General features: G+C 39.5%; 4 protein-coding genes across 10 annotated transcripts; 1 reads left to right on the forward strand and 3 right to left on the reverse strand.

The window, feature by feature from the left end:
* Nucleotides 1-759: 759 nt before the first annotated feature.
* Nucleotides 760-46,101, forward strand: LOC134210822 (protein zer-1 homolog). 5 transcript variants are annotated; one of them, XR_009978868.1, is made up of 13 exons: nucleotides 760-917; nucleotides 3,250-3,736; nucleotides 36,570-36,947; nucleotides 37,016-37,238; nucleotides 37,307-37,525; nucleotides 37,585-37,787; nucleotides 37,853-38,024; nucleotides 38,282-38,443; nucleotides 38,506-38,667; nucleotides 38,730-38,879; nucleotides 42,229-42,474; nucleotides 42,540-44,233; nucleotides 44,270-46,101. XR_009978868.1 is itself a non-coding variant. In XM_062687127.1 (12 exons), exons 2-12 carry the CDS (start codon nucleotides 3,558-3,560, stop codon nucleotides 42,720-42,722), a joined length of 2,277 nt encoding a protein of 758 aa, XP_062543111.1. In that variant the 5' UTR covers nucleotides 760-917; nucleotides 3,250-3,557; the 3' UTR covers nucleotides 42,723-46,101. The 5 variants fall into 5 exon arrangements, 4 of the variants coding, with proteins under 4 accessions (XP_062543111.1, XP_062543112.1, XP_062543113.1 ...); XM_062687127.1 differs by having other exon boundaries at nucleotides 42,540-46,101; XM_062687128.1 differs by having other exon boundaries at nucleotides 761-917; nucleotides 3,285-3,736; nucleotides 42,540-46,101.
* Nucleotides 34,138-35,657, reverse strand: LOC134215083 (uncharacterized). Its single transcript, XM_062694333.1, has 2 exons — nucleotides 34,455-35,657; nucleotides 34,138-34,380 (listed from the first exon to the last, which is right to left on the reverse strand). The coding sequence occupies exons 1-2, from the start codon at nucleotides 35,172-35,174 to the stop codon at nucleotides 34,363-34,365; spliced, it is 738 nt and encodes a 245-aa protein (XP_062550317.1). The 5' UTR covers nucleotides 35,175-35,657; the 3' UTR covers nucleotides 34,138-34,362.
* Nucleotides 46,102-56,212: 10,111 nt separating the features above from the next.
* On the reverse strand, nucleotides 56,213-61,101 carry LOC134210829 (uncharacterized). Its single transcript, XM_062687141.1, has 3 exons — nucleotides 60,949-61,101; nucleotides 59,554-60,855; nucleotides 56,213-57,061 (listed from the first exon to the last, which is right to left on the reverse strand). Exons 2-3 carry the CDS (start codon nucleotides 60,851-60,853, stop codon nucleotides 56,982-56,984), a joined length of 1,380 nt encoding a protein of 459 aa, XP_062543125.1. The 5' UTR covers nucleotides 60,854-60,855; nucleotides 60,949-61,101; the 3' UTR covers nucleotides 56,213-56,981.
* Nucleotides 61,102-61,720: 619 nt separating this feature from the next.
* Nucleotides 61,721-119,614, reverse strand: LOC134210828 (leucine-rich repeat protein SHOC-2). Of its 3 annotated transcripts, none has more exons than XM_062687137.1 (5): nucleotides 119,230-119,614; nucleotides 118,542-119,131; nucleotides 69,251-70,268; nucleotides 63,553-63,751; nucleotides 61,721-63,497 (listed from the first exon to the last, which is right to left on the reverse strand). In XM_062687137.1, the coding sequence occupies exons 2-5, from the start codon at nucleotides 118,844-118,846 to the stop codon at nucleotides 62,836-62,838; spliced, it is 2,184 nt and encodes a 727-aa protein (XP_062543121.1). In that variant the 5' UTR covers nucleotides 118,847-119,131; nucleotides 119,230-119,614; the 3' UTR covers nucleotides 61,721-62,835. The 3 variants fall into 3 exon arrangements, with proteins under 3 accessions (XP_062543121.1, XP_062543123.1, XP_062543124.1); XM_062687139.1 differs by having other exon boundaries at nucleotides 119,493-119,586; XM_062687140.1 differs by having other exon boundaries at nucleotides 119,500-119,579.
* Nucleotides 119,615-121,782: the final 2,168 nt, after the last annotated feature.

Here is a 121,782-nt window from a genome sequence, read left to right on the forward strand (position 1 = left end):
CACTGAGAATGATTCAATTCTAACATGAGAATTATCCAGTTTTCCGCGAGCGGTAATGGCCCCCAGCTTGCTGCGGGTGGGTCTCTGATTTGACATTTCTGGAGGTCAACTGCACCCACCGTTCGAACATTTTGATCAATGTGTTATATAAAAAGGCTCGAATTCACTTAATCATAATTAAATTTTCACTATGCAACGAAATAGTGAAGGAAAGTCGCCGGCTGATCCATTTTGAATCCGCCAGACTATAGTAAAGTTTCTATTATGAGCCCCCCGACGCCAAGCCGATGACTGTCAAAACTAGAGGCCTGAATAAGAGAAACGCGGATAGGTATGTGCCGCCAATCGAACCGTCAAAAAACAGCAGCCAATCGAGCAGGAGACCTGTCAAGCAGCCAAAATGTTGGCTCAAATACTGAAAACGGCCAAATGCGATTTTATGCCATTTTTAAATAAATAAAATTTAATGTATTTTACATTAGTTTGCAATAATATATGCAAGTCATTTATAGATTATGAAATGAAATGCCATTGTTTATTGGATTCTATTGTTATGTGATGTGGACACATAAAATAACGGATTGTGAGATTTTATCATCATAAACCATTTCTTCCTTTTCATGAGTTGTTCTTTGATGGAGAAGATTGAATGCAGTGTTGGCAAAGTCATATTTTCTATCCGCGTTTCTCTTATTCAGGCCTCTAGTCAAAACGTCCACAGCTCCGCTCGGGGCTGTGTCATGATGTGTGCAGCTAAACATCGTCATCGTCCTCGTCCAATCGTTCATTACTGTGCTTGTGCTTATGGTTCTTGGTTGAGTGTAGGACAGAACTTCCAATCGCGTAGAATTTCAGCCCGTTCGTAGAAAAATCAAATTGTTTCAGGAAAAAAGTGCTACCAAATTGTGGCCCTGCAGGTGAAAACTGTGGTTTTTATCTATTTCCAAAGTTTTTGTACGAAAGAGTGTCACATTCTCTTGATTTTCATTGGGGGTGAAACTTTGAAAGTGATTTTTGCGTTGTGAGTGATCTGAAAGTGCAAACTGCGATAATGACGATGATAGTTAGGGTGATCCAAAGTTGCTAGTTGAAAAAGAGTCTCCTAAAAACACTTATAATTTTTAGGCATTCGAATAGCTAGTAATGTTTTAATTCTAAGTTTATACCAGACAAATTGATTGCAAGCCGCTTGAATTAAACCTCAAAACACCTTTGTTCATTTCACTTGAGAGTCATGAACCAGATGTAATTATGCTTCGCATTGCTTAAAACATTTGTTTTTCGATTTGGATATTCTAGCGTTTAGCTCACGAATGGTTATCAATCTCTCAAAAAAAAAATCAATGTTTGAATTCATGAAAAATTATTAAAAGTGTTAGGTAACTGTGGAGGAAGTCAGAACAATCACATTGAAGATGATTCTACATAAGTGGGGTAATACTACAATCAACTTAACATTCGCCTGTTGAAAATTGTAATATATTACGTGGAGTAATATATTACGTATATACGTGGAGACCTGTTAGTCGCCCTTACATAAGGTCAAGGAAGAACAATTTAATAATGCAAAACAAAAGAAATGAAAACGGAGCAAAGACAGACTCTTCAATGAACTTCTTAATTATATTAAATATATTTTATTATTACTGGTTTACTAGTTATATAAACTGCTGTATTCGTGTTTATATAGGTTGAATTTCAATAATGCAGTTATTTTTGGTAATATAGAGCTAGTTATTATAAAAATATGAATCACCCTAGTGATTATAGATGAGGGAAGTTAAAACTGTAGTTAGCGGATTTCACTGTTTATATTATTACAATGAAAAAGTTGGTGCAAAAGTTAAAAATTCAATCATTTGTTGTGTGGAATCCAGTCAACATTCAGCAGAATTCTGGAGGCCATCCACTTTGAGACCGAATGTGATGGTAGCTATTAAATGTATGACGACTAACATGTAAACATCATATGTAGGTAAAAAATCAACATACATATAAGCATTAGTAGGGCTTAGGAAGTGGAATATGTATAGGTAGCATGAAACGGCCGACATTTTTATTTGCTAGGTAAGAGTGTTATCAGCTGGTGTGAATGCAGGAAACAACAATCAATAAAATTGAAATCAGCTGGTTATCAAAAAACTATTCTATTCCATTCAATTCTACCATGTAATCTTTACAGATACGTATTTAGACCTCAACTTTGTCTTCACTGTAGCGTACCTGTCTCGACTTTGACTGCTTAGGCTAATTATCGACTAATTTATTTGCCGTGAAGGTAATTTCTTTAGATGGCTGCACTATTTTCAACTTACCATGATTGAATTTAATGTTCAAATACTTCAAAATAAATAACGTTAACTATTTCATAACTATCACTATTACCTATCATTATGTTAGCCTCATGATATATGAATGGAAAAAATAATACTTGGCCTAGAAACTGGAGCTACGAGTAGAACAACAGAATATATGAATTCAAAATTTCAATCACCACAGTTTTGACATTGACATGCTAATTAACATTCGTATGACATCATGTTTCCATGATAGAATCGAGACCCTATCTTATGCATTATAATAGCTGACCCATCAAAAACCTTCTGATGCGTTGGATTTTTCCCAATGCTGGGCCAGTAGAACCGGTAAAAGGAAACAGTTTACGGCAACTCCTTTATTTTTAGACCATCCTAAGGTGATTCGGTATGTGTGCAGCGAAAAGGTAAACTAGTAGACGCGGTGATCAACACATTACCAAGCAAATGTCAGCTGACTTAGGTGGGTGAATTCTTTATCCAAGGGAAACCTGGTATCATCGATACGTGGAAGTGGAGAAATCAATCATAGATAATACTGTTATTCTCGAGACTTCTCTGGGAATGGTGTGTGCTGGGAATGGTAATGGTCTGAAAGCTATCATCATCATTTTATTTTCTCACTTTCAATCGTCTTTGAACCGTCTCCATCGAGGGGTAAATAATATACCGTGAAAGATACGTCATCGATTTGGTAGCAGAGACAAAAACAGTAGGTACAAGTTTACAGAGTGCGAGTAAACACGAAAAGAGGTCAAATGAAGCTCACATATATTGTCATTACCCGGTGTCGCGTTCGTGTTTGCCATTCGATTCAAAATAGAACAGATTAGAGGATTACAGTGCATATGAGAAGAATGGAGGGCTTGATTTGGGGATTTGAAGCTAAGTGCGGTCCATGTTTTGTTTCTATAACTGAATCATAATCATTTAGATGTGTGATATCTTCCTTCTCAAAATAACAAACAGTGATTTATAATGCACATTCCAAAGTGAGTGTAAAGAAGAAGAAAAAGTAGCAACTACCACAGCTTGAGGAATTGGTTTACGTAGATTACAAATGTTTCCTCGATTAGTGGAATAAGTGTCGGTGAAAAGAAAACAAGCTGTGATATCTATGGAAAGAGGATCATATTGAACATTCAAAGTGTATTAGCATCAGTCAAAACAGAGAAGAAAACCAAGAACACACTATCAACCAGAAAAGTATCGGAACGCTGTTGTTGCTGGCATTGAGTCACGATGTTAGGACGTGTTCGGCTTAAAGAGGACGGCATCATGGATGAGGAGCTGCCCACGCTGCTCGAGACAACGTTTCGCTATTTGGCCAAAAATCTGTACGTCGTTTCCGACGTCAATCCGCTGACACATCAGCTCGAGCTAAAGGATGGTATCGTGATCCCGAATGAGATTTGCGACAGGTAAGTGTTATTCCTCCATAGCTTCTTTGAATGAATTTATAATACATAAATTTTATCTGATATTGTCTGTGAAGTTGCTATCTTTCAAAGGCATATCTAGCCAAAATCTTCGTTATAAAAATTGGCACAACTAATCTCAAAGTTAGAAATAATGATGCTCAGCTCTAAATCCAGATGATCCTTTATTCATATAATCAAAAATGGAGCACGTCAAAAGAATTACTTGAATATCTTAATGATGAATATTAAATTGGGATCAAAAGTGAATGCTAAGGCTGTAGAATTTCTCTTAAATCGAACTTTTGACAGGCCGAAGGACTTATTGTTGAGCCGTCTAGTGTCCATCCAGTAGGGAAAACCGAGAAAAGTGAACACGACCTGGTAAAACCGACAATAATGCGGGAGCCGGGAAATTCATTTTGTGAGAAATTCTTGTTACAACAGTTATGATCTGATTCTTCTTTGTGTTTCTCGTCAAGTAAAGGCTAATCGCTCCAAAAAAACAAACGTTTCATAGAAGGCCATGAGACCCATAGTGTTATATATCAATTGACTCAGCTCGACAAATTGATGTGATGTCTGTGCGTCTCGCAAATTTTCCAGGCACCTAACTTAATTGAGGACAATAGGATCAGAAGTTATGCTCGAAATAATAATTACAAAACTTGAGTATCTAGTACCAATACATCACTGTTCTGACATTTATACTTAACTAATTTGTCCGAAACAAGTTACGTTCGACGGGGGATCTTGAAATGAGTATAATTGAATGTGAATAATGTGCCTATCCACCTAATAATAGTGCTACTTTGAAGTTTTCTTAAATGTAATTTACCTTTTATATCGCACGAGAAAGGCACTAACACTGCTTGGTGGATATATTAGGTTTTTTTTATAATTCACGATTAACTATCACAGTGTGGTCAGTGTGTCGGGAAAATGAGAAATGCGGGAAATGCGCAATTGAAACTCTATACGGGAAATGCGGGAAAACTTCGGCATTTCTAGATATTGTATAAAACATCGGAAAAATTACTACTGATAAACCAAATTCCCAGCACCAGGCTCACAGCCGAACTGGTTCTCTCGCCTCTCGGTCCCTTCGATCTCCATACATTTGGGCTTTCTACATTCCGATAACCTCCCTATCTCGATATCTCTTTATCTCGATGTGTTCTGGTCATTCAAGCTCTATCTGGTAAAAGGGCGAATGTCGCAAGAGAGAATTCTCTTCGTCGACTTCCCCTCTTTTAAATAAAAGTGACAAGCAGAAGATTTCTTTGCAGTTTATCACCTCAGAATGCAAGTTCGCATTGTTTTCTATCGTGCTGAGGTGATGAACCACAAATAAATCTGCTGCTTGTCACTTTTATTAAAAAGAGGGGAACTCGACGAAGAGAATCCTCTCTTGCGACATTCGCCCTTATTCCAGATGGAGCTTGCAATATCAAATTATAACCTTTAAAGGCGCAAGGTGATTTTTCTAGAAATCGTCAAAAATATTTTTCACGTATACAACCATTAAAATCATTAACATTAAACGTATTTTTGGTTTGTTGTTTTAAAACAACATTGCACATTTAAGGAATGATTATCAAAAGCGATTCTGCTCCGAGATGCTAATTCAAGGCGGATCTTTCACCAGGGAATGCTTTGAGAGAGCAGAAATGCTCGCGCTTTACTCGTCTCTTTCGCTTTTGTTCCGATAGCGCGCTGTACTGAACATTTTTTGGAATGACTGTACTGCCGCGATTTGCATAAGAGTCCCATGTCGATTTTTGACGATTTTGATTTTCTTTCAGAAATAAGCTTAAAATGAACTCATCTTTAAGAAAAACTGATAAAATTATAGTCTTAGTTCTAGAAATTTGAAAATTAAAACCCACTTGTGTTGTTCCATCTTGCTATTTCAGATTTTAATACCCTCTCGCACAAAACATCAATGGTCCATTTAATCGCCTCATAGCAATGTATACAGATAAAGAATATTATGCCAAATTTTCAGAAAGGTTGCTGGTTTTATCGATTTATTAGATTTTTTTCTATTTCTCCATGTAAAACAAGTTTGAAAAATTCAACGGCATATTTCTTAAGTTGAAGAAAACCGACATGGGACGCTTATGCGACTAGGGGCAGTGTAGTCTTACGTCTTTATTACGCACCAAGACTTTGGATACAAGATACAACTAACTAGCAATGCAGATGTGCCCCTATGGGTTACCTACACACTGATGAATTGATTCTCCCCCGTTATCTGATACGGTTGTCACGAGAGCATGAGTGGACAGTCTTATCATATACATCCCCTACATTTCGTTCACAGTATATATTCTGGGTCATCCGAGAAATCTCAGAAGTAAAGCCTTAAGGTCTACAGGCGTAACCAACGGTCTATTGACTAGTTAGAATAGAATAGAATGTGATCCTAACACATGCGTTACTCAAGAGATATTTGGAGTAGGCCTCTACCTAGCAGCACACATGTTTCACAAAAGTTACTGCAACTCATATGTAACCAGCTCATATGTCACAATCAAGTTGGTGCAACCAGTTTTGTCCAAATTGTGCTGCCCGGGCAGTAATACAAGAAAACCCTGGAGCCTTAGGATCTACATGCGTAACGAAAGATGTATCGTTTAGTTTCAAAAGTGATATATGCTCTTTGTGGTCTTCTCCTTCTTAGTCAATGGCTCTACATTCAACTTTCTTTTTAACTTAGTTTTTTTATTAGCATTTCCTTATTAATTGGAAGCTTTTCTATGCCCGTCATTGCATGAGTATGTATCTTGTGTGGCATGGAAAACGCTGGGTAACACGTACCTGAAGGAATAAAATAGACCCCATTTCGCGGTCCTTATCCTCTTACCCAGCAAACCCTATCCCTATCTCCCGTGGTGCTGGCCGGGGTACGAGCAACGTTAGGGAAGATCCTACCTAAACGTTTGAAAAAGTCTATGTTTCACTACAAAGAAAGGGGGACGGGGTGGTATGCCAAGAGCAAGTGTTTGCAGAAATCTCTCTCAATAGATAACGAACAACGATAAAAGAGCTGTTCCGAATCATAACAAGCCATGATAACAAATTTGTCAAACTTGTACACAAGTGCAAAAAAACCAGATATGCAGCCCTCACGGAGAAGAGATGATTCTCGCTTTGTTCTCGCTCATTTTGAGATGGGAATCGCACCTGTGTAGAACACGTTGAAATACATCATATAACCAGTGCTCTGGTTTTGGTCTGCTTTTCTGATTTTTTTGGCAAGACGTTAACGAAAGAATATTTTGAATTTCTCCAGAAAAATCTATTGGATTTTACTGGAGTAAAGTCTGAATTTCGGCGTAAACCTGTCCTGAATTTCCCCAGGAAATTCTGATGTGTTGAGCAAAAAAATTCGTTTGGAAAACTTTATTGTATTTCAACTTGAAATTCTTTGGATTTTCTTCAGGAACTTTTTGAAAAATTGAACAAAAAATTTCTTTAGAAGTTTTACGAGAAATTATTTTAAATTCTAACAGAATTACAAAATAAATCTTTGGAATTCCCAAAGGAAATTCTTTGGAATATCTAACAGAAACTCATTGTAAGCTCCAAAAGTGAATTCTCTGAAGTTATCAAGAGACATTCTTGGAATTTTGCGTAAAAAAACCCTACCGAAAATCTGCGGGAATATTTTTGAAATTTTCTTGGAATTTTATCAAAGAAATTCTCAGAAATTTGTACGGGATATATCGAGTTTTCATTTAAAAAAATCTTCGTAATTTTCACGTGAAAGCCTTTGTAATTTTCATGGAAAATTATCAAGAATTTTCACTAGAAAATCATTGCAATTTCTTCTGGAATTTCCTCAGGGAATGCGGAAAATTTGCAAGGTAAATTTAAAAAAATGCATAAGAAGTTATTCAGAAATTCCACTGGAAATATTTCGGAATGACTTCTGAAATTTTAAAATTACCTTAGAAAAATATTCCAAATTTTTCACAAAATATGTTCCTCGGAATTAATCGGGGAAACTTTTGGAATTATCAATTTATTTAACATTCTTTATATTTCAACGAATAATTCTTCAAAATTTCCACGTGCTATTCTTTTTATTTTTCGGAAAGTTCTTCGAAATTTCAACGGGATATTTCAAGGAACTTCAAGGAAAGCATTCAAGTTTTCACGGAGAGTTCTTTGAAGTACTGACGGTGTTATCAATCGAAATATTCTACGAAATTTCTATGGAAAATTCTCTAGAATTTCGACTTTTTTTTTATTCCTTTCTTTATTTGGTGGGCACTTTGTATTACTTAACCGCTACTGTGCCGAGATCTACTGTAGTAGAGTAAAATGCCCAATAGTGGACCCCCTAGTAGCGGAATTATGCTCTTTCTGTCATAAGGCTTAGAAATTTTCAACATATAAACTCTGCTTGATATCTAACAACAAGCTCTGCATCCCCTCTTCACGATACATACATAAAACACCCAAATACACGACGTTATTCGTTGAAATTAACATTTTAATGTCTAACTGAATTCGCCTTATAGTAGACCCCTTGGGGGTCCATAATAGGAAATTGCTTCCCTATAGTCGACACTTCATTTGATTTTCATGTCCCGTTTCGGGACGTTCTTCTTCCCTATTATGGACCCCCCAATATATTCCTATAATGGACACTCTCGTGTTTATTTTTTATAGAATTGTAAAAAATAATCTAATTTTACTTTCCAAAGCATTTCCAATGCATGTAATCAAATCATAGGACTGTAAGGTAGGTTCTCCCGATAGAATTTCATAGCAAAATGTTGATATTGTGCAGTAATAATGCAAAAATGGCTGGAGGGTCCACTATTGGTTGGGGGTCCACTATTGGGCACTTTACCCTATTCTTCCGCCAGAATCCACACAGAATCTATTTTAAGATTTTCCATTATTCATTTTTGTTGTCGTTCCTGGTCCATCTCACCGTGAGTCTATTTGTCCGCGTCGTGAATCCAATGATCGTTGCCTTGTACGGTTGCCAATTATCCGGGTACGTTGGAGGAATGCCTCCGAGAAGAACAATTTGCCAGTCGTCATCAGGCAGTCGTAACGGTAAGTGAGTTCCACAATACGCTACCATATAGGCTGCGCATCCGGAGACTGACAAGGGTTTGGTGGAGGGGCTGGGAATCGAACCCATGACCATTCACTTGTAAGGCGAACGTGTATCGAATTTCGACTTGATATTCTTCAAAATCTTCACTCATCGAGCTTCTACAAATTTGAATAGGTCAGTGACATCCAGCAACACACCAATGCAATATCGGGCTCGGCGACTCACACTTCTTGGAGGACTCGAATCCACTGGATATTCCATTAGCTGATTTTGAGAATAGCGATTCAGCAGCTGTGGACAGAGGATTCAATTTGATTTTTGTTCTTTTGAATTTTGTTTAGTTTGAATTCGTTCTGTAACGAATAACTAAATTACTCGTGATTGATCTCCACATTATTTCGTATTGCACAGCACATATATTTTGGGTATGGGAGCATCCATATATTACGTAAGGCCCAAAGGGGGGAATGGGTTGACCGAAGTGTGACAATCAATACAAATATTTTCAATAATTCAAAAGTAAAGTGTGACATAGGGGGAAGCGGGTTGAAAATGGCATTTTTTCCGTTACGTGATTAATGGGTCTTTCCTAATTTGGAAAAGTCTATGTAGACTTAAAAATGCGAAAATTGAGTCTACGTGGTTTATGAACAGTCCCTTGAGAATTCTACATTGATATATTAATCATTCGAGCTTAGCCTGCAAGAAGACATTTCAATATCATCTGATAATTCATTTTCATTCGTCGTACATTATGAAACGTAATAATCGCTATGTTGGTTTACAGATTTCAAAACATTCTAATCATCAAATCAGTAAATGTTTACACGGCACATTTCCTACCGGGGGAGCTTTCTTCGGATCAATTGGCTACATAAATAAAGCTTAGAGAAGGATCAATTGGTATCGCCGAAGCACAACGGGATGAACATAGGAGCTGTGAGATGAAGTACAGGCGCAGTATCTTTACTTGTCAATCATTCATGGCGAAAACTTGGGCAGTAGCTGTTAAACACAAATTGCAAGAGCCAAGCTTTATCCCGGTAGGGTTGTGATGCCGTGTAGTACGTTGAAGAAAGGTCACTGCACTTGTGTCATCTCTCTGAACCGTGTGAAATAAGACATCTTCATTCACAAACTAAACGGGTGAGACGTACGATTCACGTCATTCTATCGTCATCAAACATACGACAATAGCATCTCGCGGTCTAATGTTTATTTAGTTGCTATTTACGCTCAGCGAATCGGCAGATTGCGGTAGAATAATCAGTTGTGTGCAGATAGTGGGCAATGTATGAAAAACTCGAAAGGACGTAGTGTTGAGCAGAAAAAACTAGTCAGTTTGGTGTTCAATTACGTGCCTTTTGATTTTGATGTATTAAGGTCACTCCCTACGGAATCCAAGTTTCAAAGTGCTCTCGTTTTCGTAGGCACACCACTCGATACGGATGCAACGCACAACTGTCACTTTTATTATTTCACGCATGCTGCGACGCAGCAAAGCTAAATCAACAAAAATGACAGTTGTGCGCCTCCTCCGTATCGAGTGGTGTGCCACTAAAATACGAGCACATAGAAAATTGGATTCCGTGAGGAGTGTCCTTAAGTTCATCTATTGATGTAACACCTCATGCATTGCAGCCATGTTTTAGCGGCGATAGTTCCCACAAAGTATCACTGATCACCGATGCAACAAAGGAAGTAAAATGCATCTGCTATCAATAAATAGCAAACACAGGCGCATAATTATTTAATAAATATTGTTCAATGGTACTTTAAAGTCAGTGTTTTCTCGTCTTTATCTGCTCTGCGTTAACTGCAAAATTAGCTATTTTTGAACAAAAAGTAAACTAAATTTATTTTATCCGGTGTAGGGAAAAAGAATTAATTGTTTTCGTAGTATTGCTTGCGAGTGGCCCAAACTCAGAACATGCTCTTAAGTACTACGAAGTTGGACATGTGAACTAAAATTTGCGTGTAGCTGATATTGTGACAACAGTAGATCTTACTTCGTAACATACCATTCTTATGGATACGGCCAATGTATTCGAACGTTATACTAATTACACCCGTTTCTTTTTTTACACGGGGGATGCGTTCCGCGTAAAAAAAAATTTCAGTTCAAAATTTGAAAACCGTGTAAAAAAAGTTTCACGATTTCTCGACAAATCATGCAAAACGGAGCAACTTTGCAAAATTTTTGTATAAAAAAATCCGTGTAAAAACAGAATCGGGTGTATTAGTATTTTTTAAAATAAAAACAGCAGTGATTTAAAGATCATTAAATGTACAAAAAAATTAGTGTACGAGAAAGGCAAAAACTTAAACGTACTCAAAATAGCTCAACGTGATTTTTTTGTATTTGTTGAAAAATCTACATCTACATTTCTGTTACACTTTAACAGAATCAATCCGGAGAAGGAGAATTTCAGAACCATAAAGAGAATATCATGGCGGGATCTAGGTTTTTATATGAATTTATTATGTATGTTGACGGAATTTCCAGGTTGATTTGATAGTTGCTGCTATAATTGTGAAATGATGAAACCGGTTGGTCAACGTAATTATTTAGTTACTAATATTTTACCAACATTAGCATAAGAGCACAATCTTCTTCTTCTTCTTATTGGCATTACATCCCCACCCCACACTGGGACAGAGCCGCCTCACAGCTTAGTGTTCATTATGCACTTCCACAGTTATTAACTGCTACACGGGTAAAAATCCGTTCCCAGAAATGAGAAAATAATTCATGATTTCATGAATCCGTCGTGTTTTCATGCTATGAAAATACACCATGAATATAAATCATGATTTCATGATTTATTTTCGCGTAACGCAACCAATGCGTTACAATTTGGTTGTTAAGATCGACAAAATAAAAAAAAAGTTCAACAGGAGATTTGAACTCGAGTACACTGAGCGAGAGTCCAGCGTGCTACCTCTCAGCCGTTCTAACTTCTTGGGAATGGAGTGTTCGAAGTATAACCGGTTATGCATACTGTCGGCTGATGAGGATTGCCTAGTACCATGAATAATGTTCCTGAAATCATGAATTATAATCATGGTTTCATGAACTGACCTGATTCATGATTTCATGATTTTTTATTCATGCCTGTGAGTATGCATTTGTTTCCGTGTAGGTTTCTAACTTCTAAGCCAGGTTACCGTTTTTGCATTCGTATATCATGAGGCTAGCACGATGATACTTTTATGCCCAGGGAAGTCGCGACAATTTCCAATCCAAAAATTGCCTAGACCGGCACCGGGAATCGAACCCAGCCACCCTCAGCATGGTCTTGCTTTGTAGCTGCGCGTCTTACTGCACGGCTAAGGAGGGCACAATATACATACAGGTTAAAGATCACACACTGTTAGAAAGAAGGAAGATTTTACTTTTAAATACAGTAATTAAGCAAAACAAATTAGGGCAAAAGATAACTTAAAAAACATTCAATGATTAAAAGACGGTAGATTTCACTTTTGAATACATTAAGCCAAATACATTCTAGTTATATTTTAGAAAATTATATTTTCGGATAAATTTGAGGGGGTTAAAAGCAGAAGGGTGTAAGTTACATTTTGATCAAATTTAAGTTGATTATCAGAAATGATTCTTTGGTGTCAGGCATTATATCTAGTTTTTACGTTGTTTATAATAAATGTGAAAATACACGCAAAATTAGTATTTTTTGAACATCCTTACAATTTGTATGAAATGAAAAAAATATTTGAAAACTTAGCACCCATTTTTCCCAAAACTATATTTTTGTCACTTACATCCCTTTGCGTTTGACCCCCACATTTGTTTTCAAGGAAATGTTATTTTTCAAAGAAAATATCATTTTGGAGGAAATCTCATATTTGGGAAAATATCATTTCTGTGCAAATGTCATTTTCGGTGAAATGACATTTTTATATGTTTTGTTAGAGAAATGTCTTTTTCGAAGAAATTATATTTTCGAATAAATGTAACTTTCGAGGAAATGTTATTTTCAAGAATATGCTGTTTTCGGGAAATTTTCCCATCCAGAAAAGGGGTTTTCGGAACAATCTCAAAGAACCTCGTATGAACTAAAAAATGGAAATTTAAATTATGTTTAACGTACGGGGCCCTCTTTACGCACGGTAAGATGCGCGGTTATCAAGCAAGACCATGCTGAGGATAGCTGGGTTCGATTCCCGGTGCCGGTCTAAGCAATTTTCGGCTTGGAAATTGTCTTGATTTCCCTGGGCATAAAAGTATCATCGTGTTAGCTTCATGATATACAAATGCAGAAATGGTAATTTGACTTAGAAACCTCGCAGTTAATAACTGTGGAAGTGCTTAATGAACACTAAGGGTCTGTCTCATTTGGAGAATAAAACTGAAATTAAACTTAAAAGTGACATTTCAATAATTATCAAATAACTCTGCTCGCAGATCAAGATTACTTTTGCTAGATATCGAATCATTTTGCATCGATGTCTTATTGGAATTGCTGGGCAGCACCAGCCATTCTTATTACCGGGTTATTTGCTAATTTTCGAACTGTCACTTTTAAGTTTAATTCTCCAAATGAGACAGACCCTAAGCTGCGAGGCGACAATGCCCCAGTGTGGAATGTAATGCCAATGAAGAAGAGGAAGACATTATGCCTATACATTATGCCATGCATAAGACATACTTATGCATAATCTCTCATAATGTCGAAAGACTCTGTATTAATCCTCCAGGGATTTCGTAAATAATCCTCTAGCGATTCCGAAGGGAATCCTCAAGGAATGTTGAAGCAAATCGTTGAGGGAAGCCGAAGTAAGTCGTCAAGGGAATCCAAACTAAATCTTTGAGGAATTCCCAAAACCATCGATGTACTCCGAAACAAATCGTCGAATGATTCAAAAGCAATTTATCGAGGGATTCCGCAGCAAATCGTCGAATCCTGAATCAAATTCTCAAGGAATTTCGAAGCAGATCTACGAACGATTCCGAAACAAATCTTCAAACGACTCCGGAGGAACTCCGAAACAAATCAACGAGAGATTCTGAAGCAAATCCTCCATGGATCTTGAAGGGTATCCCTCAACGATATCGAAAGGAATCCAGTGTGAATTCTTTTGGATTCCGGTTGGATGATTTTGAAAGGATTTTTTTACAGACTCCAATGAGAATTCTTCTCGGATGCTGATGGGAATTCCTCTCGGATTCTGATGAGAATCCTTTTCGAATGTTGAATTCGAATTGTGGAGATTATCATGCTGCTAGGCAAACGGAAGTTTGCTGGAAAACTGTTACTCCAGTCCGTGGTGGTTGACTATATGACTTTGACTGCTTGCGAAGTACCACGATTGCTTTGATTAATATTTTATTGCCTCTCCGTTGTTGTTCACATTATGCATACTTTGATGCTTTCAAATAAATAAAATATTTCCCTTTCATAATTAACACCAAATGCAATTTCACTGCCACACAGAAATCTTTCTCAGAAATGAGAAACAAGCTCATTTGTATTTCACTCATTTAATTATGATAGGGTGAGCATGGGAGATAGCACTTTTGTCTTCAAACTTTTTCAGTAATTATTTATGCTATATGCTGAAAATTGATATCACTGCTAACTAACTTTACATATCATATGAGAGGGGGGCTAAGCCCCCCTAGCCCACACTTATACACGCCAATGGTGTCGGGCCATTTGACTGAATCCCGTTTAGCCAAAAGCCATTTGGCCGAATAGTTAAAACAAATTTTATCTCAGATTACCAGTGATGAAGAGTGAGAAATAAGTAGGAAGTGAGAAGTGGAAAGAGAAACTTCGTTCTTCTTCCTTTTTTATTTTATTTCCTCCTTCTTCAGTCTTTTTTCCCCTTTCTTCTCCACTCTTCCTTCTTCCTTCTCTCTTTTTTCTTCTTCCTTTTCCCTTCTTCTTTCTGCCTTCTTTCTTCTTCTTTTTTCTTCCTTCCTTCTTCTTCCCTTATTCTTTCTTACTTCTCCCCTTTTCCTTCCTCCTTCCTTCCTCATTTCTTCATCCTTTTTTCTTCTTTTTGCCTTTCTCGTATACAAAGTATACGTAAAGGCTATATGTTCTTTTCTTTTGCTTTCTTATTTTTTGCCTTTCTCGTATACAAAGTATACGTAAAGGCTATATGTTCGCTCCAAAAACGAACTTTTTATAGGTGTCCCGGAAACCCATAGTGTTATATACCGATCGACTCAGCTCGACGAATTGAAGTGATGTATGTATGTGCGTGTGTGTGTGTATGTGTGTGTATGTGTGTGCGCAAAATAATCTCATTCATTTTTCAGGCACTTATCCTCAACCGATTTGCTCGCCACAAGGTTTATTCCACGCAAAATTTTGTCCCAATGTTTCGTATTGAAAATTGAACAGATCGGACGGGTTTCGAAGTTAAGGCCAAAATTCATTTTTATTACATAAGAAACACATACAAAATTCTCACTCAATTTTTAGGCATTTTGTTTTCCAATTGTTTTGTATTGGAAATTGGCGGGATCGGACTATGGGATTCGGAGTTATGGCCAAAATACATTTCTAACAAAAAAAAAATCTCACTTATCACAGCTAATTTGCTCGCAACAAGTTGCATTCGACGAATCCTTTCTCATTGTTTTCTATTGAAAATTGGCTTGATCGGACTATGGGCTCAGAAGTTATGGCCAAAATACTTTTTTTTTTCATACCAATAGTGTGTATAAATTACTCACTCGATAAAAACGAAAAAGGCACCATCATCGCTAGGTGGATTAATCTGGGTTTTTTTCTATTTCCTTCTACCTTTTTCTTTATTCCTTTTTCTTTTCCTTAACACCTTCTTCCTCATGCCTTCTTTCTTCCTTAAATCTTCTTCCTTCTTGCTTTTTCTTAATCCTTTTTTCCGTATTTCTTCGTCCTTCTTCTCTTTTCCCTTCTTCCTTTTTCCTTCTTACTCTTTTTCTTTTTTCCTCTTACTTCCGTTTTCCTTCTTCTTTCTTTATTTTCCTTCTTACTTTTTCTTATTTCTTTTCCCTCCTTCTTTCTTCTTTGTTTATTCTTCATTCAGAAATGATCTTGCTTCGTATTACTTGCTACTCGCTATCTCACTTATAACTTCTCACTTCTAACCACTAACTTCAAACTACTCATTTCTCACTTCTTGCTTCTCACTACAAAAATTTCTTATTCTACACTACTCACTTCACACACTTAATAAAGAAAAGTATTTAAACTATTCGGCCAAACGACTTTCGGCTTGATGGCTTTTGGCAAAATGACCCTCTCGGCCAAATGGCTAAACGTTATTCGGCTAACGGCATTCGACCAAATGGCCCTAAACCCTCGCACTCTACCCGACCAGCACACGAAACAAAATTATACTAAACTTATTCATTCATTTATTTAGTTAACATCTAAACAGATAACACTGAATCAACAATTTGACGCCACAATGCACGGTTCGAGGCCGCATCTCTCCATCCTCGGATACGCCCCACGCTCGCCAAGTCGTTCTGCACCTGGTCTGCCCATCTCGCTCGCTGCGCTCCACGCCGTCTCGTACCTGCCGGATCGGAAGCGAACACCATCTTTGCAGGGTTGCTGTCCGGCATTCTTGCAACATGTCCTGCTCATCGTACCCTTCCGGCTTTAGCTACCTTCTGGATACTGGGTTTGCCGTAGAGTTGGGCGAGCTCATGGTTCATTCTTCGCCGCCACACACCGTCTTCTTGCACACCGCCAAAGATGGTCCTAAGCACCCGTCTCTCGAATACTCCGAGTGCTTGCAAGTCCTCCTCGAGCATTGTCCATGTTTCATGTCCGTAGAGGACAACCGGTCTTATAAGCGTCTTGTACATGACACATTTAGTGCGGTGGCGAATCTTTTTCGACCGCAGTTTCTTCTGGAGCCCGTAGTAGGCCCGACTTCCACAGATGATGCGCCTTCGTATTTCACGACTAACGTTGTTGTCAGCCGTTAGCAAGGATCCGAGGTAGACGAATTCCTCGACCATCTCGAAGGTATCCCCGTCTATCGTAACACTGCTTCCTAGGCGGGCCCTGTCGCGCTCGGTTCCGCCCACAAGCATGTACTTTGTCTTTGACGCATTCACCACCAGTCCAACTTTTGTTGCTTCACGTTTCAGGCGGGTGTACAGTTCTGCCACCTTTGCAAATGTTCGACCGACAATGTCCATGTCATCCGCGAAGCAAATAAATTGACTGGATCTGTTGAAAATCGTACCCCGGCTGTTACACCCGGTTCTCCGCATGACACCTTCTAGCGCAATGTTGAACAACAGGCACGAAAGTCCATCACCTTGTCTTAGTCCCTGGCGCGATTCGAACGAACTGGAGTGTTCGCCCGAAATCTTCACACAGTTTTGCACACCATCCACCGTTGCTTTGATCAGTCTGGTAAGCTTCCCAGGGAAGCTGTTCTCGTCCATAATTTTCCATAGCTCTACGCGGTATATACTGTCGTATGCCGCCTTGTATACTAAACTTATATCAACTTCTAATATGAATAACTGTTGATGTAATTTAGTAACTGCCATTCATTTCGGGTGAATATTTTATTAAATTTATACCCAACTGGATATGTTCCATTATCCGCTCTGTGTTCGATTACTAGGACAGCACATTGCTGTAATATGTCTTTATTGTAATTTTCAAATATTATTATCCTCCTCAGCATATGTTTCTTTGTTTGCAGCTTGTAGATCAATAGATACTAAATATCATCAATTCTAAATTCTTGAATTATTGTGTAAAATATAAAATAGTATTTAAAATACAGCCATCGGGGGTGAAAATGGGTCTGGGGGTTAGAATGGGTCATCGCTCTCACCGGCAGTCTGGAGGTCGTAGAGCAAAATCGTTCAAAAAGGTCTCTTATATTTTAGTCTTTTTGCCCTCAGATGCATTTAATCTATTCTACAAGCACTCTAAGTAGTTGAAACAGTGACCCATTCTCACCCTCATTTGACAAATTGTCACCCCCGATGACGGTAAAACGAAATTCTCTCACCGTGAAATATTTTCCCATGTTATTGTTAGAATAACAAAACGATGGTTACCCCAAGACACGACGGTGTGTTGTGTAACGCTAATAGGAGAGTATGTACGAAGAAATCTTAATAATAACTGTTTTTGCGTTGGACGTTGTCATATGCAACTTTTTCTTCTTCTTATTGGCATTACATCCCCACACTGGGACAGAGCCGCCCCGCAGCTTAGTGTTCATTGAGCACTTCCACAGTTATTAACTGCGAGGTTTCTAAGCCAAGTTACCATTTTTGCATTCGTATATCATGAGGCTAACACACGATGATTCTTTTATGCCCAGGGAAGTCGAGACAATTTCCAATCCGAAAATTGCCTAGACCGGCACCGGGAATCGAACCCAGCCACCCTCAGCATGGTCTTGCTTTGTTGCCGCGCGTCTCACCGCACCGTCATATGCAACTAAGAGGTTACTATGACGCGAATGGAACGACGCATAACTACAATCACCACACCTTTTTTACAGCATATTGATTCCAATGACCCTCTCATCCCCACTATAATTGTCTTCTTAGCAAGAGCATATACATATGTACAAAATTTGGTTGAAATTGGTCAAGGGATTCATAAGTTACACTGAGATGGTTCATAGCTAAATAATACACCTCTCCCTGATCTACTCACTCTTCCACCCACTTATAATCGTCTTCATAGGCTAGAGAATGTGTATTCCAAATTTGATGTAATTCGGTTTAAGGGGTTCGAAAGTAAGACTGAACGATCGTTAACTAAACAATACCCCACCCGCATATTCTACCTCTCTTTTTAGGTATTAGCACGCGTGTACAAAATTTTGTTGAAATCGGCCAAGGGGAAGTTATACGGAATTCTCGGTATCCTTATAAGGATAGATAATACGTGTTCCAACAGTGGTTGAAATCAACTCAGGTGTTTGAAATTTTTACAGAATTGTTCGTTTCATGAGTATGCCCCTCCTTTTACTCTATGATCCTCCTAACCAATCTAATATCGTCTTCCTTTGACAGAGAATATATTTAAAACAAAATCGTTCAAAGAGTACAGACGTTGATTTCCCCTTTACCATTGGCCAACCCACCCCACTAGTCTCGTCTCACGGAGAATATGAGTTCCAAATTCGGTGAAATCGGTCAAACGGTTCAGAAGTTACACAGAGTTGGTCGATAACGAAATAATACTCCTTCCACTATTCCAATGACAGAGAATATTAATACCAAATTTGCTTGAAATCGGTCAAGGTGTCCAGAAGTTGATCTGAAATAATCGTTTTCTATAGAATATCACTCCCCTATTCCAAAGACCATGCAACCCCCTTATCGTCGTATCCTTAAGATAAAGAATGTATACTAGATTTGCACGAACCGTCGAAAAACTTATAAGGAATAATACACAGTAACTCAATGGTTGTTTATACAAAATTTTCTGTTTTTATGTGTATAAAGTCTGTGGCTATAAACCACATTTGCACCTCATACTAAGCATGAACGATTAATACTTTTATTATATATCACGTTTGAACCACAGTTAAACTGTATTGTATACGCTTAATAGTCTCCAACCTTTTATGAGCCCGTTTGTATACAACCATACAAACGGGCCCCAATGACAGCGAAACGAACGGCTGAAGCTGTCCCTGATCGTGAACTTGTGCCAAGTTTTCAACATCGTGCAACGGTGCTACTCCGCTGCCTTGTGATAGGTCAACAGCATTTGATGCTGCTTCGTAGAGTTTTGTTGTGTGGCGAATGGATATGGATACCTAGTGCCGAAACTAGTTTATTATTTTGAGGCTTGTTTTCTCCGATTTGTTTTAGTCATTAGTGATGAACTCTTAAATTCTTAAGAGTTCGATCCTGCCATGAAATAGGTATATGATAAACCAACAAGTGCAGTCTATCTACAAGGAAAATAAAAATGTCTGCCTAGAAAAGTGTATGCGAAAATGTTGTTCAAAATGACTACATAGAAGCTCAGGCCTGAAAAGTTTTCAAAACTGTCAGGTGCAGTTTTGATAGGAGTAACATTCCTTAGACTCAATTCGTTAAATCGCTATTACAATACAATCCATTGTTCTACATATGCAGTTTCGTTTAGCACATATACCCACCACGATTTGCTTCAGTTGCTTTGGGATAAATGAAGTAAAACATACAAAGTAACTTTGTCGTCTTAACTAACTTAGTAAGTACGTGTTGTATCGCTTCGAAAGCACTCAGCTGGCAACTCCAAGCTTTTCAACGAAAATACTGAATGTCTTCTATTGCCATGGACTATTGTATGTTTGGAATTTGATTCGATTTGCATCACGTTGGTCATACCAGACTGAAAATAACTGATAACTGTAACCCATTCAAGTCCGTATCCGTAAGCAGTTGAGTAAGTGTAAATCATTCACCACATGTTTATCCTCGCTCATACAAACCATAACATGTGGAAACGATATTTTACCAGTGCTCATGCAATGTAGGCAGTGACATTGGTTTGGTAGTGACATCAATGTGAACAAGTTTTTTTTGTGCAATTGCACTTTGTTTTGTTTTTCCTAGATGACGACGGTTGTGTCTACCTTGTTTGATAGATAAACATTCTCAACGAAACCATACTACCTACTATATTTCTTTATGTGTCTAGACGTGTCGCTAGCTCATTTTATCTTTTCTTGTTTAATTGAGTAGCACTGATGGGTAGCTAACATAACTTTTCCATCTATGATAGCGTTTCTCAACCTTTTTGTTGAATAGTACCCCTTAAGGATTAAACTGTTCATTCCGGCAAGAATATTTTTTTGTGTATTTGGAGTGTGCACTTGGATTTTGGTTTTGGAATAATATCTTACTATATTTTGACAAAACTAACAGATTTTCAATGACCGAAATAAAAAATTGTTGGTTTTTTTAAAGTTCTTGACCACCGATGTTTTTCTGAGATTCTATCTTTCGGAATCGAGAGACTTTCAAGATTATTAAAAATGGTATCATCTCCAGGAAATACATTTGACAAGTTCAGATATTCGACAAAAAGCTTTAAAACTAGTTTTCTATTCTGATTGAAATCGGAAAAGAAATAAACTTTAACTAAATTCCCATTTCTGTTGAACTTGGGTTCTTCACTCACTTCAGATTTTGAAGATTTTTTTGGGAGTCCAGAAAAGGGGGATTTTAATAAGGAATCGTAATAATGTGCATCCTAGAACTTCATTGGCTCAGCGGTAAGATGCATCGCTACAAAGGATACTTTCCTAGTCGTGTCCTAATTTTATTTCCGAATACAGGAAAGAAACTTTAGATTACTTCTTATAAATTTGAAAAACACTAGGAGAATTTGTTCTGAAGAATATTTTAAAAGAATGCATATATCGATCAATATTTGGAGAAACTTTAAAATAAATTCTACGAGGGCGGTATTAGGACCACTAACTATTTCAATATTATGTTCCTGTGTGGCTAATCTTAATTGGGGGCAGAGATTGAACTTATCATTCAATAATTATTTAGTGTTTTGTCAATAACTCATTACATAGACTGAAGTTTCAAAATATGTTGTATTTCCAACTTGCTCGCTCGAAAGCACGAAATAACGGAGCTTCTTTGAACCTTCAATTCCGTCATATTTTCAGCACTACATCCAATGTTTATCCTTCGACCATTTCATCTGATGCTTACAATTGTTCCACGGCGGATACATAAAATCTTCAACCTATTCTTCGCACCGTAGAGAGCTTTTTGGAAGGCCTTGATCTCCTGTAATACTGCATATACTGCCAACTATCATCATCTCGTCGTCTGAGTGTCGTTAAAAAGACCTGCTCATCTACTACCAATACGTCGGTGGAAGCAACTCTAACTCCCGCTTGGCCTTTTCAGCGCGATGTTATAACGCGATCGTGTTAATCGGGACTTGGCTTGACTCTCGCACAATTTCCAATCAAGTATCGTTGCGATCATACTGTTCTGAATAGCAGAAAGTCCGCACGAGATGGAGTTTTTGTCGCGGTTCGAAACGGTTCGAGCAAATTTGGGGATACTATTGATTTGAAGGATATTCTGTTACTTCTATGCGCTGTGTGTATTCTGCCGGATGGGATTCGTGACATTGAGGACATTGAAGGTCACTTTCATCTAGATGACATTTCGTGGAAAACTGTCTGACAGTGGATTCCTATATCCTGATGTCGAATGATCTGTGTTTAATTCAACAAATGTTCTCTTTTTGAAATTCTATGAAGTTCATTGGTACTATACCACGGAGGCTTCAGAATCTTCAGAATCATTTTCAAAAATTTTATACTGAATTCTCTGGAGTGCCTTCTTTCTGGTATTGCTTTGCAGCAACTAGTCCATATTGGCACAGCATACAACATGGCTGGTCTAAAAATTTGTTTGTAAATCAAAAGTTTGTTCTTAAGACAAAGTTTTGATTTTCTGTTTATAAGTGGATATTAGCATTAGCATTTAGCAGTTCGCACAAATTCGTAGGTGGTACAAGCCAAGACTATTGTATGAGAGTAGCATTACTTTCATCCGTTACCACAGATATTGATTTGGGACTAATCACTAACTCTTAGATGGAAGCAATGTACTCTCCAATAGTCGAGATCTGTCCTGGCCATGTCCTTGCGAATGCTGAGGAAGGGGAAGGATGGTTTGTTGGACACCTACTTAAGAAAGATGCAGAGAACTCTACGACCTCTCATAGGTGCCACGGTAGGTTTTGGGATTGTGTGGAAGGTTATAACAGTAGGAATCGTTTTGGTATAACGTGAAACACAGAAAGAACTAAGATAGAAATACAAAGTAGGAAACGGACGAGCCTGGAATTGAACCCACGACCTCCTGCTTATAAGGCAGAAGCGGTAGCCACAAGACCACCGAGCTCGTAATTTTCTGTTTAAAGTGGATATAGACACTTAATATATTTGTTACATTTGGCTTGAATAACTTCAATGTGGCTTTTAAAGTTAATTTTTGATCTAGCAGCAGTCCTAAATATTTAGCACCAAATAGTCCTTTATACCTTCATAGTACTATATTAGGATAGCACCAAATGTTTCATTTTCAAAACGCTCATAAGACCGGTAGTCCTCTTCGGCCATGAAACTTGGACCATGCTCGAGGAGGACTTGCAAGCACTCGGAGTATTCGAGAGACGGGTGCTTAGGACCATCTTTGGCGGTGTGCAAGAAGACGGTGTGTGACGGCGAAGGATGAACCACGAAATAGCCCAGCTCTACGGCGAACCTAGTATCCAGAAGGTAGCCAAAGCCGGAAGGGTATGATGGGCAGGGCATGTTGGAAGAATGCCGCACAGCAACCCTGCAAAGATGTTATTCTCCTCCGATCTTGCAGGTACAAACAGTGTGGAGCGCAGCGAGCGAGGTGGGCTAACCTGGTACAGAATGACTTGAAGGGCGTGCGCGTGCGGCGTCGAGGGTGGAGAAATGCTGCTTTAAACCATGTATTGTGGCGTCAAATTGTTGATTCATTGTTATCTGTTTAGATGTAAACTAAATAAATGAAAAAGTGTCCATTCTCAAGTTCGGCAACGCAGACATGGTTTCCTGGTTGATTAACCAGCACGTCAAGTCCAATGAGGATTACATTATTGCACGCCTAAACCTGGAAAAGGATCTCAAGTCAGTTGTATCTAGCTCTTCCCAAAATTTTCCCGGTATAAGGTAAAAGAGTAGATGACCCCTTCTTTAAAAGTACGCATTTGCCCGGAATAAGGCAGAAGAGTAGATGATACCTTCTCCAAAAGTAAATATGCATTTGCTCGGAATAAAGCCAAGGAATTGATGAGACGTTTTTTAATCAAAATTATGCATTCTGACGAAATATGTCGAGGCGTATATAATTACTTTTCTACAAGTACGTGCGGTTTGAATAAGACCATCTTTAGAAACACACATTTTTACCTTAGAACGTGAAAGATTGAAAGTCTCATTCTTCAATCACACACATTCGCTTGGAATAATTCTAATGAGTAGACCATTCCTCCATTTGTAGCACGCATTTGCTCTTCATAAAAAATACACTTTAATATAAAGATAAAAAAACGCATTTGCTCTTAACATGGTAACACAGTAAACGACTCTGAAAAATTCCAATTATTCATTTGCTTCTCATATCGAAAGTACATACCCGCCCCGCAACATTCTCATTAAGAATTTGTATGACCTGATTACACGGTGTCAGGCCATTTGGCCGAACGCCATTTGGCCGAATGCCGTTTGGCCGAATGCCGTTTGGCCGAATAGTAAAAAAAAATTGACCTCAGTTTAAGAGTGGTCCTTCATCCTACTTCCTTCTTCATTCTTCCTTCTTGCTTCCTCCCTATTCCTGTTTTCTTCTTTCTTCCTTTCTCCTCCTTCCTTCTTCCTTTTTTTCCTTCTTCCTTATTCCTTCTTACTCTTTTTTTCCTTCTTCCTTCTTCCTTGTTCCTTCTTCCTTCTTCTTTCTTCCTTCTACCTTCTTCCTTCTTCCTTCTACCTGCTTCCTTCTTCTTTCTTCCTTCTTCCTTATTCCTTCTTCCTTGTTCCTTCTTCCTTCTTCCTTTTTCTTTCTTCCTTCTTATTTCTTCCTTCTTCCTTCTACCTGCTTCCTTCTTCCTTCTTCCTTCTTCCTTGTTCCTTCTTCCTTATCCCTTATTCTTCCTTCCTTTTTCCTTCTTCCTTATCCCTTCTTCCTTCTTCCATCTTCCTTCTTCCTTCTTCCCTCTTCCCTCTTCCTTCTCCCTTCTTTCTTCTCCCTTCTTCCTTCTCCCTTCTTCCTTCTTTCTTCTTCCTTCTTCCTTCTTTATTCTTCTTTCTTCCTTCTTCCTTCTTTTTTCTCCCTTTTTCCTTCTTCCTTCTTCTTCCTTACTTCTACCTGTTTCATTCTTCCTTACTTCTACCTGTTTCCTTCTTCCTTACTTCTACCTGTTTCCTTCTTCCTTACTTCTACCTGTTTCCGTCTTCCTTCTTCCTACTTTCTTCTTCCTTCCTACTTCTTCCTTCTTCCTACTTCCTTCTTCTTCTTCATTCTTCCTTCTTCCTTCTTCCTTATCCCTTCTTCTTCCTTCTTTTTTCCTTCTTCCTTATCCCTTCTTCTTTCTTTCTTCTTCCTTCGTTTTTGTTCCTTCTTCTCTCTTTCTTTTTCCTTTTCCCTTCTTCCTTCTTCTCTCTTCCCTCTTCCTTAACTCTTGTTCCTTCTCCCTTCACCCTCGTTCTTTCCTCCTACTTCCTTCATTCTTCTTCCTTCTTCTTTCTTCCTTCTTATTTCTCACTACTCACTTCTTATTTCGTAAGGAAACGTATTTCAACTATTCGGCCAAACGGCATTCGGCCAAATGGCGTTCGGCCAAATGACCCTTTCGACCAAATGGCATTCGGCCAAACGACATTCGGCCAAACCTCGGGCCAAACGGCATTCGGCCAAATGACCCTAAACCGATTACACAAAACCAAACAATTTTTCAATCAAACCAAATAGTTTCTCTGTAATCTATCGAATGTCAGCAATATTTCAACTAGATGCCATGTTGTTTCAGTTTATTAATTTTTTTGAAGTTTTATATGGAAGATGCTATTCGAAACTTCAATGGCTATCATCTTAGTATACGTTCATGCATAATAACTGTGTGTAGATTTATTTTTGTTAGGTACATTTATAATGCACCATTCTTTCATAGGTACCTCCAGAGACTAGCATTGTATGGATTTTGAATTTTCACTGTTTCCAACAACTAGTTTGCGCGAAATGAAGATAAAAAAAAGATGGGCGAAAATTGGGGAAAGGGTGATTTATGGAAGTCTTTTCAGGTATCAGGTGAACGTCGGCTCCAGGGGCACACCTGACGGAAAAGGAAGTGAACAAAAAGGAATGGAATGTGGATGGGAGAACAAAGGGAATGTTTGTAAAAGAGCCCTTGAAGAGGGTATACAACGCATAAGCGTACAAGAGCTTATAGCTCCTTACCACAACGGGTTATGAACAACAAAATACTCTGAAGGTTCAGGTTTCTGAAGTCAATTTCACTAAGTAAGTGTTTACCAAATATTTGGAAGCGCAATTGTGCAGACTGGGCGGTTACATATTAGATGATAATAAGTTCCATAATCAGATTCACAACTATCACAAACAGATGATTCAACGCGTTGAATATTTGCCATGTGATAGTTCAGTCGGCAGTGACCTGTCAAGGCCTTTACTAAGACACTGCAATTCTGTTTAGACAGATTAGCTAAATAGCTTGCTACTACCGGAGATGGCTCCTGGATGTACAATTTTGTTTGATGACATGAATCCAGGCTACTCCAATGCCATTTGTGCTGAGTGACAGCCCAAGAGTTGATCAAAAGCTTCACCCAACACTTGGATATTGGAATAGCTGGCTCAGGACCAATAAAGTTTTGTGATGCTCCATTACGAGCTAACTCATCAGCCAATTCGTTTCCAGCTATGGAAAAATGGCCAGATACCCATATAAGGTGTAAAGTATTAACTGAATTCAGTTCCTCAATTTGAGTTCGACATGCTCTACCTTCGAGGAGGAAGCCGTCAGTGTAACCAACAATGCTGTCCGACATACTTCTCTCCAAATAGCCAGATGTCCACTCATCCCGCGAGGGAAATTGTGTTGAAAATGTCCTGTAAGAAAAACTACTAACGTGTGTGAGATCACTTGGAGCAAGGAAAATTTTGTCCCAATTAACCACACTGAGGATACTGGCCGTAAGATTTTCATACGACCAAACTTATGGGACTGTTTCATACGAATTAAACTATGAAAATCGTGGGATCCTTTTTCGATCAATTCTAACTTTTTATTGGGTATCCAACAAAACAGTTTCTCGAAGCGTCGATGGGCGTGTGGTGTGAACGCACGCCTCCTAATCACGATGTCCATGGTTCGAACCCGGGTTACACTTTTTTTTAACAAACTGAAAATATTTCATAAGATTGTCGTATGAAATGCATTCCATAAGAGAATCGTATGAAAATCAATACATTTTCTTGTGGTGAAATTTCAAAAGAGAAACGTATGATGTTCTTACGACCAGTATCCTCAGTGATAAGCGGTAACAACGAAGTGTGTGTAAAACTGCGGTTTACAGGATTCTCTTCCATAAAACCGAGTACCCATAGTTGGTAAGTACAAGAAAATGCTTCTTGTTTGAGATGTATGTGTAGTGGGGCCACGTCGAAGAAAACTTCGAGAGCAGCCGTGGGAGTTGAAGAGAACGCACCAGTCATTGCCATTAGGTACATCCTTTGAAGATGGCCTAATTTAGACTGAATTGTCCTCACTTCCTCCTTTTGCCACCACACAAGACATCCATAAGCCAAAATTGGTTATGTAAATCCATTTGACATATTTGGGTTTAAGACCCCAAGTTTTACCAAAGGTTCGTCGGCATTAGCCGAAAGCCATACACGCCTTAACTCAGTCCAGGAAAGCTTTGAGTCCAAAATTAGACCCACATACTTTACTTGATCGGCAAAGACCTAGGCGACGAATACAGGATCACGATTGGAAGCTTGGAACATGGAATTGCAAGTCGCTAGGTTTCGCAGGTTGCGACAGGATGATCTACGATGAATTACATCCCCGCAACTTCGACGTCGTGGCGCTGCAGGAGATTTGCTGGACAGGACAGAAAGTGTGGAAAAGCGGGCATCGAGCGGCTACCTTCTACCAAAGCTGTGGCACCACCAACGAGCTGGGAACCGGCTTCATAGTGCTGGGTAAGATGCGCCAACGCGTGATTGGGTGGCAGCCAATCAACGCAAGGATGTGCAAGCTGAGGATTAAAGGCCGTTTCTTCAACTATAGCATCATCAACGTGCACTGCCCACACGAAGGGAGACCCGACGACGAGAAAGAAGCGTTCTACGCACAGCTGGAGCAGATATACGATGGATGCCCACTGCGGGACGTCAAAATCGTCATCGGTGACATGAACGCACAGGTAGGAAGGGAGGAAATGTATAGACCGGTCATCGGACCGGATAGTCTGCACACCGTATCGAATGACAACGGCCAACGGTGCATAAACTTCGCAGCCTCCCGCGGAATGGTAGTCCGAAGCACCTTCTTTCCCCGCAAAAATATCCACAAGGCCACATGGAGATCACCTAACCAAGACACGGAAAACCAAATCGACCACGTTCTAATCGACGGTAAATTCTTCTCCGACATCACGAACGTCCGCACTTACCGCAGTGCGAATATTGAATCCGACCACTACCTCGTTGCAGTATGCCTGCGCTCAAAACTCTCGACGGTGTACAACACGCGTCGAAGTCGGACGCCGCGGCTTAACATTGGGCGGCTACAAGACGGTAGACTAGCCCAAGAATACGCGCAGCAGCTTGAAGATGGCTGGAGAGATATTCGATCCGCCATTGGTAGCACCGCAACCGCTGCACTTGGCACGGTGCCCCCGGATCAGAGAAACGACTGGTATGACGGCGAATGTGAGCAGTTAGTGGAAGAGAAGAATGCAGCATGGGCGAGATTGCTGCAACACCACACGAGAGCGAACGAGGCACGATATAAACAGGCGCGGAACAGACGAAACTCGATTTTCCGGAGGAAAAAGCGCCAGCAGGAAGATCGAGACCGTGAAGAAACGGAGCAACTGTACCGCGCTAATAACACACGAAAGTTCTATGAGAAGTTAAACCGTTCACGTAAGGGCCACGTGCCACAGCCCGATATGTGTAAGGACATAAACGGAAACCTTCTTACGAACGAGCGTGAGGTGATCCAAAGGTGGCGGCAGCACTACGAAGAACACCTGAATGGCGATGTGGCAGACGAAGATGGCGGTATGGTGATGGACCTGGGAGAACGCGCGCAGGACTTAATTCTACCGGCTCCGGATCTCCAGGAAATCCAGGAGGAGATTGGCCGGCTCAAGAACAACAAAGCCCCTGGGGTTGACCAACTACCAGGAGAGCTATTTAAACACGGTGGTGAGGCACTGGCTAGAGCGCTGCACTGGGTCATTACCAAGATTTGGGAGGAGGAAGTTTTGCCGCAGGAGTGGATGGAAGGTGTCGTGTGTCCCATCTACAAAAAGGGCGATAAGCTGGATTGTAGCAACTACCGCGCAATCACATTGCTGAACGCCGCCTACAAGGTACTCTCCCAAATTTTATGCCGTCGACTAGCACCAACTGCAAGGGAGTTCGTGGGGCAGTACCAGGCGGGTTTTATGGGCGAACGCTCCACCACGGACCAGGTGTTCGCCATTCGCCAAGTACTTCAGAAATGCCGCGAATACAACGTGCCCACACATCATCTATTCATCGACTTCAAAGCCGCATATGATACAATCGATCGGGACCAGCTATGGCAGCTAATGCACGAACACGGTTTTCCGGATAAACTGACACGGTTGATCAAAGCGACGATGGATCGGGTGATGTGCGTAGTTCGAGTTTCAGGGGCATTCTCGAGTCCCTTCGAAACCCGCAGAGGGTTACGGCAAGGTGATGGTCTTTCGTGTTTGCTATTCAACATCGCTTTGGAAGGTGTAATACGAAGAGCAGGGATTAACACGAGTGGTACAATTTTCAATAAGTCCGTCCAGCTATTTGGCTTCGCCGACGACATAGATATTATGGCACGTAACTTTGAGAAGATGGAGAAGCCTACATCAGACTGAAGAGGGAAGCTAAGCGGATCGGACTAGTCATCAACACGTCGAAGACGAAGTACATGATAGGAAGAGGTTCAAGAGAAGACAATGTGAGCCACCCACCGCGAGTTTGCATCGGTGGTGACGAAATCGAGGTGGTAGAAGAATTTGTGTACTTGGGCTCACTGGTGACTGCCGAAAATGACACCAGCAGAGAAATTCGGAGACGCATAGTGGCTGGAAATCGTACGTACTTTGGACTCCGCAAGACGCTCCGATCGAATAGAGTTCGCCGCCGTACCAAACTGACAATCTACAAAACGCTAATTAGACCGGTAGTCCTCTACGGACACGAGACCTGGACGATGCTCGTGGATTACCAACGCGCACTTGGAGTTTTCGAAAGGAAAGTGCTGCGTACCATCTATGGTGGGGTGCAGATGGCAGACGGTACGTGGAGGAGGCGAATGAACCACGAATTGCATCAGCTGTTGGGAGAACCATCCATCGTTCACACCGCGAAAATCGGACGACTGCGATGGGCCGGGCACGTAGCCAGAATGTCGGACAGTAACCCGGTGAAAATGGTTCTCGACAACGATCCGACGGGCACAAGAAGGCGAGGTGCGCAGCGGGCAAGGTGGATCGATCAGGTGGAAGATGACTTGCGGACCCTCCGTAGACTGCGTGGTTGGCGACGTGTAGCCATGGACCGAGCCGAATGGAGAAGACTCTTATATACCGCACAGGCCACTTCGGCCTTAGTCTGAATAAATAAATAAATAAATACTTTACTTGATCAGTTACATTAATTTCAGGGGTCTACTACGAAAGGCCGAATCACGAATGGCCGAATTACAAAAGGCCGAAAGCAAAAAAGGCCGAAACCACAAAAGACCGAAAGCACAAAAGGTCGAATTAACACAATGCTGCTTTTATTGGGGAATCGGTAAGCTTTTATTGGGGAATCGGTAAAAATCAGTGTCGATTGGAATTTACTAAGTTTTCAGCTCGGCCAAAAAGACCACACAAAAGTCGGCCAACCTACCCCACGGCCACGAGATGTTTTCGAGAACGATCACAATTTACAAACACAAAAGTGAGGCTTCCCTATAAACCTTAATACCGTTTTTTAGGATTTTTAATACCCTTTCTAGTGCACCACGTTTTTAGAAATCTGATGAATATTGATTCGAGTTACAAATATGACATTACCTTAACATAAATTTACTCACTTGCGCCAAAATAGCAAAAAACGTGGTCCTAAGCAAATAGAAACTCTAAAATAAGGTACAGTGGGGCAAGTGGGTAAAGGAAATCGTATAATTCATGTTCATCAAGTCATAAAAGTTGAAGATAATATTGAAATTGATCATATTTATGACATAACGAATCATCTATCCAATCTTTATATGCCTGCGAACAAGATCTTTGAAAAATACTTTTAGGATATGTGATAACTAAAACACGCGGTCTTACTTTTCGTGGTTTTACACTTATTTTATTTTTACGTCTGCGCGTGTCGGTTGCCGGATTAGAAGTGATACAGGAGGTACTTTCCAGATAATACAAAAAGGTGGGACTTTTGACATACATAATACACTGAACAAAATAATCGGATTGGGAAACACACTTTTTGGAAACAACACATAATTGAAAGAAATACAGATTATAATAAAACACGGAAACGGAATACTACAACTCGGCCACTCCTGACTACTGATCGACTCGATCAATTGGGCCTTTCGCTCTCGATTGATAACATAGCAACAAACATGAACTACATTATATTTAACAAGTGTCGCTTTACTTATCAGTGCATCCCCTTTTCAGAAGGTGTCCTCCAATCTGCCCATCTCTTGATTCGGGCTGCCTCGATTATACGTTGGGATATTTGACAATTCTCGATGTCTCGAATAACATAACGGTCGTTAGGAAGTACTTTATGTATACGATATGGTCCCTTATACTTAGGGATAAACTTCTTGTTAGTTCCAATGGTAGTATCGACGTTCCGTATTACAACATATTCACCTTCTTGAAAGACATTTGGCGCTGTGTCAGTTCTTTCATATAAAGCGGAACTCTTACTCTGAGAGTCTTCAATGTGACGACAAGCAGCGTCACGTAATGCATGTAAATCCCGAGCTGCATTTGAATCTGACCTATCTTCCAAATACTCAGACAGATTATCTACTTCCCTTCCTCGTTGACCAACTCCAAGCAAGAGGACCGAAGGGGTTTGGTGAGTGCTAGAATGAACAGAATTATTCAACGCGTATTCCACCTTGGTTAACATTTTACTCCAATTAGCGTGCTGAACTGGTTCAGAAACTTTCCCTAGCATAGTCTTAAGTACACGATTAACACGTTCCACCTGACCGTTTGCCTGAGCTGAAGCTGTAGCCACCTTTACGTGTTCCACATTGTTTTCCAACACGAATGCTCCGAATTCCAATGATGTAAAACACGATCCACGGTCACTGATAATCCTACGAGGTCGACTGTAACATTCAAAGTACTTATCCAAACAAGCACACACTTCTTTCGTACTGGTAGAATTGACAGGGTACAGCTTAACGTATTTCGTGAAAGCATCAACAACAACTAGTATGTGCTTCCTTTTAGACGCAATAGACGGAAGGGGTCCGAAATGGTCAATGTGAATCGTGTCAAACGGAACAGGTTTCTTCGGAATGCTGTGCAGCATGCGACCACCATCGGATTTTGAATCGGAATACGTAATACAGCGGACACAATTTTTAACGTAATTTTCGACCTTATTCTTAAGTTTCGGAAACCAATAATGCATTTTCAGTTGATCTGCAGTTTTTGTTATACCCATATGACATAACTTCTCATGGACGTTCCGAATAATGTGAGTTTCCATTTCAGCTGGGACATAAAATGAGAGTTTTCCATCCACGAGTGAACGATAAACCAACCCGTCATCCAGAGTAAAACTTTTAACAGGTCCCTTTTCGAGTTCTTCTCTTAACTTGAGGATTGTTGAGTCACGTCCTTGAGCCAATTGCAATTGAAAATCAATATCATCTGGGCTGATAGCGGAAACGATCTGATCGGGATTGTTGGGAATACGACTTAAAGCATCAACATGGTTCATTAGTTTACCGTTACGGTGCTGAATGACATAGTGGTAATTTTCCAACTCTAAAGCCCATCTCGCGATTGTGGCATTGATAGATTTCCTGTTTAGAGTCATAGCCAGAGAATTACAGTCTGTAATAATTCGGAAAGGAATGCCTTCTAAGTAAATTCGGAACTTTCGCAAAGAATAGATAATAGCCAGTGTTTCTAGTTTAAAACTATGGTAGCGTGACTCCGCGGAGGTAGTCCGTTTCGAAAAATATGCAACTGGATGCATCTTACCATCGTCTTGCTTCTGCATCAAGATGCCACCAAATCCTTCTGAACTAGCATCACAGTGTAGTTCAGTGTCTCGCGATGGGTTGTAAAGTGCCAGAATAGGAGCCGAAACCAACTTTTCACGTAATGTAATGAAAGCATGTTTGCACTTATCATCAAACTCAAAATCTACACCTGGTTTTATTAAATTACGTAATGGTAATGAGATGGCAGAAAAAGACGAAACGAATCGACGGAAGTATGAAAACAGCCCAAGACATTTGCTCAATTCTTTAACGTTAGTCGGAAATGGCAAGCTTCTGATAGCTTCCAAGTGCGTATTATTAGGACGTATACCCTTATGGCTCACTGTGAAGCCCAATAGTTCGATTTCCGTAAAACAAAACTGACATTTTTTTAGTTTGATCTCTAAACGGAACTCGGCCAACCTACGGAGAACTCTTCCTAATAGTTCATAATGTTCAGCAATCGTATCAGTGGCCAACGTCACGTCGTCCATATAAACCACAACAGAACCATCCTTAATGAATGGTTCTAGAACCATATTTATGAAGCGCTGAAACACTGCTGGGGCATTCCGCAATCCAAAAGGCATTTTGACATATTCGTATTGTCCTCCCGGAGTCACGAAAGCTGTAAATGGAACAGAATCAGGTGACATATTTACTTGATGGAATCCACTTTTTAAATCCAGGACGGAGAAATACTTTTTTCCTTCCAGTCATTAATGAGTGGAATAGGGTAGCTGTCCCGGACAGTTATTTTGTTCAATGACCGATAATCAACACACATGCGCCGCTCACCAGATTTCTTCGTTCGTAACACAATCGGAAAGGAATACGGGGAGTTACTGGGTCGGATTACACCAGCCGATAGTAAATCTTCAACAATATGAACCACTTCAACTCTGTCAGCATACGAGAGACGCCGCGGACCATAACTAATCGGAATGTCGGAAGTCAATTTTAGTTTCATTTCATACGAGTGTTGGGTTTCCGGAATAGTACTCACATTTAGATAATTTTGTTTAATAATCTCTAGAAGCTCGTATTGAACTTGCTCCTCCAATTTTGGATTGATATTAATTTCATCATCGAGTTCAATAGCGTAAATGTCTGGAACAGCAAGGTTGTCAGAATTGTCTTTACAAAGATGAGTCACACAGGTGGGACAACTTCTCATGAAGTTCAAAGATCTTCGGGACATATCGTATACACAATGTAATTTGTTATCCAAAATTTGTATTTCGTTTTTATTTTTTATTTCAATTTTGTATTTATTTGAACGTGTATTAAACAAGATAATGCCAAAGGCTTTTAAAAATGCCCGTCCCAGTAAAATGGGATGGATCATAAAATGATCAGGAACAACATAGAACTTTAACTGCTCAGAATGAGACCCATACGTAACATAAGCCGGAATGACAGCATACGTACATAACGGAAAATTCCCAATACTACGGAATCCTGAGAACTTTTCATCGACTGGAATTAGCTCAATGGGCACTGCGGAACGTTTAACCAGATTGATCGGACTACCCGTGTCAAAAAGAGAAATAAAAGTTCTTAGGGGATGCACTTTTTTGTCAGATAAGAAAGCAACACTTACCAAGTTCAATTCGGAGAGAGCAGCACTCAGTTGCTCCTTGTTATGGTCTGCTGATTTGCCCCGGCGGAAATCATCTACCAATGCCACCTCGTCCTTGTTGCGTGGCGCTGGTTTAGGGCAGTTCCTGATGACATGTTCGCCGGAACCACAACGGAAACATGAGCCTGGCTCCCGGCGAGGCTCCGTACAACGAGCGGAAATGTGTCCTTTGCCGGAACAGTTGTAGCAACGTAATTCGGAATCGGAAACTTTCTTAATCTGCGGTTTGATACTTCCGGAATTTGAAGAGGATGACGTTGCACGAGTCGCACTGGTACGTATTTCGCGAAGCTGCGTATACCGTCGTGCTAGTTGTTTTAGTTCCATCAAATCCTTGGCTGGGTAAAGTACGGAAATATCAGCAGATCGATCACGGAATCCATCGACGATCATTTGCACTGTTTGAGCTTCGTCAATTGCAGCACGCGAAGCAATCTCCTGCATCTTTAGGATGTAGCCCATCACCGATGTCTTGCAACTGGAGAAAGTGGTTTTCCTGAGCCGGTCGATGATTTCTGTCACCGTGAATGTGTGGCCGAAGTTTAGAAGAAAACTGTTACGAAATTGAGCGTACGTGATAGAACGGTCCACACGCAGAAACCATTCGGCTTCTGTACCCGGTCCCATTAGCTGCGAATACACTTCAGCCGGAAAGTAGCATCTCCTCCCACTGAATCGCATGCTCTTTCAAAGTCGTCCAACCATCTCTCGGGAACATACGAATCACTACCGGTAAACAATGGCACAAGGCACATTACATCCTGGAACTCCGGTGGTCGAACAAACGGCTCGTTGCGAGCTAGTTCTCGACGCAAATCTGCAATTTGCTTCTTCTTCTTTAGAATCCGAATCTCCTCATCTAATGCCTCCTCCTCGTCACCATCCGATCCAGATGGACCTTCTTCTTGTTCCTCGTCCTTTTCCTCCGGATCATTTGCGACCTGATTAGCCGGATGGCTGTCGTACAAAACACGTAGGTGCCGAATGGTCGCCGTTGCTGGAATATCGACTTCATGCTCCTGCAGCCACTCAAGGAGCTCCTCCTTGTTCATCCGCATGGCCATCGTGAGCGTCAAAAAATCTTCGATCCCACTTCTGAGGATGTGATAACTAAAACACGCGGTCTTACTTTTCGTGGTTTTACACTTATTTTATTTTTACGTCTGCGCGTGTCGTGACATGTGGGGTAAGTGAAAAAATGATTTTAAAAGAGGATTTTTCAATATAAGAACACATTTTCTGTTCATATATTTCATGCAAATGATAATTATACTGAATAGAGCATAACTGTGATCTGTTGTGGTGCTTTTTGACACTTCATGAAAGTCAAAGGGCACTAGAGTGCCTCCATTAAATGATTTTTATATTTTTTGTTTTCTTTACTTGAATTTTTTGAGATCTAATATCTCATCTCCATTTGTGTCTAACACTACTTTCTATTTCAGGTTTATAGTAAGATAATGAACCTTGGCGATAATGCAGAGAAATTATCTTTGAAATATTCATCAAACCTAGAATCATATTGTGTTTCATTAACAATCCACTTATGATTTCAGTAGAAGAGTCTACATTACCAAATAAATAAATTTTATAAATTTCAACTAAATAAATCATAATTGTTGATATATTTGCAATAGTAGTGATTCTTTCATTTAAGCTATATAAATAATATTTTTTCACAAATTATTTATCAAACTTGGATTATTTAAAACAATGACACGCTTGGCACTTTGGGTTCCTGATTTAGTAAGACCACGTATCACTGTAATAACCAAAAGCCTTCAAATGAGTTCGAATTGGTATCATTTGTTTATATACGCTTAATAGAAATTATTTGTGTTTGGAAAAATAGAGAAATGCATTCAGTGTCGGAAAATTTTCACTTGCCCCACCCATGGTAAAAAACAGGCAAAGCAATAAAATATTTTTCTCAAAATTTATGATGTTCATATCAATATATTTCGACGAAAGATTCTTCTACGGAAGAGTTGAATTGTTTCGGTTAAATTCAAGAGTTTATTGTAATTTTGTTTTCAATTTTCAATTTTAAATTAATCATATTTATTTTGTTTACAGATTTCTGCGCTACCACCAGGACTGTGGTCAGGACATAAACGATCGATTCATTCAAATATTCCGAGACCCGGTAAAGACTCCGCTTCGAAACGTCCGCCTCCGAAATAGCACAATCACCAATGAGGGCATGCGCATACTGCTGCGGCACAAGCTTAACTCACTCTCGATGTGGTACTGCAACAAAATCACGACGGCCTCATGGAACATTCTGATCGAAAACTGCAGGCAGTTGCGTTCGCTTGAGCTGGGCCGATTCGTGGACATGCTGAAGCACAGCGAACCGAACGAGAAGACGCCGATAGACTTCCAGCTGGTTCTGCCAAAGTTGCGCCAGCTGATTCTCAATGGGGTTGTCCTGCAGCCGTCGATCCACTTTGGGTAAATACCATTTAATTGTTTGAGCCTAAATTGGTTAGTGGTATTCACGCTCCCACTTTTTTACTAAGGCACCTTTCGGAATTAACGTACCTTGATCTGACGGCATGCATATTTGCCGAGTTCAGCCTGAAAGCGTTGATCGATTTACCGAGGCTTAAGGCCCTGATCCTGTTCAACGTTTGGCCTCTAGATCATGAGTTTCCAACTTTGTGTAAGCTCAAGAACTTGGAAACTTTAGATCTGTCTGTTTCGAGGGCGAACGTGGATGGAAATTATCTCACCCCCAATAAGGTAAGTAGTCAAATTCTGTCAGCTTTCGCCTCTTATTTAAAATACCCTGATCTATTTGTTATTTTAAGCTACTGGCAAATTTAGTCGAGAACCTTCCCCGGTTACGACATCTGGATATATCCGGTACCAATTTGGCGGGCGATGGAGTAGCGATGAAGACGAACACCGCCGCTAGTAGCTCGGATATTCCAGGTCTGGCTAGTCGAGCCGATCATCCGCTGGAATTTCTTGGTCTGTACTATACGGCACATTCGGCCTGCAAGTGGCATGATATTCCGGCTCTTAAGGTAAGTCGTGATCAATATTTCACAAGTGAACTTGGTTAACATCCATTCATTTACGACAGATCGCGGGTGAGGCAACCGAAGACCAAATTCTGGTAGCGGCATCCGTTTATCAGGATCGACATGAACTACTGACTAAAGTACTAAATGATCTCTACCATCTGTTGCGGTTTGAAACCTGCAAGCAAATACACAAAGCGCTGGACGTAGTGCTGACCGCCATGGATAAGCACACTCGAGTCAAGAATATTCAAATTAGTGGCAGGTAAGGGTCTATCGGATGATGTAATTGAAAAATGATGATAACCGCAAGATATTTCCATATTTTAGTGCCACGCTTTTTTATATAGTCAAAGGGAGAGATAAAATTCAATTTGGTGTTCCTCTGAAGAACCACATCATTCACACCCTACTGAATGGAATGTCAACTCATCTCACAGACGATACGATGATGCGCAACGGATGTCTCACACTGTGTCAGTTCAATATCCCAATGGATGTGGTAAGTTCTTTTTCATTATAATTTTTTGTGGGGAGCATTATCATTATTGTAAATTCAGCATCAGCTGCTCTTATATTAAGGAAATTTATATTAAGAGTTAGGTATGGGTAAATAATATACCCTGGTTTTACCTATCCTGGTCAAATGTGAGCATAAAAGGTGATAAAAAAACCTAAACTAAAACCAATCAAAGCCGTTGATTCTCATAATACGGAAAATAACCACGTTATTCATGTCTACCCTATGTTTCTTCATAGTTATTCGAATACGAACGCTTGGTGCGTATTCTTCTGCACGGCGTATCCTATCGAGAACAGGAAGGATTTGTTCAGCGGATTGCGATCTATCTTCTGAATTCGCTTGCTTGCCAGGTCGACGGAAGTCAGAAAATGTTCCTCGGCGACTTGGGTGCAATCTCGGTAACCTTACCTATGGAATAGGAAATTCTTATTTCGAAGTAATAATTTTACTCTTTTTACAGACTATGTTGAACCTGATCAGTGATCGGCTATCTCGTAAGATCTTCGACGATGTAATGGAGGTGGCGTGGTCAACCATGTGGAACGTTACGGATGAGACGGCCAAAAATTGTGAAAGGTTCCTAGATGGTCGAGGAATGGAGTATTTCCTCGGCTGTTTGAAGGTAAGCTGGAGAGAAAAATTAAATTATGTTATTGAACGGTACTCAGTATGTTTGTATTTCAGTTTTTCCCAGAAAAGGATGAACTGTTGCGGAACATGATGGGGCTGTTAGGAAATGTGGCAGAAGTGAAAGAACTACGCCCTCGGCTAATGACTCCGGAATTCATCACCGAGTTTGCCGATTTGTTGGATTCTTCCAGTGATGGAATTGAGGTAGGTGATAATCATTACTACATGTCCAAGAAGACAGTGAATTTTCCACTTGGAAAATTTGTAGATTTTAGAATTGAAGAAATCTATCAATTGACTCACGTCCGTGTCGATGTGACCGAACATGTAGGGGAAAGTGGGGCAAGATGGCCATCCTAAGCGGTAACCCTTGTAAAATAGTGACACTCCTTTAAATTCTGCTGATTTGTCCATGAAACACCTTTATGATGACCCGTCTTTGACATAAGTATCAATAAACACTGATTAATGACGTTTCAGTATTTTATAATCTGGTTTTAAAAAAGGTGTTTTTATGATGTCTATATTTACCATATGGGGCAATATGACCACTCCCTCGGGGCAAGACGAGCATGGACCAAAAACTATATCAAAAGTGTGTTAAATTTATTAAGAATAGGGGACACATTTCTTGCACTTCTATGGATTATGTTCAAATGATGCTTCGCTTAAAAATGTCGTATTTCATGTTGATTTCTTGACAACTGGCACTACGACAATATCAGAATTTGCCTAACACTATTTTTACTGTTAAAACCATATCCTTTGTTTTAAATCATCTCTGATTCACGCAGAAACTATTTTGAACATTATTTAAATGCATTCAAGGGTTAGGCGACTCATAATCCTGGAGATAACCATATTCCTATACAGTTGGCAATACCGCCCCAAGCCGACGTATATCCAAAGATTTATATCCTATCGAACCTAATTACTGTGAATCTCCTCAAATTATTATTGTATATAGACTATACTACCGTTCTACGCATAATTGTCCCATGTACATAGGAAATCCCAGCAAACATGGGACAAATATGCGTATGACGGCAGTATAGTTATTAAAAGCTTCGGTAAATATCAATTTGTCCTGAAAATTAGTAATTTAGGCTTCAATTGTTAAATTATGTAACTAGAAAATTATAAGAAAATTCGAATTTCAACTAAACCATCTTCAAATCAATATTACAAAAACAAGTGAGACTGTCAAAGTGCGTTTCCAGTTGTGTAGCCCTTTTACATTATTGTGAACCATCCCTTGTAATAATAATGTGAATATAATGCTCACTCAAAGCATAATTAACGTTGGCTGTCTTACCCCATATGGCCATCTTACCCCACTTTCCCCTACATGGGTATGAAATAACAAAAAAAAACACTTTTTATTTCATTTTGAGTCATTAAAGTAGAAGTCTATTTTTTGTCAATTTAAAAATGACGGGGTAAGATGGGTCAAACAGCGGGGCAAGATGGGTCACCTTTAAATTTTGCAATTAATATTGTTTTTATTCCCAATATTGAATTACACACAGATAGATGGCTTTATTGCCAATGATTTTATTGAATACAAAGGAATTTTTAAGCCTTGGATGAAGAAATGGCTCTACATTTAAAAATGTCTGCAAACTCTTATGAAAACAAACCGTCTGAGTATTGCTTTCTTAAAGACAAAAATAGACATTAGCCAAAACAAATTAACATCATTATGTCAAAAGTAACCTTAAAATAATTAAACCAGCAATGGAAAATATGTTTTGAATACGAACTAGGGTAAGGGAGGTATTTTGGACCACCAATTCGGCGGCTCATATTTTGGACCACTGAGTGCAAATTCCTCTTGGTGGTCCAAAATAAGAGCCTCCGTAAGGGTGGTCCAAAATACATCCTTTACCCTATGCCCTTCAGTGTGTGCTGACCCATCTTGCCCCATTTTTAAGTTCATGTTAGAATGTCTAATTTTCGATCAAATTTATTTATTTCAACACAGTTAGTACAACATCACCTACATTACTTATAATACTTTCACTAAGTTACTAAAAAAGTTTAAATTTTACATTGCTCGACGAGATTACCTACACGTTTTATAGAAAGTGTGTTTCTCATAAGAAACAATGCTGAAAAATATTTTACCTTGCCATACCCTACCAAAATAAATTTTTATCATTAATTGCATATTATTCGGCAACTCGGCCGTACGAAAACCATTTTTTTTTGTTAAATTTATTAAAATTTTTATCATCAAATCGAGTGACAATGAAGTAGAACCAAATTATTCCTCCTACAAAGTCATAATATCCACATTCAAATGTACACGATGCTCGAAAACGACCCTGACCCATCTTACCCCGTGACCCATCTTGAACCGCCTAACCCTACCGTTCAAATTATCGGGGGTTCACGGTAGAATCATTACTGCAAAAGATCGTGATCGTCATAAGACAGAGAGCAAAGTGCTTTTTTCTGTCTCAGGCGACCAAATGAAAGTATCGTGGGTTTTTCGATCAACTTCACATGAAAAGCAGTCATGAAAGGATGTTATGCTTTGTTTCGATCACGAGATTGAGAAGGGCATATATGTAAACATCGCGTGACAACTCATTGAAATTGGGAAAATGCAGTACTGAATAGAATACAGACGATTCTTTTTTTTTTAACATGGGGGGTGCGAGGCGTGTGTAAAAAATCCGTGTAACAAAAATGTGTTTTATTTCGAGAACCCATGTAAAAAAATCCGTTTTATTTCGAGAAATCGTGCAAAAAACCATCCGTGTTATTTCAAGAATCCGTGTAAGAAAGTTGTGTAATAAAATCCGTGTAAAAAAGAATCGGATGTGCTAGGTTGAAAGCCAAGTTCCAGTTGGAATGTAAAGGAGTTACCAAATTGCAAAAAAAAAATGTTAGCGACAAATATATTTAATGTGAAGAATTTTCTAAGTGTAGATGATCATTTCTTTTAAAGTACGCATAACGCAAAAGAATAAATGAATCTTTTTTTAAAGCAATTGCCCGTAAAATAACGATAGAGTAAATTATACCTTTTTTATAGTTACGTATTTGTTAGGAATAAGGCAGATGGGTACATGATTCCTTCATTTATATCACTAGTTTGCCCAGAATTAGGCAAAAGAGTAAATTATTCATTCGGAAGAATACATGTGCTCAGAATAAGGTAAAAAGAAAAGAAAAGATTTCTCGTGTAAAGCATGCGTTTGTCTGATATTTTATAATTATTTTAATTTTGTGCCAAGTGGCCCTAGAAGCATTGTGAATAATTCTCGTTTTTATGCCAAATGGTCTCTATGTTAAATGGCCCCTGGCTAATCAAGTCGTTATGCCAAACGGCTTTATGTCAAACGGCAGTATGTCAAGTGGGGTAGCCCCAAAAACAAGCACATGAAGTATCGTATTGGACAAAAAAGTTGATAACAAGATTTACGGTGCTGTTAGCAGTGCAGTGTAACAGTCACTTACAGGCATATCAGCAGATATGATCGAAATTCGCAAAATAGTATTATTACTATGTGACATAGGTAAAGAGAGCTTTTAATTATTGCAGGTTAGCTACAATGCTGCTGGTGTATTGGCGCATATTGCCTCTGACGGAGCAGCAGCTTGGACAATAGTTAGTCCAACTCGGGAAGCGGTTTTGATCCGCATGGTGGAGGCCATCGAACGTTGGGACTTGGGCGCTGAGCGTAACATCAACTACCGTAGCTTCGAGCCAATCCTCGGACTGATCCGCTGTTATCACACACCCGCATGTCAGCACTGGGGCGTCTGGGCTCTCGCCAATCTAACCAAAGTGAGTATAGTTTCTTCATTCGAATACTGTATTTCGTATTCGATTATTAATTTTTCTTCGAATAGGTATATCCAGCGAAATACTGTCGCCTTGTTGAGCGTGAATGTGGGATAGAGTTACTGCAATCGTTGATAGATCACCCACAGCCATATGAAAGATTGAAGGAACTGGCGGAGATGGTTTTGCGGCATTGTCAAACCTTTACCGACACTCTGGATCAATGCAGAAAAATGGAGCTGGACGGCTAGGAAAAATGTTAATTGATTCCAGATGGTCCGATAAGCCTCGTCTTGTATAGTACCACGTTGTTTCTACATAGTTTTATCTGAAGAGATTTGATAACAACACAAATACTGCAAAAACCAACATGCGGTGCTTCTAATGCAAGAAACCGCATTTTCAATGCTCAAATCTCATATAAAGAAGTACTGGTGGTTTTATGTTGGACATCATTATTCGCTTGTTTGTAACTAGAACTAAAAAGGTAAATTATAAACCCTTTCTGACGTTTGTGTAAAAAATATGTTTTATTAAAGCCTATATTAGAGAAACGCGAATAGAAAATTGACAAAACTGCTACCAATAGTCTGCATTCTAGATCGGCTCGAGATAACTATTCAAAGGTTTCGTAGCAGAAAGCTCCCATGCTGCTATTTATGGTGTTCTTTCTACATTCTTTATCACAGGTGATTCAGTAGTCATCCTTCTAGATAGCGATTTCAGTTCTCACTAGTTGCAGTGGCCTATGCCACGAATGCGATCTTTGCAGGGAATGCCTTTTTTTATTCTATTGAAAAAAACGACATACCATGCATTTCAGCTGTTTTCGATTTTTGATCCAAAGTTTTGAAGCAGGTATGGGAAAAATCAAATTTTCAAAAAATCGAGGATGATCAAAACTCATTCGCGATATTACTTTTAAATTATCAAGTGATAAAAACTCTCCAGCAGCGATCGTTTAAAAATTGTATCTTGAATTGAAGCATTTACCGTTACATTTTGAGCTATTTTCCCTTACTACCATGAAACTATAACGCTAAATAGAAGATATAACGGGACTGTTGACAATTAGCTGATATTAGTAAAGCTTAATGTTTGAATGAAAATTCTGTGTTTATTATCGTTTAAGTACAAAATTTGAGAAGTTGTCGCCGACTGATGATGATTCAGCATTCTGTTTGGCTGCAGTTTTTCGCCAGTTCGACTGACTTTTCAAGGGTATAATACACCCCTGAAATAATGATAATTCCAGCGCTGTTTTCTATAGAAATTGGTCATGTATGATGATCAAAACCTAAATGTTTAGGGATTAATCATATTTTGGACATATTTTGGCTTTGAAGCAAAATATGTTACCTAATCTTATCGCCAGAAATCGAGATTTTGATCTTCAAGGATAACCTTTTTTATGGAAATCAGCCCTGGCGTTATAATTACGTATTTCTGGAAGTCTACTCAGGAGAGGGCGGTACGGTCCCAGTTATTATTTTTATTTTGCCAAGGTATAGATTACCGTGCAAATTTGTCATAGTACCAAAATACCCTTGAACGCCCAATTGTAATTATATAAGTTTCGACCCTAATCTTAATTTTGCATTCAGTCGTTATCGTTATCAACCACTTCGTTGGATTTTTATAGAAATGTCAGTTGATTGTTGCTCTCTCAATCAAAAATCAACAACACGGTTCTCCACGTAATCGATTGGGTAAATAGCGTAAATAGGCGTAATAGTCTTCGATGATTGGGTCTATTCTTGGAGTAGAGTCTGACATAAAATAAGATGATTTCAATTAGGTACTCTCACGTGAATCGGGACTCGGGAGTATTCGATTATTCCCACTTCATTAATGTAATCTCATTTTACCGTGATTGAAATATGGAAAAGAAATCTGTTTGAAATTCTTTCCAGAGGAACTATTAATTGAACCGTTTGTTAGAGAAACTGCATTTGTTTTGGCCAAAATGAGATTTTTATATTTCCCGAATCTTCGTTCGCATTTAAATGAATTACTTACTATGGTAGTTTGATTATACCATCGAGATTTATAGGTAACCATATTGTTTAAATGAGGACAAAATGCCTGTTGAAAATGTATAAGGACTGTTCTGTTTATTGAGAGGACACTTTTACATGCCGATATAAAACAGACAGATTGGTCAATTTTGATGGAGTTTGCTTCATCGTATATTATAATACACTGTCAATCAACTGTAATTTCTGAATAGAGATAAATCAGTTTGAATTCAACAAATTGGCGCTTTTTTCAAAGCTTCTCGAACTTTGAGTAAAAATAACAGATTTTTTTTATAAGCAAAATTGACAGTTTGTAAACAAATGTAAATCGGCATGTTAACAAAATCATCAAGAAGATCGGAAAGAAACACACTGTCAATGATTTGTCAATGTCCACAAAAAGTAGAGCCTGTGGCAGCCCGAAAACGGAATTTAAACGGTTAGAGCTGTTGAAAATTTAATAAATTGAGATTGTTATCAATATCTCAAATTTCTGAGTTATACTTGTTTTGTTGATAATTGTATTTCATTTCTGAGAGGTCAGATAATATATTCAAAAAAAAAAACAAATTTCTAAAAAGATAGATGGTTTAAAAAACATCGACAATACAAAGTGTCCTCTTTATAAAATGAACAGTTCGCATGTCGAATTAACATAGTTTATGTCTTAATAGTAAATATTTCAAGGCGCATTTTTCAAAAGAATTTCAGTTCGCAGTGTATCGCAGTTTATTCCTAGTAAAAGCAGTTTACTCAATAATTGGAGGAGATGATATAAGGCCAATAATGAATCTATGACAAAAGATCGAAAGAAAAAAGATTAAAAGGAAAAAAGATTGAAAGAAGATTGTCTTATTTGACGTTTTGATCGGTTCAACGTTATGTCCTTTCGAGCTTATGTCCCTTTCGACCTTTCGTCCTTCTCGACCATTTGTCCCTTCGACATTTTGTCTTTCGCCCTTTTGTCCCTAACCCGCCAATAAAAGCTTATGTATTTGAATGAACATTGTAGTTCTAAATAAGACTACATATTTTCTCTTCAATGTCGATATATTTTCTAATGAATGTCCAAGATACATCATTTACCCTAATTAACTAAACTTTTTTCTCTTTCCATCATGCCAGCGATTATTCTGTACTGAGCGATTGATGGTGATTGGATGACATTCGGAAACTGAGCGTTTTTCAAAAAAAATAAAACTAAATAAAAAAATAAATACACTTTTGTATGTGATGCAAAATAACAGACAGGCATATCCCTTCCTTAGCTCAGCAGTAAGATGCGAGGCTGGAATGCAATAACTTGACAAAAATCTCGAATTTTCTGGGCACAATAGTGTTATAAAAGCCTATCACATAATTGAAAGCAAAGGTGTAGGATTTCCAATTCAGAGATGGAGAGTTCAAATCTCGAATTTCCGAATTGGAAGCATTCTCGACTCCCTGGGCATAATGACTTGCCACACAAGATAAATACTTAACAATGCAATTGGCGGGCATAGAAAAGGTTTCAATTGGATCCTAAAATGAAGAATCGATATTTGATTTGCTTTCAGGGATCGATGAAGCCAATCATCCTTAACGCATCAATTTTTTTTCGACCCAGAAGTCGTTTCTTTCGACTGTTTAATTTGATATTTAAAAATAAATATATCTTGTTTGCTTACAAAATTAGGTGGTATAGGTAATATCTGCCATGAATCGCATATTTGTCCCATATGAATATTAAACCTTGCAAAGATGGGACAGATATGCGATTCACGGCAGATATGGTTTCAAAATTGCTAGAGCGTTTCAACTTTTAACAATTGTTGCCTTTTCAGCAACACAACTTTCTCAGCCGCCCAAAACTTGTCTTGACTTGTCTCGAACAAAAACAGGCCAAGTTCCAGTTGGTATGTAGAGCCATAAAAGAAGAAGTTTTCAAAGTGAATAACGGAGATGAAATTTCATTTACACATTACCAAGTAATAAAACTCGTAATGGGCTTTCGAATGATATACGAATGCAAAAATAGTAATTCAACTTAGAAACGAGTATGTTCATAAGCTGCAAAAATGTTCCGGTGGGTGATGTAATGTGTACTATGGACATTTGCCTTTACGTTATTAACCCGTTGGAGGTTATGCAAAATTTGTATTTGATTTAAAAAAAATCTTCGCAGATAATAACTGGGAAAGTGCCTTATGAACACGGAGCTGTGAGCTGCCATGTGACTTAATTGTCAGATAGCTTGAACTTCTTTTCCATGCACAGGAGGTTGTGTGCTCAATTCCACGACCATTCCTTTCCAATTTTCGAGTTCAATTTCAAAATAAAAAATTGTTAAAAATTGATTTACTGTAATATCTTTATTAGAGAGCTTTTCAGTCGGAGACTCAAATTGATTTAACATCTAACTAATGGAAACGATTTTCATACAAATATCTTACGCTTTTACCATCTACATAATTACGTGAGCAGCTTAATGTTCATCATAGATAGAAGAAAGCTAAACTTGTTAGGTACACTTCAGTGTCCCAACATTATAGATGCACTGCAAAAATACCCAGCCCTAGTACACAGATTCCACTTTTATCAAGTCTCTTTAGTAAGAACATTATTTAGACAAAGTGGCTTACGAAATACTGATACATGCATAGTAATGAAGTGAAGATTTGTAACGAAACTTCGTGTTTAGCAAACAAAAAACAAACTAAACTAAAAAAAATAAAATGCTGATCGAACATGTCCATTATATGCAATCTTCAAGTATACAAAATTACTTATGATTGATTAAAATTAATGCTACCAAACCCTTTACGATTAAAAACCCTTAACAGTCACCCTACCAAATTTACCGTGAAAAGAAACTAAATGAAAATCTAACCGACAGAACTGAAAATACTCGTGATACTGTTAATAAACCAAGCAAATCACGAAGCGCTGGATAAGTATTTGTACATTTTTGTTTAAACTAATTATATTAACACCAAACAATCTCTAGTACTTTTAATTATTTTACACTGGTAATTACTTTTCATCTGATGCTCACAATACAAAGTTTAGTGTTCGACAAATATGAATAGGTTCAATAACCAACCAGATCCAACGTGAATCCTCTCCTTGCGAATTGTTGCCGTTCTGTCTTAAAAATATGCTTTGAATATGTATAGAATTTGTATTGGTAACTCAAATCCCATCTATGTGTTTGATTTGAGATTTTGTTTAGCACCTAACAATTGTAATCAGTGTATAAAAGATACAAGCTTTAAGTAAAAGATACATTTATTTTGGAAAAATAAACTATTTAATTGGCAGCAGTAAAAAAAATCATAACAGAGATAAAAGCTATAGATCTGAACACAAAGTCTTTATTTAATGATTAGTGAATATCACATTCTCCAAGTTAACATAGCAAATATTCCAAATAGTACGCAAAATAAACATAGCGCCACTATGTCTTTTGCCGAAAGGATTGATGATCACTCTAAAAACTTTGACGCCCTGATGCAAAGGACAAAATTTCAGCCAAATTGGTTAACATTTGGGCGGTGAGTTTATCAGTTTAAATGAAAAAATGTATGGAAAAACCATACATTGGCAGCAGAGACTATGTTCAAGGGCTTGACGATCCCTCCCCAGGCCATCTGCGATTTGTGGGGCTTGCCTAGGATGTGGTGGGGTTTGACAGCGGGCCATGTTAAACTTTTATAAAAAGCTGCATGTATCCGCAAGTAGGCCCCACCACAGCGACCATGTGCGGCTCAAAGCGCACAAGCCAAATTCCTGGTGTCAGGTGGGATACAAAACAGAGCTGACACGACGGCCCTCCGACAAGACAGGAGGTTTGCGCAGGCCCAATAAGCCGCCTGTAACCAATAATTACGAGCAATATAAGAGATAATACGACTCGGTATAGAAGAGTGAACTACACTTGTAGAGGGTTGGACAGATAATAATATATTTTCCAGATGATGGTCAGTTGTGTCATAACAAATGGTTACTTAATGCTACATTCTCTTCCTTTGTCTATTTTAGTTTTAATAATTACATATTTAAATTATATAAATTATAATCTGTGAAGTGCGTTGGAGGCTTTCTTATACGTTTAGATCTAATATTGTACTGTTCTGCTGGACGTTGTCGTTTTTAAATTTCTCTGTTTTCCTCTGTTGTAACTGCTGATGGTATAATATTCATTATGGGATTATTACTTACAATTCTTTTTGTGTGATTAATGTGCCTGTCAGTAATAACGCCGGACTCTAAATTTTCCAATTGAAGTCGTGTACCTTGGCGCTGAGGTGCAATGTGTGTCTGAGGAGCAAAATTAGTTGTTAGTTTATTTCTCTTCATCATGTTTTTGACTAATACATGGTCACCAACGTCTGTGCTGGCAACCTTCGCTTTTCTCTTCAAATCAATGTACAGTTTACCCTTTTTCTTTGTGGCTCTGTCTTTGTTTCGAGCTTGCAATAGATCTACTTTTCTCCTAACATGGGGTAATCTGTCTCGTATATTCCATCAAAATAATAATTCAGAAGGACTGAAATCTGTTGATGTGTGTGGTGTTGCTCTGTACGAATGTAGGAAATCCTGAAGATCGTTTTTCCAATTTCTTCCCGTAGCTACGCTAATCTGGGATCAGTACAAAAGGCCGAACCACAGAAGGCCGAATCACAAAAGGCCGAAAATGTTCTAGCATACCACAAAAGGCCGAAAACCCAGAAGGCCGAACCACGAAAGGCCGAATGATACAAAAGGCCGAATCTCAAAAGGCCGAATAACACAAAAGGCCGAATCATTACAAAAAGTTTCAATCTTTCAATTAACTTGGAATATTCACAAATTTACGTTTACTTATATTATGCTGCCTTATTAAGAAAAACTTGTCCACGTGTTTTGCAACTACTAGCAGCGATCTAATCAATCTTATTCAGTTGAGGTATTTAACGTCAGTTCAACGTCGAAGCTCAATATTTCAATTGAAAGAAGTTGTATGACGGTGTTTACAGAGTCAATTTGATTCCTTATATATTGCATAATAGATCAATCTTCATTGCAGTAATGAAAGCATGAACATACGGATAAATATTATCACTTTAAAGTAACGGAGTAATCCAAGAGCTCTCTTTTTTCTTCCTTTGCTGACGTAGTAATCATTATCAGTAGTGTATTTTTCAGGGTTGGCCAAAATAGGCACTAAGTTGGCCAAAACCGGTGCACTTCCCCTATTGGGAAAAGTTAAATTCACAAATCTAATGCAATAGCCCGAGTTAAATTCCACCGGATTCATGGCTCACAGAATCGAATTGCCGAATTAATCAATGTAGGAGTTGTGCGCTTCATGATGCATGGTTGTGCATTGTGCTAATGATGCGCACTACTCGCAATTGCGCAATTGCGACATCAGAAGCTAAACAAAATAGACTTTTTTTCAAGCTTTTGGTCAAAAGCATAATATAACTTGCAGTAACGCGGTGTTCCTCAATGCATATCATATTCTCCCAATTTAAAAGAAACTGACTTCACAAGACTTCACTGAGAAATCACAAAATAATCCGAATATTCTAAATTATATTAAGTATTTAAAAAAAAAAGTCTGAATAAAATCGGCAGACAACAAAGTGGACCGGAGCGAGTGCGATTTCGGCCTTTTGTGGTTTCGGCCTTTTGTGCATTCGGCCTTTTTTGCTTTCGGCCTTTTGTAATTCGGCCATTCGTGATTCGGCCTTTTGTGATTCGGCCTTTCGTAGTAGACCCGCTAATCTTGATCGTTTTCAGGAGCTTCCGGTTTTGTCGTTCAACAAGTCCATTCTGAAAAGCAGCGTAGGGAACCGAATGTTGTATTTCGATTCCGTTTACTGAGCAAAATCTTGAAAATGCTTCAGATGCAAAAGGTTGCCCATTTTCACAAACGATTTTCTCAGGATAACCAAATCGCGCCAATACTTCCCGTAATTTTGTAATTATTATCTCAGCTGTCATTGTAGTTTGACTGGCTACTTCAATATATCTAGAGAAATAATCGGTAATCACTAGCAAGTGATTCCCGCCAGGTATTTCCATGAAGTCAATGGCCAGTTTAATCCATGGATAAGCTGGCATTTCGGTTCTGGTTATTGGTTGAACATTGGGTTCAGATACAAGAACGCAACCGGAGCAGCTCTGAACAAAATGTTCTATCATTTGGTCCATGTGGGTCCACCAAACTTTTGAGCGTAACCTTCTTTTCATTGATGTTATGCCAAGATGAGGATCATGAGCAATACGCAGAACTCTAGTTTGTAAGCTTCGTGGTATTATAATTTTGTTATCTTTCATTAATATGTTTCCAGCAAATGTCAAGGAGCTTGCAACTTTCTTGTATCTGGACAGTGTTTTGGGCCAACGTTTCGCAGGATATTGTATCCATTTTATCAGCTCTTGCAAATCAATGTCAGTCTTGGTGTGCGTTTGAATTTCTTCCATAGATATCGACTTTGGACATGTGTCAATTGCTAATATTTCCATAATTCGTTAGGATTTTTCATCGAAAGTTTGATCGATGTTTGCATTACTTTGACAGAGACGGGAGAGAACATCGGCTATGTTTGAATTTCCGGGACGATACATAACGTTATAGTTGTAGGACATCAATCTTAGCTTCCACCTTTCTATTCGGGGAGATGGTTTCAAACGATCTCCAAATATTGATACCAATGGCTTGTGGTCCGTAATCAACCAAAAAGATAAACCATACACATAATCATGAAATCTTTCACATGCCCAAACTAAGGCCAGAGCTTCACGTTCTGTCTGAGCGTATCGTCTTTCAACGGGAGAGAGTGTTTTTGATGCATAACAAATTATACGACCGTGTTCTCCTTTCTTCCTCTGCATAAGTACTGCCCCCAATCCAACGGGGCTGGCGTCAGCAATTATGAATGTTTCGTCAGTAGGATTGTAGAAACCAAGTGTCTCATGTTTCAATAATATAGATTTGATTTTATCAAACGCTTCCTGGTGTTCAGCCTCCCAAACAAATTTACATTCTTTCCGCGTAAGGCTATTCAATGGAAATGTACAATGAACAAAAGAATTTAAATATTACCTTTCATATGCGGGAAAACTGTGTTTTCCACTGCCTGGACAAACTTCAAAATTCCAAGTTTTTCCGCTGTATCTCCGGATAAGAGTGAGCACTCCCCTCCTTCAATAACATAAAGCGTGATTTCAAGTCTTGTCTCCTTCCATGTCACTTCTGTGTCGACTTCCCCGAGAACTTTTAGATGGTTGATCGTTCCGTACGCTTCTGCTTCAATATTTTCCAGTCACGATCACATAATACATCAACATCCGCTCCAGTGTCTATGATGAACTTTATCATGTTTCCGCCAATGGAAACAACGACATCCCGTTTTTCCGAGTTGAGGTGGAATAGATCAAATACTTCAGGTTCAGGTTCCGTCTCGGCCGCATCTTGAATTTCCCTTATATAACGCTTCTCTCTAGTACTTGGCCCTCTGACTGGTCTGATAGCATGTTTAATCTTGATTTGGTGACAACAACGAGCAAAATGGCCAACAACTCCACAAATACGACACTTCTGATCCTTTGCGGGGTTTCCTCACGGAAACGGTGACGTCCGTTACAGCGGCGGCATCTCCCTTGCTTGTAACTTTTCAACGCATTTCCAGGAGAGTTCTCGAATGCGTCATTTGGTTTTCGATTGAAGGTGTCAATTTTCAGGATTTTCTCGTCCGATACGTCTTGGACATTACTTGATCCACATTGATCCAACTGGCACCGCAGCGTTTCATGGGCACGAGCTATAGCAATAACCTCATCTAATGGTAAGTCGTTCTTCAAAATCTTCGCCTTGAGCTTTTCATCTTTTGTTGTGGACATTATCTGATTAACAACCAACTTTTCTGCTTGATCGCCGAGTTCACAATTCTGTGCAAGCTTCCGCAGAAGAAAAGCAAATTTTTCGACGTTTTCACCTGGTTGTGGAGCAGCTTGACGGAATTTCTGCAATTGGAATGCGATAGAGATCCGAGGAATGAAATAGTTATTCAGTGTTTGCACAGCTTGATGGTAACGGTTTCCAATTATATGATCGTCATCCGCTTTCACTTGATCAATCAGCCTTCGGATATCTGCTCCGCCAAACAATGCCAGTGTTTTAAATTTGACATCGTGGTCTTCAATACCTCTCCAGTCCAAATACGCATCGAACTGCTTCCGCCAGTCTTCCCAACGGACTGCGACGCTTCCTTCCGCATTCTCGACAAACGGCGGGATAAGAGGATTGACCATCTGCCACGCCATCTTTGGGCTACTTTCCGTGTGGTGTGTTTGCGAGACGTTAGTTTTCTGTTCCAGATTCTACCTTGATAATGAGTTCGGTTTCATGAGATCTTCAATAAATTCGTATTCACAATCTTCTTCAGCGATGATTGCACGGGTAATATCCCGATTTTATCACCCCCCTGGTGAATTTTGGGGTGATAAAACAGGGTATGTGACAAAATTGGAAAAAAATAATTTCATTTTTTTTAATTCATTCCACAAATATGAATCATTTTATGCCTTGGAAAGGTCAAATGCGTGAACGGTACCCGTTATTTCTTGTCGAAATTGCTTACAGAATATTTCCCAGGTACTCGGTAGAATATTTCCCAGGTAGTCGTTCGTAATAAACTACAGGCGGTGAAAGTTATTTCATGAAAATCAATGTTATTTTTGGTATTATTTACGAAAATAAAAAGAATGACAATTTTTTTTGGAGTGACAAAATCGGGTCGAAAACGTGATAAAATCGGGGGTAGACAAAATCGGGGAGTGACAAAATCGGGTCAACACTGTAGTTATAATTTTCACTCCTCGTCGCCAAATGTAGAAGAGTGAACTACACTTGTAGAGGGTTGGACAGATAATAATATATTTTCCAGATGATGGTCAGTTGTGTCATAACAAATGGTTACTTAGATGCTACACTCGGTATAATCGACAAAGACCCAGGCGACGAAAAAAGGATCACGATTGGAAGCTTGGAACATGGAACTGCAAGTCGCTGAGTTTCGCTAGTTGCGACAGGATGATCTACAATGAATTACATTCCCGCAACTTCGACGTCGTAGGCCGTCGTAAAAGGCCGTTTCTTCAACTACACTGAAAACCAAAACTACTCAAAAGTGGGTTGTTTGCACTCAAAACCGTGGTTTGGGCCAATAACCCAAATTTGAGTAAAATGACTTTTCTGGCACTAGGTAGTTTGCCTTTAATCCCATGTAAACAATTTACCCAAAGCTGAGTTTGATTCATCCAAAGCGGACCTTGATCAACCCAAAATAGAGAATATTGAATATACTCAAATTTGGGTTATTGGGCTGAGCAACCTCGGTGAGGTGTTTGCATCTTGCTCTAGTTTTGATAGCAATCATGGGAAAGAAAGGGAAAACTACCCAAATTTGGGTAAATTTTTTCTGCGATGTTCTCAATAGTGCGTATATTGAACTCAAAGTTTGGGTTGATTTATCTGTCCGTGTATAGCATCATCAACGTGCACTGCCCACACGAAGGAAGACCCGACGACGAGAAAGAAGCGTTCTACGCACTGCTGGAGCAGACATACGACGGATGCCCACTGCGGGACGTCAAAATCGTCATCAGCGACATGAACGCACAGGTAGGAAGGGAGGAAATGCATAGACCGGTCATCGGACCGGATAGTCTGCACACCGTATCGAACGATAACGGCCAACGATGCATAAACTTCCCAGTCTCCTGCGGAATAATAGTCCGAAGCACCATCTTTCCCTGCAAAAATATCCACAAGGCCACATGGAGATCACCAAACCAGAAAACGGAAACCAAATCGGCCACCTTCTAATCGACGGTAAATTCTTCTCTGACATCATGAACGTACGCACTTACCGCAGTGCGAATATTGAATTCGACCACTACCTCGTTGCAGTAAGTCTACGCTCAAAACTCTCGACGGTGTACAAAACGTGTCGAAATCGTCCGCCGCGGTTAAACATTCTGCGGCTACAAGACGGTAGACTAGCCCAAGACTACGCGCAGCAGCTGGAAGTGAAACGGAAGAGCAGTTAGGCTGGAGATGGCTGATGTTAGGAGATGGAGATGGCTGGAGAGATATTCGATCCGCCATTGGAAGCACCGCATAGGCAAGGTGCCCCCGGATCAGAGAAACGACTGGTATGATAGCGAATGTGAGCAGTTAGATGAGGAGAAGAATGCAGCATGGGCGAGATTGCTGCAACACCGCACGAGGGCGAACGAGGCACGATACAAACGGGCGCGGAACAAACAAAACTCGATTTTTCGGAGGAAAAAGTGCCAGCAGGAAGATCGAGACCGTGAAGACACGGAGCTACTGTGCCGCACTAATAACGCCCGATAGTTTTATGAGAAGTTAAACCGTTCACGTAAGGGTCACGTGCCACAGCCCGATAGGTGTAAGGACATAAATGGGAACCTTCTTACAATCGAGCGTGAGGTGATCCAAAGGTGGCGACCGAGGAGATCGACCGACTGAAAAACAACAAATTCCCTGGAGTTGATCAACTACCAGGAGAGCTGTTTAAACACGGTGGTGAGGCAATGACTAGAGCGCTGCACTGGGTAATTACCAAGGTTTAAGAGGATGAGATTCTGTCGCAGGAGTGGATGGAAGGTGTCGTGTGTTCTATCTACAAAAAGTGCGATAAGCTGGATTGTAGCAGCTACCGTGCCATCATATTGCTGAATGTTGCCTACAAGGTACTCTCCCAAATTTATGCCGCCGACTAACACCAATTGGAAGAGAGTTCGTGGGGTAGTGCCAAGCGGGATTTATGGGTGAAAGATCAGGTGTTCGCCGTACGTCAGCCATGGAACGAGCTGAATTGAGAAGACTTTTGTGTACTGCACAGGCCACTCCGGCCTTAGTCTGCTAATAAATAAATAAATCCTTTACGACGTAGAAGCGCGCTTCCGTTTTAAGCTCCCGACTTCCATCGATGATGATAATTTCCGAGTCGCACATTTCCACAATCACCAGACAATCACTTTGCGCATAGGCCTTGAATGAGCGAGAGGTCTCATAAGCATTTACTTGCTTAAGCTTCTTCGAGTGCCAAATTTGCTGATTGCCGAAGTTTTTCACGAATTGAATTGCAGCATTTTATCAACTACGGCTATGGAGGAACTGCCAGTAGGAGTTTTCCTGAAGATACACTTCGATGCGTGCATTTGTGCTCTCATAAGAAATGTTGACGATATCTAATCTATATTATCGGGATAGATTGCTGGGCCGTGGAAAAGGCCTTTGTGTCTTTTAAAAGGGAGACAGGGATGATTCGACCCACGAACAATACTAGCAAAACGAAGTACATTGTCGCTGGTAATCAACGTGGGTTTATTAGTGGTGGTGGTGGTAGTGAATTGACTTGGTGCTTCAGAGTGGATTGTGGAAGTTGCTGAAGAATTGCTGTACCTTGGAACTCTAGTGACGTGCGATGAAGGAGGATGATCGGAGAGCTTTCGGAGTATTTAAGCGCAAGGTGCTGTGTACGATACTCGACGGTAAACAGCATCTGGCGTCGGCGTCGCAAGAATCACGAGTTATTCCAGGTGTATAAAGAGCTAGATTTATGCTTATACAAAACGGCAGACTACGGTGGGCTGGTTCGTATTCCGGAAGTGCGTCAAACGTAGATAATATTCAGTATAGAACTTAGAAAACGCCGTATGCTTCGTGGAAGTACCTATACCAGTATACTACAGTGAAAAAAAAATCCATTCGGTGTAGGCCAATCGATGAAGAGCTGTAGCCTATCAAGTATCAAGTAAGAATTACTTAGTAAGTAATAATAATGTTTCGGTTCTGTTCACATGTAAACAATACACTCGCTATGTAAGTTGTGTAAATTTGTGATTTTTTTTATTTGCCACTTTTAAGATCGGGGAATTTCTTATCACGGAGCTAATAAGCAAGAACACTGATTAGGTATCAGGTATAAACAACGATCAGCTGGTTTATTCAGAGCTCTTTTATATCTATTCTACGGCACTCACTGAATGCTTCGAGTTCACTTCGTGTGCTCAATTAACGGAGGGGTTTAGCCTACATGGTCGAAACCTACAATTCTTTCCCCTTTAATTTTGAATATACTTAGGTAAACATTTTTAACTTAAGTCTAAAAATAAACAAATTCTGAATTCTGCTTAGAGCATCTAATTCTTTTCGATCGCCTAACTGGCGTTTCCAAATGTTTTCTTTTTCTGGTTTTAACTTGTTCTGAAAACACTTTTGCAGTATCATTATTCGTTGAGCTTGGTGCTGATCTCGATGATGAGGATTCAAAAGTTTTGAAATAAGTGGGCGCATCGAATAAATTAGAATCCGATACAAAACCGTAAAAATCCTCTTCGTCCGACTGAGCTTGCTGTGCTGTGGTAAAGCTGGGTGAATCATGGTCTGCAGGGCGATGAAATGCGTCGCAATCGAACAAAACTGAACTAGCTTTTCGAAATGACGGTTCCTCTGTCATACGCAGCTGCTGCCGGTGCGCGGAGAGTAGACGACCACCGAGGGAAACCTGGAAAATGTTCGTAGATAATCTTTTAATAAACTTTGCTCTCAACCATCGTCGAATGTCAGTAGCGTTGTGGTTTTTGTAGTAAACAGGATCGCCTGCAATCAGTTTTGTTAGTGGGTCGAGTATAGGATTATTTTTGCTTTGTTGCAATTTGGATTCGTCATGCTTTGGGATTGTTAGTTGTTTTTTATAATGTGATTTCGGGTTAATCAGATCTAAATCGGTTTTTGGTTTGAAACAGAAGACTCGTTCTGAAGGAAATTGTCCATTATCTAAACAGGTGTTTCTATAGTTGAATAGAAAATTGTATACTCTCTCCTCTGTGTCCAATGATTGCATCTGCGGGTCAAGTAGGTACTTTTTAAAGACTTCCTTTATTAGTCTTACCATCCTTTCTGCCTGTCCATTGCTCTGTGGATTATAAGGCGGGCTTTTAAGGACCTTTACGCCCTGATTTTCGAGGAATTTGATGAATGGAGTTGAATTGAAAGGAGGTCCTCCGTCTGTGACAACTACGTCTGGAAGACCAAATGTTGCGAATACAGCTGTGAATTTCCTAATGACCTTTTTGCTGTCGGTGCCGTTAGGCATGAACTCTAATTCCAGCCACTTAGTATTGCTGTCAACTATGATCAGGAACACCTTTTGTTGGAAATAAAAGAAATCGGCATGCAGACGACTGAATGGCCGCGTTGTTGGAATCCATGGGCTAGAAACTTTTTGCTTATACACAACATGCATCTCGTTGCAGGTTCGACATGATTTAGTGTAGTTCTCCATATCCTTGTTCATCCCGAACCAATACACACTTCTCCGCGCTAATTGTTTCATTTTGTGTATACCAGTATGATTCTTGTGTAACATTCTAAGGATTGTATTTTGCAGAGTGTGAGGAACAATGATTCTATCTTGGAATAGAATGCAGCCATCAACAATTTCAAGATCTTGATAGTGTGCGTGAACATCTTTGAACGCTGATTTTGGTTTAGCTGGCCAACCATGAGTAATAAACTTCTGGATTTGTTGTAGAAAATTATCCTTGCCTGTTTCTAGTGCTATTTGTTTGTAGTCGATGGGGAATTCCGACGAAAAATTCAAGTTCTTTACGTATTCTCTTTGTAATGGCTTTGGGATCTCAATAGGTAGAGGAAAACGAGAACAAAAATCGGCATTTCCCATTTTGGATGAAGGCCGATATACAATATCATAATCATATATTGAAAGTTCCAAAACGTAGCGTTGGAGCCGCGTTACATACATTGAATTACGACCTTCTTTCCCAAAAATGCCAATAAGTGGTTTATGGTCGGTGTACACTGTAAATTTTTGTCCATAAAGAAATTTATGGAATTTTTTTATAGTGCTTACAACCGCCAGAGCTTCCAAATGCAAGATGGGATATTTTCGTTGAGCGTTATTTAAAGAAAATGACGTAAAAGAGATAGGTTTCTCTACGCCTTCGATTTCATGAGCAATAACGCCACCAAGACCATAACTGGAGGCATCTGAAACAACCACTACTGGCTTCCTTGGGTCGAATAGTTCCAATAGGTTTGCACTCAAAAGGTAATTCTTGCATTCATCAAAAGTGTTTTGACATTCAATGGACCAGGCAAATTGAACATCTTTCTTCAAAAGATTATGTAAACAATTTAAGCGTGATGACAAATGCGGGATAAATTTTCCGTAAAAGTTCAAAAGACCCAAAAAAGCTTTCAACTCAGAGACATTTTTGGGTGGTTTTGCTGCACGAATAGTTTCTACTTTTTCCGGACATGGCATCAATCCCTTGTCAGAAATAACGTGTCCAAGATAGGGTAAAGAGTTTACGAAAAACTTACATTTTCTTAAATTGACTTTTATATTTGCTTTAGAAAGCCGATCAAGAACTAAATAAAGGTTCTTCTTGCAAGTTTCATAATCAGCTCCGGCTATTAGGACATCGTCCTGATAGCAAACTACTAAAGGTAACCCGCCTAGGATTTGGTCCATCACCTTTTGAAAAATTGAAGCACTGGACGATGCACCTTGAGGCAATCTATTGTATTGGTAAAGTCCTTTGAGAGTGTTAATCACCATAAACTTTTGTGATCTTTTAGATAATTTCAGCTGAGTATAAGCTCCAGCAAGGTCCAATGAGCAAAAAACCTTAGCTCCTGCCAAAGATGCAAACAGATCTTGAGCATTTGGCAAAGGGTAAGAATTTGTAACTATTAGCTTATTTATTGAAACCTTGCAGTCAATCACCAGGCGAATGTCCTGGTTCTTTTTGACTACTACAACGACAGGAGAAGCCCACTCGCTTGCTTCTATGGGTGTTATAACGCCATCTTTTTCTAAAGCATCAATGTGATCAATAACTTTTTGTCTTAGCCTCAAAGGAACTTCATAGGCTTTTTTGAAAATAGGTCTATCTTCCTTCAGAATCAAATCCCCTTCAAACCCAACAATGGGATCCAAAAAGGTTTTCCTAAATATGTTACCGAACTTACGCTGTATATCTTCCACTGTATTTTCTATCTGGTTTTCAGCACTATCCATTACTTGATTGACTCTATCCATTGAAAAGGGTTTACGCCATTCCGGGTAGAAATAATCCAACCATTTTCTTCCAAATAGCGGGACTATTCTGCGTAGACGCTTGGCATTTCTCAAAATGATCAATTCCAACTGATGGGCACAAATGCCATTCGCTTTCACTGTGACTTTAACAGATCCGAAAACCTCCAGATTTGCACCGTCTACTACCACAAGTTTATTCTCGTATCTCTCCACAGGCAAATAACCAAAATAGTCACGGAAATCACATTCATCAATGACGCTTACTGCCGAACCGCAATCTACCTCCATCCGCATTTTAATTTGTTCAATTACAGGTTCTACGAAACATGGTTCATTAATTTTTTTAATTGATGATATTTTCATGCAATTTTCCTCAGATCCAGATTCGCTGTCTTTGGGATCTTCCCTGAATCGTTTGAAATAATCTGGGCAAGCAGCCTTTCGCACTGGGGATGCTTCAACAAATTTTACATGCAACTTCTTCTTTCGTTTCAGCTCAAAACAATACTTTTTAGTGTGGCCTTTCTTATTACAATAACTGCATAGATACGCTTTTCTAGGAGTTGGAGATGATCTACTACGGCTTCTACTATGATCACTACTAAAATCTCTATTGTATTTGTTCCTCCTCTCTTTGCTTCTAGATCGACCAGAACTATAGACCTTCCGTTTGCTATCTTCCAATTTGGCTACAATAGTCAAATTGTTATCGTTCATCATCCGCGTTCGAACTCCCGCTGACTCCCGGGTAACAATAAGTTTCTCAACCTTGGCCAAAGTCAAATCCTCTTCTTCAATCAATCGTTGTTGAATCTGCTTGTCTAAAACTCCCATAACTAGCTTATCCCTTATGGCCGTTTCTTTAAAGGCGCCAAATTCGCAACTTTCTGCTTGGAGCTTGACTTTCAATATGAAATCCTCCGCGGTTTCCGATTCTCCCTGCACCATATTGTAAAATTTGTATCGCTGAAACATATCAGTATCAGCTTTGTCAAAGCGGCGTTTTAAGGAATCGATCATTGCATCGTAAGTCAACGTCGCGAGATCAACACCAGGGTGTAAAAGTTTGAGCTCACTGAAAGTTTCTCGTCCGCATAACCCAAGAAAATAAGCTAGCTTTTCCTCCTGAGGAATTTTGTTAATCCTAAAAATCCACTCAATTTGTTCCACATACTGCCCAAAACTGGTGGAACCAGGGATAAACGCTTCGATGGATCCTATCAGCGGCATGACTGATATGGAAAAAATTCCAAAATGAAGGAATTTAAACAATAAATCTAAACCAAAACAATTTAAAACAAAAAAAAACTAAAAAGAACACGTACCTTTCGACTCAATGTTGCACAAAGTTTCAAAAGCAAGTCCAAGTAAGTACTCATCCACAGCAACAAACAGCCGACAACGAGCGATATCCGAATCGATCCAAATCCGGATGATTGTCCACAGCAGCAACAGCAAAAACAGCAAAAACCCACAGCATCCAGAATGTCACAACAGCTCAAAATTCAGACGGATCCGCTTCACTTTCAATATCTTTTTTCTGATGAATTTCTATTTTTTATTATTTCACCGCCTAGGCAAAATCGATCAGTAAACAATAGCACTGAACTTGCCAGACAAAAGAAAACAAACTGATTTTGTATAAAATTGTCTCCGTCGTGTTAACAAAGACTGTCAACAACAAAAAAACCCGAACGCGATGGCCACAGCACCAAAACTATAAATCTATCAAAGCTGGCTATTATCACAAACAAACGCGATGGCTGTTTCTCACAACTGTACGGCAAATATTTGTTCTTTTACGCTACCGCACAAAACACTGGTGAAAAACAAAAAAGCCTGGTCGCGTTTTTTTTTTGTTTCTTTGTCACTATAAGCACTAACCGATGAAATCCTCGTCGCCACTTTTAAGATCGGGGAATTTCTTATCACGGAGCTAATAAGCAAGAACACTGATTAGGTATCAGGTATAAACAACGATCAGCTGGTTTATTCAGAGCTCTTTTATATCTATTCTACGGCACTCACTGAATGCTTCGAGTTCACTTCGTGTGCTCAATTAACGGAGGGGTTTAGCCTACATGGTCGAAACCTACAGCCACTATGCATATTCCATACGTTTTCTATAATGCGAAAAGTTGTACTGCTGATTTTATTCATCCAATCGGTTATTACTCATATTTTACAAACTTTATATCAATCGTAATGAATCTTTTTTCATTATTCATATTTTGTCCTTCCTTCGTTTGAACATTGTAATCTTTGCTCGAACTCTACATACAACGTTGTTAATAAAATACTTTTCTTATAACTAAGTTTTATCTTGTGTTCCAAATATTTGTTCAGAGAAAATGGGGGGAGTTGAAATGTTATTATGTGTTGTTGTTGAGTTTATCCTTTTAGAATATTAACTAGCATGCGATAGGGCACTTCTTACAGAACTTCAAAACATTCTGCATCCCTCATAAAGGTTAGTTGTGAATAAATATTGTTTGATAGTATCGTTATTAAACTCGGGTGAATGTAAGATAATATTGATAGAAAGACGGTCACAGTTGGAACTATACAATTCAAATGGCACATATATTTGATGTATATGATGATTGATATTAATCTTATGCTAAGTTTCTCCAGTTAACAAGAATTGTCCCTAAAATTTCTAAAACAAGTTCCATGTCATGTGTTGAATGTACTTTAAACACATTACACAGTATGAGAAATCTGGAGTGATTACTACGTCTGACATTTACTCTAAACATTGGTGATTTGCTCAGAGGGATAACAACTATAACTAGCTACGATCATTCGGCTGTACTAACGAAGATCAGGCCCTTTCATCACTAAAACTTGGTGGGCATCCAATTTTACACCCAGAACGGGAAAGAAATACGTTGCTGAACCTACCCTAGCCCTCAAAATCAGACAGACAACAAACAGATATCACTTAATCAGTGCTAGAGCCATGATACGATGCAGATTTTGTATTACTTTAAGTGACACAGCTTATGAACTTTACTCTACAATGCCATATCAATCATTGTTCAATCAAATGGTTATGTATTTGATTTGCATTGATTTTTTTATAACTTTCCTACTTGTCAATAGTGTTGAAAGCTTGTGGAATTGTCTCTAGCTTGCTTGCATTTGTGATCAAAACTTGAGCAAGCCTGCCCTAATACCTAGAAGGAAAAAATAACCTATTCTCGCAATGTTCAGTGTTCGCCTACATCTACCGCTTGATCTTGCTGCGTTTCCGGCGGTTCCTCCGGTTCCGTTGCAAGACTTTGCGCTTTGTCTAGCGGAAGAGGATAAACCTCCGGTGGTATCGCCGAGTACGTGTCGTGAATAATGTTCTTGAATTCGAGAATCGTTTTCATAGTCGTAGTTATGGGCGAGATAATCTTTGCAATATCGTTTTCTTCCGAGGGCGGAGCGTAGGTCTCCGACTCGTCAACTGTTTCCGGTTGAGCATCATACTTCAGCTCGTCGTAGGGTTGCTGCTGGGGGATGTGTGATATCTGCGGTGCAGATGCCACCGGAGGCTGCTGTAGATCTGAGATGCCTTGTACCGATGGGACGGGTTGAACAAGACCAGCTACAGCTTCAGCAAACGCTGGGGGCTGGACAACTAATGGGGCCGGAACGAGAATTTGAACGATCGAAGGCTGCTGAATCATGACCGGTGCTGGGACCATGGGCATCTGGGGTTTCATCAACGGCTTGAGCAACGGGATTGGTGGTTGCATAAAGATAGGGGAATCGATGGGGATTTGTTGGGGAACGATGCAGTGAGCAATTCCAATCAACCGGGTGTGGTATGACTCCATCTGAGAGACTAACTCCGGTAGAGATTCATCACAGAGGACAGGATTTTCTGTAAATATATTCATAAGTATTTTTTTATATATTCAGTCTAATGCATTACTAACCTTGCAAGAAAATTTCCAGCTTGTTAGGCACACCGTGATTGCTGCATCTTGTCTGTGAAACCAACTCAACTGAGAGAGCCCGAATCATGTTGTTGGATAGATCGGCCGTGCAAAGGACAGGTAATCCATGGAAGTCTTTGTCCATGGTGGTCAATAGATTGAAAGAGGCATTTACAGATTGCAACGATGGAAGGAAGGTCTGGAATTGTAGAGAAAAAACAAATTAGTTGCTATATAAATTATATAAAATGATGTATTTTGTATTATCAAAATCGCTAAATATTCATTGTAAATAAAATATGTTGAACTATATCGCGTTTGAAATGATTGTATGTCACTTCCCAAAAACCCATTGCCCAGAAGGAGATTCCCCAGAAATAACTTCCCTAAAATGTGCCACTTCTTAGACAACCATTCCCCAGAATAACACAATCCCCAGGAAAACATTCCCCAGAATGCTCTCATCGCCAGAAGGATATACCCCAGAAAGCACCATTCACCAGATAATACTTAACAGTTTTAAAGAACACACCCACTTTTATCAGACATGGGTAATTAAGGCCTTACGACGACCTAGCTCGTCCCAAACACGGTGAAGTTCGAAAATAGAAAATAATAGGTATTTTGGCAGCTGTGCTGTTTCAAAGTAAGATTTTTTTTCAAACGTATACGCAGAGTTAACGTTATATACAACTATTTATGATTCCCCTTGGATTTTCTATACCATCCAAACTGCTCTTGAGTTTGGGACTTGAAAGCTACAGCAGCTGAAAAAAGCTTTTCTCGCTACTTAAAGCTCCGATATTTATTCGATTATATCTATTACATCTACTGGATGGTCAACAGTTATCGTAAGAGAGTTTAACGATATTCTGGGTCATCCAAATTGTCCTTGAGGTTAGGACTTGGGATCTACAGCAGCTGAAAAGGTTTTTCAATACTCAAAGTTTTGATATGCATTCAGTAGTCCATTACATTTCCAGTTATCCAACAGTTTCCAGTTTCCAACAGATATCGTCAGATAGTTTTTAACTGGGGTTTTAAATATTCTGGTCATCCAAACTGCCTTTGAGTTCGGGACTTGAGATCTACAGCAGCTGAAAAGTTTTCTTCGTTACTCAAAGATTTGATATGGATTGAGCTGTATTCATTACATCTCCTGGAAAATCAACAGAAATCGTCAAATAGTTTTGGGATATTCTGGATCATCCAAAACTATCCTTGAGATTTGCAGCTGTTGAAAAGTTTTTTTATTGCTCAAAGTTTCGATATGCATTCAGGCATGATCTGTCTTTGACTATCTCGTGGAAGGTCAACAGATATCTCTGGATAGTTTTGGGATATTCTAGGCCATAGAAACTGTCTTTGAATTTGAGATTTAAGACCTACAGCAGCTGAAAAGTTTTCTTTGCTACTCAAGATATCGTCAGATAGTTTTGGGATATTTTTGGCCTCTTGAAAGGAGCTTCTGAATCTCTTGAAAGAAGAAACTTTTGAGCCTCTTGAAAGGAGGCTTTCGAGCCTCTTGAAAGGATGAGACTTCCGAGTCTCTTGAAATGAGGCTTCCAAGCCTGCTGAAAGGAGGCTTCCGAGGCCCTTGAAAGGGGGCTTCCGAGCCTCTTGAAAGGAGGCTTCCGAGCATCTTGAAAGGAGGCTTCCGAGCCTCTTGAAAGGAGGCTTCCAAGCCTTTTGAAAGGAGGCTTCTGAGCCTCTTGAAATGAGGCTTCCGAGCTTCCTGAAAGGAGGCTATCGAGCCTCTTGAAATGAGGCTTCCGAGCCTTTTGAACGGAGGCTTCCGAGCATCTTAAGAGGAGGCTTCCGAGCCTTTTGAGAGGAGGCTTCCGAGCCTCTTGATAGGATCCTTCCGAGCCTCTTGAGAGGAGGCTTCCGAGCCTCTTGAGAGGAGGCTTCTGAGCCTCTTGAGAGGAGGCTTACGGGCCCCTTGAGAGGAGACTTCCGAGCATCTTGAATGGAGGCTTCCGACTCTCTTGAAAGGAGGCTTCCGAGTCTCTTGGTAGGAGGCTTCCTAGCCTTTTGAAAGGAAGTTTCAGAGCCTCTTGAAAGGAGGCTTTCGAGCCTTTTGAGAGGAGGCTTTCGAGCCTCTTGAAAGGAGGCTTTCGAGCCTCTTGAAAGGAGGCTTTCGAGCCTCTTGAAAGGAGGCTTCCGAGACTCTTGAAAGGAGACATCCTAGCCTTTTGATAGAAGGCTTCCGAACCGCTTGAAAAAAGGCTTTTGTGCCTTTTGAAAGGAGCATTTCGTGCCCTTTGAAAGAAGGCTTGAAAGCCGCTTGAAAGGGGGTTTCAAAGCCTCTTGAAAGAAGGCTTCCGAGCCTCTTGAGGCTTTTGTGTCTGTTGAAATCAGGCTTTCGAGCTGCTTGAAAGGAGGCTTCCGGATGGAAGCATTGAGTCGCCTTGAAAGGCTTACGAGCTGCTTGGATGGATGCTTTTGAGCCTCTTGAAAGAAAGCTTTCGAGCCGCATGAAATGAGGCTTCTGAGCCCCTTGATACAAGGCTTCCTAGCCTTTTGCAAGGAGGCTTTCGAGCCTCTTAAAAAAAGGCTTTCGTGCCCCTTGAAAGGCGGCTTCCGAACCTTTAAAAAGGAGGCTTCCGAGCCTCTTGAAAAGGAGATTCTGAGCCTCTTGAAAAGAGGCTTCCAAGACTCTTGAAAAATAAGGCTTACGAGCTGCTTGGAAGGATGCTTTCGAGCTTTCAAAAGTTTTTGATTTACTGATTCCCATGAATATTATGTACAATGCAAAGTTTTAGAACAAAAAATATCAAAACTTTATCAAAAAGTTTTTATTGGATTTGCAATACATCCGTTATTACGCATTTTTGTCCCAGGTACCCACTGGGGCCAGCGAAGGTACCCCCAGGTGTACATGTACTCCAGGTTGAAAACCGCTGATCTGGAAGATGTTGCGGATATGGTCGAATGTATATCCAAGCTTTGAGTGACGTAAAAAGTTAACATCGTGACTATAGATCGCAAGCTCTGGACTCAATGATAGTCTGGATGGCCTGGATCCCAAAAATAATTTCTAACTTGTTTTGTCATTTCAATGTTTTAGAGCATAAAAAATACACGTTTAGTTTGAAAAAATCTTGAAAAAGTCGCGTGGCCGGCGTGGCCCATCCTGGCATTGCACGGTTTTTTTTAAATTCCAATTTTTTAATTTTGTTTACAAGTTTTTGGCTACGTATGAGAGGCATTTGAAATTAACAGAGTGCCGCTCCAAAAATTATCAAATAAATGTCGAGCCCTCGTTTTCCCTTATTTAGCATGTTTTTTGCTTTATTCACTGAGTGTTGGCTTATGACTAGGATTCTTGATGAACTCCGCCATAAACCAAACGCCAAAGTGATTTGATTTTTAAAACACGTTGGTGTAAATTTATTATTATTTACCTAGATAATGTTTTGCACTTTATCAAGGATTTTTAACCTTGGCAACATATTTGCAACCACTTAGCTCTACGTTTTTCACAAGGTGATTTTTTCAAAAGAAGGCATCGTAAAAATGGTCAATTTGTGCAAAGCAATTTTTCTGACCCAAAATAGAAGCTAAATATCTTTTAAATTTGACGCAACGGGGTTTCTTACCCCATTCCCGGCCTATCATGCATACGACTGCATTATTTAATTGATATGTATGACAGGAAGCAACTTTTCCTGAACTTCGTTGGCCGTGCAATAATGCAAAGGGGTTGACTTCTGCTTAAAAATAGCTTTTCTTGGTAAACATCGTTTAAAAAAGCTTTCATTCGATTTAAATTAACGATGTGCAGCACTCATTTCAGTCATAGCGATTTCATATCCGGCCCACTTCCAATCCAGTTCCCGGCCTGCCTAAGCAAAACATCTTACTCTCAGTCTCTCTCGGGACTGTAGAAAATGCGACGTAAACAAAAATATGCACGTTCAACGCCGACATGATGCCAGATGGGATTATTTATAATAATTTTTATTTGGTTGAAAATATACATTCACTCATCCAAATTACTCCCAAACGCTTAAAAACTATATTATTTTCACCTTTTGAAATCGAGAGAATTATAAATAACATGATAGCTAACTAGCATGACAACTAAATAGATAGTTTTCCTATGAACGATGAAGGATTTTTTTCATACTAAAAAACTCCTGGCCTTCTGGCAGCACGGTGCGGACAGAAGTTCTTAGGCCGAGGTGAATTTTTGTTCGGTTTGAGGATACATTTTTAAATGTATTCTAATATGTTTATATTAGTTCTAGTGAAACGAACAAATAGAAAAGATTAAAGTGCGTGAGTTTAGAATTATTGTGTGGTGATTAACAGATTGAAGCAATGATTGTATCGAGAACTGTGACGATTTTCAGGTAGGTGTTTATATGAAAATACCGTTTTGTAAAAGTGGAAAGATTCACTCCGGCTCAGTGGTGTAGCAACGGAGAGCGAATGTTCGGAATCTACATTTTTATTTTCTTTAACTGGGCCAATTAGGAGTGCAATAAATAGTTGGAACATATTGAGTATTGTGAGAAATAAATAGGAGACCTTTTAAAAATTATCAATCATAAACCTACACACTTAAATCATTTCACAAATTTCGGTGAATTTTTCTTCAATTCACCGAAATCTCAACAGCAGATTTGTTCGGTAATTATTTCACCGATTTTCTGCGGTATTTTCCTTTGTTCAACTGTCAAAACTACCAAAAAATCTGTAAAATTTTTACCGAACAGTTCTGCTGTTGAGATTTCGGTGAAATTTCACAGAAATCTGCGATTTATTTTAAGTGTGTACGGCTTCCAAAAAGTATAAATCCTTAGTTTTTTGTGCAGTGAGCCGGAAATCGGGTCCATAGGCCCAAGTAGTGATTTACCCTATAATCTATACGATGCATCCCAAATTTCCGTTGAATATATCATGCATTTCAATTTGCTGACTATTTTTTAGTGTGCTTATAATTTCTGGAACAGTCTATATCTTGCGTGGCAAGTACACTGCACGCTCGCATAACAGTCCCATTTGATTTCTCGTCACTTTTGAGTTCACCCATATAATAGTGTTCAATTCAAATGTACTTAGGGGGAATGACGGCTTTGGCAGGTTTTGTTCTATTATTGTCAGGATTTTTTATGACTGATTATGCTCAGATTTGGCCTAAACATTCTTTGCATATCAAAGTATATTGTGACCAAATTTCATAAAGTTTGGTTGACAAAAACCCCCCTGCCAATAATAGATTAAAACTTGCCAAAGCCGTCTTTCCCCCTACTTCCATAAATCATAAAAAAATAGCGTATTTGTATGCCCATGAGTGAAGAAATACCAAGTCATGTGCGTCGCATATTGAAAGTACCCGCATAACAGTCCCACTAGAAATTTACATGACCTGATTGCACAAAACTAAACAATGATTCGATCAAACTAAATTGCTTCACGGTAATCTAACGAATGATGAACAACGCAGCAAATTTTCAGCAAGATACGATGATGTTGGAATTTATTAGATTTTTTTGAAGTCTCATATTGAAGATGAAATTTTCGAATTTCAAAGGCTATTATCTCAGTATGCGAAAAAACGATATGGGACTGATATGCGAGTGGGGGCAGTACAATTGATACACTATGCCCACCCTAAAACATCCTAGACAGGACCGAGAATTGAACTCACAATCTCCGGATTGGCAACGTACATGGTTAAGAAACTTACCTTGGACAGTTCCTCCAGTGTCTTCAATTTGTTAAAAGACAGATCCAATTGTTCCAGATTCTCCATGCCAATCAAATCATCGGGTGTAATAACTTCCAGCATATTGTGCGCCACATTGAGGATTTTCAAATTGTTAAGTCCCATCAAAGTGCCGTCCAGAGACTTGATCAGGTTGTGCTGCAGCCTCAATTCGTAAATAATCGACCCTGAGTCGACGAGGTTTTCCATTCGTCCGGTGAGCTTCTCTATCCGGTTGTAGGACAGATCTAATATCCTCAGCTTTCGGAGTCCTTGCACTTCTTGAAGAGAAAATTCGTTCAGCCTATTGAAGCTAAAGTTAGCCATAATTAAGCCTTTCATATTCAGCAAAGATCCATTCAGACTGGTCAGCCTGTTTTCGGACAATTGGAGGTCTTCCAATCGCTCTGCCTCAGAGAATTCATCCTTTCTCAGATGAGTAATCTTGTTGTCAACAGCGACCAGCTTTGTCAGATGGGCCGATCGCGATAGAAGACCATCGAAAGATTGCAATTGATTGCTATTGATGAATAGTGAGTCTAAATTTTTAAGGTACTTGATCTCAACCGGCAAATGATCGATCTTGTTGTTCTGCGCAAATATCGTAATCAGATTAGGAGATGCCAGTGGGAATTCGTCGTCCAATGAAGACAGGTGATTGTCGTTGATGAACAGTAACTTCAGCTCATCTAAATGTCGCAGGGTGCCGTTTAATGCCGTTAGATTATTATGTCCGTAATGAAGCGAGATCAACGTCCGAGGCAAAGAGTCGGTGTCAATCCGCTGCAGCGCATTGGACGCCACTATTAAATGTCTCAAATTTTGCAACTGCTTGAACGTATCCCCGTTGATGAACCTCAGATTCCCTTTGGCGAAATCCAAGGTCCCAACATTCGGCATATGCTGGAACATGTCCGCTGGTATCTCCTCGAGACGGTTCTCCGCCGCACTAAAATACTCTAACCTTGCTAGATTCTGAAACGTTGATACCGGCAGTTGACTGGAATGAAATGGAGAAGAACGAAACAAACACAGTTTAACATCGGTAATTCAATTAGTACCAGCGACGACAAACAAAGATCAATCGAGTTCAGACCGAGCGCTGCAAAGGTGATCGCGGGTCAATTGGAGAACATTTAGTAGCCAGTTATAAACATCGTGGAACGGGGGGACGACGTTTGCATGCTGGCGATTGATGAGAATGGTGACAGTGGTTTATTCCAAGTAATGAATCAGCGCAAATTTCTAGATTTGGGTTTTGCGTTTATGCAGAGAGGAAAATGCGCGGTTAATAAAGAATAGATTAATTTAAAAATAGGGCCATAGATTTAGGTCTAGCCATCTTTGATGTTATGATGTACTGTTGTACTCGATCGTGAGTAAATTCGATACCTATAGCTCAGCTCTCAATGGAATAAAATAAACGTTGAATGGGTGTTGCGCCATAATCATTTAAGGTTAAGTACTTAATCGAACTAGATTGGTTAGGAATATAGACATACAAAACATATATTACTACTAAGGCAAATAAAGTTAATTTTTTTTGTCTAATAACATCCAGCGGAAAAAGTTCATTTCTAGTGCATTATACAAATTTTAGTTTTCCGGACACCATTTTTAAGCCCATTTACATGATAATGGGGCCCTCCTTAGCCGCGCGGCTACAAAGCAAGACCATGCTGAGGGTGGCTGGGTTCGATTCCCGGTGCCGGTCTAGACAATTTTCGGATTGGAAATTGTCTCGACTTCCCTGGGCATAAAAGTATCATCTTGTTAGCCTCATTATACACGAATGCAAAAATAGTAACTTGGCTTAGAAACCTCGCAGTTAAGGTGGTTATACAACAAAGCCTCAAATCGCCCATTTTGGAAACCACGTGCTTTTCCTAGTGAATTTTCAAGAGCACGAATTGAGAGAACCACAACGCCAATGGGAATGAAACATCCGTAGATCGTTTGCTTACTTATGTCAAACAATCGACTTTAATTTCAGCATTGTACGAAAATTATTACGCTAGATTTGGACTTTTAATAATGGGAGTAGAAAACCGTGTGGTGAATTTAAAATTCACTACGTGGCTTGATTTTATAATCACCTTAATAACCGTGGATGTGCTGAATGAACACTAAGCTGCGAGGCGGCTCTGTCCCAGTGTGGGGATGTAATGCCAATAAGAAGAAAAGAACATGATAATCAGTTGAGAATAAGTGTCTGAAAAGTGATTCAAAATTTGAGCTTTTCGATTTTCCAATGCCTAAATGATTACGTTTGCCATTTTTTAACCATCCCAAGTTTTGAGCTAAATTCCATTTAATTTGACAGTGCAAACATCAATTTGATTTTTGAGAATTGTTATGAAAATGCATAGTCACTTTGTTGAAAAATTATCCCGTTAGATCGCCCATTGATTGTTTCAAAAAATCAATACTTTATAGAATAGTGTTACCTGGCGTATTCCAGGACTTATTTTACGTTAGAAAAAATGAATCGAATATTGGTTCGTTCTACCGGTTCTACCAGTTATCCAAATATTTCTTAAACTTACAAAGGCAGGCTTTGCTTTCTTGACCCGTGCACCAGACCTATGTTGATCTTGGTACACCGATTTGTTTTTTGCCTTTATCGTACAACAAAGTTGTATCGAAGGGCTATCATTTCACTCCGAGAACGAACTTTTTATAGATGGCTCGTATACCCATAGCACAGACAAACAGACGTAACAGTTTGAACATTTTTCAAAAAAATCCATCGTCCAACTCCTCTACCACCATTATGCGAGCATGTTGCACGAAACAATGTTTCGTATGACATTGTCACCAGAAGGCGCTGGAGTGAAATGTCAAACTCGAAGGATTACGACGCTAGCGCCTCTAGTTGTGAAACGCGCAATCGATCAAATTCAAATTGATCGTTGAAGTCATGGTCGATGGAAATTTCTCTAGTGTTACGTCTATTTGTCTGTGCCCATAGTGTTATATACCAATCAACTCAGCTCGACGAACGGAGCACATGTCTGCCCGTGTGTGCACAAAAAAATGGATAAAATTTTAACCAACTTTTCATATAGTAGGGAGCGGGACCATTTGGGCAGCACCCCCTATTCCCGTCCGCAACGTTAATAACTTGACCGCGTTCCAACCAAATGAATTGATTTTCTGTACATCACTAGATATCTACAGAAACTAACCATGTACTAAGAAACAAGTAATATGGTTGTAATGCGCTCGAGTAATGAACGTTGCGGACGGGAATAGGGGGTGCTGCCCAAATGGTTCTCTACCCTAATCCTTAATCGATTTTCTCGCAACAAGTTGTATTCGAAAGGTGGTAAAGCTTTGTTGATCGCGATAACGATTATTCATTGCGTTCAAAAGTTATAAACAAAATGGTGAACCAATCCAAAACGGTTGGTGTCTAGGCTTAATGCGAGGAAGGCGGTAGGCACATAGTAGTAGAGGTGGTTTAATTTGGATTTTTACGCTTATAACTAAACCAGCCGATGAGGAGCTTCCCTCAAGTTCGTCAGCCTTAAGGGTCGAACACAATGCTGCGTCATCGCATATGGATCCGGCCATATCAGAGCATATCAGAGCGCCGTTGGGCTAGGACTGCAACGTCATCAGCCAATTCAAAGTCGTTCATGCGCTTCAAGATTATAGGCTGCCATATCGAATTGGTCTCTCGGTCGACGGTACGACCCGCATTGGTTTGGACAAGACCCCGTTATGTAACATTCTACATGAGAAGGTTTCGTACTGTGTCTTCAATTAGGCTGGTTTTCTCCTTGCGTATCAGGGTGCACCACATGTTCTCGTGATTAAGGAAGCTTGATCGAGAGATTTTTCGTAGCGAACGAAAAGAAAATGAAGGGACTCTTGGAATTCGTTGAAGTGCGCTAGAATGATAAGGAATGTGACAATATGATTCACACAAAAATTTTCAACACTGACGCTGTAGAGTTAGAGTCGTATCAATCTTCTCCTGAATCTGGGCTGGGATAACTTTGCATAGGACTTTGAAAACGATAAACAGCAACATAATGAGTCAAGTTACCCTTTTTGGCACCTTCACTTAAATGCCCTGGTAATTTACGGTGTCCCAGTAATATCTGGGATATTACGATATCAATGATGCAACAGTTGTTATGGAATCAGCCTTGAATATCTCGGCTGATATGCGATCGACCGTAGTGCTTGGTTGATTTCAAGCTTTGGATGGCCGTATGGATCTCTAGCAGTGATTAAGCTATGGCTTTGATGCTTATGCCGTATGCCGGACAGTGTTAAGAAAAAAATAAAAATCTGAAAACTCATGACCGATTCAAATAAATCGTGAGTAGCTCCATGAGTCGCTCCCAAAACTCATTACATAAAAACCTGTGGCTGAGTTGAGTTTTATATTTGAATATCGTAAGTTTTTTTATTCTCCTTCGTTTAAAACAGAGACATTTGTTGCATAGAACAAAGGATTTGATTATGTGGATTGAGGATTGAGGATTGAGTGATCATACAACAAAGCCACAAATCGGCCATCTTGGAAACCACGTGCTTTTTCTAGTGATTTTTTAAGAGCATGAATTGATAGAAACACAACGCCCATGGGGATGAAACAATGGTAGATCGTTTGCTAACTTATGCTAAACAATCGACTTCAATTTCAGCATTGTACGAAAATTATTACGCCAGATATGAACTTTTGATAAAAGGAGTAAAAAACCGTGTGGTGAATTTAAAATGGCCGCTCGACAACGGATCAGATCTTTACTGTACGTCAAATCCTCCAAAAATGCTGTGAATACCAGGTCCAAGTTTTGACGTGCATTTAAAGCTACTCAATACTTTGAGTGCCGCTTAACTATTCGAGAAAATACACATATTTGCATAGGTATTTATACTTCCTCTCTAAACAGACATTAGTATTTTTAATTATAGCAAAAATCTCCGCTTGGAACACCGTTGGATAGTTTCCCATTTTCGCTGAGATCGCAGTGATCCCCAAACCGCGGCCCTCAGAGCCTTTTCCTGAGGCACACGAAGGTTTTCTGAGAATATACTACGTTTGGCCCATTGATAAGCATTATATGACAAGAAAAGCTTTTATAATTCCCAATATTTCGCAGTACTCGGGAACCTGTCAAGTTCACATCACTAAGATGTTGAAGCACGATTTAGGGTAAGACGGTATAATATGCCCTCCCTAAGGCAACTCCTTGATAACTTTTTACTTTTCAACGCAATGTATGCAAACCAGTGTTGTAAAATGTCATTTGCATTCGTTTGTATAATTTTCCCAGAACTTGTTTCAGAAGGTAGCTATCAATTCATGTTGTATGACGAACTTATAGCGGTTAAATGGGCCTACAACTTTGTCTAACGAGACTTTGCTGTAAATATGTAATCTGGGGCGTGGGAGGCAAAATGTCATTCAAATGACATTATGTCAAATGACACGTGACATTTTGGAGAGTTTTCACTCTCCAGCCTTTGATGTTATACTTAGAGCAATGTACCCTTGGACAAAAATATAACCCTACTCAAGCGTTTTGAGTACATTCAAAATTATGGATGAAATTTTGCTTCTAAAGAAAGTTATGAGCAAATTAGTCAAATGACATGCAGATGACATTTTACAAGCCTGAATGCAAACTTTGTGGTATTTTGTAGTCCAGGAAGTCGCAAATGCATTTTGAGTAGTCATATAAAAATATTACAGATAACATGTAATAAAGGAAAATATATTAAGCTCGTTTAGTGGAATGTATTAAACCGTCTAAGACGAATTAAGTACTGTCCATTTAATTCCACCAGTTAATTTTCGTTATCTTTGCAGATACGTATTTCGACCACAACTGTGTGGTCGTCTTCAGTGTCTTGTACTTGACTCGAATTAAATGGACAGTACTTAATTCGTCTTAGACGATGTAATAAAGCTTTTTTGGTAAAGTCGTGAAAAAATGGATTTCAAAAAGTGCCTGGGCAATACGCCCCACCTTGACCAAAGACATTTCATAGCCCTTCATTAGTATTCTATCAATCCCATAATAGAAAGGTTACAAATCCTTGTGTACTTGACATTGAAAAACCAACATAAGTGCATTTAAGCAGGTTTGAATTACATTCCAATAGTTTCCATATAATTTGGATTCAACTGCTGCAATCTCGCCGCGCTTGTGTCCAGTTGGTAAGGGCATATCGTCTAGCCTACACTGGGGCGTTTTGACCAGTGAAACATATTTCTGATAAACGTTACATTTTTGAACATGGAAACAATTTTATATCATATTAACCACTGAGAAAAGTTATTCAGTTACCCAACTGAGTGTTCCAGCGCAAGTTTTGTGGACAGTATGCTAGCGTCGCTCCAGAATGTTGAGCAAACAAACATTAAAAGTAACATCAAAACTGTAACTTTTTGTATTTTGCAAATATTTTCATTAAAAATACTTCCACATTCACATAGTATGATGGTTTTACAAATATTTATAGGCACCAACAGATTTTGACCCTTAGTTATAGTTTTCTAGAAATCAAAGGGGGGCGTTATATCGTCTTATCTTATATATCGTGAAGTGAATACCCGAGCAGTACACATGTTGCATACAAATTTCTGGACCCATATGCAACCGAATTCAGTCACACTTGAATTGCTGCAACCAAATTTGTGTGGATTGTAATGCTAGGGTAGTTGTATCAGTATGGTTCATGAAATTTATAACTTCATACATATGTAGATGATATATAGGCCAACAGCAAATACACTTCGATATTTTCGCCTCGGGTTATGATAATTGCAAATTTGTATTCGATCGCAGATTCGAGGGAACTCAAGATTGAACTACAGGTACAAGATTTTTTTATATTTGAAAATAAGTTAAGTTTTGGAGAAATTAAACTGAAATTTGGTGGATTATTACCCCCAGAAACTACAGTAATCATGCAGAAACTACGTTTACTGTAAACAATAGACTCTGTTCAGAATACCGTTTGAATTCTTTTCAGAATCGCAAACAGAATCCTAAACGGACTCTATTAAAAAATTCAAACAAATTCCGAAAGGATTCCGCCCCGAATCTCGACCGGATTTCTGTTCAGAATCACGAATGGATTTTCTTTAGAATTCCAAACGGATTATGTTTAAAATTCTGATCGGATTCTGCTCAGATTCTAGAACGAATTCTTTTCTAAAACTCAAACGGATTCTGTTTAGACAAGAGTCGACAAGATGCTATTTCTTATGTCAAGTCCGCTACTGCAAAAACGGTACTTGTTGAAGATAAAATCTGTAGAATCAAATGTCCTTACAAGTCTTGTTACAAGTACATATTTTATTTAAAAAAGATTCACAGGAATAAAATATGTTGTTCGAAAATTCAATATTCTGTAATATGCAATGTAAACAGAAAAAACAAATCTTGCAAATATGCTGCGTCCCGTTTCAACAGGTCAATATTTCTGTGCGCCCCTTGATAGTAGGCAGGCTAGAGGCCACTGCGTTATAGCAATGGACACTAACTTTTGCAGTTTTGTCTGCTTCTTTTGTGCACCACCACCTTGTTTTTGGCCACCATGCTAGAGTAGCATATGTCAGTTTTGGACGAATAATGGAAGTATAGATCCAAAAATGCTTGTGGGTGGAACCGAGCGCGACAGGGCTCGCCTGGGAAGCAGTGTTACGATAGACGGGGATACCTTCGAGGTGGTCGAGGAATTCGTCTACCTTGGATTCTTGCTAATGGCTGATAACAATGTTAGTCGTGAAATACGAAGGCGCATCATCTGTGGAAGTCGAGCCTACTACGGGTTCCAGAAGAAACTGCGGTCAAAAAAGATTCGCCTCCGCACCAAATGTGTCATGTACAAGACGCTGATAAGACCGGTTGTCCTCTACGGACATGAAATATGGACAATGCTCGAGGAGGACTTGCAAGTATTCTTGTATTCTTGAGATGGGTGCTTAGGACCATTTGTGGCGGTGTGCAAGAAGATGGTGTGTGGCGGCGAAGAATGAACCACGAGCTTGCCCAGCTCTGCGGCGAACCCAGTATCCAGAAGGTAGCTAAGCCGGAAGGGTACGATGGGCAGGGCATGTTGCAAGAATGCCGGACAGCAACCCTGCAAAGATGGTGTTCGCTTCCGATCCGGCAGGTACGAGACGGCGTGGAGCACAGCGAGCAATGCAAGCAAATGCTCGGTGATTACCTACACCAGAAGAGTTCGGCCGATATCATTTACCTACACGGATCTCTTTCATCCAGTTTTTCTTCTGTTGTCAAAAACAAAAGAGCGAAACAATCCAACGACGCCAGTTCAATACGGAAAGCCAACCTTGAGTTTATTGCCTGAACTCAAAAATGAGTAAATTAAACCTCAAGTTGGGTAAATAAATTTCGTTGGGTTCTTTTTTAACATGGGAGTAAAGGCAAACGACCCCATTTACTCAATTTTGGCTTACCGTACGGATGTTCGTGGTTTGGTGAATTGAACTCACTGTTGGGTAATTTATTTCTTCCGTGTACAATTTGGGTCATCGAATCCTGCAATGAGGAGATAGTGTTCGAGATTTGGACGTAACAGTGGATCAGTCACTGACATTGAACGAACACATCAACATAGTCATTTAGGAGTTATTGCAACTTTTTGCTCACACCAGACAGTTAGGACGTGATCTTAATGATCCACATGCAATTCTCACAATTTATGTTAGCCTCGTTAGGACTAAACTGGATTTTGCGAGTGTGGTGTAAAGGCCACAATATGAAGTACATATTCAACGATTGGAGGCAGTACAGAGAAAGTTTTCAAGATTTGCTGTGAGAACCTTGGATGGAGAGAAGACTTACCGATGTATGAGAATCTCTGCTCGTTATTTGACCTCGACACCATCAGTAGCAGACACAGGATTGCTGACATCGTAGTTTTCTGTAACATCTTGAGAGGGCGAATTAGTAGTCCATATTTCTATAACCGGCTCAACTCCAACACTAGCCCGGTTACTGTTCGTCGTCGGAGGGTCTTCGATCCTCCATTTAGATCAAGGAACTACACGCAGCACGGGCCTACCAGCAGGTTCATGAATGAATTTAACAGACTACAAGATGTAATTTCTACAAACATGACAACAGAAGTAATTCGCGATAGATTAAGATTATTTTTAAGAGGATGTGTGACAATAATTATGTGTATAATGTATAAGTAGCGTAACGGGCTTACAGCATATAGCCCAATAAATCAAATCAAATCAATTTTCTTCTCTTCATGTCACAATTGACGAATAAAAGGCGTTATCGAAAGCTCCTTCAATATCTAAGAAAGAACAAAGCGCTATTTCTTTTGCCGATAGAGCTTTTCCACTTTAGATGCCACTGTATGAAGTGCCGTAACTGAGTTACTTGACTTGTAGGCAAACTGGAACTTAGACAGTGGATGTTTGATCATGTAATTTGAGATGATGGAAGACTAATGGGCCTGAATGATTTAGGATGCATCTTATCTTGCTTTCCTACTTTTGGTATAAAAATAACTTATACTTGCTTCCTTGAAGCTGGAATATAGTTGAGTCTTAGACTTGCCTTAAAAATCCCAATTAACGTCTGGAATTATTCCGTTCGGTCCTGTAGATTTATAAGGCTGGAAAGATCTCACTTCATTCTCTATCCTGGCTTTCGAGAAGATATCGTCAGCCAAGGCTTGTGCAACATTTTTCGAATCATCATACATTTTAGTTGTTCTTGATGAACATATATGGCCACTTGTTGTTGGGTCTACAGTGTTTACACAAATAATCGATCCAGGAAAATGGGTTTCCATAATCAACTTTAATGTTTCACCAGAAGTTTTTGAGGAAAATCCATGCTCTTTTTTCAGATTCCCTAGCTCATTCGTATGATCTTTTGCAAGTGTTGCTAATATTTGCACACGTTTGAACCCAACAATTTTCTTATTTCGTTATTGTACTCAGTAAGTGCACTCTTATACTGCCGTGCCAAGCATAGCGGGCTTGGTAGTCATATGGCTACTACTTCTGCCTCATATGCAGGAGGTCGTGGGTTCAATCCCAGGTCCGTTCCATTTCTCCTACTTTGTATCTTTCTCTATATTTCTCATGTTCTAGCAATCGCTAGAACTGGAAAATGGACTTCCATATCGTTTCCATTACTATTCCTATACTTTCAACTTGAGTTTTCTAACAGTAATCTGCTAGAATTGGAAATAAACTATAGAGCTCGTTTCCCCTACATACAATTAGAAATTGCATCAATTGCCTTCTCCCATCCATCACATTGGCAGCTCGTTAACCAAGACGGACCTCTGCCTCTCGAACCTAACCCAAAAATTCCAACAAATTCCGCATGATCTCGTGGCAAGCGCAGAGGTATATTCGGCTTGCAGTGGGCGAGTGATTGCATCATCATTTCCTCCCCCTTCCCTACATTGGCTTGCATTCTGACGTGGCAGGCGCCAGTATGACCTAACAAATGAGATCACCAGTACTTGTACATTGAAGATGTGTGCTAGTCCCAAGCAAACATCTGTTGGTTCCCTGTGCAAGAACAGCTGATCTGGTCATAATGGAGTAGCAACTACGAGCAGTCAATCAAGCTCAAGCTCTTATACTGCCGTGCCAAGCATAGTTGGCCCATGTCGTTTTCCCACTGTGCTGGTGGTGTCTCATTTGCTCAGATAAGTTATTTCTCTATCAGACATCATGACCATCAATCCTTTCTAGTTCTTAAATTCATTGATGAATTCTTTAGTTGGCCACCAAGGCAGCAAGAAGGCCATCAACTAAAACAAAACATGGGACAGCAGTATATGGAGTCAATTGGAGGTTATTTTTGCTTTATTAAACAGTTAACGAGAAGTCTCTCGCAGTTTATTGCAAATATCAATAATATTGGATGAGAAGAGTGCGAGATTTCTCTTGTTTCGGACAGCAGAACGATGGCGCGATCGGACGAAATATTGTGTTCTGCTTTGCGCGGCCGGTAATAAAAATCAGTTCAGTGCGAGATTTCTCTTGTTTCAGACAGCAGAACGATGGCGCGATCGGACGAAATATTGTGTTCTGCATTGCGCGGCCGGTAATAAAAATCAGTTCAGTGCGAGATTTCTCTTGTTTCGGACAGCAGAACGATGGCGCGATCGGACGAAATATTGTGTTCTGCATTGCGCGGCCGGTGAGTAAAATCAGGTGAGTGCGAGATTTCTCTTGTTTCGGACAGCAGAACGATGGCGCGATCGGACGAAATATTGTGTTCTGCATTGCGCGGCCGGTAATAAAAATCAGTTCAGTGCGAGATTTCTCTTGTTTCGGACAGCAGAACGATGGCGCGATCGGACGAAATATTGTGTTCTGCTTTGCGCGGCCGGTAATAAAAATCAGTTCAGTGCGAGATTTCTCTTGTTTCGGACAGCAGAACGATGATCGCGCAATCGGTCGAAATATTGTGTTCTGCATTGCGCGCCCGGTAGGCCGGTAGTTAGTTTGTACTACTTTTCGCGCCCGATTCATGGCTAGGTAAAATCACTGTGTATAAAGAATGACACGGTCGTATCGCTTATCAGAGTGAATCCAGATCCAACGATGCCTACCAATTAACTGATAATCCTTCCTGTGGTTTTTGTGGAGACGCAGAGGTAAACACGGTCTTCAAATAGCAAAAACCACCTACTAATATTCCTTCCTTCTTCCTAACTGACTACAAGGACGTGGCCGGCGCCGTTATTGATCATTTGAATTTTAGAGTCACTGAAACTTGCACACTGAGAATGCTTTAACAATCCCAGTCAATCATTCAGTTGATTCTTTGTGCAATTTCACTGATTCTGGTCAATCACGGAGTAGCAACCATAGATATGTGTAGTCAGTCAAAGCTAAAGCTAAGCTAAAGCTAATATCAATAATATTGGATGAGAAGTATTCTAGTAAGCATTCACTTCTACTGTTGATATTTGTACTACCCCACACTGTATGATGCGCGTTAGCATCACAGCCAATGATGAATGACTTGTTATTCTCTCTGCAGTATTGGACAAATTATTCGACCTCAAGAGGTGGCGCCTCAGGATCTTCACCCGGAAAGTAGGTTGAAGCCACAGCGACCTCAGTTTTCCATTGGTGGTTGGTACCTCAACTATGATCGCAACCATGTCCCGTTTTAAAAAATTGGTAATGGGGTAACAATTTAATGTTTTATCGACTAAAATAGCAGTTGTGATTCTTTTCTCAATTAATTGTATTTTTCTTTTGAAAAAATCAATCTATCAATCTACGTAACTAACTTATATTATAGCTTTCAAAATATAAACCGAATTAAACGTTTTAAACTTGTTTAATTTGTATTACCAATTGAATGTGAAGCATATAAATTAGAATTGGAGTTTATTATGCTTCGCGTTCTTCATTCCAAATCACTGCAGCAAGCGCCACGCGCCACACATTAAATGTTAGTGGCGCTAAGTCGGTTGATTGTTAATAGGTTGTCTGCCGTTTTTGTTGCTCCCATTCTCGACAGAATATCGTTTATCTTCATCATCATCATCGTCGTCAGTATCGGGCCAGTAGTGCAAGAACCGCATCTATTGAAACGTTTGCCTCGGGTTTGCAGCCAGCAGCAGCCGACCAGAGACGCGGCAATCATTCCAAACCACAGTAGCGACAGTCTGTTGGATTGGCGCTATGCACAAATCTCGTATGCTTCAAGGAGATGACTTATTTTCCCGCCCATCTAGATGGTTATCCCATTAATCTTCCTACCAATAAAATAATAATAAATTCCTTTCAACATTTTTCCTGCTCCGCCTTCACTATGGGACATTTTCGTTCCAACAGATGGAAGCGTCTGTGTAACGTAAAGAATCTAAGTTATAAATCAATCAATATTATAGCACCGAATTCCAATACACAGATTTTAACATGTTTAAAAAAATCCCGAATAAATCTAAGAAAAATCACATGATAATTAATATTAATATTTAGGATGAGTGGAAAATTGAGAAAATGTAAATCGTGTAAAAACAGAATCCTGTGTAGTAGTTATTTGGTATTCATTAACTACGAAAAAGCTTTCGATCGTCTGAAGTTCAGCCTCTGGAACACAAAAATCTGTGGGCGTTCTTAGACGCAATGTTGTTCTGATAAAGGTTCAGTATAAAGATTTACGTGCAAAGTCCTGCATAACGGAACTATTCGGGTAGTCGATGGTTGAGGCAAGCAGGCTTGGCATTTACTCGCACAATGAGCTCAATGAGCAAAAAAAAGTTCATCAAAAATGAGCAACAAAACATCACGGATATGATCAAAACATAAAAAAAAGATGCTCTTCGTTGTGGGAAAAATGAGGAGCGGCTCTCTTTGAGAGAAACCGTTTGTCTCAATGTGCCTCTTTGAGGAGCATCATTTTTGTTGTTCTTTCCAACTGAACGTACAGAGAAATGAAAGCACACTTCTGTCATACCATCGCTACCCGCACAACAGCCTCACACATTCGCACCTTTATGAGACCAGCATGAGAATAGGGACCGTGTATAACATCCATGAACGGGTAGAAATGGACACCATTTTATCTTTACACTAATTATTTACTGCTTTTAAGCAACAGGCGGCTTGATGTAGGCAATTCTACATTTATCTGGTTAGCAATTACAATTTGGATTACAAAGAGATAATTGACGAAATTATCTTTACTAGGCGAACCTGCCCGATCTCGCTCAGATTTTATTGTTGATCTGTCAATCATTCAATTGATTGAGGCGTCGTACTCTAGATCGATTTCAGTTCGAGCTTGATGGCTTTCTCCAGAACTCATAAAACCGTTGCATTTAGACAACTTCTCAACTTTCTCCAGCAAATTGTTTTATTTTTTTATATACATAAACACAGAAAAGCCCAAAACGATTCCGTTGGTGAGTAAATCTTGCAAATCGGCCAACCCGTTCGTAAATTATAATGCCTCAAAGGAAAAGCAAACTCATTTATATATATAAAGAAGATAGATAGATAGATGATGATGAGGATGATGATGATTGAAGAAGATGAAAAAGGAAGGGCCAGGGAGCGATCCTTTGATCGTAATGACGTAAAGGCACCAAGACCTTCTTCAAAATATTGTGTAAACGCGTTAAAACGAGTGAGACCCAAGATCCGCATGAAAAGGAAGCTTCATATTAAACCGCATGAAAAGCGACTCCAGTGTAATTTTGAATGAAAATTATTAAGCTCTTCTAAGGGAATGTCTTCAACGTGTAAAATTTAAATGGAACAGTCCTAAACACGCATTATGACAGTGATTGAATTGTTAACAAACACGACAAATACAATAGCCTACTGGCTACCGTTAGATTAGCCAACTAATTATCATAAATTTATTCGCCACCACCAATTCCGTCCTTCGGAAAGAGGCTCAAAGATACTCAATGAGCAATTTTTTCCTCACCTCATTGAGGCAAACCATTTAGTTATCATTGAGAAATGAATATATTTCGGAGCTACACGAAAAAAGGAGAAACGCAAAAATACAAAAGAGAAGAGCAAAAATTTGTGTGTCGAGAGTAGTGAGCATTTTTTTTCTTCTCCTGATTCGCTCTGAGGAGCATTCCATCCCTGGAGGCAAGAATATATTCCATGAGAAATATCTCATCGTAATTTATGAGATCATGCTGGGTGCGATTGACCGTGTACCGACCGAACCGCAGGAGGGCTGTTCTATCACTATGGAGCATCTGAACTGTGCTCTGATATGCAAAGTTAGCTGAACAACTTGGCCGAACGTTTCTTTACGGTGAGTGAGGACCACTAACGTCTAGAAGATCAAATCGTTGGATGTCAACACAATCAACCCCTCCAACTCTACGGTAGTCGGACAAACAGTAGAAAATGTCGAAAACTTTCATTATCCTGGCAGACAGTTAGCGTCGGAGCATTATCCAAGATCCACAAAGAAGTACGGATCATGAAAACTAAAGCTGCTTTTGAGAGTTTACGAAATGTCCGGGGATCCAATTAGATTAGAAACGACAAATTTCGAATATAAGCTGACCTGACCTATCAGAAACCGATACCATAAGAAATTTAATTTACAATTCAAGGTGGTGTATCAAAAATCTTATTGTTAATTATTTCGATGTTTACGGGGGGCCTCCTTAGCCGTGCGGTAAGACGTGCGACTACAAAGCAAGACCATGCTGGGGGTGGCTGGGTTCGATTCCCGGTGCCGGTCTAGGTAATTTTCAGATTGGAAATTGTCTCGACTTCCCTGGGCATTGGGTATCATCGTGTGTGTTAGCCTCATGATATACGAATGCAAAAATGGTAACTTGGCTAAGACACCTCGCAGTTAATAACTGTGGAAGTGCTTAATGAACACTAAGCTGTGAGGCGGCTCTGTCCCAGTGTGGGGATATAATGCCAATAAGAAGAAGTTTACGGTAATTACATAATTATAAGATTTGCAAATTCTTCCATTTACTTCCACCCCACTACACAAGCAGGAATGGAAGTAAGTTAATGGAGAAATTATCTTCTTCGATTTCCGAGCCTTCGACTAGAATGGAACCCCTGTCGGGAATACCATTCGATATGGTCATATTTAGATTAAACTTAAATTCAGATTCTGCTCAGCATGCAGTGAATTCCAATTTATAAAGAAATGCTGCTCCTTTTTTTGTCCATCGACATCCCACAGTGGCCTTGGCGCTGCGTTATAGCTTTCGCCTTTTCACTCTCTCCCGGTTCATCATGTTTGCTAAATTTAATTACATAGTTTTACAAATTAATTATTCCGCATCTCATCGTCGAATCGCATCATTCGCTTGCTCTGAATGGAGTTGTTCTTCCCTCGTGGGAGAAGGAATCAGCCATACGTGCAATCCGAGTTATGTATGCTGCTGTGCATTCCTGCCTGGTTCGGATTACAGAGCTGGGTCTGTGGGTTGGGAGACAAGTGGTCAACCTAATGGTCGATGGCGCCAACGAACGACCACACCTCCGCTCCTGCTGTATCTGTTTCTCTGTCACTCTCTATTCATTACCAGAAGCTATGTATGGCAAGATTAAGTTTGACACCGAGATTGTTCCAGTCAATTCCCAGAAGTTTTTAATTCAATTTAAATTCCTTACATTTTCATTATGTTCTCTGACCGGCTGTGGAATTGGGACTTGATTTGGAATGCAGCTCGATTTTTATATTTTCGCAGCTTTATTTGCTGATATGACGATTAGAAGGGCTCAGCGTAATAAAATTAAGAACATATTATTTTCCAGGAAAATTGTTTGTTGTGATGAATTATTGATAAGTTTAATACTAAAAGGATTACCAATGATAAGCATCTTCTTCTTCTTCATTGGCATTACATCCCCCACTGGGACATTGCCGCCTCGCAGCTTGGTGTTCATTAAGCACTTCCACAGTTATTAACTGCAAGGTTTCTAAGCCAAGTTACCATTTCTGCATTTGTATATCATGAGGCTAACACGATGATACCTTTATGCCCAGGGAAGGCTCGATTTCTAAAAATTAAGCAGCTTCATCGATAAAATATTTGGTAGGCGTAGTAAAGGACACCATTCTTCATAACCGGTACCAAATAGTTTTTCATGAAAAGTTCCTCATTTTGAGAAAACCCGCGTTAGATGTCTTTCGCCATACAAATTTCTGGGGGTTAACTCTTGCTGGCTATATGCGCATATACGATAGCGCCTGGAATTCATTGAATTTGTGTGGAGGATTGACAAACGATTTACAAAATTAACCGACATGCAAATATTACACATATGCGATCATGGGAAAATTACATATGCGATATGCTGTTTTAGGTCAGTGAATCCAGGATAACCCCGAGATCCTTCACTTGATTCACACGTTCGATTGTCGTTCCTCGTAGCAATTCGTAGTCGAACATAATCGACTCTTTCTTTCGAGCCTTTTTCTCTTACGAGAAAAAATAGCGGAACACTTTGGTGGGTTGATCATCATCCGATTCCATAAACAGCAATGAATTATAATTATACATTAGAGTGGGGCGCAGTAGTATGGGAAAACGCAAACTTCGTCCGATCAAGTAAGATCAAGGTTTTTCTGAATCGTTTTGGGACCCCAATCAACTGTGCAAAATATGGGCTTGATTGGTTGTGACCACGCATGCCGCATCGCGTTTTAAATTTACATGGAGATTAGTATGAGAAAATGTAAGTTTTTACATTTTTGCTCTTAGCGGTTTCAATTTATCATTAATCACGTGACTTAATACGTTAGCATATAGTCTGAAAGATGCCGAAAAACTTTGCCGAAGAAGGTATGTGGCTGGAAGGTCTACAAAAAATGTTATTACGTTTCGAAAATTGATTGTTCAAACCATATGCAAGAAATCAATGTTTCTGCCAGCACTACCGGACAACCTATGGTTATCGAAGGGCAAAACCCATCTTATTTCCTGTCGGATTTATTTATTTGTGGAATAATTCCGAATAGCTCCCATTACCCTTAAAGCCCTATAGGATCAATTATTTTGAAATAATACTCGGTTAAATTATTGGTCTACGTAGTTCGGCAGTGCTGGCAGAATAAACGATTTTTTGCATATGGTTTGAACACTCAATCTTCGAAGCGTTATAACTTTTTTCGTGGACGTTCCAGCAATGTACCTTCTTCAGCAAAGTTTTTCGGCATCCTTTGGGTTATACTTTAACGCAATGTGCCACTTGGTTTACGATGAACTGAAACCTCTAGTAGTAGAAATGCAAAAATATACGTTCTCCCATACTAATTTCCATACAAACTTCAAACGCGATGCGGAAAGCGAGGAAACAACCAATCGATCCCAAATTCTGCAGAGTTGTTCAGGACCCAGAATGGCTTCGAAAAACCATTGATTTGAAAAAAATGACCATGACGCCCCACTCTATTATACATACAGTGGCTGGTTTCCTACCCGCCGCTGTCAGCATTAAAGCGCTAACGTATATGTGAAAATAGCCAGCATGAGTTAACCACCTGAAGTTTGTATGGCGAAAGACATCTAACGCGAGTTTTCTCAACAGTAGAAACTTTTCACGAAAAACTATTTTGTACCAGTTATGTATGCTGATTCCGTTCCTATCCTACGAATCGGCAACTAACAATGAATTATTCTCAGTGGCTGATTTTATACCCGCCACTGTCACATTCAGGCGCTATAGTATATGGGCAAAATAGCCAGCATGAGTTAACCGCCAGAAATTTGTATGGCGAAAGACATCTAACGTGAGTTTTCTCAAATTTAGAAATTTTTCATGAAAAACTATTTGGTACCGGTTATGAAGGAAGGTGTCCGCTACTACGCCTACCAAATATTTTTTCGATGAAGGTGCTTGATTTTGAGAAATCGGGCCTTAGATGCCTTTCGCCATACTAATTTCAGAAAGTTAACTCCTAGTGTGCCGCTGTAAGCACGCTCAAAGCAGGTGATTCATTGCTTTAGAAGACTGTTAAATATTCACCCAGGTTCAACGCCACTTCTGGCATTCCGCAGGGCAGTCACTTGATTGGCAGGGACCGTTGATTTTCCTGCTCTATTTCAACGATGTGAGATCTGTTACCGAAGGTCCACTGTTGTCCTATGCAGGCGACCTCAAAATTTATCTGAAGATCCGTTTATACACATACAGATTGTGTACAGCTGCAACGCTTAAACTCAACGCCATCGCCAATGAAATGCTACTTTGAGCGTGCTTACAGCGGCACACTAGGAGTTATCTTTCGGAAATCAGTATGGCGAAAAGCATCTAAGGATTAATATCTCAAAATAAGCACTAGGGTGGCTCAAATTAGTATGGGAAAAACTTTTTTCAATTTTTTTGATGGGCCGCCCTCTTATTCGGTTCTATTTGTTGCCCTGATGCTCTGGACAAAATTTCAGCCAAATCGGTCAATGTTTGGGCGGTGCTAAACTCATTGGAAGTTTATATGGAAAAATGTATGCAGAAACATCCAAAAACAGTGATTTGCAGTTGGACGGAACAACTTACGTAGAAGAACTATGATACTCATTCAGATCTTGAAGAATTTAATACTGAATGTTATGCAGAAAACCGCGAGAAGATAAGAGTTTGCCCGGCTAAGTTATTAGCATTTCTCTGAAGTAGTGTTTGAGCAAATTTCGTTTCTTTTACCTTTGAAAAGAAATAAATTCACCCCTACAACACTCCAGTAAAATGCTAATATCTTTGCCTAATAAACTCTAATCTTCTCGCGGTTTTCAGCATAACATTCTGTATTTAATTCTACAAGAACTGAAAGAGTATCATTGTTCTTGATTGTAAATTGTGCCGTTCATCTGCAAATCACTGTTTTTGGATGTTTCTGCATACATTTTTCCATATAAACTTCCAACGAGTTTAGCACCGCCCAAACGTTGACCGATTTGGCTGAGATTTTGACCAGAGCATCAGGGCAACAAATAGAACAGAAAAAAAAATCAAAAAGTGTTTTTTGAGCCACCCTAATAAGCACCTTAATCGAAACTATATTTGGTACACCCAAAAAACAGATCTTACAATTATTGAATAAAAACGTGGCATATACAAATCTGTATGATTTTTATACAGAAATTGTATTAAAATAATACAAATCTGTATAATTTCAATACAACTATTGTATTAAAATCTTACAAAAATTGTATATGCCCAATTATTATACAGTTTCTGTAAGGTTCTTATGCAGAACTGTATTAAAATCTGCCATCCGCTGGTTAGGTGTAGGCGTAGTAGCGGATACCTTCCTATAGGAGATCGCCGTGGACTCCAATCCTCTCATACTTAGCGATTGCAATCTCGTGGTTCACCTTATCGAAATTAGGAGAGAGATCGGTGTAAATATCATCCGTTTGATTTCGTTCTAATAAGCTGTCGGTAACACACGAAGTTAGGCACAGCAGATTTATCGTTGTGGATCGACCGACGATGAACCCATGTTGATCATCGCCCAGGTACTGCTCAGGGATACGATGTGTTTCTTGAGTAATTGGGACAGCATCCCATCGGGGCCTGGATGGAATAAGGGTTTCAGTCTTGATGCTCTTCGTTTGAGAAAACGCTGGCAAACTTTGTAGAGAATAGACTAATTGTGCGGGTGCAGTTGAAATAAAAGGAGCAGCATCAAAGTCATTCACTAAGCAACGATTGTTTTCATTAGTCAAGTTGTTGATCTGGAACATATCTGCACTATCTGCCATTGGCGTAAATAAGGGGGGCCGGGGGGACGGTTGTCCCCCTCCAGACCTACTTGTCCCCCCCCCCCAGAAAATTTTGAAAAGTAATTCCAACCTAGTCAGTTTTTATTTCATCTGCACTATCTGCCATTGGCGTAAATAAGGGGGGCCGGGGGGGGGGGGTCTGACCCCCCCCAGACCTACTCGGTCCCCCCCCCAGAAAGTTTTGAAAAGTAATTCCAACTTAGTCAGTTTTTATTTCATTTACATATTTCCTACATATTTCTTAATTTTGATTATGAATTCAATAAACATATTTTTTGTTTCGTTGTTCAGCAAAGCATCGAAATATTTAAGTTGGACCCCCGGGAACCTTTTCTCGATTTTTAAGCTAAAATCAATGCCGCTTCTAATTCAGTTGCTAGCTTAAAATAATAAATTTGTTCTGCATTTGTTTGACTAGTATCCTGGTCGCAGAAACATAAAAACATAATTGTATTAAGATATAAATATTTCTGTTCTATTAAACTACCATCCACTTCAAAAAAGACTGAAGCAACTACATCAAAATTAGCACATGTACACAAATCCGGTCAATGAAATTTCAAACGACCATTCTTTCGAAAATCTTCGAGTTAATCGCAAGGTATGCCGCAAAACAGTTGATCAAATTCCTATGGAGCTTTTTGCTCTCGCTATATAATTCTGGCACAGAAAGATATAAAATTATAAAACTTAAGAATCTTTGTTACAATGACAGAAAAATCAACAACGCATTCCATTGAAAGTATTATGACAAAACTTAGGCAACCTTCGCACTCACAACAGAGATTGCATTAAAGAAATATTTTTATAATCCTCAAAAGATCTTGTTCCATTTAATTTTTTGGCGATTTCATAAGGATCATCGGAAAACTCTTTTGTGCCTGCTTTAGTTAGAATTTGTTTTTTAGGATAAAAAAAAATAGATTTAGAAACCAGTTCGTATCAGAAAAAAATTCTTTTGCAGCACAATTCAGATCGATTTGGTTACTTCTCAAGTCTCTTTGATTTTTGCAGAGAAATCTCTCACCTATTCAGAAAACCATAATAAAGCCACAGAGAACAGACATGGATCCTCGAACAGAATTTCTGTAAAAACGTGTGTAAAGATTTAAATCGCTCCTCAGCGCCGCCAACGCAGGCTGCCCGACATAAAAACTCAATCTCACTAAGTGATGGCGTTGGCATACACTACATAAACAATGTAGTGCTGCCACCTACACAGAAAGAACAAATATTATTTTATCAAATATATTGTACTTTGCTTCTAAGAAGTGATATTTTTTCTTCAAAATAAAAGTGAAAACTTTAGAATCGAAAGTTATGTATTTAATTCAATCATATTTTTCGTCGGGTCTGAATATCAATTTTGAAATTCATCTTATGAGCACAAAAGTGTTTGAACTTTTATTTTCAAAACACTCAATGTGAAAAAAATAATCACCGTGACAGATGACTCTGAAAGAAAAAATAGAAAAATAAGTGCCTTCTGCAGTGTTCGCACGCTTGAGAAATATAGTTTTTTTTTGAAAATGTGTAATTTTCTTTTAATAAAATGTAGATTAGAAACCGTAAACTCCCTAAAAACAAACGATTCTTTGGAGTTCCAGTAGCTTAATAGATGCGTACATAACTGGTATATGATGATGAGGTGAGTAATATTTGTAAATATCAAAGTCAATTGTTATTTCTTCGCCAAATTTATTATGCATTATTCTTTATTGCAACTTTTTTATTTCAGTTACCCAGATGTCGAGCCGGAACATAATCAAACATGGACCTATTAAAACCCCACGGTTCTGATGTCAATGCCATAACCATAACCACAATGGATCAAAACTACAGCAAAGATGACGACTCCGAAGGAATGTTATCCGGCAGACTCGCCCATGTCGTTAGCCGCACAAATCTTCGAATCAACATAAAATTTATCAGGCAGTTTATGTGGCCGACGCAAGTCATAGATGTCATTGGGGATAAGTTCCCTGATAAATGAAATATATAAAAAATAAAGTGTAGTGAAACAATTATTACCTAAATTTGATTGCCAAAATATTGAGGCATAATTTTTGTAAAGATCGTAAGACATACAAAAAGGTGGAGAAATTACCGGTTTGAACTTACGATCTTTCCAAAATTTATGCTAGGTTGAGTTATTTTTTTGCGAAAACTTTCTTCAATAACATCAATAGTAGCACCATTCAATATGAAATGCGATAAAATCATTTACTTTCATTTTCCACAGTACAATCCGATTGATCTGACAATGGTACAATCTATAATTAAGAGTTCAAACTTTCGATTCTAGAGCAGCAAATAACATTTAAACTCTTGATTAAATAAAAAGTTTACAAACTTTTATTCCGAAAATGCTCGACTCTCTACGAAAAAGAACCAATGAAAGTTTTTATTTTAACCAACGGTTTTTTCATTATTATTAATGGTTTTTCTTTCTGTGTAGGAGCGATTCGGAATGAACACTAGCGCTAAAAAGTAAAACACGGCAAATTTTAACCATATTCATCAGCACACTAGCACCGCGCAACGGGGGCATAACGACATACTTCAAAATGACCAGTACAAAGTTTTACACAAGTACGCGAATGAAGATGAACGTCTGTTCTCTGTGATAAAGCCTCTTCCTAACGTCAGTAACTACAAAAACCCTATGTTATTCTGGAATTTTATTTATGACTCATAATTTTATGACTCATGGAATTTATGACTCATAAAAAACACTTTAGGATTTCAAATTTGTGTTCATCGGTACTTAACTATTTCAGCACATAGCATACATTTTGGAATTGCATGAATAATTATATTGATTATAACAAAAATTCGTGGAATTTATTCCACATCTAAAGAGTTTCAAAAAAATCGAGATCTTTATGCATTAAGTAATCATGGAAATGCTTGAAAACTTTCAGAAATATACTCATATTGAATTTCATTTATAGATAATTCGAAGAAGATTCTTGAATCTTAGATTACACACTTATCCACATTTAGTAACATGGAGAAGACAAGACACAGACACAGCGTTTTGAAGCAATCACAGCATCATTGGAAATCAATTGTATTATTCCCGATTTTTTTTTTATGTTAGTTCTAGGACGAATGAGCGATAAACTTAGTCAAACAATTTCTATTGCAATCCATGCGCACAGTGCTCAAAATCGCCTTTGAAAATTGCATCCCACCAGCTGGTGCCATGGCCCCCCTAGACCGAAACTCTAGTTACGCCTATGCTATCTGCAGAAATGTAGCTGTCAAGAAACGTGATTACTCCAGGATGAAAAATAGAGAGCACATAATCTGGCCAGAGGAAACCACTATGAATTGGAGTTCAAGCAACGCCCGCAAGGTTGAAGTCCCTCAATATCACAATTCCGTCACAAGGAGCCGCGTTGCTCGACACGGTACCAACTGACCTACAATATGTATCGATGAGTTGAAGATCCCGAGTACGATCTGGAGGTATGCAGGCAGCACAGAGTAACAGGTGACGGTTTTTAAAACTTGTTTGACGGAATTAAAGGCATTACCCACGATAGCTTTCGACATTAGTCTCGTCCTGCTATAGTTTTTGCGCTGTTGTTTGAGTTGCGGTCACATCCGAATACTTCGTAGCCGTCCCCGAAAACGTAACCAGAAAGCGTTCTATAATCTAGCCATGTCTCAACGAGCACGATGATGTCGTAGCATTGGTCCATAGCTGCTAGACGGTAGTCTTCAATACGACTATTCATTCCTTCAACATTTTGTAGTAGTATATGCAGACATCGGAACTCGGGTATTTGGACGATGGAGCACTGGAAATCGGAACACTATCAGGTAGGGCAACGATTGAGCTCTTATTGTGCTTGCCCGGCTGATGGCTGTTGGTCGCTGGCAGGAGGGGCTCAACTGCGTTGAGAGGGATAGCGGGTTTCTCAGAGCTAGCGGCAAGATTACGTCTCGATGTACGACTTGTAATTTTCAAATGACACCGACAAGATATTGAATTTGAATCGTAGTTTAATCCGAGTTCGCAAGACGATTTTTTTATTTGGGTTGGGTTCAAATGAGTGGACAGAGATTCCTTCCGGCCAATACCATGAGTCGCTCGAAAGCCTCCTTGCAAGAGGCTCGAAAGCCTCCTTGCAAGAGGCTCGAAAGCCTCCTTGCAAGAGGCTCGAAAGCCTTCTTTCAAGAGGTTCGAAAGCCTCCTTTTAAGAGGCCTGGAACCCTCCTTTCAAGAGGCCTGGAAGCCTCCTTTCAAGAGGCCTGGAAGCCTCCTTTCAAGAGGCCTGGAAGCCTCCTTTCAAGAGGCCTGGAAGCCTCCTTTCAAGAGGCCTGGAAGCCTCCTTTCAAGAGGCCTGGAAGCCTCCTTTCAAGAGGCCTGGAAGCCTCCTTTCAAGAGGCCTGGAAGCCTCCTTTCAAGAGGCCTGGAAGCCTCCTTTCAAGAGTCCTGGAAGCCTCCTTTCAAGAGGCCTGGAAGCCTCCTTTCAAGAGGCCTGGAAGCCTCCTTTCAAGAGGCCTGAAAGCCTCCTTTCAAGAGGCCTGGAAGCCTCCTTTCAAGAGGCCTGGAAGCCTCCTTTCAAGAGGCCTGGAAGCCTCCTTTCAAGAGGCCTGGAAGCCTCCTTTCAGGAGGCCTGGAAGCCTCCTTTCAAGAGGCCTGGAAGCCTCCTTTCAAGAGGCCTGGAAGCCTCGTTTCAAGAGGCCTGGAAGCCTCCTTTCAAGAGGCCTGGAAGCCTCCTTTCAAGAGGCCTGGAAGCCTCCTTTCAAGAGGCCTGGAAGCCTCCTTTCAAGAGGCCTGGAAGCCTCCTTTCAAGAGGCCTGGAAGCCAACTTTCAAGAGGCCTGGAAGCCTCCTTTCAAGAGGCCTGGAAGCCTCCTTTACAGAGGCCCGGAAGACTCTTTTCAAGAGGCCAGGAAGCGTCCCTTCAAGAGGCCCGGAAGCCTCCTTCCAAGAGGCCCGGAAGCCTCCTTTCAAGAGGCAAGCAAGCCTCCTTTCAAGAGGCCCGGAAGCCTCCTTTCAAGAGGCCAGAAGCCTCCTTTAAAAAGGCCTGTAAGCCTCCTTTCAAGAGGCCCGGAAGCCTCCTTTCAAGAGGCCTGGAAGCCGTCTTTCAAGAGGCCCGGAAGCCGTCTTTCAAGAGGCCGGAAAGCCTCCTTTCAAGAGGCCCGGAAGCCTCCTTTCAAGAGGCCCGGAAGCCGTCTTTCAAGAGGCCTGAAGCCTCCTTTCAGAAGGCCAGGAAGCCTCCTTTCAAGAGGCCCGGAAATCTCATTTTAAGAGGCCCGGAAGCCTCCTTTCAAGGGGCCCGGAAGCCTCCTTTCAAGAGGCCCGGAAGCCTCATTTCAAGAGGCCAAGAAGCCTCCTTTCAAGAGGCCATGAAGCATCCTTTCAAGAGGCCCGGAATCCTCCTTTCAAGAGGCCCGGAAGCCTCCTTTCAAGAGGCCAGGAAGCCTCCTTTCAAGAGGCCCGGAAGCCTCCTTTCAAGAGGCCAGGAAGCCTCCTTTCAAGAGGCCCGGAAGCCTCCTTTCAAGAGGCCCGGAAGCCTCCTTTCAAGAGGCCCGGAAGCCTCCTTTCAAGAGGCCCGGAAGCCTCCTTTCAAGAGGCCCGGAAGCCTCCTTTCAAGAGGCCCGGAAGCCTCCTTTCAAGAGGCCCGGAAGCCTCCTTTCAAGAGGCCCGGAAGTCATATATTCTGCTAATTTTCAGTTCTATTTTTCATATATCGTTTGAGTTACATTTTCTAGTAGATCTTGATAAAATGTGTGCTTCAGGTTTGGATGTTAGAACACTAATGATTATTTATTGAAAATAACAAACTTAGGTTACTAAGCACAACTAGGTAACTAGGGGTAATTGCGACGCGTTGCTAAAGGATGTCGCGGGTTAGTACACAACACTCCTCCCTAATCTGCGACGCCTATAAATCGGCAAAACTTCTGCTGGTTCAGTGTCGCCAGTGGTTTGGTGAATCCATCTGCCGGTTGGCTTGAAGTAGGCGTATAGCCAAGTTTGACCACACCGTTCTCCAAGTTCTCGTGAACGAAATGATATCGGATGCTAACATGTTTCGTCCTGGGATTATAGGATCCGTTACCTGCGATGCTGATTGCTGATTGGTTGTCGCAGTACATCGGGATTGGTCCAACGATGGCGAATTCAGACCGAAGATTGTTCACCACATGGCCTCTTGTATACTTCGAGAAACTGCCATGTACTCCGCCTCGCATGTCGATAGAGCTACTGTCGGCTGTTTCTTCACATTCCAGGCTATAGCGGCTCCCTGCATCGTAAAAACATAGCCAGTTGTCGATCTGCGGCTATCGGGATCTCCTCCCCAATCAGCATCGCTATATCCGGCCAGTTCTCCATTCTGGTTCTTCGTGTATCGTAATTTCTTCATCGCCGTGCCCTTCAAGTATCGGATGATACGCTTAACAGCTTCTCAGTGTGGTCTACCAGGGTTCGACGAAAATTGGCTTACCGCATTTACAGCAAACGCAATATCGGGTCGAGTTGTCTGGGCCACAAACGATAAACATCCTACTGCTTCCTTGTACGGCACATCTCTCATTGCTGTTTTCTCTTTTTCAGTCTTCGGGGCCATCGACTTCTCCAGTCTACAGCTCGGATCTGCTGGAGCTGCTACCGGGTTCGCATTTGTCATACCAAAACGTCGAACGATTTCCTCAATGTATGCCTGTTGATCCAACGAAAGCTTGCCACCACGTCGATCCCGTTGGATCCGAATGCTGAGGCAGGGCCTCGCCCAAGTCCTTCATTTTGAACCTCTGCATCTAGAAGTCCTTCAGCTTCCTCTTCAATCGTTGATCGTTCGTGAAAATCAACAGGTCATCCACGTATATCGTCACGAAGAGGATCTTCTCCCCATCCAGCATCCAGTACAAGCAGGTGTCCACCCGCGATCTCTGCAGGCCAAATTCTCGTAGCACCTCGTCTAGTTTCGCATTCCATACTCGGCTTGATTGCTTCAGGCCGTATAATGCCTTCTTCAGCTTGCAGACCTTGCCGTTTGAATCCTCGAATCCTTCGGGCTGAACCATAAATATTTGTTCGTCGCCCAGTTCGCCTTGCAAGAATGCGGTAACCACGTCCATCTGATCCACATCCAAGTCGAACTTCGTTGCCACCGCCATCAGGTACCGAATGGTCGAATATCGTACTACGGGAGCGTAGACTTCCTCGTAGTCAACGCCAGGCTTCTGTGAACACCCCTTCACGACAAGACGCGCCTTGTATCGCTCCGGGCTTCCATCAGGTCCTCGCTTGACGGCAAAAACCCACTTATTCCGGATGGCTTTGCGTCCCTTGGGTAGGTTTGTTAACGTCCAGGTCTGGTTTTCGCTCAGTGACGCCATCTCTTGCTCCATCGCTGCGATCCAACAATCACGGTCAGGTCGCCGCATGACTTCGTCGTAGCTTTGTGGAATATCCTCCAAAACTGTCAATGGAGTAGATTGCTGGGGGGGAATTGCATCACCAGTAAATGTACCGAAAGTTATAAATTCATCATACTTGCCTGGACAGATGCGCTCCCGACCGCTGCGCCTCAACCCTTGTTGACTTTGTTCAACTGGTCTTGATTGTTGCGGTGGGAGCGCGTGATTGGTATAGGCATCTTCATATTCATCGCTAGACGTCTCCAGTGTGTTGTTGCTTGCTTCTTCTTTATCGTCATCATCATTATTGGTGGTGTTCGCATTTGGACATTTAACAGGCACTATGATCTCTTCAGTAAATATCTCCAAGAATTCCACCGGTTGAACCTCTTGAGGACACTTGGTACTGACACCCTGCTCGTCCTCGTTAACCACCTCCACGTCACGGCTGACCTCGAACTTGTGACTCTCCGGGAGGTAAACCCGGAATCCCTTTGTGTCCTCGCAATAGCCTACGAAAATTCCCTTTACCGCTTTCGGATCGAACTTCCTGCGCTTGACCTTTGGAACATGGACCATTACATTCGTACCGAAAACTTTTAGGTGCCGCAGATCAGGCCTTATGCCGGTCCACATTTCTTCAGGTGTCTTGTTTCCAATGGTTCTAGTTGGTGATCGATTTACTAGATACGCTGCAGTCGATATTGCCTCCGCCCAGAATTCCTTCTGCATACGCGCATCGTTTAGAAGACATCGAGCCTTTTCCACAAGGGTTCTATTCATCCTTTCTGCCGTACCATTCTGCTCTGGAGTGTATGGACACGACCTCTGATGACGGATGCCATCTTTCTCCAACGTCTTCCGGAATTCGTTGCTAACGTACTCTCGCCCATTGTCAGTCCTGAGAATTTTAAGTTTTCTACCTGCGCTCCGCCTTCGCTCGAAACAACTTGAACGCAGCCAGAACTTTACTTTTGGTCTTTAGAAAGTAAACTGCCACTCTTTTGCTTGCATCATCTACGAACGTGGCGAAATATCGACTGCCACCCAAGGAAGGTATCTCTACTGGTCCGCAGAGAGCGGAATGCACCAGCTCCAGCAGTTCTGATGCTTTGGATTCGGTTTTTGGAAATGGTCTTCTAGATTGTTTCCCTTCCAGACAGACTGTGCAATTCTTCACCTTCTCACCTTGAAAATCAACGCCATCGGACACGTTCTTGAGCTGCTTCAAACTTGAATCATTCAGATGGCCCATCCTCCGATGCCATAGCTGTATTCCGTTTGCCAGAAACGCTCGCTCCGGTTGATTCAATCGATATAGACCGCTTTCTTCCTTACCAGAAACGACCAGCTCACCAGCCTCGTTCAGCACCACACATTTGTTCGCAGTAAACTTCATGGTATAACCTCTCTTGCAGATCGCACTTACCGACAATAAATTAGCGGCCAAATTGGGAATTTTTAGCACTTCGTGGACATCGATCGTACCATCTGGAACCTGCACTACAACCGTACCTTTCGTAATAGTCTCCATGCTGCCATTGTTCACGGTCCCCACTACGTGCTACAATGCTGTTTTGTGAACGAAATTCTAGTTCGGTCTGGCCATGTGACACGTCGCTCCTGAATCAAAATACCAGCCTTCCGCATGAACATCACCGATTGCAAAGATACTGCAGAGGCCATTCGACTTCGATTTCGTCTTGATGAGCAACTTATCCGGACACTTGGACGCAAAATGGCCTGGCTTGTCACAGTTGAAGCACGTCTTCTCGGGTTTCTTCTTACCATGTGATTTGAATTTGTTCGAATTTGTGCTTTTCGTGTATAGCGCCCCACCATCGTTGCTGTTCAGTGGTCCCCTCTCGAGCTTCACATCTTGAAGGATCTTAGCTTTCACCGCATCCGACGTCAGATTCGCTCCTGAGGCCTCCAATCCCATGATCATAGGTTCGTAGTGTTCTGGTAGCCCCATCAGCAGTAACGCCACCAACCACGAGTCAATTACCTTGAACCCAATCGAAGCAAGCTTGTGGCTGGTACTCATTAAATCGTTGACATATTCCTCTACGCTTGAACAGCCAACCACACGAATAGAGGTCAACTTCCTCAGTAGCCCAATCTTCCTCGTCAATCCGGAGTCTTGAAAAGCTGTTGCTAACTTGTTCCACGCTTCTGCTGCATCCGCCGCATCCTGAACGAGACTGTAGTTATAACTCTCCAGGCTCAGGCAGATTGTTGCCAACGCACGCAACTTCACATCTTCGGGAACCTCTTCTCCACCCGCAGGACTCACAGCGCACCAGCTACCTTCACGGATTAGGATCATTCGCATAGCGAATGCCCAAGTGGAGTAATTCTCGCGTCCCTTCAACTTCTCTATGGCCGGCATCGCAACGGACCCCGTCGCAACTCGAACGCTTCCTGTTTCAGGTCGACTGCCGTTTCCGCCGCCAGATTGAGAACCGGAACTTCTTATTGGAGATGTCATCTTCAATTTTCAATTTTTTTTTTTCGGTTACCGGCTGGTCCCATAACCTCTAGTAGATCTTGATAAAATGTGTGCTTCAGGTTTGGATGTTAGAACACTAATGATTATTTATTGAAAATAACAAACTTAGGTTACTAAGCACAACTAGGTAACTAGGGGTAATTGCGACGCGTTGCTAAAGGATGTCGCGGGTTAGTACACAACACATTTATTCTCATTTACAGCAAAAAATAGGAGGATTAATTCAATTGTGCGAAGGAGTACCTCTCTAGGAAAAGTTGAGGTTCGCATGGGATCGACATGATGCATAAGGTGCAATTTTCATCCAATCTTCATGAAATTTTGAGGAAAGAATTTCACTTTCAAAGCTTAACACTCAACTAATTTCAAGCATTTTTAATATTAGTTTCAAACTTTGCGCAGCTTGAACATGTATAAAATATGTTAATTGTAAATTATATTTCATAATTGTTGCTTGTTTGACGCCACAATACACGGTTCAAGGCCGCATCTCTCCATCCTCGAATGCACCCCACGCTCGCCAAGTCGTTTTGCACCTGGTCTGCCCACCTCGCTCACTGCGCTCCACGCCGTCTCGTACCTGCGGGATCGGAAGCGAACACCATCTTTGCAGGATTACTGTTCGGCATTCTTGCTACATGTCCTGTGCATCGTACCCTTCTGTAGTAGGCCCGACTTGCACAGATGATGCGCCTTCGAATTTCACGACTAACATTGTTATCAGCCTTGCAAGAATCCAAGGTACACGAATTTCTCGACCACCTCGAAGGTATCCCCGTCTATCATAACACTGCTTCCCAGGCGGGCCCTGTCGCGCTCGGTTCCGCCCACAAGCAACTTTTGTTGCTTCACGTTTTAGGCGTGTGTACAGTTCTGCCACCTTTGCAAATGTTCGGCCGACAATGTCCATGTCATCCGCGAAACAAATAAATTGACTGGATCTGTTGAAAATCGTACCTCGACTGTTACACCCGGCTCTCCGCATGACACTTTCTAGCGCAATGTTGAATAACAGGCACGAAAGTCCATCACCTTGTTGTAGTCCTCGGCGCGATTCGAACGAAATGGAGTGTTCGCCCGAAATCTTCACACAGTTTTGCACACCATCCACCGTTGCTTTGATCAGTCTGGTAAGCTTCCCAGGGAAGCTGTTCTCGTCCAAGCAACAGACTCATAGATTTTCAATTGTAGATTCATTGTGCAACGGCAAAATCAGTGCTCAACTAATATTAAAACTTCGATCATACTACAGGACCAAAGTTGGTTTTTCGTTTCAACTATCAGTTGTTGAGATAATTTCTGCGCCGCACTCTATGTAGAACGATTTCAGTGCGAGCATTACAATTTATTTCAAAAGTTCTATTTTTATGATTATTCAACTGCCCCAGTAAAATTTTCTTCCTTTTCAAAAATTGGATAATCCTTTCGTCAGTTCAACCAAGGTTCTTATATCTTTCATCTTTAGTTCAACCTTGTCAAAGGGAAGCTCATTTCATTTTTATTAATATGGGTTATTGCCAACCAAGTTATTTGAATACATATAATATACGTAAATTTTGGTAAGCTGAACAATTCAAACTATATTTGTTTTCACCATGAGAATATTCATAAGTTGCAGTATATGATTGATGCTTGGCACGTGACAATGATCAAGTGTAAGAGACGGAGTCTGGTGAAGATGGATGGTGGTGTGATATTGATAATAGCCATTTTCGACGGCAAATGTGTGCAAGTTGCACACTTCAAGTTGGACAGTATCATGAATGAATGATAATGATTATAGGTCCTATATTGGCATCGATGCTTTTACAACCAAGAAATGTTACTCTCAATAGTGTAGAATCTCCTATCTATGACGACAATTGCTGAATGAGAGAGAATCTCCTGGATGGAACTGGTGCGATTCGGTAAAGATTAAATGAGGCAGTCATCACGTGTTCAATAAATGCAATAATTGAATAATTTCCAGATTGGTATTAGTAAATAATTCACACCAAGTTGGAAGTTTACGGACACATTTTCAACAAAGGTATATAAGTACACCAAAGACACCGATTTCTATTTCATATTCGTTTGCTTTGAACTTCTTTCAACATACTTCTAAGATGTGAGCACACTTCCACGATAGCCCAATTGAGGGAGAAATGCGCAATATAGTGATCGACATTCGCTTTTGCAATGTTAATTTGATCTAAATTAATGCTGCCGTTATACGCATAACTGTACATAGGAATCCCAGCAGACATTCATTACTAATCCCACAAGAACAATTATTACTATTATAACTTCTAAATTCCAGCACTTGATTGTAACTTTACAGATATGTATTTGTAATGAAAAGGATTGATTTGGCCTGAAATAATAGAACAAGCCTATCTGCTTTCCATTCCTTTGTTTTTGCTGGGATGAATATGAGATAAAGGACCAGAACAGTAACCCCATATACGACGCTGAAGAAAATTCTGCGGGTTAATCTACCCCCCAGTGACTTTAAATCATAACAAATATGGAAGAAGGAACAGGGTTGATGTACCAATTTTGCATTTTTTGGTTCACAATATTTTGTTATTGGTAGATGGAGACGCTGCTACAAAGTTAGTTAACCTTGCTTTGAAGTAGAAATGTTTAACACTAAGCATCTACTAAGGGACTACATTTTTCCAGATAAGAAATTTAATGGCAAAATCTAAAGGAAATAATAAGAAGAAGATAATCAAATGAGAACATCTTTCTTTCTACTGAAAACTTCACAAAAATAAAAAAATATACTTCCATAGCAGGAGCAACAATCCTAGATTAATTAGGTTTTAATTCAAATCATAACCGACCAACCGGCGTCATACTGCTCACTCACCGCATTGAAGGACACAGACCGCGCCTCTCATGGCGCCTTCGATCGCTGTTTGTGCGCCATGTTCAAGCGCCACTGTTTTATAAATAACGTCAAAATTTAATTAATTGCCAATTCAACGCTTATCATCTACAGGCAGCCATGCATGAGCAACATCAAATAAGCGCATGGCGTTTCATCACTATGTAGCTGCTAGGTGGGACGGGTGAAAACAAAAAGAACCAACCGCAAAAATCCCCCCTCCCCCTTTTTCCTTTCTTCTGATGCGCTTGTATAAAATGATTCCAAAACAAACTACCGCAGCGCTCCCAGCGAAGTGCCGCGCTCGCCCCGCGAAATCGCGCCAACCGACAACGATGATACGGTGTCATCGGAAGATTGCCGGTGTAAGCATCATTTCGCAGGTTGTGAGTAGCATCGTCGTTGTCGGGAATAAACAAACCATCGTAAAAGGAATGTTTATTCAGCTGCAAATTGTTGATAAAGGACGAGAATATTGCGAAAATATTGATTGAAGCATTCGGAGAAGTAAACTGTGGAATAAGGAGAAACCCCAATTAACAGGAGATTTGGACAGAACACTCTACGTTCATGTAGTTGCTTAGAATATGGGATTCCGAATCAGAATAAGATTATGAATTGATTTATTCAGTAGGATCATTTCTTCTGATTATCAAATAACCATGCGTCTCCATTGGTTTCGATCAAACAGGAATCTACCACCATAAAACGAAGACAGTTTCTGTTTTTATTATTGTAAAAGACTCTATGTCGAACAATTTTTCATTAAATTTTTGCACAAGAAAACTTCCGACAAACACGAGCTGCCGAAGTTGTCATTTGATGCTATCGTTCCCATGTAAGATCAACAATGATATGTAAAGCCATATACTTATGTTCAAGAAAAGGGGGAGAAAAGTTTGATCGAATTACTATTACGATTTCAGCCGTACATGAATAAAACATACAATTTTTGAAATTGTATGTTTTCAACAAATAAATATTTAATGGCTCTGACTTTCATATTCCGAGATATGAAAGAAACAAATGGTTGAATACATAAAGTTGTTAGTGGTACGCAATGGTGCCATGGTAACTATATCTACTGCTACAAAAAAAAATCTCAAACGCATCACAAGTGATCTAATGGGCCAAACACAAGTGGTACGTTTGCGTGCGTTTTGACAGTTTTCCCATGGGAAACGTATCTATTGTGTTTGGCCCATAAGCCAACATACTGGTTTCAAAATTGTTGCATTCAAAAATACTCTTTTCATGCCTTTGTCTAACCATTTGATGATATGCATGAAAACAATTTTTATATTTTCTCGTCCTTAGTGAAGAAATTTTGTAAGACGGGAGGCTATAATTCCCGAATTGTAAGTACCAGGACTGCGTAGATATGGCTCAAAATTGAAATACATGTCTGTGTTTGAATTTGCAGCAGTGTATAATGGTAGTAGATTACTAATAAATACTTTGGAATCTGTTCACCAAGTGCATGAGTCCAAGTCTGTAAACGTCTTTTATGCGATTGATTTTGTTGGACAAAGTTGAAAAAGGTAGCGTTAAATATAAATTGCGGAACATGCCTTCTACAGTCGCATAGAAATCTACAAAATTTGCTATCGAGTCGAGTGTTACCATATGAGACCTTTGAGAGGTTCTTAGATTATGTTCATTTGCTCTATTAATGCGAAAAACAAGAAAAATAATTTATAAGACTTTCGGTTACGGTGAATATATGAAAGTCACTAACCATCGATTATTCCTGATATTTATACGTAATTGAAATTACCTAAACCGATGTAGAAGCCACGAACCTTGTCTTGAAGCGGATGTTTGAGGTCTAGGGTCCATGCAATGATAATGGGTCAACATTCCAAAGAAAAAAAAGTGTGGAAATTGATCCCGCCTAATAGAATGACACCTTGAGTGACCGATGTAGATAGTGGCGCACTCGCAGCACCGAATGTTGGCAAATCTAACTGATGCGGTGTTGTGAATAGATTCGTGCATTAAATGTACATGTAAGACCTCTTCCTCGTTTGAAGGGACTTTATGTGATTTATCAGTGGTTGAACTTTTTTTCCACATCTCTAAGACCCGTGGTACTGGGCAAACACGCATCCGAGCATTTGACCACAAAAAAAACGAATACAGATGCACTAGTAGAGTATGCAACGGTACTATCAAAATGTAAACGGATTACACATAAAAGTGGTTGAATTACTAATCTTGCTCTCCACCTGTCACAATGATTTATCGTATTCACCGGAACTTGCTTTGCATATCTAGAACTAGAACTATAATCCAGCTATCATTTGTCAAAACCGTCATCAAAATGATGTTGAACAACAGATATGAATATTTGAACAGAAATTAACAACTTTATTGATAAAACAACCTAATCATGTGTTGTTTATTGATAAATAATTTAATTACTGTAAAAAAAAATAAGAGTAGACATAAGGGGTAATGTAGGGTATAAGATAAGATCCGTTTATTAGATACATATTTCTATAGAAACGATATATCAATAATGATTCAAAATATCAAGCAATGCAAATAGATAGCAGGCGTGCTCTCAAATGCAGACAGCTCTCAAATCAAATGAGTTATTGATCTAATCTCAGTTCGAACAGACCTATAAAGAAGTGCCATAGTCTCCAGAAAAACGTCAAATCTCTACAATATTCACTATGAGGAAAAGATTATATGGGAGGTTAAATGGAGATAATAAACGGGGAGAGTCTGGATGAAGGTGGTATGTATTGTTTAAAAACGGACAATTCGGCACTGATTTGCGATTTGGACGTAACTTATTTTGTAAACAAACATTGTTTTGTGAATTCCGTAGAATGCAAGCGTCAAAATAAGTTACGCCCAAATCGCAAAGTAGTCCCGAATTCAGTGTAGCTTCTCAAGAAAAAGACACATATTCTTTATCTTGAGTAGACGATTATATAGAATTATAGAATTAGGTATAGTGGAACTTCTCAATCGATTTTAAGGCACATATGCTCTGCTCTGGGGAGACGATTATAGAGAGTAGGATTGTTCTTGGTTAAAGGGAGAGTGTTTTTTTCTTCAGGAAACGAGTAGTAGTTTACTAAGGAATGCACAGAGGGATTAAGAGGAATGAATATGGCTGACGGTAGAAGAATTATGAAAAAAGAAAAAGAAAATAGAATACATCCAGTTTTTTTCAAATGAGCGTAATTGATTTTGACCTTAATTCTTGAAATGGCGATTGTGCTTCTAATTCAAACTATTTTGGTCAACTAATGTACAAAAGAGAAAGAATAGCCCTCCTTAGCCGCGTGGTAAGACGCGCGGCTACAAAGCAAGACCATGCTGAGGGTGGCTGGGTTCGATTCCCGGTGCCGGTCTAGGCAATTTTCGGATTGGAAATTGTCTCGACTTCCCTGGGCATAAAAGTATCATCGTGCTAGCCTCATGATATACGAATGCAAAAATGGTAACCTGGCTTAGAAACCTCGCGGTTAAAAACTGTGGAAGTGCTTAATGAACACTAATCTGCGAGGCGGCTCTGTCCCAGTGTGGGGATGTAATGCCAAGAAGAAGAAGAAGAAGAAGAAGAAAGAATAGATTGCGATCAATCTGGTAGTAAGGTCAGATGAACGAAATATGCTAAATAAAGAGAGTATGAGTCGTTTCAAATTTCAAGGTCAAATACAGTTACGCCTATTCGAAAAAAGTTCCTAGAAAGGAAGGAAGAAGTAATAACTGAGAATAAATAAAGAAGATGAATGAAGGAAGAAGAAAGAGGAAGAAGCTGTTACCAGAACCAGTGAAATTGTACAAATAATCAACTGAAGAATTGTTTGATTGACTGGGATAGTTCAAGCATTCCCTGTGTGCAACTTTTAATGGGGCCATCCAGAAACCACGTGGTCATATATGGCGGGAGGCGGGTTGGAAAATGACCACGACAAGCCACATGGGAGGAGGGGGTGTTGCTTTCGAACCACGTGGTTTTTTTTACACGAAAAACTTTTGGTTAATAACAATAGCGGTGTAAAAAATACAAATCATTGAAATTTAATGATTTAATCATTAAACACAAAGCGCATCTAAGGGCCGATGCCCACGTAGCGTCTTTTCAACTCAGCGTTAAAAAGACGTAGGTGTGCATCGAGAAAAATCGATAACACAGCGTCGGTCGCAACGCCGATGCATATCAAAATAAACAAAAAAAACAGGTTGCTATTCAGTCTCAATTTCCACAAAAAAATTTAAAAGGAAAAATGGAAAAATATTTAAAAAAAATTCCGCCGCAGCTGGTTTTTGGCTTCACGCCACCGACACTTTTGCATCAGCGGACTGCAGCTACAATTTTGAAAAATGTTCATGTTTTTACAATAATCCAAGAAGAAATCTTAAGAAGAAAAATGCAAAAGATTTTCTTGTGGATATTCAGGAAAAATCAAGTAAAGAAATTTCCTGCAAAAACTTTGAGATGATCCTGAAAACAATACTGGAATTTGTACAGGAATGCTACTCATAAGCAACAATAGTAGGAGGTTTTATTTGCATCTCTAAGATTGAGCATGAGCATGAGCATGATTGACCGCCCACGGTTGCTACTCCGTTATTGCCAGGTCAGCTGTAATTACACAGAGAACCAACAGATGAAGTTTGGGACTAACATCATCTTCAATGTGTAAGAACTGGTGACCCAAAAATAATCAATACCAGCGCCGGCCGTGTCCGAATGCAGGTCAATTAAGGAATGGGTAGGAAAATGTTGACATGATACTCGCTTTGATAGAAGCCGACGAGTCATCTGCACTTCCACGAGAAATCACTGGGATGTTGGATATATGGGGTAGGTATTGTGGCAGGGTTCGTTTTGGTAAACGGTATGCCGTGTATAGCGTGTAGTTTGAATAATTCAAAACATAATCGAACGAACACTTATTATTTTAATTATCGACCGCACTAAGCAGAACAAAATTGTCGATGACCAGCCGATCTCTCTGCTAACCGCACAAAGCAGAACAATATTTTCGATGACCGGCCGATCGTTCTGCTTACTGACGCGAACTGCATCTTCACTTTCTAATTCATTTACTCGCCCGCACAAAGCAGAACAACATTTCGATGATCGGGCGATCGTTCTGCTAACCGCACAAAGCAGAACAAATTATGTCATGACCGGCCGATCGTTCTGCCTAGGGAATGTTAGTGTGTGGTTATTGTTGCTACTAGAGACCGAGAATACCTCTGCATCTCCACAATTACCACGGAAAGGAAGTTTTGTTAGTTGGGTGGGGTAATCAGTAACATAGATCGGGATTCACCATGGAAAGTGATGTGACCTATGCGACTTCTATACAACAGTATTAGCATTTCCTTATCTTGTTAAATTGTTCATCCTTCGCGAGAATAAACAATCAATTGCGAGTGAGCGATTGTCCATTTGAATTTTGGATTAAGCGCCGGCGTCATTATTTTTAACGAATGGTAAGAAGAAAAGAAGTGGGATTGAAATTGAAATAGAAATCGAAAAGCTAATGTTAATCAGCAATCAGCAACCCTTATTTAATCTCAATTTGAGGTTAAATAAGATTGCACAGCCATACAAATTTAGTTAATTTTACGTGTGTGCGTGTGTGTGTGGAATTTTCGATTTGTACTACGGATAAACATCCATGTCATACATATTTGATCCTAGCGTGTATTGAGTAAAATTGTTTTTATAAATTGTAATCATGGAACGGACTCACCATATTTGCAGCTCTTACAATAGGTTATTTTTCGCTTAAAGACTTCAGTTTTTCAGTACTGAAACTGTATGCCATTCAGATCATCAAATCCATTAAAATCCTTTCCTTGAAATATCTGAACACTTCAAATCCAGCACATCCACGTAACAAATGTAATTTGAGTGGACATTTTTCTTCCTTGACTTCTTGATTTATTTACCATATTTAGTTTTCTGTGAAAATATGTGAAGTGTTAATATATACATTTAATTGATTGTTGTTTATAACCAAGTTATTAGTCAAGGGTAAAACATTGCAATAATTGGTTGAAAGAAAATATAAATAACTATATGATGTTGAAATCTTTGAATTAATAGTTTTTGGTGTGCTGATTGGGTGTGGGAATCTGATTAGCAATAAATAGTGGAAATTTTATTTAACGTTTTGATATTTTAAGTACAATGGGATATCGAACATTAAGTGTAATTAAGGACATCTACATATCTACATCTATATTTAGCATATTTTCAAGTATATTTATTCTGTAACGATACTATTCATGATTAACGTTTTTAATTTCTAGTCTAAACGTTATTGTATTCCAGTTGTTTGCGAATTAATAACACGTAAAAATGCCCAAATGAGCATACCCATTTGTGGAAGAAAATTTTAGAAATGTACCGTTTGTTGTACATCTCCTTAAGGTTAAGTCCTAATTCTATTGCTTAAATGACCATAACTTGAATTGAAATTTATTACAATTATACTATCACCAATACGACCATTAAATGATCGATGTACACTTGTGAATGGCTAATGCATCCATGATAATTATGCATTATGCTTTTTACTTACTTTTCATTTGACAAACATTGAGTGATTGATTGTTTAAACACTGACATTAATTTAATATTACGATATGATGAAAATAGTTTACGCTGTTTACCAGACATTTTTTTATTATTGATTTGAGAACGTAATTGCTTTTTCTTTGAATCTTCATTTTCATCTTCAGATAAAGATAAAAACAAAATAAAACATAATATACATATTATATGTGTAATAAATATTGAAAATCATTCACGATTCATTAATTTAGGGAATATATTCTTACAACAAAAATCAATTTAACGTAATCTGGAAGTATAGAATCCGACGATTTTATGCAATTTGTAATAATGTATCCTAATTTTTACTTAAACAAATCACAGTGAGCATACACTTTATTGAAATTAGAAAATTTAAAAGCGTGGCAGCTGCTTACTATTTTATTATGTTAATGTGACTCTTTTAATATGCCAGTAGCCATTTTTGTACCATTTATGAATGTCAAAAAATCAATCAAACATTGAATGTGCTGTTATGAAAATTTACCAATGGGAGCTTTATATTATGTTTTAAACGATTTCCAAAAATACACATACCCATAAAAACACGAATTAATGCAAAATAATTAAATAAAATTATACTTAGCGTATTCAAACCGACCATTTCACTGACTTGAAATTGATAGCATCCTTCGGGAAAAGTCCTTCGGGAATCACACGATCGTAAATCTATGGGTAGGATGTTCACACACTTCAACTAGGCAATAAACATCGCATTCTGAATCTTCGGCAAGTTGAGTTCCTGACTGCAAACCTTGATACACTAAATTAGTGTCACTAATTCCTAAAAAGTTGGAAATATTCGAAAAAAATGACAAGCACCGAAAAAAAAAACACGTCTTAGCCAGATCAAGGCCTACTCTCCTCTATCCCAGTTCGAAACCCTTTTGGAAATTAACAAAAATTCTTAAAAAACCTCAAAAGCCAATTCCAGCGCTTAAAGAGGGAAATAAAATTTTATTACCAAATGGCGAAAAGGCTCAAAAACTTGCTCAGCAGTTCGAGAGTGCCCATAATTTTAGTCTAGGTCTCACTAGTCCAATTGAGGATCAGGTTACACGAAGCTTCGAAGACATTCTCAATCAAGAGAATGTTTTTGACCCTTCGTTGGGAACCAATTTGGATGAAGTGAGATCTATTACTAGAAAATTTAAAAATATGAAAGCCCCGGGTGATGATGGTATTTTCTACATACTTATCAAAAACTTCCTGAGAGCTCTTTATCCTTTTTGGTTAATTTATTTAACAAATGTTTTCAATTGGCATACTTTCCAGATAAATGGAAAAACGCCAAAGTTGTTCCAATTTTGAAGCCGGACAAAAATCCAGCTGAGGCTTCTAGTTATCGCCCAATCAGTTTGCTTTCTTCAATAAGCAAACTGTTTGAAAAGATTATTTTAAATAGAATGATGGTTCATATTAATGACAATTCTATTTTTGCTGATGAGCAATTTGGTTTTCGCCATGGGCATTCAACCACCCATCAGTTATTAAGAGTAACGAATTTAATTCGGCTCAACAAATCTGAAGGATATTCGACTGGAGTTGCTCTTCTTGATATAGAGAAAGCATTTGACAGTTTACCTGTCATAAGACGAGTTTAAACAATCCCATTGAATTCCACCACTTAATTGTATCCTGACAGATACGTATTTCGACCTCAACAGTAAGGCCGTCTTCAGTGTATCGTACTTGACTCGACTCGAAAGTCGAAAGTCGAGTCAAGTACGAGACACTGAAGACGGCCTTACTGTATTTGCATCTCTAAGATTGCATATTAACTTTGTGATTCTCTGATAAACTTTTCGTTGTAGGAGTTCAGCTCAGATGCTTCGCTGAGGTTAATATCTTAAGAATTTCCAGTACCTCCAGAGCTATGGAAGGTCCCAAATACTCTAAGGAATCTATAGGGATATTCAGTGATGAACTTTATAGTTATTTAAAAAAAAAACCTAATAAAAAAATTTAAAAAAAATAAAAATAAAGAGATATTTTGGAAAATTTCTAAACTATTATAAATTTTTATAAGATATTCGCGAGTCCACATTTTTTGTATCCTCTTGATGCATTAAAGGTGTGCGAGTTCTAGATATCCTAAAACCTGATACACATTACAACATGATAACATCATCAAAATTTTCGAATTCATGAAAATTTATTATTTCCATGCTGGGTTTAGTTTGATTTTGAATCAGTTGAAATTGTCCATCTTCAAAATTGATCGGATTAACCATATGTTTTAGTTACATAAGGTTTTTTTTTTAATTTTTGTACTTGAAAAAAAAACCACGTGGTCAAGGGGGGGGGGGTCTGCCATATGACCACAATAAGCCACATGGGGGGAGGGGGTTGAAAATCTTCAAAAATATAACCACGTGGTTTCTGGATGGCCCCTCAAAAGTTCAAATGATCAATAACGGCACCGGCCACGTACTTGTAGTCAGTTAGGAAGAGGGAAGGAATATTAGTAGGTGGTTTTTGCTATTCGAAGACAGTATTTACCTCTGCGTCTTCACAAAAACCACAGGAAGGATTATCAGTTCTCTGATAAGCGATGCGACCGTGTCATTTTTTTACACAATGATTTTATCTAACAATGGTTCGGCCGCAAAAAGCAGAACAAACTAACTACCTGCGCACCGACCAGGAACTCGATCAAAAGCGTATTGATTTACTTCTCGACCGCACAAAGCATAGTTGTGCTTAGATCGTTCGAAGTGTTTATGAACAGAGCATGAACACTCCTCACTATTGTTGTACCGTATTCCGGGGAACATTTTTGTCTTTCTCGAATAACTAATTTGTACCGAAAGGCTATCATTTCACTCCAAATTCGAACTTTTGATAGAAGTCCCGGAGACCCATAGTATTATATACCATTCGAATCAGCTCGATGAGCTGAACAAATGTATGTCTGCCCGTGTGTGCGTGTGTGTGTATGTGTGTGTGCGTGTGTGTGTACACAAAATGTCATAAAAAACATTAGCCAAATTTTGACTTAGAAACTCTTAACCGATTTTCTTGCAACAAGTTGCATCCGACAGAGACTGAAACGCTGTTGATCACTATTGAATTTCATAATAATGGCGAATTGCAAAAAATTGATAATATTAAAATAGTGATGAGACATAGTCACATGGAACAATAATGTGTTATGAAAAATGCCTTGCATCTATAAATATTTTTAAAGTTTATCCGTGGCTTGCTCCCATTAAGAGTTTCATCGTACTATAAAGACGCTCGTTTTGCAAGCATTTAGGTGTAAGTATGCTCTTCGTTCAGTTTCATAGTACTATGAAATTGTCCGAAAGTCAAAATTCGAACATAGGAAATTCGAGAAACTTTTGGCAGTGCCATCTGTCGTCTACTAGTGTAAATTTTCCATCATAACATCAGACGGTGTACTTAACTGTTTTGCCTTTCTTGTACATCATCGAGGTGTAAGCGTAAAGGCTACATTTATTACCTTTTTGCGCGAGAAAGGCACCATCACCGCTAGGTGGATTAATCTGTTTTTTTTTATTGTTTTGCCAATATTTCCTCCGTAAGTGAAATCATGGCTTTTCATATTTTTGAAACGAGTACTGCACTGCTACATGTAGAACGTATGAAGCTGTTTTTTTTTTCTTCAATATAATCGGTTCAATAATTCATGCATTAAAAAAATCAAAATTTTCAACGTCTGTTGTCTGTGATTTTTTTCATCAAATGCTGTGTCTGGTTGTCTAAGGTTGTCACTGGTCTTGTTTTCTGCATCTGATAGTAAAAAAAGAATTCAAGTGTCAAATTTTTTTTTTGTGTGAATTTCCCCGCATGCTGCGTCTGGTTGGCTAGTCACCGGACAGACAAACAGGGCTATTATATATAGTAAGGGAACAGACGGCTTTGGCAGGTTTTGTTCTTTTATTGGCAGGGGGGTTTTGTCGACCGAATTTTATGAAATTTGGCCACAATATTCTTTGATATGCAAAGAATGCTTAGGCTTAATTTGAGCAAAATCAGTCATAAAAAACCCCCCTGCCAATAATAGAACAAAACCTGCCAAAGCCGTCATTCCCCCTATATTATTTTGAAAAAAAAAAGAAAGAAAAACGTCTCTCAAAGCGAGTTGATGATATTTTACAAATTTTGTCGAAAAATAAATGCAAATTCAGGCGAAGGTAATATCATTTAGCAGCAAATTTAGTCAAGATTAAGATTAGGGTCTCACAATAAGTAATTTTATTACAAGAAAATTATAATTTATTCATTTCTTGAAAATGGTTAAACTGATCAATAATACCACGGCGATCGTAGATCCCCCGGATTTTTGCTTGACCCGTGAAACGCTTGCTTTGGTCTCATCGAAACGAAAAGTAGAAACCCTGGCAATAAGACATTCGAATTGCATAATTTACTTTTCAATCTCGTGTAAAGCCGAGTATATAAAGCTAGATTCTATATAAAATCAGTGGTAACTTGCTGATGTGTTGCTGGAAATGCCCCAGGGTGTTGAGTTTTGCCAAAAACTATTGATCTGTATCGAAAAAATCAAAAGATTCGGTGCCAATTTGTATAAAACAGTTTTTTGTTGTTTTCTCGAAATTGTGTAAAATGGGTATATGCAGTTTCTCAAACAAATGATTCATTTTTGCATTCGTATATCATGAGGCTAACACGATGATACTTTTATGCCCAGGGAAATCGAGACAATTTCCAATTCGAAAATTGCCTAGACCGGTACCGGGAATCGAACCCAGCCACCTTCAGCATGGTCTTGCTTTGTAGCCGCGCGTCTTACCGCACGGCTAAGGAGGGCATCATTCACCTAGGTCGTTATTATCTGACAAAATTTTGATAGGTTCGGTGATCAAACTTTAGAAAAACGGGAGGAGCTGACAAGATACAAAGGAAAGGTAACATTTCCAATAAAATAGAAGAAACATATTTATTTTAATTATTTTTACCATATATTTTTATTGACACACGGTAATCTGGTGACGCTGATTTCTCGAAGCTGAGGTCCTTTCTCGGTCAGGGACACTGTGAACTATTTTTCAAATAATGTAATCCCAATCTGAATATTTATATTTCCTTTTCAGCTGGAACAAGTGTCGCTGGTGAAGTTTGTTTCACACCAAGGATCAATTTGCTCTCCTTTGATTTTCATAAATTTCAACGTTTTATATATAAGTATAGAATTATTCTTAATATTTCCATTCATTTTCTAAAATTATCACGGAGCTCCATATTTTTTGAATAATCTCGCATAAACATTAATAAACAATCTTTCTTTCTCACCTTTTACAATATCAATACCAATAAAAATATAATAGTTACGCTTTTTCGCCAAGGAAAGCACCCCTTTAATAACCCATCCAAGCTCCAACTCCAGATACCTATAGAGGTCGCGTGAGTTCTCCGAATCTTCTTAAGTAGGTATCTAATCAACTCTTCCCACCCAAATCCTCACTGATCGTAAGGGCCTGGCCAGATGTTGAACAAAGGGATCGTTGAATGAAAAACATGCCAAGCCCCAGGCTGTTTTTCTGGTACATCTAACGTCCCTATCGACAGCCAACCCAGGATAGTGTGCGGTCAGATATGCTATGCTATGCTATCTATGAGAGCCTTGGAAAATGATCACGAAAGTTGTCATTTTCTTGCAAGGCACAATATAAATAATTCATTTTAATTTAATACTTGAACTGTCGTTGTAAGCGAATGTACGGTAGGTTTAGGATTGGATGTGACAACTCATTTGAGACTGCCTTGTTGTTTTTTAGTCGGTTGCTCTGACGAGGTGGTCGCCAGTGCAGTCAAAGTAATTTGGTACAAAATCTTCCAAATATCATGTTTAAAAACTTGATGTTTTTCTTTCCGTTCCATCCATTATTTATGTAAGAGAAGCGAAAGACTAACAGAGAGAAGTTTTCGCTAATGAAAATATGACTTTGAGATCGAAAATGACGGAAAAGTGAATGATAATTTAAGCATTAACTGTTTTAAACCTTTACAACCCTTGAGAATAATTCATATGGTGTTTGCAATTTAGTGTAAATTTATTTTTTTACCAAAAAACTAGAACTCAAATATTTTCGTATTTTGCTTAATATCAACTTTACAAACCTTCAACAAGGCCAAACTAACAACAAACTGCCCTACGAAAAACGCGCCGCCACCAATCTAAGTAATCTATTGTCATTTTCAACCAATCAGCAACCGGTACGATTGTGACAGCACATCGGTACGGTTTTTACTGACTACTTGGCACATCCTTGGGCATATAGCCATAGCAGCTAGCCCTCAACATTAGGATCTACAAATGTCAGATCCGAAGCAGAAAGAAGAAGAAGAAGAAGGCACATCCTATTCTAGGGTTTAGGGTTTAGGCAAATACAAGCATAAATCAATCTTCCGTATTTTATCATTACCCTTGTGAACCTTCAAGTAGGCTTTGACCTCAGGCCAGGTTGTTTTTGGTCCTAACGTCTCAGGTCGTAACTTGAGGCAAATGGCTTTCATTGGTACCTATGCAGAATACTATGAACCTTTATTTTTACACAAAATGTTTAGTCGTGAGAAGCTGCCGGACCAAGCACCATGCGTTTCCATATGCTCTTGAAGAACATGTTTAATACTATGTTCGCACTAGGGCCTTGTAACATGTTATTCGGCTATCTTGATGAGCTTTCTTTTGTCGATAATTTGAATAACATAAGAAAATTATTTTGAGCTTTTTATGGAATTTTTTCCTGATTTCTTTCTGCATTTGTGATTTGTTTTTCTTTTTTCAGTTTCAGTTTGAATGTCGATGTCATTTTTTGTTTGATCTTTTTCGTTACACGTCCGTTGTTCTATTAGCCAATCCTCCCAATTTATTCCCCAGCGTTCCAGTGAAGGATGCTCTGAACCTTTTGGAGGATTGGCTAATAGAACAACGGACGGATACAGCATGGCGAGGAAAAGTAAAGATGTATCTCAAGCTTGCAAGATTATGCATGAATGAGAACTACTTTACATTCCGTGGAAGCTTCTACAAACAAACGAAGGGTGCAATTCTATGGGAAATCCGCTATCACCGTTTTTGTGCGAATTATTCATGGCAAATTTGGAGGACAACCTAGAGGAACAAGGAGTACTACCTGATAAACTGTGGAGATACGTGGACGACATTTTCAGCATTATCAACCGGAAAGATCTACCCAGGATTTTGGAAGCGATAAACAACGCATAAAGACATCAAATTCACCCACGAGGAGGAAAAAGGAAGGTAAATTACCTTTCTTGGATCTACTGGTTATCAAGGGAACAAATGCAACATTAGACTTCGAAATCTACAGGAAGCCCACCAACACCATGAGAGTCATCCCATACACATCAAATCATTCGTATCAGCAAAAATGGCAGCTTTTCATCACATGATCCACAGGATGCAGACGATTCCCTGAGCGAAGAAGGAAAACGAAGGAGCTACAACACATCTTGGAAACAGCGAGGATCAACGGATACAAGGAAAGAACAATACAAGCAATCATCAACAAGAAGCAGAGGAACCTGCGAAAAACGAACTGACAACACTGGACACCGATCGATGAACCGCTGAAGAGGGTATCGGTCCCCTATGATCGACATATCACCCACCAGCTACGCCATCGACTGAGGAAATTCGGCATCGATTTAGTATTCTCCAGCAGAAGCAATCAGCTGAAGACACTGTTGGCCTCCACAAAGGATAGAGTAGAAATTTTAAAAAGGCCGGGTTTATCAAATTAATTGTTCACAGTGTGATAAAGTATATGTAGGTCAAACAAAAAGATCGTTAGATATAAGGTTCAAAGAACATATTGCAGAAGTAAGTAAGGCTAAGAGGGAAACTGATAAGGGGTTAAATTATGAGTTTAGGTCTAAGGTAGCTGAACATGTATATCAGGAAAATCATTCAATTACGACATCAAACATTAAAATTTTAAGAAATGTCTCTTCTCCGTGGAAACTTGATGTTGCTGAGAGCTTGGAAATCTACCGACAGGTACAAACGCGGTTGTTGAATAAAGATCAAGGAAATGGTAGCTCCTGGCTCTTCAAGTTTATACCTAAGCATTAAGCGAAACAAGCGAGTAGAAGTAAACACCGTAGTAAATGTAACTAGATAAGTACCTAGATAAATTATTATACCTACGCATAGTATAAATAGTGTAAGCTGCGATCATTTTCTTCAAGTCGAGTCAAGTACGAGACACTGAAGACGGCCTTACATTTGAGGTCGAAATACGTATCTGTCAAGATACAATTAAGTGGTGGAATTCAATGGGATTGTACTAACTCGTCTTATGACAAATTGAATAACATGTTATTCATGCCGTAGTGCGAACATAGTGAAAGCACAAAACAGATAGGTATCATAGAACAAACTGCAAATTTCAAAGTAGGCTCTTTGTTTATCAACCCTCAACAAACGGCACTCCTGTATATCCAAGGCGAAAGAAAGAGACAGCAAAGCATGCGATGCTGGTCTGCCTTATGCGCGTTGTGTAGTAAAGCTTGACTTCCACCGCTAGGTTCGCTAGCGATTCAAAATCCTGGAAGGACCACTTTTCACGGCAATGATGCCTATATGTTATGTGGTGTAAGGCTTGTTGACATAAGACCTAATATAGTTCGATCTTGGCGTCATCGACAAAGTTTTTCTGGTGAGCTTTGTCTACAAATTTTGTGAAGACACAAACTTTGTAGCGGAAGAATTTTTGTATCTCGTTTTTTTGGCGGGATTGATCATAGGTCTGAAATACTTTCAAAGAAATGCTTTCACTTACTGTTAAAATATCAGGGAGATACTATTACGGCGCCAAAGGTACTATTAAATAAACGCGATAAAAACACGATTTCAGCCTCTGTGCATTGACCTACTGATTTATTTGCTTTGTAAATCTCCGAAATATTTCAAGAGATAAAAAATGCAATAAATTAAATCCAAAGTAAGGATTACTTAACACAATGAATTGGGATGATAGAAAGATTTATTTATTTATTTGTTTAAACCAAAGATGTTCTAAAACAATCAAGATTTGTCCGTTCAACTACTTAGAAAGGATGAGAATGGGTATGTAAATTTCTTAGAAGAAATGATAAAACATTACGAAACATATGTGCTGTATTTCAAAGTTCCTTTACTGGTCGAATCGAATCGATTTCGAAAAAAATGATCAACAATAAAACATTACTAGCATATAGAAAATTAATTAAGATACAAATGTGGAAAAGTACAAGCTGAGATACGATTTAACAAAAATCCTTCTACACATGGGCCAGAAACGGTAGCCACTAGATCCCCAATGCATAAGTAACTCCATATACAAATAATAAAATTCAATCACTGACGTAGAGACAAATCAAAATGTCTCTGGAAACTCCAGCTAATGAACAGCTTATTCTCAAGAAATGGTAAACATTCAATCGTATCACAGAAATGACACACACAAAAAATAACACTGTTTACTATATGGTCCAACGGTCGAAGACAGCGACAAGGAATGTTCCTTTCGTCAGCTGGACCTTATCAGGCACGAACAGAGAGCTATGACGACCGCAAGAAGAACAATCTATGCGATAACCAAAGGAAACACCCATATCGGACCGGCGGCGTGCGCGTGAATATGGTTGGGTCAGAGCGCTGCTCGGTTCTGTGTTGCACCTACCTCAAATTATCAAAGTTCATCTTGAGCGTTTTGATGTTCATGTTCATCTCGTAGAAAGATTGCGTAGCCATGTCCAGAAGCTGCGAGTGCGATATGGTCAGCCAGATGTTGTAATCGGGCGTGAAGCGGTCCTGCAGGGCGTCCACTACCTGGTGGAAGGACTCCATCTGTTCGCACTTGACTTCGATGGTATTGGCGAAAAAGCCGTGCGGCGAACAGGTACAGGGCGATATCTCCCGTCGGACGGCGCAGTTCAACGACGCACTGGCCGTCATGCCAATGATCGTGTACAGTAGCGTTGCCATTGCTACTGCGTCTCTAAGGATCACTCACACTGTATTGACCACTTGAATATTTTGAGATAAGATTCTTCGTACTCCGTTCCTTGATTAGTTGCACTTCATTCACTTTCTTATATTATGTTTTGTGCAGTGATTACGGATTCCTTGTTCTACGTATATTCGTATGGAGCTGTTTGGGGAAGGGGAGTTCCCCTATCCCAAGAGGATTCACTTCACTTCCAACAATCACTTATTCATCCAGGCTAAGGTTTAACCTCAGATTGATCCGAACTCGAATACGTCCCTCAGCTGGCGCCAAAATAAATACACAATCATTTAACACTGACCGAGCTTTACCGAGAGGTCGGCGATAACAGACCAGAATAATCGAACTTCGCGGTCAGTACCTGGTCGTTGTCTATCTCATGAAATACCGAATTCTATCAAAAGACTCTATGACTCCTCGGAAATCTTTGTTTCGATGTTGATTCACCGCTAGTAATCGGCTATTCCCATGTACTGGACCCGAATCTGCCGTTAACCACTATCTCTGTTCCAACACACAATAACGATTAGCAGCAGCAACACTATCGCCTAGGGATGGAAAAGAGCACACTTCACTCCTCACCGAGCGGTTAATTATTATCAAAATCTGTAGAGAATTACAAACACTTTACACAGCTTCACCAATAGTGATAGACAACTGTTATGATGTTGAGACGTCTAACCAGCCGCTAGACGCTTTTGGATTCAGTTTCCAGCGATGTCTGCATCACAGCGCGGTCAAAAATCTACTGAGAGCAGAACATTTGAATATGTTCCTTTTAAAAACATCGATACCTCGAGAGCAACGGGCAGAAGATGCTGTCGTCCCTCGTCCATTCGTTCCTACACGCGAGAAGTTGCATGGAGAACTAGGGCGATCCATAGTTATAGAAATTTCTATTTGAAAATATGCAACAACTGTGTTGAATGTTTCTTTTGATAATTCAATAGTTCGACTACTGATATTTAAAAAAGATTAATATAAAAACTCCCCCTAAAAATTAGAAATTTTTCATAAAAAATAGGAAATTGCCAATAAAGAACTCAGGGTATGAGCAAATAAATGAATATACAATTTCCACAAATATTTTTTTTTTTGAAGAAGAATATTTATTTTGTGGAAAGTTTTGTATAATTATTTATTGCTAATATTGATTTATTTAGGGAAATTTTGTATTTTTTTTTTCGTGAAACATTTTAATTTCTTTATGGAAAATTCATCTTTTATAATTGCAATTTTTGCTTTTAAAAGTGCTAATTTATTTTTGTTTTGTGTAAAAATTCTCAATTGTTCATGGAAATTTTGCATTATTTGGGGAAATTTTATATTTATTTATTGCTCTTACCCTTATTTCTACTTTTTTTTCTACTTTTTAGGGAAAATTTCTAATTCTTCATGGAAATTTTATTTTGGTGGCCATATGAAAAATGTTGCCAAAATAATGCTTGTATGTATTTTGAATGTTAGTTAAAACTAAAAATGTAACTAAAATGTAAATGTAACGCGGTATGGTCTTGATTGATTGTGACCTCATGCTGCATTAAAACAATAATCCCTTTTAGTTTGTCAGTACATAGTACAAATATTAAAAGGTACGTTTAACCCTTCCGTTACCAACTCCCTTTTAGAAAACAAAAATACATATCTTTTTGGCTATAACTTTTTTGTCTTTTTATTACATTTTTAATATAACATTACATTACATATTATAACATTTTTTATCGCAATTTTCACCAAAAGAAGCGGAATTTATTCAAGTTTAGGAGTTTTATGAGTTTTCAGGTCACTTGGTTCCAGAGATATTCCGGGTTTAAAATGGTTGTTAGCTGGTTGTTGGGTTTTTCCATGAACGCTTACTTTGGAAATGATTATTTAGCTATTTTGATTGGAAAATGCGTCGTTTCCAAATAGGATCAGGAATTTGATCGATCCAAAATATGGCCTGTATTCCGGATTCCGGACGTTCCGCCGGAACCTGTTACGTGAATACAATCATACGGCACATTCTTCTTCTTCTTCTTCTTCTTCTTCTTCTTCTTCTTGGCATTACATCCCCACAATGGGACAGAGCCGCCTCGCAGCTTAGTGTTCATTAAGCACTTCCACAGTTATTAACTGCGAGGTTTATAAGCCAGGTTACCATTTTTGCATTCGTATATCATGAGGCTAGCACGATGATACTTTTATACCCAGGGAAGTCGAGACAATTTCCAATCCGAAAATTGCCTAGACCGGCACCGGGAATCGAACCCAGCAACCCTCAGCATGGTCTTGCTTTGTAGCCACGCGTCTTACCGCACGGCTAAGGAGGGCCCTTCAACGGCCCATACGGCACATCAAACTTCATATTATCAAAAGTTATGGCATTCTATGGTAGTTGTGAACTTCTTGAACCGTATTTTAACCGATTGGAACCGGTAGACATATTTACCAATAACCGGTTCAAAGGTCAATCATGGGAAATAAGCGATACCCATCACGGGGCATACATTTGAGCCGATTGGAATCGATGAACGGACTTGCCGAATGTTTTATCATGTTGTTTAATCAATTACCACCCTGACTAATCGAAAATCATTAAGAGGTGATTTTCATTAGCATTTGAAATGGTCTTCAGTAAAACTCAACTTGAAAAAAAAAATCATCGAAAATCATGTCCTTGGAATAGTATTTGTACGAAAGGGCATTAGTGTTTCTGTCCATTGCCGATTAAAACGCTTGCCGGACTCTGTTTCATCGTATAAACGACATATCTGGAACATACTAAAAAATGCCATTTTTTCGTGATTAATCGCCAGAAGTTATTTTTTGTAAATAGATCACCGTCACGATTTGTGTATTTTGTCATTATCCTTGATTTTGAATAATAATAAACAGTGAAAGTGTTGATAAAGTACAATTACCGATCAAATTT

This window comes from Armigeres subalbatus, chromosome 2 (assembly GCF_024139115.2).
Source record: "Armigeres subalbatus isolate Guangzhou_Male chromosome 2, GZ_Asu_2, whole genome shotgun sequence".
In the NCBI taxonomy this organism is placed as follows: Eukaryota; Metazoa; Arthropoda; class Insecta; order Diptera; family Culicidae; genus Armigeres; species Armigeres subalbatus.

Coding starts and splice junctions, on each gene's coding strand:
- LOC134210822 (XM_062687127.1), top strand. CDS start 3,558: ATGTTAGGACGTGTTCGGCTTAAAGAGGACGGCATCATGGATGAGGAG. Junction 37,526..37,584: donor ATGATATTCCGGCTCTTAAG/GTAAGTCGTGAT, acceptor CATTTACGACAG/ATCGCGGGTGAGGCAACCGA. Junction 38,025..38,281: donor TCAATATCCCAATGGATGTG/GTAAGTTCTTTT, acceptor GTTTCTTCATAG/TTATTCGAATACGAACGCTT.
- LOC134215083 (XM_062694333.1), bottom strand. CDS start 35,174: ATGCGATTCAGTGGGAGGAGATGCTACTTTCCGGCTGAAGTGTATTCG.
- LOC134210829 (XM_062687141.1), bottom strand. CDS start 60,853: ATGCCGCTGATAGGATCCATCGAAGCGTTTATCCCTGGTTCCACCAGT. Junction 57,062..59,553: donor TACAGTGGAAGATATACAGC/GTAAGTTCGGTA, acceptor AACATTTTCCAG/GTTTCCCTCGGTGGTCGTCT.
- LOC134210828 (XM_062687137.1), bottom strand. CDS start 118,846: ATGGCAACGCTACTGTACACGATCATTGGCATGACGGCCAGTGCGTCG. Junction 63,752..69,250: donor CACTGGAGGAACTGTCCAAG/GTAAGTTTCTTA, acceptor CTACAATTCCAG/ACCTTCCTTCCATCGTTGCA. Junction 63,498..63,552: donor GCTGGAAATTTTCTTGCAAG/GTTAGTAATGCA, acceptor ATATATTTACAG/AAAATCCTGTCCTCTGTGAT.